This window comes from Lytechinus variegatus, chromosome 8 (assembly GCF_018143015.1).
Source record: "Lytechinus variegatus isolate NC3 chromosome 8, Lvar_3.0, whole genome shotgun sequence".
In the NCBI taxonomy this organism is placed as follows: domain Eukaryota; kingdom Metazoa; phylum Echinodermata; class Echinoidea; order Temnopleuroida; family Toxopneustidae; genus Lytechinus; species Lytechinus variegatus.
Window position 1 is genome coordinate 19,234,050 of NC_054747.1, and position 108,362 is coordinate 19,342,411.

Below are 108,362 nucleotides of genomic sequence, written 5' to 3' on the forward strand. Positions count from 1 at the left end.
CTATGAACCCCTATATAGTCCAACCGGGTAATATAGGAGCGTCTAGAGCACCTATATTTGTGCAATATAAATACCCTATATTATTATTATTGTTGTTAATATCAATTTGATATCGGAATAAGGATTGAGCTTTGTTCAGAATGATGAATTACGTAGGTAGACTCTATCAAGTTTGTTCCATTAGAGCCGCAATATATAGCCTACCAATAATGACACAAATCCACGACGATCTAGTTTCTACAATACCTCCCCCTGCAGCCCACGGGCATATTCCCCGAAAAAATAGGCTTAGAATAGGCCTAAAATTAAAAAGGTGGAAAATTTGCTTTACTTGCATAAACATCTATCTGGTGTTAGACCAAAACAAAACTAGTGTGGACATAATATCTCCCAACAATTTTACAGATATGTTCTGTAAAAACTCCTCTATACACGATTACCCAACCAGACAACGTAACTGTTATCACCTTCCCCCTACCCGTACTATATTAGCGAAAAACTCTTTTATCTTTTTTGGACCTGTGTACTGGAATTCACTGCCCAACGACTTTAAAGAATCTACAAACCTTAATATTTTCAAACGCAAACTTAAAAAGATGCTCATTTGTCAATACTCCACACCAACAAGTCAAGCTAACACATAACCTAAAACTACATAATAACTTAACCTTTAAAATTTGTCAAACATTACTTATAAAAACAACACTACAACACATAGGCGGCGGAAGCGGGGGGGACGGGGGGGACGTGTCCCCCCCTAAATTTTAGGTGGGGGGGACGGTCCCCCCCTAAATTTTTGTTTGATAACCTTTTTTTTTTTTTTTTGCTTGTCAAATTTTTTTCCTGCGTCCCCCCCTAAATTCACGTGTACCACCCTGAAACGTGTGTTGTCCCCCCCTAAAATTTAGGTTGATGACCTTTTTTTTTTTTTTTTTTGCTTGTCAATCTTTTTTTTTTTTTGCTTGTCAATCTTTTTTTACATGTGTCCATCCAAAATTTCAGGTGGACACCCCCTAATTTTTTTGGCTTCCGCCGCCAATGCTACAACATGATACAATACATTACGACCTGTGCACCTGCCATGTTTCCTCTTTTCATTTGCACTTTTTATTTGCACCTCCCTTATCTCCCTCTTTCTTTCCTTTGCCACTTTACCCTCCCTATTATAATTTTGTAAGTCCTTTTTTGTGTGTTACCACTGTAATTATTATTATTTGATCTACTTTCTCTTATTTTTTGTCGCTTATTCGTTTTATTTTGACATTTTGTGGATAACTTGTTTTAAGTTTGTCTTCTGCGTCCGTCTCGATTTTTGTATATAGTTGTATATATAGTTTGTTTATAATTAGCATTGAAACTAAGTTTAGGGGCTTGCCTTCTTTACAAGCTTTTGCTTTTCTTGGCAAGTCCCTCCGTTCATTTCTTGTTTCTTTTCATTGATAAAATTACTGCAACAAATTGTAGTTTTGTTTAATTTATATTCAACATTTGTTACGAAATGTCATTGATTTGTCTGTAATATCTATTATATTGAATATGTATTGTTACTTTGATTGTATTTTGAAAAAAAAAATTGTTGAACGGAAATAAATCTAAATCTAAAATTTAATATTCCGGGTCGGAATCTATATGTCCACACCAGAGAAGTGTTAAACAACACCAGTTTTGTTTGGTCTAACACCAGATAGATGTTTATGGGGCTATTGTTAAATCAACACCGGAGTTTTTGCAGTGTACTTTTAAAAAAGGAATATGATATGTATCTCCAGAATTCGAGCGCGAAGCGCCAGTAGATTATGTTATAGTTTAGAACTAGCTCCGGGAGGTTGAACATGTATTATCATGAAGAAGATGGTGTATTTATAAATGAAACATGGGAGTCCAATTTTTGTTTTAATTTTAATATTTCGATCTGAAAATGTAACATTTTCCGGTCCCCTTCATCATTCTCTCTCTCCAGTTTCTCCCTTTCCACATCTTCGTTCTCCCTTCTTTTCTTTCTTCTCTCATTTTCCCTTCCCTTTTTCGCCTATATCCTCTGTCCTTTCTTGTCCCCCCCCCTCCGTCCCTTCCCCCTCGATTCCCATTTTTGGGGTCTTAATTCCTTTCTTTTCTTTCATTTCTCCAGCTCCCTTACCGTTCCCCCGCTCTCCATTTTCTTTCCCTCTTCCTTTCCCTTTTAATAAATATTGACCCCGCGATTGACATTATTGACCAGTCTTTCGTAATCACCTTTTATTTTCATTTGTATGTATAAGGAACTATATGGGGGAAAAACATGCGTTATAATTACACCGGGCATGGGGCAGACTGCCCCCCCCCTGACAAGTCACAACTGATCCAGGGGACGTGCTCCCCTCTTTTGACAGTTTGAGAAGCCAAATTAATAATGTAAAAATGCAATGAAAACAGACGTGTACCCCTTCTTTTGAACCTTGTCAATCTTTTTGCATGGTAAGAAATCCTTTAGTTAGTCGAAGACCTTTTTCTTTGGCTTGCCATTTTTTTTGCAGACGAAACATCCTCTACAAAATTGCCCCCCTTTTGGAAAATCCTAGGTACGCCAGTGACACCGGGGAAAAACTGTGTCACCCCTGAACCAATTTTGCGTTTCCCCGACGGATCGATGCTCTTATCATTTAATACATCTTGTTAATATTTCATTTTGCAATTGTTGAAAAGCATCAGTATTAATTTCCAGTATCTTTCAAGTTTGATGTATAATTTGTATAATTATACGATATAAATTTATTGTATAATTTGTAATCATGTTTCAAATAATTTGTACAACTTTTTTATGGAATGTGAATGCAACCACGTAGCCAGGATTTCCATTTTGGAGGGGGCAGTAAATGGGCGAAGCGTGCCATGCAACCATGCAAGTAACACTTACAGAGCGCCCGAAGTGCGCTCCCTAGGCCAGGGGTGGGGGCAGGGAAGCGAAGCACGCGAAGCTGTAGGTGTTTCATAAATCAAAATAAAAAGGAACCGTCTCTCTTGTCTCTAGTACCTATATCAGCTCCAATTCAGTTGACCATATTGTCATTTTGAACCTTGTTTTCAAAAGTGATTGTGAACGAACGCACAATGGAGGAACTTAAAATGGTTAAAACCCCGCGCGAAGCGCGGAAGCTAAAGTGTTTTTTTCAATTTTTTTTCCTATGAAAAGGGTCCCGAGGAAAGGGGATTCTCAAAGATATATTGAATAATTCCTTGGAAAGATAAGATTTGATTATACAAGCAATTTAGTGACAGTGCAGAACTCCGAACACAGAGGAGAAGAAGTGTATATGCCGAGAGGAAGATATTCCTCCCCGCGCAGAGCAATCAAGCTCTAAAATTTCAAATGGCGGACGTTTCATCAAATGCAGATATCTCTAATATTGGCTCTAAATTAATTGATTTTCTAAGATTATTGAACTTGAAAATGTAAATAGGGCACAAGCATGCTCTTGATCTTTATTTCCAAGCCCCATTCTCCCTTTTCTTTTTTTTCAGAAGTGTGTGAACATAGACAAAATTATAACTCGGGGATCTTTCCTTGTTCTTTTCGATATCTTTGCTTGTTAGAAAATGATACTTGACAGCCGTTGAAAGTGGTGTTGATTTAGACTGACATTAGTGTTTGATGATAATTGTTCCTCTTTCATGTCCTTTTTGCAAATCCCGGAAGCGGGATCCGCCCCTGCTTGGCCACGAACAGGGAGTTTTTGAGCAACATCATCATCATCGACAACAACAAAAACAGCAACAGCAACAGCAACAACAACAGCAACAACAACAGCAACAACAACAGCAACAACAACAGCAACAACAACAACAACAACAAAAGTCAGTCAAAAAATTGTGAATCAGAAGCTGCAGTTTCGTCCTGGACTCTAGACATAGTAATAAATAATAATAATTTTGTACACCGCAAATTCACATATTTGGTTTGGTTTTGGTAAAATATATAAATATAAACAAAATATACGTTGCCAGATGAAATCATTATAACAGATAATAACATAAATAATGAGTATAATACACTGTAGAAGATGAAATGCTAATTTAGCACTTACAGCTGGTGCTTGTATAGTGACTGGACTAGGAGTGCTGATTTTCTAGTTTAAATTTGAACTAGAAAATCAGCACTCGGAGTGAAGTCACTTTACAAGCACCAGCTGTAAGTGCGAAATTAGCACTTCTTCTTTACCGTGTACAATGTATAAAACTTAGACATATCGTATGGATGACTTGATCGTTTCAGATGGTCTATTAATATAGCCTCTCTGTTATTCCCCGAGGTTCCCAGGAAATGATTTAATTTAAATTAACATTACAATTTCTATGACAACTTCAAATTAATAGGCCTATAAAGAGATATTAAAGTTAAGGTGCATGAACTTCAAGTGCAATTGTCTCTAAAAGGAAATATGAAGTATGAAAAACATAGAAACAATGATACTTTGCACTTTAAAAAAAACAATAGATGCGAGCGCGAAGCGCGAGCTAAAATTTTGATATTTCGATCTGAAAAAGAGACAGTGTAATGGACGTGTTTAAAAAAGAACAATATTATACCCATCAAACGAGTATTGCAAATCGAAGCGGGAGTTCCTTTGATTAGAACTGAAAAAGGGACATTCTATTCACCTATTTAATCATGAAAAGTCTGGGGTTTTGTTACAGAAATGATGCGAGCGCGATATTCCAATCTGGAAAGCGGGCAATTTGCACGATTTTGAATAAAGAAGTTGTGTAGATGTATGTCACTTGCTGATTTCTGTGTAACATTACCATCTTATTTTATTTTTGCACATGCGGGGGAGGGCAAAAGGATATGTTTGCCCCCCAATATTTTTATCGACGCCACTGCATACAAGCCTTCGGCGCCGCTCAAATATTAGGGGGGGGGGCACATGTCACCTTTCAAAGTCACAAGTCAAATATCATGACTTTGATTCCATTTTATTGGAACTAATTCATTCTCATCATGAAAAATAGTCAGAAGGCTTGTAAAAGGTACTTTCTAAAAGACGATACAACTTTTTGGCTGAATTTCAGTTGAACAATCACACGTCCAAATTTGCTATAATTGGATTTTTACACATTTCTATCGATTAAATGATCGAATATGATCACAGTTATTTAGGGGAAGGGTATCTTCAACAATATAATCGTTTCACGGCTCAATGAACGTTTATTGAAAACAAAAAAAATACGATTTTCAAATATCATAGGCAATTATTGTTTAATTTTGGTAACTGAAAATGATCTTTTCTCAACTTTTTCGTTATGTTCATGACCAATTAGCATGCTTCAATGATTCAAAGGGGTTTAATTAAACATTTACGCTTGAAAGAATATGTGGAATGTGATAAGCTCTTTTTTACGTTATTGGAAAATATGCAATTTGTAACTATGGATATCTGTCACAAACCTCCTTGCATACTTAATTTGATTTTTATGAAAATCCCAATCTTTAATGCATCAGTGAGCACACAATATTCGAAAATTATGCAAATGAGAAGAAAGTTTAAGGCCTATATAGGCTGTGTTGAATTGCTATTTTGGTGTACGCGTCTTTTGGATAGTGTTACTCTGAAGCCACGTGCGAAGTTTCATGAAATAACTGTTCGCAGAAGTGACAGAAGCCGTCCATGAAACAAACCCTCATTTCATAATTGTTAACATTTTGACTTCCTCTCTGATAGGCTTGTGTATATTATGGGTGCATTTGTTTAAGAATAAGTAACCCTTTATTAATTTCAAGGCTGTCTTTAGCAATGTCATTTGGCTGTAATGTTTATCAACCTATATGGGCAGAATTCTAAGCAAAAATGAAATCGATATGTTTATCATGGATGAGTGAGCACGCATCAAACTTGGGAAATTGGTATTTTCAATGTCACAGACTCATTTTGAAGGGTAATAAAATGAATATTGAGGGCAAATTCGGTTTCAAATGTTTTTTTATCATCCATCATTTCTATCAATTTTCATGGTTGAGCGAGCACATTCGAAAACTTAGGAATGAATACTCTTTATACAACATAAATGTATTCTTTCGTAACAATTTCTCATGATCAGTTTCAATTATAGACAAATCAGTGGTGGATCCAGAATTTTAAAATGGGGGAGGGGCCTATAATCGGGGGAGCCACCAACATTTTCAAATTTCAACATAATCTAACAAGTTGTAGAAGATACTACCATAAACCCCTTTGATGATACGTAACAATACAGGGGCCGCGGAGCGGTTTTCCAAGGGGGGGGGGGGGGCTGAGCCAAAAGTGGGAGGGTGGGGGCTGAGGCATGCAAAAAATCACAATCGTATGGTCAATTTTACATTTTTGTACATGCTTTTAGGAAAAAATGTGGGGGCTGAACCCCCGCTTCTGCGGCCCCTGAAATACAATGTGCTCACTCAACCATGAACATACGATATCAAAATTGTGTGTGGAGTGGCTAAATGGTGGATAGGAAAACAGCATAACACCATAAAATTCACCTAAAAACAACTTTTGTCTAACTTTGTATTTGCACAATCTGAAACACGACTCTTGTGACTTTCAAAAATGGTCATTTTAATTTAATCTTTAATCACTCATGTGTGACTCAACCGATCAATCTCATTTTCGCCCAGGAGTTGCTTAATGAATGTTGAAAACCACCTACGAAATATCATATCTCAGTGTAATTCCGTTCAAAAGTTACAGTAATTTGATTTAGGGAGGACTTACTTTTTTGTTTGGTATATTTTTGTGTCATTGTCAAATCCCCCTCTATTTGGCAAAACGCTTGATCCGCTATTCCTTGTGGACTGAAAACCCCCATCGTTGCATTGAAACAGCAAGTTTGCATTGCTAATCTTGATTTGCGTGGAGAACAACTTGTGTTGGTCAGTTTCAATCAGGGTCTGTTTCCTGCAGACTACACCGCACAGTCTGATGTCTCGTGACTATCTGGGGGATTCCCCAAAATACAGTTTCTGTCTATATCTGTATATATGACTCTTTATGTGTCCTACTGGTAGGCAATTTTTCATTGTGCTGAAGTACTACGCAATATTGGAAAGAACACCTTTTTTCGGTGAAGATCTAGAGCAATTAAAATAAGCCAGTCACCTGAAAGTACAACACATCATATTTTGCGAGTACATGTAGGTAAGTTGCCAACGATACCAATAGTGAACATTTACAAGATCAAAGGTCGCGGAGAAATGGCGGGAGTCGGGAGATGTGTAATCGAGCTGTGTTTTGTATAACAGTAGTATAGCCATGATCGAAGCACACCTTTATCAATCAAGGTAAAGAGCGCGCATGCTCGTTTGGTAATTATGGTGTAATCGGCTTATTGGCTATTGCATTATGTTGACGTTTGTGACCGATATTCTACGTTACCATTCAAAAAATGCTAAACGTACACCCAGGATTTTCCAAAAGAGTCTTCACTATCAAAGGGGGAGGGGGACACACTTGTGTTTTAATGCCATTTTCACATTACATTTTTTTAATTTGCTTCTCAAGGGGGGGGGGGGCACTGACCAGCTGTGCCCCCCCTGGATCCGCCAGTGCGTACATCCTCCGAAGCAAATTCGTTTTTGCCCCTATGTGTCACTGTACAATTTTTTTTATCCGAAAAGAGCTTCCTCATTCACTTCCAGACTTTGTGCCTTGATTGCTCTGTAATTGGTACATCGATCGTTTGTGTTAATCACACACACTTTCTTTCAATTTAGTGTATTCAACGTTTGACACTAAGAACTGGCAATGCCAAATTTCATACAGAAAAAGAAAAAAACAATCCCGCCTTGATCTGAAGGATATGAAGTTCAAAAGGAAATATTTTACAACTTTATGAATATCCCCGCATGCGGTCATATAAAAAATTAGTAGAGGAGGAATATGATCGAACCCCCAATATTCCAAAGCCTGAGCATGATCACATGAATTGTGTTTCATTGTGTTGGTATGTTCATGAAATATTTCTGTAAATAAAATGTAAAAGTTGGGGCTAATTAAAATAGTCAACCCATGTCCAACTGCCGTGGCTATAATAATGTTCATCACACATTTTGTAAAAAAAATGGTGTGGCCAATGTGTGCTATTTCTGTTTCTGTTTATGGTAACTACTCTGCTTGACAGATGTTTTTTTCTGTCTAATGTTTCAAGTGGCAGATAATTGACATTTGACATCGATGTGGAAGGAAATAGCAAATCACATTACAAGGATACAAACTTTGACGTGCAGTTATTACGTGTGCAATTATACATGTATATAGCTATGTAACGAGAATAAAGAAACAAAGTTGTGTGAAATGAAGGCAAACTTACCCGTAGGTATATATTCTTTCATTATATAACATGGTGATTATATGTATAATAAATTACAGTGGTGACGTTGATGACGACGATGATAATGCTAATATCAATGATGATGTTGACAACGATGATATTAATCTTGATCTTATTCCTGAGTTTGTTCCGTAATATTTGTATACCTTTTCAAGCTTACAATCTAGAAGCTTTGCTTTCGCATGGGATCCTCCATTTTCGCAAATTATAAATCATATAATCCTTTGTCTATTTCAAGTTGATTTAATGTTCTTAGTATATTTTGTGACATTGTCTTGTCCTGATTGTATCTACCTAGTTTATATTTTGTTGGAAATGAAGTAAAATGACAAAATTGAATAAAATAATGTAACAATCATAATGATAATAATAATGATTAAAGTAATAATATGAATAATTAAGGATGATTGTATAGAAATATCAGCAATAATAAACATGCCATATGGAAAAGTATAAGGAAAATTTAAACAGAAAAGTTTGACAGCACTGACATATTTCTAATTGTACGTAATACTTTATGCGAAAAAAAATCGTTTTGCTAAAGGGGGGGGGGGCACTAAAGATCTTCTACTTTGCATGTGAACATTGATAAATTACTATAAATCATTTTTGAAGAGATGACATGTTGATATTAAATTATTCCTCGTGTGGAAAGACTTACTACACATGAATTGTTATGTTGATATTTCAATAAGGAACCATGTGGAAGATAGGGTGCTAGAAAAAAATTATAATTATTTTATTTCTGATGATAATCTTAGGTAAAAAATGCCCCCCCAACAAAAGAGCCTGATGATTCTCCTGCAATAAGAAAGTCTTTAAAACGTAACTATCTCACATGACACAATCCTTTCACTTTCAGTTTTCTACGGCAGAGCATATCTGCCATGCATTAATGAAATAATATGATTGTAGTTGATGAATAGAACAATCAAATTGCTCATTTCTGGAAACTTTCTACTTCGCTGTTTATCATGGTTATTGTGCAGTTTTGAACTGTAACACTGTAAAAACATATTGGGTACAATTTTAACCAGCCCGAGGGTAATTATGTGTCCGACCAGTTTGGGGCAGCGGTATTTTTTAACCAATGCGGGAATTATATTATCCAGTAAGGTAAAAAAAAATAAGCAGCATTTACTTTAGAAATGGGCAAAATTTTCATCACACTGGATAAATAAAAAATGCTTAAAAGAAATGCCCAATGTTGGTTGGACACATAAATACCATCATGGAACATTTTTACCCAATATATTAAGAGTGTACACTGTAAAAAATATTTGGTAAAATTTGTACCATTACGAGGGTAATTATGTGTCCAATCAATTTGGGGCAGTATTTTACCCAATGCCAGAATGCGGGAAGCATATTGTCCAGTAAGGTTATAAAATAAGCAGCAATTACTTTAGAATGGGCAAAATTTTCATCACACTGGATAAATAAGAATGCTTAAAAGAAATGAACAATGCTGGTTGGTTATAAGGTTACCCTCATGGAGCACTTTTACCCAAAATTTTCAGAGTGTAAGTGGAAAAGTATTAATGGTCTTTTTGTAATTGCTCACTCTTTAACTCTCAAGATACCGTTACACTCTTGAAAATGTTGGGCAACATACTGTTCCCACAACATTTTGTTGAAAATTTATTCAATTCTGGGTAGTTTTTAATCAATATTGTGTGCTTTGGTGAAAACTACACAGTATTGGTTGAAAACTACCCAGAGTTTGATTATTTTTTTTAAACCAACTGTTGTGTAGACAGTATGTTGCCATACATTTCAAGAGTGTATGATGACAGGGTAAGGGTCGCAAAAAATCGTGTCCAATTTATGTTTTGTGACGAATAAAGGCGAAATAAAAAAGATGTCGGGTTCCTTTGGCCACAGTTTAAAGCATCCTCTTGTGTTGATGGCGCAACCACTGATAATAACAGCAGTCCAAAAAAAAGTCGCGCCCACAACCTTTCATTTCATCAAATCTTAATAAAAAACCCATCTTTTCCAGTATATGTATATATACATATACATATATATATATATATACATATATATATATATATATATATACATGTATATATATATATATATATGTATATATATATATATGTATATGTATATGTATATATATATATATATATATATATACACACACACTCACACACATATATATATATATATATATATATATTTATACACATATATTTCTTATTCTGCTATTTGTTTTATTAATTTAGAAAAAATAAGAAATTTATCAGGTATAAATATATTTCACGTAGATTGTTAGAATGTATGTATGTATGCATATGCTGAGAAAAATGATTACACTTGGATATACACTTTTGTTATTGGAATGTGGAAATAAATCAATCGAATCACTCACCCACTCAACCATCATCGTCGTCATCATCATCATCATCATCATCATCATCGTCAGCATCGTCATCATCACCATCCTTTCGAGGCCTTTATCAATTTCAAGCTCTAAGCTTAAGATGGAAGTATCCCACATTCCAAAATGTATTATGTTGGTATATGTATATAGATTTTTTTTTCTGCTAGTGTTTTAATAATTTAGAAAAAAAGAAACTTATCAGGTATAATTACATTTCAAGTAGATTGTTAGGATGTATGTATGCATATGCTGAGAAAAATTATTACACTTGTATCAATCAATCGATCAATCGTCATCATCGTTGTCGTCATCATCACCATCATCATCATCATCATCATAATCGTTATAACAATAATACAAGTCTGAATAATTTCACACTTTCTTTATTCCCGCAGATATCAAGAAAATGGCTATAAGGGCCATTGCGAGATTAGAGCTCTATGCTTTCTTCATCATCATCACTTTGGCGACAGCATTCTTGCTGGTTACTGCAGACGATGGTAATTAAGTTTCTTTCTTGGGGGGGGGGGGGGGGGGTGGAAGAATAGTCCCTGTAGGCTAGACCCCACAAAAATGCCATTGATCGTATATTGACAGCAGGTTAAACCAATCAAAACAGATTTGTGCTATTTAAACGCATGACAAATAAGAAATGAGGAAATCTACATTGTATGTAGAAGACAAAGCTTGATTTCGAATTATGAAATTCTACTTCTCTGTTCACTTTGTGTTACATTGTGTTACAAAATATGTTTGGCGCAATTGTCCAAAAATATATACGATAATGACAGAATTTTGACCTATTGAAAAGGACTTAGGTAGAGTGAAAACATACAAGCAACATTCAAAACAAATGAAAGCATGTATAGGCTATTATGCAAATGGTGGTATTCTGTCATAGTTGAAGGTTATATCCACCAGGATCTGAGATAGTTCGTAAGCAAAGTTGGGAATTAAACGTGAATATGAATTATGGGTCATATATTTGTTTTACCACAACTTTACTAATATTAGACCCAATTCTACAACCTAATCAGTATATTTAAAGAGGAACTATTTGAATAAAACAAATATTGCGATACCTAGCGTAAAATCATGATAATAGCAAAGCCATTGACTTCATCCCGTTCATCGTCAGATCAGTAGATGAGGTGTCTGAACTTCCGGTAAATTTAAAAATCCTTTCTTTTATCATTACGTGTCTTTCAAAATCATACAGATTTTAGAGCGGTGATCTGATCAGGCATTTTTTTTGGTGGGTGGGAGAGTTGCACAACATGATTCAGAGTTGCAAGAGTGAAACATAAGAATATAACTATTTTGGGAGGTTTGCTAAAAATGAACGACTGCATGTTCTTTCAGTATCAAGTTAAAACATGATAAGGAAATGTTCAGTCAAAGAAATAAACTTAATTAATGATGTAGGCTTATGTATAATTATGTTTTGGTTTCTTTGCATTTCACCTATTCAACAGGCCTATAAGAGGAGTTCACATTAAGAAATGGAATTACATATCACAATTGTGTAGGCTAATCATGTATAGGCCTTTGTAAGCTTTTTAGACTGACTTTGAGGCATATTTTTTAGTGATACATGCTCAGATCAGTTAAATCCTAACATGACAAATGTAGCCGCTAAGGATCACATATGACACATAATGTCACTCAAACCCTTTAATGACATCGAGCGTTAAAGGTCAAGTCCACCTCAGAAAATGTTGATTTGAATCAATAAAGAAAATTTAGACAAGCACAATGTTGAAAATTTCAATAAAATCGGATGTAAAATAAAAACGTTATTTCAAAGTTTCGCTAATTTTTAACAAAATAGTTATATGAACGAGCCAGTTACATCCAAATGAGAGAGTTGATGATGTCACTCACTCACTATTTCTTTTGTTTTGTATTGTTTGAATTATACAATATTTCAATTTTTACGAATTTGACGATTAGGACCTCCTTGCCTGAAGCACAAAATGTTAAAATAATGGAATTCCACGTGTCCAGGGAGGAATGAAACTTCATTTCACATGACAATGACGAGAAAATAAAAATATTTCATATAATAAAATACAAAAGAAATAGTGAGTGATGTCATCGGTTTCTCATTTGCATACCGACCAAGATTTGCATATAACTGTTTTGTGAAATGAAGCGAAACTTTAAAATGCCATAACTTTCTTATTTTACATCTGATTTTGATGAAATTTTCAGTGTTATGCTTGTTGAATTTTTCTCTTTTTATTCAAATCAAGTTTTTGTTGGGGTGGACTTGTCCTTTAATAAAAGCAGAAAAATTATGTCTGGATGTCACACTGCAGGGGCGGATCCAGCCTTCGCCAATAGGGGGGGGGGGGCGGAATTTTTTTAGCCATATTTTCCCCGATCGGCCACTCGAATATGATATTTGCCGGGATTTTTTGTTACTTTAAAGGGGTAGTCCTATTAGTCACTTCTTAGCTTTATTTTTATGAATAAACATAAATATATAATACCATAATCATTATTTATATAATGCGAGCGCGAAGCGCGAGCTGGTTTTTTTTTGGGAATCTTATGTACTTTTTTCTAACAGTTTTGAACATTCTGGGCAATCCTGAAAAGAGATGTGTATGCAAGTGAATAATTATTACGAACGTGAAGCGCGAGCAGAAATGAACTGATGGAAAAAGTACTATTAACTCTTTGCCCGCCACGCACACTATCCCCCCTGCGCCACATTAATTTTGGGGTGCCTTATGCATTGTGTGCGATCTGTGACTTAAGTCGTCGTTGGCAGTCCGCTGTATGTGCCGCGAGTCGTCCGTGGCGGGCAAAGAGTTAAGGACTTGCTAGCAGTTAGCCATGAAGACGTTACATATTAAAAAAAATCAAATAATGCGAGCGCGAGCTGAAATTTTTTGACATTTTTACCTAAGGAATGGAAATTCTAAGCACTTTTTGTAACTTAACAGAATAGGTATATAACTGAACGATTGGTGCGAGCGCGAAGCGTGAGCAAAAAATTTCGTGATTTAGACCTACTGAACGAGACACTCTATTCAAGTTTTGTAAATCATGAAAAGGATGAGGAAGTGGAGATCTTCCTTACATTAATAATGCGAGTGCAGAGCGCTAGCAGAAATTTTCTTATACGTTTTGAGCTGATCGAAAACGTATTTGTTATGGACTGCTTGAACTTAGCCATGAAGACGTTACATATTTCAACATTCAAATATTGCGAGTGCGAAGCGCGAGCTGAAAATTTTTGACATTTCTACCTGAATAATGGAAATTTTAAGCACTTTTTGTAATCGTGGAAAGGATAAGACAAAAACTGAACATTATTGATGCGAGCGCGAAGCGCGAGCGGAAAAATTATGGACACTCTATTCATGTTTTGTAAATCATGAAAAGGTTAAGCTATTGGAAATTTTCATACATTAATAATGCGAGCACAAAGCGCGAGCAGACAATTTTTTTATATTGTTATCTGAAACTGGATAATTATTTAAATGGAGAACAAGCTGCGTATCTGAATAAACGTGTGTTTGAGATATCGACCTAGAATTTGGGTATTCTAAATACCTTTTTTTACCATGAAAATCAATAAAGTGAGCGCAAAGCGCGAGCTAAAAATATATGATATTCAGATCTGAAAAGGGGTCACTTTAAGCTCTGTATTGCAATCATTTTGTGGAAAAATTGTGAGGTGAAGAAGGATCACAGTTAAAACAGAGCTGATATTTTCAATTATTGTTATTTTGAGTTTTGACCTAGGACCGGGATATTCTATAAGGACATTATGTCATCATAAGAAAATGATGACTATCTTCCTATTTCTCTTCCTAAGCATGAGAGCGCAAAATCTATTAATATCATGGCCTGAAAATTGGACATTTAAAGCACTTTTGTAATTATGCATAAGATGCATGAGTTTAAAATCTATCAATGCGAGCGCAAATCGCGAGCAGAAATTTATGATTGATTGTCATCAAATGGTGATTTTAAGTAGTTTGTTTTAGAATTAATATTGAGATATACATAACTCATTAATCAAAATGCAAGCGTGCAGCGCTAGCTGATACGTTTTGACAATCTGACCTAAATAGGGATATTTTGAGAACTTCATGGAATACAGGAAAATAATAGGTACCTGACAAATCAAATTTTGCGAGCGCGCAGCGCAAGCAGAAATTGTTAATATTCAGACCATAAAACAGAAATATTTACACTATTAAAAAATCAATTTGTAAATAAAACATAATAATGAAAGTTCAATTTCCCAGCTGAAATATGTTTTGCATATTGACTTCAGAATTTGAAATTTTAAGGTCCATATTGAGCAACATATCACCTAAAAGGCAATGCGAACGCAAAGCGCGAGCGAAAATTTTATATCCCGACATGAAAGATTAAAAAAAATAGTAATTTCCAAGTCTTCCCCTTATCTTATTTTATTCACTCATCTTCCCATCTTATGCTTACCTTCCTTCTTTTCTCCTCTCTTTTCCCTTTTTCTTTTTTCCTTCCTTTTCCCCTTTTTTTCTTTTATTTGCTCCGCCAATAGGGGGGGGGGCGGGCCACTCGGGCCCCCCCCCCTGGATACGCCTATGCACTGCAATGTAAGCCCAGACTACATACCGAATATTCAATGCTATATAATTATGGCTTGCACATTTTGCCTGATATCTAAGGTCGGGTGAGCTGCATTATTCACAGTGTGGGTCTATTGTTCACATATCTGGCATGAACTTGACATGCATATTTATATGCATCTGTTCCTACTTGGCGCAATGCCAACCGGGAGAAAAAAAATTAAGAGCGGGGTGAGGGAGCAACATGGGAATGGCGTGAGTTAGGCCTGTGTGTCGAGGCCATGAAGCTGCACTGCATAATACGAGCATATAGCTCTCTGTAAGAGCGTGCATCTTTGCGGGAGTGCGTGTGTGGGTGTGTGCGTGCGTGCGTGTGCGGGGTAGGGAGAGCGACATATCAATCTGAACATTCATAAGCTAGGGCAAATTACTGCTTAGATGTATATGATTATGATTTATGACCTTGTATATTCTCATGTTCGTGTTTAAGTTAGGGTTTTGATTTTCAACGACACAGACAAGACACTACCCGGCATTATCGTTTAATTAGTCAGCTGAGGTGTACCATCACTTTTGATAACAATGCAAATTACGGAAAGCTGTTTATACTTTTCAGGATCAAGCTGAATATTAACCATAGCACCCAGACAATTTTGACACATAACTTCCATGGACACCCAATGGAATTTCCACGGGAAATTTCCTCCTGCATGAAGGCATATATGAATTTAGACAAGCTCTAAAATGTCACCACTTCCCACTTTCTATTTTGTTGAAATCATTTCGAGATCCTTGTTGGGAGTTGAAAGTAGCGGTGACACGACATTTGCTCCTGCGACCATTGCTCCGGTCTTAAAGGACAAGTCCACCCCAACAAAAACTTGATTTGAATAAAAAGAGAAAAAATCAACAAGCATAACACTGAAAATTTCATCAAACTAGATGTAAAATAAGAAAGTTATGACATTTCAAAATTTCGCTTCATTTCACAAACACGGTTATATGAACGAGCCAGCTACATCCAAATGAGACATGTGAGAGAGTCGATGATGTCATTCACTCACTATTTCTTTTGTTTTTATTGTTTTAAATATGAAATATTTTGATTTTCTCGTCATTGTCATGTGAAATGAAGTTTCATTCCTCCCTGAACACGTGGAATTCCATTATTTTAACATTTTGTGCTTCAGGCAAGGAGGTCCTAATCGTCAAATTCATAAAAATTGAAATATTGTATAATTCAAACAATAAGAAACAAAAGAGATAGTGAGTGACATCATCGACTCTCTCATTTGAATGTAACTGGCTCGTTCATATAACTAATTTGTTAAAAATAAGCGAAACTTTGAAATGTCATAACTTTCTTATTTTACATCCGATATTGATGAAACCTGCAGCATTGTGCTTGTCTGATTTTTCTCTATTGATTCAAATCAACATTTTTCTGAGGTGGACTTGACCTTTAATATCTCAGAAGGCATAGGATATTAGAGCTAGGATTGTAATGGTTGGTTCATGTAAAGATTATCTAGTTTTGGAGATAAGATTTTATGTTTCGCTTAATGTGCAGATTTTACATCGGAGCAATTGTCGCCGGAGCAAATGTCATGGAACCAAAGTAGCACGTGGCCCTGGACTTAGATTACATTGGGCCACTACAAAGGGGCCTATAGTCTCGATCGCCTGAACCTGTAGGCGCACATGCATATGTTTTAATACTATCACGACTATATAGACCCAGTCGTTGAGGCAAATGTATTCTTGTGACTAAATAATGTAGACTTTGCCCTGTCAATTTATTTCTTTTCATCGGAAGTCATACTTGGGTGCATACTGTGGTATTTATTGTACTATATATCATACACGAAATGATAGCACTAGCGTTACTCATAATGCTGTAATACAACGGATACATGACAAAGACTGTCATTTATATTCCTGTTGTAGTACCCGATAAGAAAACATTCTATTTCAGGAGATTCTTTATGGAACGGACCTAAATTTGATAGCGTTCATAGGTAGACTCCTCTCATCTGCTTATGCAAATACATAACATCCCCCTTTTAAATATACTTTTTGGCTAAGTACTTAAATTCTGTTTTAACTAATTAAATTTCTTCCTACATTCCAGAAAACATATTTATACAGCCTCCGCAATTAATGGATTGCTGGTTAATGGATTGCTGGTGAGCCGTGATGACATGACTTGCGTCTGAGAAGTGAACTGTAGTTATTTTGAACTGAAATGAAAGGACTTTGAACGTAAAAAAAGAGAACATTAAAATTAATTTTAGTGATGCTAATTTCGTTATCTAAGTTTTACGTAAAATTTAAACGATACATTAAGGTAAAACTTATCACAGAAACTCACACTACCACCATCCACCCCACACACACCCCACCCATGCACCCACGCGCACGCCCGCGCAAAACAACACCCGCATATACGTCACACACTGACCAATGCACACACACGGCGTCCGCCAGACCCTCGCACATACGCACATCTCTATCCAGTCTGGCAATCTGTTTTGAAGAATGGAATTATCTTTCTATGTTTAGTTTTATATCATTGTGGAATGGTTGAAATATAAATATTAAAAAAAGTAAAAAAGGTACTCCGGTCACGAAACCCCCCATCATTTGTCAGTAAGATTTTCGAAGATTTAGGATATTTTTAGGTCTTTTTAAAAATAAATTAGAATTTTTAAAAATATATTTGATAAATTTTTTTATTCTTAGACATTCCTGTGGATGTGGTAGTGGTGGATGTAAGGCCTGTTTTTCTTCGAGGACATGATGGGGTGCTGCAATGTCGGTTTAGAGGTGAACCATTAGCTGTCTTCTGGCTGAAGGGTAAGAACAATAATGCTTTATTTGTATTGTCTATGAACTATGAGCAAAATTCATTACTGATAACATTTTGCATTGTGGCCTTCTGTCATGACACTGTCATCTTTTACGGTACAATTGAGGAGCCAGTTGCTCTCTTCCTATTCCCCTAAACTGTTATGGGGCCCGTTGCAGAAAGAGTTGCAATCAATCGCAACTCTAAAAATCATGCGCAACTTGATTTTCAACCAATCAACAGCGCGCATTAGGGAGTTGCGATTGATTTTTGACTTGCGTTTAAACGCAACCCTTTCTGCAGCGGATCCCTGATCACTCATTTAACATCTATCTTTCTATATATCATGCATCATTTACTGCATGCGTGTGTGGGGATGTGCGTGATTGGGGTGTGTATGTGCAAGATTTGATGACTAACACCCTATCCTTTATTATTGTCTGGGTGTATGTGCGGGTATGTGAGTGTTTGGGTGTGTATGCGCATGAATGGATGACTAACCCTTAACGTAACCCGTTATTTTGTAAAATCGAGTGTGCATATAAGCATGTCTGCAACATTGGAACATTTGCATTACCACGTAATTGTTATTTTCTACCAATGTCCAGGGACTATTAAAGGGGAATGAAACCTTTGGAACAAGTAGGCTTATGTAGAAACATAAAAATCAAAGAATAAGAATAAAGAAAGTTTGAGAAAAATCGGAACAATAATGAGAAAGTTATGAGCATTTGAATATTTCAATCACTAATGCCACGGAGATCCTCCTATTGGCAATGTGACAAGGATGAATGATGTCACTGATGAACAACTTTCCCTTTGGTGGACTATAATGCCCTCAAAATGCCTCTATTTGCTTTTTCTTATGATGATACAAACTCTTTATCCATGATGTATTCTTAAAAAGTATGTATTACATGCCCTCATGTAGAAAGAGCACATGATCTATGGATAGATGTGATAAAAGAGGCAATTCAAGTGAAATATATACTAAAGTAATGGGGAGAGTTGTTCATCAGTGACATCACACATCTTTGTCGCATTGCCAATTTGCTATCTCCATAGCATTAGTGATCGCAATATTCAAATGCTCATAACTTTCTCATTATTTGTCCGATTTTTCTCAAACTTTCGTTGATCTGTTTCTTTGATTTTTCTGTTTTCACACAAGCTATCTTGTTCCAATGGTTTCATTCTCCTTTAAGTTTCGCTACCTTTCATTCTAGTTACCTATGCCATCCATTTCCTAAGTTGAGAGACTTAGATTATTATGATTGTATCATGTTATTTTTATTGTACATGTATGATTGAAATGAAATTGACTGCAAATTTAACTAGAACTTGAACTTTCACGAATACGATATAAATCGGTGACTCAATGGCTCGATGACGTGCAATTATTTATTTTATTTCTCACTTTCACGAGTCCCGAATCCTAAATGGACACAATGGGCGACCGTGTGCTGAACTAACAAAATACACTACCCATGCCTCAAACTCAAGAAGTGTCGCCGCCCAATCATTTAACTCTCCAAGAAAGCTACATTGTTATGACCCGCGACTAAAGAACAGTTTAACAGATCTTTCATCTTTCGTTAGATGCTTTCAAACCCCCTCTTTAAAGTATTTAATATTCTTTCCAAAGCTAAACTTCGATAATATCTTTCCAAACAATTGTCTCCATGCGGCACCATTCATTTATTTTTTATCTGTTGCACCACGCCAAGACATATTTTCTTTATTGATATCGCTATAGATGGTATAAATCCCTGCTAGATTATCATGGTTAATTGACGGTAAATTAGTATAGTTGGCCTTCTCATCCATCTCGTTGACGGACCTCAATTTTGGTTAAATGACATTTGCTCCTTTGACAGATGGTCCAATGGAAAATCTGCAGGTTAACCAAACATAAAATATAACCCTCAAAACTAAATAAACGCCAATCCTACAATCATTTACATTATTCTGAACCAAAAACTCTATTACAATCCTAACTCTAATTCTATGTCATGTGAGATATTAAGGCAGCAGGAAATGTCACATGAGCAAATGTCGTGTCACCCTCCATTATACCTTCATTTTTACTTGTACCACCTTGAATCCCAGGACCCGATCTGGCGTCAGGAACAAATCTAGTCACCTGGTATCCACCACCACGAGGAGTCACCGTCCCAGCGTATGCGACTGGAAGGTATAACCTTACAGGAGACTTTTCCTTGGTGGTCCATGACGTCGATGATGATGACGCTGGACGGTACATATGCAGACTCTCCGACTTCAGGGGTTATATTCTCAGGAACTACACGCAGGCAACGGTTAAAGGTAGGACCTATTCCTTGACCATGTTGACATGCCGACGTCGTGGTTAATTCGTATCTCGTGATATCATAGACCAACCTCTCAATCTGCCTTCCCACCTGAAAAGGTTCACAATAAGTTTTCAATAAACACAGTGGCCAAATGTAAATAAAGAAGTGCATGTGTACTGTCTGTGTGTGTTTTTACATTGTTCCGTTTCATCCTATCGCCTTTCACCATTTGTATTGCATTTATTCCATTTGATTTAAGAGCAGAATGTTCTGGCTTTAAAAAGACATTGTAGTAATTATTTTCAAGTTATTATTCCATCCAGGGTGACCAGACGTCCCGTATTTCCCGGGATTGTCCCGTATTTTGCTCCTTTGTCCCGGCGTCCCGACAAACCCTTCCCGGGACGCCTTTTTGTCCCGTATTTAAGAATATTGAACATTTTAATGCATTTAAAAGGGATGAATTTTCATCAAATAACCTACAGATGACGAAGCAGAGATAACAATGAAACTAATTTGGAGATGTAATCGGTGGAACAAATTATTGAGTTTTCATAACTAGATCTTGTTGTTTCAGCTTTCGTTTTGAGTCGTCTTGTGTATGATGCCGCTATGTTTCATCTAATTTTTAAGTTTGACAATGTTTCACTTTAAAATTTTACTCATTTCTAAATAATTTTAGTTTTTCAAAATTCTGAAAATATATTAAAAAACACCAAACTTCATTATGATTTTTGTTAGATGACTTGATTTTTTTTGTTTGCTTGAAGTTTGAGCTTTTTTCCTCTTTCTTTCTTTTGTATCATTCTTTGTTCATCCTTATATCCTTCCTGCTTGCCCTTTTTTGTTCCATCTATCTTTATTTCCGATCTTTTTTTCCTGAACCTTTCTCTCTCTCTGTTCATTTGTCTTTCTTTCCTTCTTTCCGTTACTTTTCTTTATTAAATTTCCATTTTTTATTTCCTGAATTCATTCATTCTTTCCTTAAACTTTTCTTTGCTTCCTTCTCCCTTTTTTCGTTCTCTCCTTCCATTATTTTCTCTTTTTGTCATTCTCTCATCTCTTAATTCTTTCCTCCCTCTCTTTCCTCCTTTCTTTCATTCTTTGTTTTATTTTTCCTTCCAATTCTTTTCCTTTATCATTTCTTTCCCTTCCTTCCTCCCTTTCTATTTTCTTCTTTCTTTGTTTGTTTCTTTCTTCCAAAGTATGAAGGAAAATATTTCTTTCCTCCCCTTTTTTCTCACTTTCTTTTTTCCTTTCTTTCCTTTATTTTGTCTTTCACACATCTATTCATCTTCCCTTCCTTTCTTTTTTTGTCTTTCTATATTCATTTCAAAGTATGACGGAAACCTTTTTTTCTCTCTTTTATTCTTTCTTTCATCCTTCTTTTATTCTAATTTTCTTTAATGTTTTTCTCTTCGTTTTCCCATTCAGTTAATTTTTCCTTTCTATCTTCATCTCTTTTCTCTCCTTCATTCTTTCGTTTACCCTCCCTTTCAATTCTTTATATTTTTCACATGTCTAACATTGTGTATATATCTTTGTTGATCTTTTTTGTTGATTATCCCGTATTTCATTTTGTGAAATCTGGTCACCCTGATTCCATGATTCCCCATATTGAATCAAGATTTAGGCCTCCCTATCTCCAAAACCAATACACTATATAGATAACAATACCAGACACGCTAGGTAAGGACGTTGACTATGGCTATGTCAGACAGAGTAATATTTGAACCTAAATCTAAATGTTTCATTGTTCACAATCCTGTCCTGTTTATCAAAGTTCCACCCCAGGACCCCTTTCCAACTATTGCCCAGTGCTCACCAGAATCAACCGGAAGTGGAGGAAACCCTTGTACGCAGACAATCGAGACAGGTGATGCCACGACAGAACTAACATGTCGTGTACGGGGTGCGCCGAGAGGCGTCGTCTCGCTCTCCTGGACCCGCGGTGACAGAACTCTTTCCCAACAAGATCTGCAAAGGTCTCCCAACCCTGACGGCGAGACGGAAGATCTTACGCGTACAATTGACGCAACGCCAAGCGATGATCCTTACGTCTGTACTGCCATTCTGCCGGTGACTACCAGGGGAGATGCGACTATCAGCGTCATAGTGAATCCAGCACCAATCATAACAACCACCGAACTTGTAACTTTTAATGCAACAAATGTGGTTATCGACGATCCGGAAACAACATCTTCAGGAAAAGGTATGGTATGATAATGATGCTAAACAGGTGTTGCACATCGACTATCTATATCTTGAAACGGATTTTCCCTATGATGTGAGTTCTACAATTATTTCGTATTACATTCATTGATAGTTTAGACATTTGTATCGTGATTCCCTGGGGGGGGGGGGCTGACCTTGCAAAATATCACAATCCTATGGTCATTTTTACGTTTTTGTACACGGTTTTGGAAAAAAGTGTGTGTGTGTGTGTGTGGGGGGGGGGGGGGCTGAAGCCCCCAGCCCCCCGCTTCCGCGGCCCCTGTAACCTATATGTGACAATGTTGCAAAATAAATGGTAATTATTCTGAACCTCGATCCCGTATAGGCCCGCAAAATGCACCAGATGTCTCTTGAATGTTTTCTTTCTTGAAAGTTCTCTTTAACTTGTTGTCTTGGTAAGCTCTTCGCTAGAATTCTTTACAATAGACTGAATGATTACACAGAAGACAACAATATAATATGTAAAGAGCAGATAGGATTTAGAAAGGGGAACCGTACCACTGACCATATACTTACCCTCAAAACCATAATAAATCAGGCTTTCCAAAAAAAAATACGTATGTACATGCATGCTTCGTTGATTTTAAAAAAGCGTTCGACTCAATAACCAAGAAGGCTCTATTTCATAAATTAAAAAAATATGTCGCATGTGGTGATTATTTAAATATTTTACAAGATATGTATTGCAAAAGTTGAATTTTCTGTTAAATTACAACAAGCACGGACGCCTTATTTTAATACATCTGTGGGACTAAAACAAGGATGCATACTTAGCCCAATACTTTTTTCGCTCTACATCAATGACTTAGTCGGTATATTTGATGACGAGTGTAAGCCTGTGAGTTTGGATCAAAACAAAATATCTTGTTTGTTATATGCAGATGATCTTGTAATACTTTCCGAGACCGCACCTGGGCTCCAAACATGTTTAAATAAATCAAATGATTACTGTAGTAGATGGGATCTTAAGATTAACATGAAAAAAACACACAAAAAATGATATTTAATAAAGCCGGACGGGTAAGAATAAAAAAAATCTTTCCATATAGATACTGCCCCCGTCAAAATAACAGGTGAATACAAAATATTTAGGACTCATATTTAAACCGTCGGGTTCCTTCACGGCAGCTATCAAACAGTTAATAATCCAGTCAATCTAGCCAGAATAGGGGGGGGGGGGGGGTGACCAGCCACTAATTGCAACACTTGATTTTCCACTGCAGTGCTTTCCAGAAAGGTCCCCTTAACAACATACTAAAAGTCCCCAAAAATCCAAGCAGTGGAAATTCATGAAATTTGCATATTATGCAAATTAGCAATAAAAAGCTAGAAAAATAAGGAAAATCGTCCAAAGATTACAAATGAAGTGTCCAAAACAATTTAATTTGAGCGAAAAGTAATGATAAATAACTGTATTCCATGTTTATATCCAAAAGCGCCAAAAAATCTACCTAATTTGCATATTATGCAAATAAGCATCCTTATATGGAAAAAATGTCAAGATATTGTAATTGTTCTCATATAGACTGCTTGAAAACATTTCATTCATGTAGACATTTATATGCTACTATCACTAAGCATGAGAATTCATCACAATGCCTGAAAATTAATTTGCATATTATGCAAATTAGCCATTAAAAAGAAAATAAGGAAAATAATCCAAAGATTATAAATTAAATGTCAAAAAGCAAGAAATTTGAACCAAATTTTAATGATCAATAAATAAGTACAATGTTTTTATTTTAAAAAGCTAGCAAATCTGCCTCATTTGCATATTATGCAAATAAGTATCCATATATGGAAAATGTCAAGAAATTTTGATTTTCTCACATTGACTGTTGTTCAAATCATTATGCTGCTATCACTAAGCATGCATATTTATCCTAATATAATTTGTATTTAATAGAAAATACTGGAAATGTGCTCTTCACGTCCTAAAGCCATGTTGTTAGTCTAACATGTCTAACAAGATGATGTGATTGGCAAGAACAAAGCACAGTATTTGAAATTGTTGAGTAGTTTGTTAGAGCTGACATCCCTTTCTTATATGGATGGGAACGACGGAAGGGATGCAAAGAAAAGCAAATTCATGGCAGGTGAGATCTGATGAGAAGTCTCATTAAAGGGGAATCCAACCCAAATAAAACCTTGTTTTTATAAGAAAAAGAAAAATCAGACAAGTTGATAGGTGAAAGTTTGAACAACATTGGACAAATAACAAGAAAGTTATGAATTTTTTAAAGTTGTAAATATTGGTAATCACTATACCCATGGAGACTTCAAATTGGCCGCTTATGTGATGTCATAGTGATGTAAGGCAAGGACTACTCTTCCATGTACTCCAATACATATTATGGCTAAAATGTCATTTTTCCCAAAAGTTTTATTTCAAATTATATTTTTCTTTCATGAGGACATTAAACAATATACTACCTGGGTTATATTTAGATTACTGCCCCAGGGGAATGGGTACTTAGGAGAAAACCACAAATCCCTGATAATAAAGTACATGGCCTATGGGAAAGTTGTCCTTGCCCCTTGTCATAATTTACTTACCCAGTTGCCAATTTGAAATCTACATGATATTAGTGATCTCAATTTTAAAGCAGCTATATTTTTCTTATTGCTTGTCCGATTTCTTTCAAACTTTCACCATTCTGTTTAATTCATTTTTCTCCTTCCCAACACAACATTCTATGACCAAGGCTGGATTCCCCTTTAAGAAGTGTAACCGAGATTCCATCTGACCTCGTAGCTTCATGCAGATTGTTTTCTTTAACAATTTCTTGAGTAGTTTGGTTACACCCGCTTGACTAAAAAATATGTTTTCTGATCATGACTTGCATAGCAGCGTCATCATCATCATGATCAGTGGTAAATACTAAGACTAGAAAATCTGTTGTCTTCCAATGTAGTCATAGCGCATGATATTAAGGGCTTCCAACATGCTAGTTGTTACAGCCTGGATCATTGCCAATCCGGTCAACAAATTGTGTATTATAGGCTTGTCTACAAACCATTCTATGGTCCTCTTTAATGCATTGTAGCAATTCTGAGTTTCACCTTACTGATGCTTTAGGAGCTCAACATGCGCAAGCCTTCCTATAAAACTTTTCTTCCGACACAACTTATGTCCAGTGTCTTATTGAGGCAACTTGTGTCGGAAGAAGACAAGGGTAATGGTTTGGTTCTTGCCAAAGTCCTCTTGATTGACATTCAATCTCCTATGCTCCTATGCTCGACTTGTCGGATTTCAGTACAGAGAGTTGTATGATTGTCCAAAGTACATCTGCATGACACTATGAAAGTCAGCATTCCTCCAGACGAACATCCGTAGTCGTACCATAATTTCTGAAAGGTTTATTCCTCTGTATACCGTACCCTCACAGTATACCAATGAGTAACACAAAGTGGCAAACAAATCCTGGAATGGGTACACACTGTTTAATCAATGTTGGATGGTATTTGATGGTGATGTTAAAGGTGTTCCGTTATGTTGTGTCCTCTTGTTGGAAAGGCAATAATCTGGCTTAGTCTTTCATCTGTTAACGTCTACTTGGTTGTTCATTGTCTCACTGAGGAATTTCCATTTGCCATGAATATCAGGAAATTGATACTATTTGCATACGATTTGCTTATATACTATAGCTACAATATTTGGAGATAGTTGCCATCCTTAGGAGATTCATCAAAGAGGAAAGAACAGAATATGGATGCTTCATCCTGAAGCAGCAACTGGATTCAGCAAGAACGTCTAATCATGATTCCCGTATCTGAAAAAGATGTCTATATACACTTTAAGCCTTTATCATGACTTTATGAAAGGCTTTCATGTCGCTCGTATGGGCAAATGCTCATTGGTACTCTTATAAACCATGCCCAGAGATCTCGTGATCCAAGGAAGTACTCATATTCACCACCAAGACAAGTAGTGTGCTACAAGGACTTTTATTTGTACTGGGAGTGACATCTTGTACTGATCACTTGACAATCAAGGAGCATGCTAGCGTGGACTATACTAGCAAGAAACGCAAAGACTCTACCAAGTCAAGGGGAGAGCAAGACTTGGATAGAAATATGAAGCATTCAAACAGTGGGACCCATGTAGAACTGACTCATCATTGTACACTATGAGTGGGGTATCTGCTTCGGTGGTAACTGCTCATGAAAAAAGGTCAATATCAACCAGGCAAGGTCATCAAGGTTACACATAATCTACGTGGAATTTTATAGGAAAATATCACAAGTTTTCTTGATTATTTATAACATGCCGGATGCTTATTTGCATAATATGTACATTCCACTTCAGATATTAAGCTGATAATTAATGTACTAGGCATTCTTAGTAATCATATATTGATCTATGTAGATTCACAGAGGGGAGACCTTTGAAGGACCTTTCAAAGACTTGTCATCTCTGTGGAATGGCTCAGAAAGACCCCTCAAAGAACTCTGAAAGACACCTGTCCTATAGAGATCTTTCAATGGTCTTACAGGGATGTTTATGCATCAAGTGATCCTTCAGAATTCTTTCCATAGACTTTGCCTGGTCTTTCGATGATCTTTCAATGATCTCTCATGAGTCTTACAGTAATCTCTGAAAAAATCTCGAGAGACTGCCGAAAGATCATAGAAAGACTAATAAGAACTTTGAAGGTTCATTGAAAGACCACTGAAAGACCATCACAAAACAATTTTCCTGTTAGACCGCTGAAAGACTGCTTTGAACCTTTTCAAAAAGTTTTGGGACTCACGAGGACCACAAAGACCATTGAAAGATCTATCAGGAATCGTGAAAGATATCGGAGATCTTTAAAAGTTTGTTGAAAGACCCTTGAAAGATCAACCAAGTTTTATGGTGTTACAGCAGTCTTTCAGTCTTGCTCTCTGCGGAATGAGGGTTTAACTGTTTGTGTGAGAAAATAAAAATTTCTGGGTTGATTTTTTCATACAAGGATGCTCATAATTATATATGCAAATGATGTAGATTTATTTACATTTTTTTATTTGAAGAATTATCAAATTTGTGAGCTTCCGTTCAATTAATATTGTTTCCACACTTGATTTCCAAATTTTTGATTATTTTCCTCATTTGCAAATTTTTATGGATAATTTGCATTAAATGCAAATTTTGTGATTTTCCTATGCATGTCTATTTAATGACTTTTAATATGGTGTTAACTTCCTATAAGTCATTGCCATATTCAGATTTCGATAGATAATCTACGTGCATTTTTTGAGGAATGTATCCCCAGTATGTTTTCTTGAATATTTATTACATGTTAGATACTTATTTGCATAATATGCAAATGACACTACAGACACTAAGCTTAATATAAATGTATTCAACGTCCTTAGTGATAGCAGCATATTAATTTCAACATTATTGAAATTTTCAAGCAGTCAATGAGAGAAAAATCACAATATCTTGACAATTTTTCCATATAAGGATGCTTATTTGCATATTATGCAAATGAGGTAGAATTTTGCACTTTTGATTAAAAACATTGATTAAAGTTATTTATTATGAATTTTCGCTCAAATCAAATTGTTTTGGACACTTAATTTGTAATTTTTGGACTATTTTCCTTATTTTTCTAACTTTTTATGGCTAATTTGCATAATATGCAAATTTCATAAATTTCCACTGCTTGGATTTTTGGGGACTTTTAGTATGTTGTTCAGGGGACCTTCCTGGAAAGCATTGCAGTGGAATATCCAGTGTTGCAATTAGTGGTGGGTCAAACCATATATTGACTGGACTAACACTATTTTTGATCAAGGGAAACGACGGTGACATCTTTTCATGATATTGACATCAATCTGCAAAATGACGAACAACCCATTTCTTCAACTGGCCAACGAATTTCGAAACCAATTGTCAGTCTTATATATATATATATATATATATAAAAGAAATAAGGACAAGAGAGAATAACCCCCTTATATATATATATATATATATATATATATATATGGTGTTTCTCATTCCTGTATTTTATGAATGATATTTTTCTGACGTAAAGTAAAAATACCTGAACGAATTTTATGACCTTAGATGACTACCTTGTGTAACGTGAAGTAATCATTAAAATATTTTTTGTTTATTGCAGTTCAAATCACCATTATCATCACTTTCGCCGTCCTCGCAATTATCTTAAGTAAGTCAAAATAACTTCGACCCAAAAAGAATATTGTCAAAACGAGGCACTAAGTAATTTATTGAGCTTCCATTATCTAAGAAGTAAAACATCTTGATAAAGGCCGACAAGGCATTTTAACCTTTGATTACGAACTGTGTTGTTGCCAGATTTATGGGAAAACGGAAAGTTATCATTTTTAGATACATCATTCTTTGTTTTACTTTAAGTTGAACAGCAAAATGAATATGAAGAAAATGACTAAATTAAAGCGATATTGTTTCGTAAAAATGATGAAATTTTGCATTATAGCAGTTTCCAATCATATAAAAAATGAAATTAATATTTTTATGAACTTGTTTAGATCACAGGAAATACTGTCTTAAGTATTCAGGCATGTATTTTTTTCATCCTAAAGTAATCATCGCTATCTTCGTTTGGAGAAAAAGAAAGAGGATTTATCAAGCGTTGGAAGGAGATAAGAAATTAATTGAAGGTAATATAATCCATTCTGATATACAGAAGTCTTGTTTGTCTCTTCATGTAGATTTATTACGGTGGTCTATTTTCTCTTAGTGGGTAAATTCATTAACTTTATGGAATGGAAAATATTGAATGATACATCTTGTTGCCCAGTACCCATCATATGCCTTATTTTGATTTCTACAGCAAATAATCTGCTCTTGTTCTAGCAGACAACGCTTTACGTAATATATATATTTGATGAACATCTTATTCAGCATGCTTTTACATTATAAATTTAATATGAAAATAAGATGAAAATGATGGCAGCATTAATTCTTGTAAGTTGTAAGGGAGATTATTTTGTAATTTTTTTCGAAACAAAAAATGTTTTTTCTAAGAAAGGAATAAGATAAAATAACTTAACGATTTCTTTTCAGGCCCTGTTTCGTATTTGGAGCTTTGGGAGCTTGTCGAAAAATGTGAATTATTCGTCACGGAGGAGATTGTAAACAGGTTGGTGGTTAAACCTGACACAGACTCGGGATTCCATGTCGAACGTTCCAAAGCTGATTTATACTATGAACTCTGTAAATGGAAGGAGACAACAACAGGAGATCACAGTATTCTCTCCAGTGCCATAGAAGAAGTGGGACCGAAAGCCGACATAATTATGCAAGGTAGATATATTCATTATATTGTTGTAACCAATTTGATATATACACAACAAAAAAGTAAGTCCCCCCTAAACAAACATCAATAATTTCCGAACCAATGGGAGTTTTTGATATATTTTTACATGAGCGTGTAGGTAATTTTATAAGCTACCCTCTGAGTAAATGTTGTGGACGTATCTTACGTCATGCTTCAGTGAGCACCATCAGAAGGCAAAAATGTCACTTTTCAAAAGTCACAAGCAAAATATCATGACTTTGATTCCATTTTATTAGAACTAATTCCACATTCTCATCATGAAAAATAGTCAGAAGGCTTGTAAAAGGTACTTTCTAAAAGACAATACAACTTTTTAAACTAAATTTCACGGTTGAATAAACTCAAGTCCAAATTGGCTATAATTGGATTTTTACACATTTCTATCAATAAAAATGCTAGAATATGATGACAGTTATTTTGGGGAAGATTATCTTCAACAATATTCATCGTTTCACGGTTCAATGAACATTTATTGGAAACAAAAAATGCGATTTTAAAATATCGTAGGCAAGTATTGCTTTATTTTGGTAACTGAAAATGATCTTTTCTCAACTTTTTTGTTATGTTCATGACCAATTAACTTGCTTCAATGATTCAAAGGTGTCAAATTAAACATTTACGCTTGAATGAACATGTGGAATGTGATTAGCTCTTTTTTACGTTATTGGAAAAAATGCAGTTTGTAACTATGGATATCTGTCACAAAACTCCTTGTACAGTTCATTTGATTTGATTTTTATGAAAATCCCGATGCTTAATGCATCAGTGAGCACACAATATTCGAAAATTATGCAAATGAGAAGAAAGTTCAAGGCCTTGGCCCCACTCTGTACCGTATCAAATGGTTATTTTGGTGTGCGCACCTTTTGGATAGTGTTACTCAGAAGCCATGTGCGAAGTTTCATGAAATAACTGTTAGCAGAAGTAACAAAAACCGTCCATGAAACAAACCCTCATTTCATATTTGTTAGAATTTTGACTTCCTCTCTCATAGACTTGTGTACATTATGGGTGCGTATGTTTAAGCATATGTAACCCCTTATTCTTTATGTTGGAACTTTTTTTTAAGGCTGTCTTTAGCAATGTCGTTAGGCAGTAATGTTTATCAACCTATGGGCAGAATTCTGTGCAAAAATGAAATCGATTTGTTTAGTTATGGATGAGTGAGCACGCATCAAAGTGGGAAAATTGGTATTTTCAATGTCACAGACTCATTTTAAAGGGTAATAAAGTGAGTATTGGGGGCAAATTTGGTTTCAAATGTGTCTTTAATTGCTATTGTTTTTATCATCCATCATTTCTATCACCAAACACTTTCCGAACTTTAGCCATTTTCATGGTTGAGCGAGCACATTCGAAAACTTAGGAATGAATACACTATACTGCATAAATGTATTCTTTTCCTAACAATTTCTAAGGATCAGTTGAATGTATGGACAGATCAGTGGTGGATCCAGAATTTTAAATGGGGGAGGGGCCTATAATCGGGGGAGCCATCAACATTTTCAAATTTTAACATGATCTAACAAGTTGTAGAAGATACTACCACAACCCCCCCCATATGATACGTCACAACACAGGGGCCACAGAGCAGTTTTCAAAGTTGGGGGGGGGGGCTGACCATGCCAAAAATCATAATTGTATTACATTTTTTGCACTTGCTTTTGGAAAAAAGTGGGGGGCTGAAGCCCCACAGCCCCCCCGCGGCCCCTGCAATACATCGTGCTCACTCAACCATGAACATACAATATCAAAATTTGGTCTGAAGTGGTTAAATGATGGATAGTAAAACAGCATAACACCATAAAATTCACCTAAAAACAATTTTTGCCCAATATTTTTATTTGCACAATCTGAAAAACGACACTTGTGACTTTCAAAAATGGTCATTTTTAATTCAATCTTTACTCATGCATGACTCAACCGATCAATCTCATTTTTCCCCAGGAGTTGCATAATGAGTGTAAAAAACCACCCATGAAATATCATATCTCAAAATAATTTGGTTAAAAAGTTACAGCAATTTGATTTAGGGGGGACTTACTTTTTTTGTTGTGTATATATGAATGCGCTCTGCAGAATTTCATTTGTTTGTAAATATGTCAAGTGTTATTTTCCTAAGCTATAGGTCTGTTCTTTTTAATTGATTAAAGGGTTAAAAAAGTTTAAAAAATATTTGGCTATGGGGGAGGGGAGGTATTTAGGCACAACGGTTAAAGGTTTGGTTTATTTAACCCGCTTGGCGCTCACATTATAGATGACTATGGTGAGATGTGTATATCCCTACAAAATAGTCCTTAAAGGACCACCCCAACAAAAAGTTGATTTGAAAAAAGGAGAAAAATTCTATTATTCAAACAAAAACAGCGATAGAGAGTGAGAAAAACATCATCGTCTGCCTCATTTTCATGTCACTTAGTTGTGAATATCACTGTTTTGTGAAAAATAAGCGAAACTTCATCTTCTTATTTCATCAAATTTTGATGAAATCGTCAGCGTTATGCTAGTTCTATTTGTCTCCATTTATCTAAATCAACATATTTCTGGGTTGGCCTGTTTGGGGTCAATGTATACAATTATAGCTCGCGCTCGCATTGTTTAGTAAGACATCACGATTACAAAAGTATGCTTATAATATCCCTTTTAGGTCTGAATATCAAATATGTTCAGATCACGTCAATTGATCAGTGATATACATATCATATCAATGGCAGTCCTTAAAATGTCTCTAGTATTAGGTCAGTATACATGGCTATTGAGCGCGCTTCACGCGCCTAATAAGTGACTAAAATTTTTGGTGGTGCCCCCATGGTACGCCACTTATAGTGTATATATATATATATATAAAGCCAGCAGAAAGGTGACTTCTTTATAAAGTCGAAGACATGCACTGCTTTTTAAGATGGTGTTGTGGCGCCGGAACTTTCCGGTCAGATATATATAGCTAAGTAAGGCAGAACCATCGTACGTTAAGCAATGGCTCGGCCTCTCAAACTTCTTGATCATAATTTTCTGGTGCTACAAATGTTGCGCTTTCATTTCAGATGTCCTTGATCGTACGTCAAAGGAAATCTCTCTTGATGATCTCGAACACATTTGCTGGCACGTCCGCGGTTGCAGGGAGACAGTCAAGCCCATACTGCGAGCATTGTACCCTCGCCATGAAGGAGTCCCAAACTGCAAAGAGAATTCCTGCGATCCTGGTAAACCAAGAAACGCCGAAATCAAGAATGACCTGCAGTTAATGAAGGCATGGAAGGAACATTCTATGACAACGAAACCTGGATACCAGGAACCTAAGGAGGATCACAAAGAAGGGGAAAGAGTACAGATGAGGTAAGAACTATAATTGCATGGTTAAAGTTTGTACGTGTGTCATATATTATCTCTCCCACGATAGTGTTCAAAACAAAATTTCCACAAAAATATACACTTGTATACATATAAATTGCGAAATCATGCAGCCATTATGACTTTTGATTAGAGGTGTCTTTACTATTTATTTAATAATTGCGATTATACTTACCAGACAACCAACATCCAGATGGATTTGCTGCTGCCATAAACAACCTAAATATCGGCATGGTGATGACAAGAATGAGCAACAGCCAATGTTTTCTGCACAATCTGAGGAGGTAGAGCTGGGAGTAGAAAGATCGTCACCAAACCAAATGATTCAACTTTGCCTAGCGTTAGAAAGAGCAGGAAAGGGCGCACATGGACCTGATAAGGAAGTCTATATTCAACTGGCCAAAACTTTCTTTCAAAGTATGTTTAATTTTACACCAGCCGGTGTTGTAAGGGGGGGGGTGTTGTTAAATGGGTATCGGCATTGGCGCTTTAAAATGGATTCATTGCTGGATTCTTAAAAGAATTGCAAAACCAAAATTACATTGCCAGTGATTTTGGATGCATTTGCATTAATTGGAAACTATAATCTTCATACATTCAAGCATTTAGAAATCCCTTGAAGGGTAGTATTCAAATCTGTCTTTATCACCGAAGTGAAAAGATAGGAATGTATTGGGGCAAATAATCAAATTAATAATTATGTACTCTCATTTCATTTTCAGTTCTTCTAACGTCAAATTGTACGCGATTCATGTGTCACTTTTACATTCAATATGCAGTCAAAGATGAGTACAAGAGGGAATTGGACAATGAGGTCATCAAGGAGTTTGCTCTGAGTATCACCAAACAACACTACCAGAATCTTGCAAAAGCCACGAAAATTTCAGAGGACTCCATTGCCGAAAAGAATGCTGAAGACCTCAAAGCTGTGTACAAAACAGACGTTATGCTTCAGGAATGGGTACAGGAGCAAAAAGGAAGTAATTACGAAGTCAGGTGTAGACTGAGGCAAGCAGCAGAACAATGCAATCGTCAAGACATTGCAGGTACAGTTGACCCGCCACCTACAAACCAACAAATGGTAGTTTTCGCATTTTCTAAGGCATCGATTCCTTTGAAAATGCAATTAAAATCACAATAGAGAGCTGAGAGGCTTTCGTCAAAAGTTGGTGGACGGGACTGACGATATCCGAAGATGAGGTTGCCACGCATTCAAGCTTAGCTTATAGTGGCAACCCCTGCAACCTTCTAAAAATTCTATCAATAGAAAATGCAATGAAATCACAGTTGACGGATGTTCGATAGAAATTGAGCGTATGAAACACGTACAGTGTATGCAAAGTACACACAACAGATACATAACGTTTTCCAACGGATGGCAAGATTCTTTTCCGTTTTACATCCTCTCCGCACCCGTTAGTGCAGTGGGGCTAAGCCTTTATACTTTTATTAATACTTTTCCCCCTTGATTTGTGTGAAATTATTTCTTTTTGGAACTTTCCCTATAGCACATAACGACCTGGGTGAATAACACTAGATGAATTGTTATTTCTTTCTCAGGAACAATCACGACACACACACACACACACACACACCCTCACCCACATCCTCACACACACACCCAAAAGGATCATTAAGAAACGTTGAAATAAGTAATAGGTTCTTCGGGTTTGAAAGATGATAATAGTGCTTCCATCGAATTAGATAAAGTATTTGAATAAGTTTTTTATGTTTCCACAGATATTTTCATAACCAAAGAACAGAGTAAATTCATGGCACCTGTTACATCACAGCAAACCTCCGTGACAATTACAAATGAACAACGCCAGGGTGACAGTAAAACAAAACGTGGTAAGTAGGTTTTATTCCAATTCGTCTAATGCCAATTCATCCAATTGTCAAATCGTTTACTGTCATTTGGTATATCTCCAGTTTGTCTACTCACCGCATGGTCTGCTTTCATTTAGTCTAATGCCATTCCGTCTAATAACCAGTTGGTCCGATAGCCATTCAGTCCATATACCATTTGGTCTTATTCAACTTAATTGAGCAAAATGAATGAAAAAACCCCCCGGGTATTAGACGAACTGGATATTAGACGAAATTGTATTAGACATACTGGTGATTAGACGAAGTAATGATAGGACCAAATGGTTATTAGACCAAATGGTTATTGGACCAAATGGTTGTTTGACCAAATGGTTGATGGACGGAGTGGCACTAGACTAATGAAGGTAGACCATGTGATGAGTGTAAGAGTTGGCAGTGGACGAATTGGCAATTTACCGTTAGTAGTACATACACTTATTTTCAAATCCCCTTTGGGGAGCGAACTGACAGACACTTTGTTTGGTCTCTCGTTGACTGTGTGTTATACATAACTAGTCTTAAATATATACATTTTAAGATGAACATAAATAATACACAGAATGAAGTGGCATGATGATTTTATTTGTACTGAGATACCAAAATGTGTTTGGAAGAAAGCACTTGCTTTGATACTTGCTAACATAATTAGTGTGTTATGAATGACTTGAGTGGTGAAATAAGTACATTATCATTTAGGTAGGCCTGCATTAGAAGACTGCACAGCTCAGAATGCTGCATTATTGGTGGCCAGATGAGAGTAGTTGAGGCCTTGAGGTGGCGCTATAAGTTAAGGATGCCATTCGTTGCTGCTTTAAAATTTCGCACATCCCATCCCGCCCTCGATCTTTTGATTTGATTTGATTTTATTGTTTACTTCTGCAATTACATCATTCGTATAGAATACATTTTCCATAACATAACAAACATAGTATATTGATAATTTTTTGGCATGAATCATAACTAAATGTACTAAAATTATCATTACAAACAAAATTGATCTCATACCAAATTAGTTAACATTTACAATTTGCAGGAGAAGGATTGTCATCATAAGCAGATTGCTTGAAAAAATGACAACCCCAGGTTAAAACTCATTGATTAATATACTACATTAATACAGCAGAATCGATACACAGTACATTTTATGAAAAACAGCAGTAATCTAATTTGAGCATTGAAGATGGAGATGATAAGGATGAAGATGACGGTGAAATGGTGAAGATGAAGGTGATGGAGAGGATGATGATGGTGATGATGCTTTAATGACACAACGACACAGAAATTTTACTTCAAATATTCTGATATCAACATGGATTTAACGTTTGCTTTAAATGAGTAAAGGGACGTGGATCTTTTTATAGATTCTGGTAGAGAGTTCCACAAATCAGGACCATGGTGTCTTATGGATCTCTGCGCAATAAGCAATTTGGGGTTGATTAAATGGAAATTAGAAGAGTTCCGCGTAGGGTATGAATGGATAGATGTGTTCATAGTATAAAAATTGTGAAATGAAGGTGGGAGCATGTTATTTACGTATTTGAACATAAGCAGTAAGCTTTGAAATGAATTTATGTCAAAAATAGTTAGAGTCTTTAGTTTATGGAATAATGGATTTGTGTGTGATAAATATTGCGAATTAGTACAAATTCGAATTGCTTTTTTCTGTAATAAATATATTGTATTAATTTTAGTTTTTGCACACGTTGCCCAAACTATATTGTAGTACGATATATACGGCAATATCAATGAATTGTAGAGTAAAACGAGTGTAGTATGAGGAATTATGTTTTTTTTTAATTATATTTTTATTGGAAAATCATCGAGGATCACAATATATACAAACAATTTTTACATGATTAGAAAACAAAATCAAGGCAGAATAATAGCAAAATGGTGCATTGATCAAAAGCGAAGTTCCGAGACAGAAAAGGATGGCCAGTGTACAGACCTTAGTTTACAAACCTCCAGAAAGTTACTATTTCACTGACATCGAAGACCTACAAAAAACAGGTAAACAACGCGCAGCTATGGCTGGAATAAACAAAGTCGAACGGCAGGGCGATTCATGTAAAAATACAAATTGCCTTCCACCGCCAACACCCAGGCACCCCCCCAACTGTCTCTCTCTCTCTCTCTCTCTCTTTCGCACTTTCTCCTTTCAACCCCCCCCCCCGAGGCATTACAATTTTTCATCACTTCCAAGTACACCGCACCAACAACATACAGTAAACCAAAAAATCGCTCCACCACTCGACCCTGTTCAGTCCAGCCCATTCAATATGCGAACTCTACAAATACATGTGTACATTCTAAAAATTGTTCACCGACCGAAAACAATGGTGGGAATTGTAGGTCAGGAGGTCACGCGCATACGCTCGGAGTTCGCCCTTGAGGTAAACAAGAGTTTACATAATAGCAGTACATACAAGTATCACATTGTAAATGAACATATACATGCAGCACTATCAGTATCATGGGAATAGGCAAACATTAGATGTGGCATTTTATACAAAAACTGAAATAAAAAGACACTTTTAAGCAGAATACGTATTAATTTTAGGTTTACACAGGGGATTGCAAGGGAAAATTAAATCTCAAAGCGCCATTTCTTAAAGTGAGCAGTTAGTTTGTTTTTCTTCTTTGCCAAGTAAAATTCAACTTCTTTCTGTTTTTTAACAAGGGACCTGAAAGCTGATGAATTGGGAAGATGGTTCTTGAATTTGCAAATGAAAATGTGGTATTTCAATAACAAAAATAAATATGAAATGAATTTGTCATTACAGATTCCAAATAGTTTTTCAAAGTTGGTTACAATAATGACAGATTTGTTTTTCTGAGAAATTATAGCAAGAAGGTTCTGCCAAACTGGGGTAACCAATTCACATTCACAAAAAAGGTGGACCATTGTTTCCTCCTTTTTATTACATAGGGAGCAATTAGGTGAATCTTTTCGTTTAATCTTATAAAGAAAATCGTTTAATGCAATTGCTTTGTGGAAAATCTTGAAGTAAAATGACCTTAATTTGGTATCAATAGTGCACAAGAAATTAGTATTGTGGACCTTTCCCCAGTCAATACCAACTGGTACAGGTAAATTTTCATTCCAAAAAGCATATCTTTTGTTTGGAGTGTGAGAACCAAGCAATAATTTGTAAGTATTTCTGGGGACTTTTTTAGTGTTTACTAGCTTATGGACAATTGTTTCATGGACACCAACCATATCAGGATCAAAATTCTTCATCCACTCTTCTGGTATATTTTTAATTAAAAAATTAAATTTCCTCCTGTCTGTAGCAGGGATATCAAAATCTAATATAAGTTCTTCAAATAATTTATGGCCAGGTAGAGGTGGATCAAATAAATCAGATACTGTCAAAACGTTTTTACTATACCAACATGGATAGAATAAATGAGATTTAGATTTAGACCGAATTGATCTATTATACCACAGAATTTGACAAGCGCCTAATTCAGAAAACTTTTTGTCATAAAATTCAATAGTAGCTTCTTCTCTAAAAATGTACCAACTTCTTAAAGATTCAGCTAGTTGAATATTACCCAAGGAATTTAATACACTCTCAGGAGCATGAGTTTCCCACAGAAATTGAACATTTTGGTTAAACTTTTCCAAACACGACACTTCAATATGTTTCCATGGAGCATCAAAATCATCATCTAGTAATAATTTCACCCAAACAAGTTTTTGAGCAGTTGCAAAGGAAAGGGGGTCAACCATCTTGAGACCTCCTTGAATATAATCATTACCCATTATCTTTCTCTGTATTCTATCTTTACCTCCATTCCAAATAAACTTAAAAAACAATTTATTCAATGTTTTAAAAAAGGAACAGGGTAATTTAATAGAGAGAACCGAAAATAGATATATTAATTGTGGTAACACGAGGGTTTTGATAACACAAACTCTGCCAATTAATGAAAGGTTTCTCATTCTCCAGCAGTCTAAAGTTTGCTCCAATTTTTTCAATTTCTCCTTGTAGTTCAGATCATAAATTAAGGAAACATTCAGACAAAAAGTAATTCCAAGACACTTAAATTGAGAGTTCTTCCACGAAATACCACGATCTGCATAAGGGAAAACTTGATTTCCCTTTTTTGAACCTATCCAAACAGCTTCAGTTTTGCTAAAATTTATTTTACACCCTGAAAATTTACCAAATTTACGTAAGGTTTCAAAAAGTTGAGAAAACGAACTGTCTGTGCCATCCAAAAAACAAACAGAGTCATCAGCAAACAGGGAGATCTTGACTTCTTGATTTTTTACCAGGATACCCTTAATCAAATTATTTTGTCGAACGGAAAGGGACATGATCTCTATAACAAGTAAAAATAAATATGGAGAGATAGGACACCCCTGAAAAATTCCTCTTTCCATAGGGATGCGTTCTGTAAGGAAGCCATTATTCAAAACATATGACTGGCGACCTTGTTTTCAGAATACAGCGCGTCCCAAAAAAAATGTCCCTCTGATATGCGGCTAAATAACTTCCAAAAATAAAAATTATTCTCAATGAAATGTATAAATATAGGAAGCCCATCTCTTGTTCTAACTTCTATAAAAATTTCATTCGTCTCGCTTCAGTGGTTTTGAATACACAGCCTATTATGTAACAGTGGTGCTTTTCAGCCCATTCCAAGTTTGTATGCATGCAGCAATGCTCTGTGTTCTGCATTTTCTTGCATATCAACCCCCTTTGACCATTCTGACCAAGGAGATATTAACTCTATCTCCTTGTTCTGACCAAGGAATTCCCTGATCTGACCAGGGAAATCTCCATGATCTAACCAAGCTCGTCAAATCACAACCTGGAGCATGTTCAGAAGGGCGAAAACAGTATTTGACAGTACATTTCATGTTTGAAAAACGGGAGATGCACAATGATCGAGACAACAGGTCATGTCTGTTTCATGCATAATTCCAACAATACTGCATCTTTGTTTTAATTTATTTTTTTTGTTAATAAGCTACTGAGGTCAAGTTTAATAATTCAATGTAACTTTTTAAAAGAAAAAGTCAAAATTTTCTATGGTAAAAATCCTTTACGCAAAGGGTGATTAACTTGTGGATTCCCCCTTTTTTCAGCTTATTTTACCCATCCATCATTCACTTTTCTTTAAAATTGGTGCACTGATTCCCCTTATCAATCATCAAACAAACTTAATTTTTATGTTTCTTGTCCTTCTGAACATGCTCAAGTTTATGATTTAATGAGCCTGGATATGATTAGGGAAATATCCCTGCTAAGATCCTGGATGTAAGAATGGGGGTTAACATGCCATAGACAAATGAAGAAATGCATCAATACTGCAAACTTGGAATGGGCTAAAATGCACCACTGTTACGTAACAGAGTGTGTATTCAAAACCGCTGAAGCGCGACCAATGAAATTTTCATAGAAGTTAGATCATGAAATGAGCTTTCTACTCATGAACATTTATTTGACAATCCTTCCACATTTTAGAATTAATCCAGTCCTATGACAGAGGGACATTTTTTTTGGGACGCGCTGTATAATGTCTTTATTGAGTCTATAAAATCTTTGCTAAAATTGAACTTTTCTAGGGTTAGAAATAGAAAATTGTGGGAGACACTATCAAAAGCTTTCTCAATATCTAGTAACAGTATAGATCCAGGAATACTATTTGTTTCAGTGTACTCAATTATGTCTAAAATTAATCGAATGTTGTGACCAATATTCCTACCTTTCAGAAAACCTGACTGATCGATGTGGATAAGATCTTGTAAACAATGCTTAAGACGGTTTGCAAAGCATTTCGCCACAATTTTATAGTCAGTTGTCAATAGCGTAATAGGTCGATAATTATTTATGAGGAGAGGGTCCTTATCCTTTTTAGGGAGGAGAGTGATTATTCCATTCCTTTGTGAAGAGGACAAAATACCATTTTGTAAAGAGAAATTCAGAGATTTTAGAAGTAAATCGCTTATATCAGGCCAAAATACCATGTAAAACTCAACAGGTATACCATCAAAACCAGGGGTTTTATTCATACTCATGGACTTAATGACATTATACAGTTCTTGTATTGTAAGAGGGGTGTCTAAAAATGATTTCTGGTCTTCAGATAATTGTGGAATATTGATTTTATCAAAGAGAGAATCATTAATTTCCTTTTCATCAATTAATCCTCTAGCATCATCCTGAAAAGAGTATAGCTTACTATAAAAATTTTGGATTTCTCCTAAAATCCCAACTGGGTCAGTTACTAGGCTACCATTAGAGTCTTTAAGCCTAGAAATATTTTTCTTATGCCAGCCCCTGTTCTCTAGATTACAGAAATATTTAGTGCTTTTCTCTCCTTCCTCTACCCATCTAGCCCTGGAACGTGTAATTAACCCTTTTGTCTCAAAATCATAAATTTTATTCAATTTTTCTTCAAGTTCTTCTAACTTTGTCAAAAGAAAATCATCATTGGGAGATGGAACATTATTGGAAATTTGAAGTCTAATCTTATCAATGTCAAGCAGTAACTTATTTTTTTCATTATTTCTTTCTTTCTTCTTCCTAGATGAATATTCCATACTAACACCTGTAATAACACACTTCAGGGAGTCCCACAATATGTTTGGATTACAGTCAGAATTTTTATGATTTTCTTTGAAATCATTGATTGTATCCTTGATTAATTTAACAAAATCATCATCGTGATGAAGGTAGTGACAATTCATTTTCCAAAAACCTCTGCCCCTTTTGGGTTGATTGTCATTAAATAAAATTTGTACCATAGAATGATCAGATTGTATTCCAGGAATTATTTTAGAACTGACACAATTATCTATAAAGTTACTAGAAACTAAAATAAAATCAAGTCTGGATAAAGCCCTCGGGGATTTTTGGTGACGAGTATACTGTCGTAAGTTAGGATGAAAGTGTCTCCACACATCAATTAGTCCAATATCTTCCATTAAAATAGACAGCATTTCACTAGAATTTTTGTTTGAATGCTTTGGTCTTGTACCCTGGTAGTCAAGTGGACTAGTTACTAAGTTGAAGTCTCCACCTATGATTAGGAAGGGACTGCTTAATTTATCTATTTCAGCAAAAACTTTTAACAAGAAGTCTGGGTCATCCTTATTTGGTGCATATATGTTAACTAAAGTCAATTGTAATTCATTTAAACATGCCTTTAATACAATAAATCTCCCATCAGGGTCACTGAATACAGAATGAACCTGAACAGAGACAGTTTTTCTAATAAGAATTGCTACTCCCCTACTGGCAGAATTAAAACTTGAAAAAAAAGCCAGTTCGCCCCACTGAGTTTTCCATAACATATCATCTTTTTTATCTGAATGTGTTTCTTGTAGGAAGATAATATCTGAACCCAAACTTTTCAAATAGTGGAAAATCTTCTTTCTTTTATGAAAATCTTGCAATCCACGACAATTAAAAGTATGCAACTTTAAAGCCATGGTGTAGGATCTGGATTAAACACAAATACTAAAAGCCAAGATATTTGAATACTACATGTACATGTATGTTGAACTCCACTGTGAAAACAAATTGACAAGAAAACTGCATTGAGCACACTACTCCTAATGAAAAAAACATTCTGCCACAACATAAAATAAATTGGAAAAATTAACATGAATAAAGATAATTACAGTACCAAAAAACAAAAAAAAATGGGTTGCACTAAATCGAAGGAGATGGCCTCAAATCACATCACAGCCAAAACCAAAAATGCAAACAACAGGGGATATAGCAATCCCAAACAGGAAATAGATTTTCTTTTAAAAAATACCTGACTTACCAACTGTATTCTGTAACATTTGAACAGCAATGCATACTGTGACATTCGAACCGCAATAGTATATACATATGCAAGCATAAAAAATACCTCTGAAGCTTTCGAATCAATACTGTATAACAGATGACCATCTGATAAAATCTAAATCATTTCAAACATTCACTTCACAAAAGGAAGAAACATTTCTAGACCAATCCGAACAGATAAACCTAACCAAAAGATTTACTGTAAAAATGACCAACAAACAAAAATATTTTTAAGCGAAATAGTATTAGGCCTACAGTACCAAAAAATTGTAAGGCCAAAACTGCCCACAATACATGTTTACATGTAAATAATTCATATCAGCGTTGAAGTTCTTCATAACAAATGTGACAAAAACTGGATAATACAACTGGAATCTTATAGTGTGTGTAGTGTTTAATGTTCAGTTATACGTTGATCAGCTTCCCGTCCGCATCCCTGTAGCAGAGTTTATCAGGAAAAACAAAGAATGGCTTTTTGCCTTCGTCTTTCAGCCGCTTGAATGAGACTGCCTTATTCTTCCTCAGCTGGAGCACACGGTGTGACAGGTCCTCTGCGACGAAAACCTTCTGCTCGTTGTAGACTGACTTGGTCATCTTTAACTTGTCGATGCAAGCTTTCCGTGCATTCTCTTTAAGCATGTAAGAAGCAAAACCTAGGTGGATCCTCCTAGGATGTCTTGATGAATTGACATTTCCCTGGGGCTGTGGGAGGTAAGTAGGCGTACGATGACATCTCTGGATGTCTTGGATGACTCCTTCCGGCACATTTGCGAACCTCAGGAAATCTGCTACCTTCTGTTTGCAGTTCTCCTTGTTGGATTCCTGAATACCAAAAATCACCAGATTGTTTCTACGGGAGCGGTTCTCCAGATCGTCAATCTTCTGCTCCAGTTTCCCATTCTCTTCTTTCAATGAATTGAGAGACGCTTTCAGATTGTCAACCTCAAAACCCAGACCTTCGATCTTCTCCTCGTGTTCGGTGACCTTTGAGGTAAGATCTCCTAACTTTCTATCGAGAATAGACTCTATGCGTGCATCCTGTCTATCCTCAAAGTCTGAGAAAAACTTAATAAACCACTGTGGTGCCTGCTCACTCGTTGATAACTCACCGGGCGGTGCGGGCGTTGGTGAGCTGCATGGCAGAATGCCCCTCTTGGCTGAGGAGATGTTGACTGCAGTGTCCCCGGCAATCCCGGGGGAGTCACGAAGAGGTTTCGCTACGTCCACATGCTCGTCGTTTAACTTAAACTTCTTCGAAAGAGGTGAAGCAGATTCCATGATTGTACGTAAAAATAGCTCCAGTAAATAAATAGATGTATAGCAGAGTGTCACAGAAGAAAAAGATCGCTAAAAATCAACAATTTTAATGTCACTTTGATTCGTCACCCGGTTATAATTCCTGTCTGAAATTGCTCGCTACGGAAATCACATCCGCACGAAACGCGCCGCCATTTTCCTTCCTAGTATGAGGAATTATGTTTTTCATTTTGTAAAGTACACCTACGTTTCTGGAGATGTTAGTAGTTATACAACGTATATGTTCATTCCAATTTAAATTTTCATCTATTGTGACACCTAAAAACTTTGTTTCTTTTTTCCTTTTGAGTGGAATATTATCTATGCTTATGTCGTATGGAAACTCAGTAATATGTGAACTTGTATGCTTAAAATACATAAAGTTTGTTTTGTCTATATTAAGTGATAGCCTATTACATTTAAACCATAAAGATAGTTTAGGTAATTCACGATTAAATGTATCTACTAAAGTTTCTAAGCTAGTGTGTGAACAAAAAATGTTTGTGTCATCGGCAAATAATACAAATGATAATAAAGGCGTTACAGTAGTCAAATCATTAATATATATAAGGAAAAGTAGGGGGCCAAGGATCGATCCTTGTGGAACTCCGCATTTTATTGTCTGAAAATTAGAAGAAATATTATTGTGAGTGACATATTGTTTTCTATCAGTCAAATAACTCTCAAACCATGATAGTGTGATTCCCCGAATTCCATAATTTTCAAGTTTTTTAAGTAAAATCTGGTGGTCAAGAGTGTCGAATGCTTTGCTTAGGTCCATGAATACTCCTATTATGTGTTCTTTATTTGTCATTGCATTTGTAATTTTATCGTATATTTGTATTAAAGCCTGATCAGTTGAATGCCCTTTCCTGAATCCATATTGGTTTGAATTTAGAAACTGAAAAGTATCTAGGAACTTATAAAGTCTTTTGTAAATAATCTTCTCTAATATTTTGGATATGCTGGGGAGAATAGAAATAGGCCTATACTTTGTTATTTCATGTGGATTGTCTTTTTTTAAAACAGGATTTACCTTTGCAATTTTAAGGGGATCTGGACATTTACCGGTGCTGATCGACAGATTAAAAATATGACACAATGGAGTGACAATATAATGTATGATCTGCTTAAGGAGGAAAGTACTAATTCTATCATATCCCTTTGATTTGCTGGATTTGAGATTTTTTGTTATTTCAATTATTTCCTGAACATTTGTGGGGTTAAAGAATAGGGAAGAATTGATGGGTGTGGGAAGAAATTTTGCAAAACTTTGGTTTGGTCTGGCAAGGTTGTTTGCCAAAGAGGGTCCTATGTTAACGAAAAAGGAATTAAAGGTATCAGCTACATCATCTGAATTTATTGCAGCAGCATGAACTGTGAAATTGTCTTTAGGTAATACTTTGGGTTTCTTGCCAATCAAATCATTGATGATCTCCCATGTGGCTTTCATGTTTGATTTAACTTTGTTAAGTTTCTCGGAATAAAACAATTTGCGAGAAGCCCGAATTATATTGGTTAGTCTATTTCTATAAGTTTTATATTTATTTTTGTTTTGAATAGAAGGGTTCTTTAAAAATGTCTTGTATAGTTTATTTCTGGTATGTATGGATCGTAGAATAGCTTTAGTAATCCATGGCATTTTTGCTTTTCTTTTTTTGATAGGTGATAGAGGAAAATTTTTATCGTAATATTTCTGCAATTTTTGGTTAAAATTTGTGTAAGCAATATCTGAATTTGACTCATTAAATACATCTAACCATTCCTCAATCGCAAGATCACTTTTAAACGATTCAATATTTATTGGGGATTCTTTACTATACATTGTAGATTTAGGTGAATTTTCTTTTGAAATATCATTATCACATAATAAGAAAACCGGTAAATGATCAGCTATATCAGATATTATTAGTCCGCTGGAAGTATCTCTGTTTAGTATGTTTGAAAATATGTTGTCGATAAGTGTTGATGAATGGCTATCAATTCTGGTCGGTTGATCTATGTGGGGATAATAACCAAATGAATGCATAGTATGTAGGAATAAATCGTTGTCATTATTTTGGGATAACAGGTCAATGTTAAAATCACCCATTAGATATATTTGTTTATCTTCTTTTGTTATGGTATGAAGGCATATTTCAAGCTCTTCGCAAAATAAATTTGCATTGCCATGAGGGGGTCTGTAAACTAATCCAATAATTATATTTTTGCCTTTCGGCTTCATGATTTCTAAGAATAGAGTTTCACTTTGTTTTGATGATATTTCTTTTCTTATTTTAAACTGCAAATGTTCATTGATGTAAAATGCTACACCACCTCCTCTTTGATCTTCACGATCTCGCCTTATAAGATTATAGTTTTGCAAGTTGAATATGTTAGGTGAATTATTATGAAGCCATGTTTCCGTGACACCGATAATGGAGAATTTGAAATTATTTAGAGTAAAGAGTAATGATTCCAATGATTCAAAGTTTTTGTTCAAACTTCTGGCATTAACGTGAAGCAAACTGAATTTGTGTTCTGTGTCTCTAAATTTAGAAGTAAAATCTTCAGTTGAGTAATATTTATTACATGATGCATTGTTTGTATTGAAAATAGAAAAAATGTCTATGTCATTACTCGTGAAGAAAAAACGATATTACCAAGATTTTAAGATCGAAGATATGATAACTGATTTGTATGTAAATTTTCTGTGCCGGAACAGTATGATGATGATGATGATGGTGGTGGTGATGATGATGATGATGATGATGATGATGGTGGTGGTGGTGATGATGATGATGATGATGATGGTGGTGGTGGTAATGATGATGATGACAATGATAGCAAATCATACGGGAGGTCAATGAAGTCCTAACCTGCGAGCATCTGGCCACCTTAACGTTAACAGAAAGTAGAACCAGAATTGTTGTAATCACAAAAGTGAATAAAGAAATGAAACCTGTCTAAATAATTCTATAGAAATCTATCGATAAACCTTAGTCAAAGAACCAAACATAAATTAAAAAGAATAGTAAAAATCGGAATACATGCAGTGTAAAATTGCGGGTAACAGATCGATTAAATTCAGTACAGGTATTAAAGAGTATTTCTTGTTGGATTACAATTAACGAAATTAAGCAAACATGTGGTGCGAGGCAAGGCTAGTACAATGCCTTTGAGAAAAATGGATACAGAGACAGTTATATACTAAAGTGATTTAAAATAAATACCACTGAGCATGTACATGCAAGAATATTGACAGCAAAAAGTATTTAAAGGTTCTTTCGTATATTGAAAATAAATTAGACAAATTGTTTTTTTCCTACAACATTACAATAATTAGCTATATACAGTACCTAACAAGTATAGCTACATAGATCATTCAACGATTACGTACACAAAAATATCATAATGAGTAAGGTCACTGACACTTTAACATTGATTTTTTTTTTTTTTTTTAAATTTAGTATCCATTATTATAAACAAAGCAAAGTACATGTAACTACCTGTAATCGGTTGCACAAGTTCGACTGACTTTACCTGTGTTGTAATGTTAAATTTTGTTATGTATTAATTTAAAAGATTGCAATATCACAAAAGGCAAAAAATAAATCAGGCATAAAGCCGTCCAGAATGCAAAGAGTGTACATAATGGTGAACTTGGCAGCAATCGATTGCTGGAAATCAAATAGTAAGCCATTAATCATGAAAGTTATTTTCTCAAGAGTGAATTCCAGCAATCGATTGTAAGTATTTCTTCAGCCATTACATATTTTGAATCATTATGTACTTTAATGAATGAAAAAATTGTCCATTCAATACAAAATGGTTGAGAAATTCACCATAAGTCGAAACCCATACATGGCAACATTACAAAAATAACTTGGTACTTTTTTATCACTATATTGATGTAAATTTCGTTGGTAAATTTATAAGTGCTAGTAATCGATTGGAAGTATTAAACTTACTTCGGCAAACAGGCTAAAACCAAAACAATCCAAAACATGTACAGGCACACATCCTGGATATTTTTTTTTCTTTTGGTGTATGAAAACATATAGACCATTTCGTAAAAAAGATTGAGAAATTCACCATCATACGAAAAGCACACATGGCAACATCACAACAGGTAAGTTGATACTTTTCACTTTACACATATTCTATATTGATATAAATTTAGAATAGAATTGATTGAAAATAAGTCGAATCGCCTACATGGTAAGACCAATTTCCTTTACAGATATAAATTTATTGAGGTATGTTTTCAACGGAAATGATGAGCAATATAATCAATACACTAAATGCTGAAATTTTGGTCAGTCTCGATTAAACTTGTCTGATGGTGCTTCATGATGGTAGCTTGGTAAGATATATATTTTTAGAACAATCCATTCTGCATTAACATGATTATATAATAAAGCGGATTGATTAATATAACACAACTCATTAGAAAATGTCGTCACTTATATTTAGTATCCATTATTAGAGGCAAAATAATGAAACGACCTATAATCGATTGTACAAGTTCAACCGAGTCTACCTGCATTGTAATGTTAGATTTTACTACGCATTGACGTCTAAGATTGCAAGATCGCGAAAGGCGAAAATAAAGAAGGCATCAAGCCATCTAGAATGCAAAAATTGTATGGAATGGTGAACTTGGCAGCAATCGATTGCCGGTAATCAAATAGCAAGTCATTAATCTTGAAGGTTATTTTTCAAGTGGAAGTTTCAGCAATCGATTGTAAGTAATCGATTTGTTTAGCCTTTACATATCTTGACAAAACAAAGTAACTACCTGTAATCGATTGTACAAGTTCAATTGACTTTACCTGCATTGTTATACTAAATTTTGCTACGCATTGACTTCGAAGATTGCAATATCACCAAAGGCGAAAATAAAGCAGGCATCAAGCCATCTAGAATGCAATAAGTGTATGAAATGGTGAACTTGGCAGCAATCGATTGCCGGTAATCGAATAGCAAGCCATTAATCTTGAAAGTTACTTTCTCAAGTAGGAGTTCCAACAATCGATTGTAAATATTTGATTTGTTTAGCCTTTGCTGTTTTGAATCATTAAGTAGTTTAATAAATGAAAAAAAAAAGTGTTGTCCATTCAATACAAAAGGGTTGAGAAATTCACCATAAGTCGAAACTCACACATGGCAACATTACAAAAAGTAAGTTGGTACTTTTTTATCACTATATTGATGTAAATTTACAGGTGCTAGTAATCGATTGGAAGTATTCGACTTACTTCGGCAAACAGGCTAAAACAAAAACAATCCAAAACATGTACAGGCACACATTCTGGATCATTTCTTTTTCTTTTGGTGTATGAAAACATATAGACCATTTCGTAAAAAAGATTGAGAAATTCACCATCATTCGAAAGGCACACATGGCAACATCACAACAGGTAAGTTGGTACTTTTACCTCAACACATATTCTATGTTGATATAAATTTATGATAGATTTGATTCACAATAAGTCAAATCGCATACAGAAAATGATCAATTTTCCTTTACATATATAAATCCATTGAGGTAAGTTTTTAACGGAATTGATGAGCATTGTAACCAATACACTAATTGCTGAAATTTTAGTCAGTCTTGATTATACTTGTCTGATGGTGCTTCATGAGTGTAGCTTGGTAAGATACATAACAAAATAAAGGACCTGTAATCGATTGTACAAGTTCAATTGACTTTAGCAATCGACTGCTGGTATTCGAATAGCAAGCCATTAATCATGAAAGTTACATTCTCAGGGGGAGTTCCAGCAATCGATTGTAAGTATTCAATTTGTTTAGCCTTTACATATTTTGAATTACTTTGTAGTTTAATAAATGAAACATGTTGTCCTTTCAATACAGAAGGGTTGAGAAATTCACCATGTGGCATCATTACAAAAAAGTAAGTTTGTACTTTTTTATATATCACTATTTTGATGGAAATTGGGAGTAATCGATTGGAAGTATTCAACTTACTTTAGCCTATAGGTCAAAACCAAATATCCACATTATGTACAGGTACACATTTGGATTTTTCCTGTTATTTATTTTTTGGTGTATGAAAATACATAGACTATTCCGTAAAAAAGAATAAGAACTTCACCATCAATCGAAAAGCACACATGGCAATATCACAACAGGTAGGATGGTACTTTTCCCTTAACACATATTTTATATCGATATAAATTTATAATAGCATTGGTGAGCGATTAAAAACAATATAATGGAGCTGGTGCAAGAAGCCAAGGAAGGCAAAATAGTGATGAGTCAATACGTCGAGATGGTTAGTTAATGATGACTTTAAACTCACCAAGTTATTCTTTGTAGGCCTTCCATTCAGCTGTGGAGTTCTTTTCTTTCGTGAGGAGTGCGACTTTGGTGCCAGTAACCACTATCTTAGTAGATAAGTTGTTCTCTTTCCGCAGGTTGTATGCTTTGGTCGCTAGGATGCTTCGTTGTGCTTTGAGTGCCGGTGGTAGGTCTGTGCGTACGGTGATCCGTGGATTAGGCCTGGCGATTTCCTGATCATTTCCTCGGCGGTTGACGGTTCTTCCCTCGAAAGCAGACAACAATCGATTTCTCTGAGCCATGTAGATGAATTTAGCAATTATTGGCTGGGGAGCATTATTTGTTACAAGTTGTGCTCGTTCCTGTTGGGTAGACGATGAGCATTGTTGAGAGCAATTGATTCAGCTTCTTCTCCACTCAAGCCAATGGCTTTAAAAGCTTCACGTAGAGCCCTTTCTACATTTTCATTAGGCCTTTTTTCTATGCCATAAAAAAGAAGGTTTGCCTTCCTGTGGTAGATTTCCGAAAGCAATAACTTCTCGTTCAGTAGATCGATCTCTTTCTGCAGCTTTGATCCCATTTCAGGAAGCTTACCCTTTTCGATGTCTAAGACTCGAGCCGCGTTGTCAGCCACTGCTGCCTCCAAATCTGCCATTTTCTTTTTCATGCACGTAATATCTGTGTGAATCTCATCCAATTTGGTGCAAACCTTGCCAGAAAACTCACTCAGTGATTTTTGGAGGTCTGCAAGTGTAGGTTGAATCGATGGCGAGTCTTCAGACTGCATACGTGGCACTGTAACACTCGTATTAGTAACTGGCGATTTAGGGCGTTGGCTTTGTGTAGCGTTCGCATTACGTTGAGCTGGTCCCGGCATTTTGCTTCTCAAATCATAGGTTTTCTTCATGAGGTAGAAAATGTTTTCTAAGGTCAATGATTCCCAAGCACAGTCAGTTTCAAGTAGAATAAGTTCACTCACCGCATTTAGTGGTTCCAAATAGAAAATAATGGTGAAACATAACAAGGTGGCGAGAGCTCAAAAATGGCGCGTTCACTCCATTCCGCTGCGCATGCGTAATAATCTTGTTTGTCTCTCAGTCTTTTTGAACTACAGATAATAAATCAAAGACTTGGCACCAGGCTACAAGCTTAGACTGTTTATTTTGTGAAGATTCTACATCTGTTACCCCTCAAAAGAGACATAATTTTCAAATTATGTTTTTGTCTATACTGAGGGTGGGGGGGGGGGGAGGAGGGTCATGCTCCTTAGTCTTCATCTGTATGTCAGTGGGTACAAGATGTAATATTCCGTTTGAGATGTTTTGAAGTGCTTGCTGGAAAAAAAAAACTCCAAAGTTTGTGGTAGTGTTTGCACAGACATGTGGAACCAATTTTAGAACACAGTGAAATATTGAAAATGCCTGTCAAACGACAATGAACAGCTTGGAGGTCTTTGTCAAAAATTGCGGGAACCGGAACAGTAGTTGTCATAAGTTTCGGAGCTGACGAAAAATGGCAAAATTATGTCCTTTGATTCACAAATTTTCACCTCCAAACGGACCATTTGGTTGCTCATTTAAAAAAAGGACATTTCATAATACATTTCCTATGTTCTTAAAAGCGTTCTGCGTATTCTTGTGAAAACTTGCTTTTGACATTCTTAGAACCACTTTATTTAATCTATGTGTGTGATTTACTCTTCTAATAAACTTTAACCATATCAAAGAGAAATCTGGGAATGACACTCCTCTGGCTCAGCAATCTGCAAACTACGAAAACCTAGCAAGAGGGACAAAGGGAATGCAATCCGATATTCCACGAAAAGAAACAAGTATGCCTGAAACAAAACCAGCGGAGAAATATGGTAAGTGAAAAAAAGGAAAAATAAACATTTACAACCAAATTCAATCGCGTAACTGCGGATGCAGATATAACTGTCAAATGTGATGAAAAAAGGGGGAAGGGGGGGGGGGTGAAAGTGATGTAGGATCGAGAAATCCCGTCCGACAGCCATTGACAAGAAACAGTTGAGAGCGATATTTCAATAGCACTGAGAAAACAATGAGCAATAAAATTTTTTTTTGTCTATTATGCTTTTTTGTACAGTTACAGGAATATCTAGAGAGGAACTATGTCGCATCATTCGTTATGGGGGACGAGCAGCTCTTGAGACATATTGGCGTGAGAGATTCGGAAATGATAAACATAAGAATCTGTGTGCGACACTTTCCGACCACGAACTCATCTGTATGCTGAAACCATTCACTGACAGTCAACATTACGATATCGTTAGACAACAAAGTGATAGTAATCCTATAACGTTTATGAAACACCTTCGACAGGATGAACAAATCCCAAGAAATATTCTAAGACAGCATCTGCAAAATGGAGCACCGCAATATGGTAAGGGGGAAATTTCTTATTTTGGACAGACAAACTGACTTATACGTGTTATAGACCCATACGGAAACACCACAAGACATCGACCCACCTGACTTTGTATCAGTATGATAATGCTTTGATTTGACTTAACAAATTTGCAGATATACTTTACCGGTACCATTTTAGAGTAATGCTAAATTTATTACGTGGTTTTCATGCGGTCCGACACAGTTTACATTTTTTGACTGAATGACTTTTTCCCCCATAATCCATTAAACGTAAACAGCCAATGATAGTGCCCAAAGGACAGTATGACGTATAAGTCATATGTCACACTGTCCTTTGGGCACTATAATTGGCTGGTTGTAACATTTCCCGAGAGCCTTTTTATGACCTGTGACTGTAAGGGATAGAAAGTATTGTTATGTTACAGTCCATTTTCCATTTCATTAAGAAGAAAGTATTGTGCTAAAGAAAGTCAATATAGAGCAGCGTTTTTATTGACATAGGCCTTATGGTGCCCCTTTGAGGTCTGATATTTATGAACCACGCATGAAATGAAATTGCTTTTTTCAACGACCTAAATTCCTAAATTTGACAAGTACAATGTTCCCATTTCCATTGACTTGCCACTGTGTGAAAATTAGAATGGTTCGTCAATTCATGTATCAATAAGCACATTTTGATATATTATTTTAGGTTAAAAAAGATCTTTTGTCTTACTACTCCACAATACAATCAACTTCAAAGAAAAAAACCCGAATTAATAATATCTCAATTTTGCTCTTATCAAGTTGCCTATTTAATTGCTGAAGCTCACTCTCCTATAAAGGCGTTTGAAGCATTATCAATCCAATTGGGTACCCTTGCAGCTCACTTTGATTAAAAAACAGCACAATGTGGATCTATTTCTTGTTTATCTCTATATTTCGGGGTTGCATCAGTTTATCGGTTAAATAAAGAGTATAGTTCATGTATCACTTTTATTTATTGCATAATTGAAAATCGTTTTGAGACACCCGGGGGCAAAGTTATTTTCCCACCGCATTGTGGAAGCCGATATGAATATTCATGACTTGCGTCTTCGGAATAAGAGTACGCATACGCGTGTACAAAATTGATTGAATCAGCACCCTCATAGGCGGATCCAGCTTTTGGCGAAGGGGGGGGGGGAACGCACTGCCGCCATAAAAGAAAATTTTGAAAAACGGGTAAAGTCTGACCCTGTCAAATAATCTTTTCAAAATATAGGATAATATTTGCGGGGGGGGGGGCAAGACTCGAACATATTTTTGAACAAAAAACGGTAGAGTAAACGGACCGAGCTGTAAAAGTATTTGGTGCACATCATGTTTGGTGCACATCAGTTTTCTTGAAATGTCAAGGAAAAAATGTGTTTTCACAACAGCTGATCAGGAATTTGCCCACACCCTTTCCCCTTGCTGTGTACGACCATTCCCTGAAGTCCACTTAAACATTTATCATTATAACAAAAAATATACATCAATTTAAACATATAATCTGTCTAAAACATATATAGAGAGAGAGATTGAAAAACTTATTACAGAAAGAAACAAGCAAAAAGTAACACAAATTATGCATGTTATGTGCGATTTCAAAATCTCGTGTACTAACCCTTTTATTGCGATGAGGCCATTATTTTTTCTGCAAAAGCGGACAATTTGAGCACGATTTTAAATAAAGAACGAGTTGTGTAGCACAATCTCGCTTGCTGATTTCTGTGTAACATTACCATCTTATTGTATTTTTTGACAAAAATATCGAATCATCTTCATTAAACGCTATAGCTGTCTCACACTAAAGGCCAAAGAGGTGGCACAATGTGGAATGTGTAAAGAAGAAAGGTGACTGACCTTTTCTTACTAAGCATTGGAAAATAAGATTAAGATTAAAGGATTTGCCCTACACTTTTGTATGATTCAGGGGCCGATTGCACGAAAGGGTCTTTGCAAGGACCGTCTATCGTGTCGCCCATCTTTTATGATGCGCCATGTGAAGCGCATTTTAAATAAATCTTCTGCAAACATATTTCATTCGTCCGTTAAATTAAACAACATATTTGTTTATAAAATTATGTGATATATCATGATATTGTATAAAATTTGATTTAAAAGCAAACTAACGAATCTTATTCTTTATCATAAATTTCAGAAACAACCCGCCTATAGCGTATCATAAAAGATGGGCGACACAAAAGACGGTCCTTGGAAAGACCCTTTCGTGCGATCGGCCCCTGGGTTTTTTTTGTCTCACCTGCGTAGCAGAGTGAGACTATAGGCGCCGCTTTTCCGACGGCGACGGCGTCAACATCAAATCTTAACCTGAGGTTAAGTTTTTGAAATGACATCATAACTTAGAAAGTATATGGACCTAGTTCATGAAACTTGGCCATAAGGTTAATCAAGTATTACTAAACATCTTATTAGAGTTTCATGTCACATGACCAAGGTCAAAGGTCATTTAGGGTCAATGAACTTAGACCATGTTGGGGGAATCAACATCAAAATCTTAACCTGAGGTTAAGTTTTTGAAATGTCATCATAACTTAGAAAATATATGGACCTAGGTCATTAAACTTGGACATAAGGTTAATCAAGTATCACCAAACATCCTGCATGAGTTTCACGTCACATGACCAAGGTCAAAGGTCATTTGGGTCAATGAACTTTGGCCGATTTGGGGTATCTATTGAATTACAATCATAACTTTAAAAGTATGTTGGTCTAGTTCATAAAACTTGGACATAAGAGTAATCAAGTATCACTGAACATCCTGTGCGCATTTTAGGTCACATGACCAAGGTCAAAGGTCAATGAACTTTGGCCATAATGGGGGTATCTGTTGAATTACCATCATTACTTTGCAAGTTTATTGATCTGACTTTTGAAACTTGGACATAAGAGTAATCAAGTATCACTGAATATCCTGTGCAAGTTTCAGGTCACATGATCAAGGTCAAAGGTCATGTGAGGTCAATGAATTTGGCCACGTTGGGGGTATTTGTTGAATTACCATCCTATCTCTGTAAGTGTATTGGTCTAGTTCATAAAACGTGAAAATAAGAGTAACCAAGTATCACTGAACATCTTGTTAGATTTATAGTAATTTTCAAAGTCAGCAATGCTGCTATGTGGAATCGTGTGATGCAGGTGAGACGGCCAGAGGCCTTCCACTTGTTTAAATAACAAATTAAACGTTCATGACATCTGTGGGCAACTGTCTTGTCCCAGTCCAAGGACATGCGAAAAGCTTTGTTAATCGTTATGACCATTCATCAATAAAATGTATAACCAGGTGCCGCTGATCATTCTTGACTGGCGCCGATTTAGATTTGGTCAGCAATAGGCCCTTCTTCATTATTCTACCGGCGCCTATTTATTGGGATCAGGGGACGCTGATCATTCTTGACCAGCGCCGATTTAAATTTGGGTGGCACCGGTTAAGACAAAGGCAGTGCCGATTTGTCTTGACCGGCGCCGATTTAAACAAGTAGTGCTGATTATTTTTACCGACGTGAAGTAAGATTCAGGCAGTGGCAATTAATTAATAATCGACTGGCACCGATTATTCTTGACCAGCCCCGATTTAGATATAGGTGGCTCTCATTAGGCCTATCCATGGTCGGCGCCGGTTAAGAACTCAGGCAGCGCCGATTTTTCTTTACCTGCGCCGATTATTCTTGTCCGGCGCTGATTTAGATTTAGGTGGCGCTAATTATCCTTGATCGGCGGCGGTTAAGATTCTGGTAGTGCCTATTTTTCTTGACTGGCGCCGATTTATAACCAAATAGCGCTGATTATTCTTGTCCGGCGCCGATTTAGATTAAGGTGGCGCTGATTATTCTTGATTGTCGCCAGTGAGATGCAGGCAGCGCACTGCCACCGGCGACATTGTTGGGAAGAACGTAGGTAATAGATAAGGAAGATGATATGATTGTGCTTTGCTGGGGGATAGTTTTTCCTTTACTGTTGCTAATTTTTTATCAGTGAATAATTCTTTTCTTTTCTTTCCTTTATTTTTTTTTTCAAGCGGCGCCTTTTCTTTTTTTTCATTTTGAGCAGCGCCGAAGGCGCCGCTCAAATATAAGGGGGGGGGGACACACACCCTTCGCAGTCCCCCTGGATCCGTCGATGGTTCCGGTGCACTTACATTAGTTACATATGCCTTATAGGCTTAGATCTATGTCTAGATCCAATTCTTAAACAAAAATCTCCAATCTGGACCTGTCTAATGCCGACTCATGCCATTGTTAACTTCAAACTCGTTAATTCCAAACTTAACGTTTATTATGTTGGACCACCTAGTCCGTATACATAACTAGTCCTAGATCTAAATAAATTTATCTTATATCTAGTCTAGTCTAGCTCTAGAACTTGATAGACTCTGATCAGCATGGAACGTATTTTAACGTCAGGCACAGTAAGCAGAACTGTTACACACGTAGACGGCCTAGATCTATGTTCAACGCACATCTCTGCATTTTATTGCAATCGCAGAGTAAACTCGATCCCCGTCTTGATAAAAAAAATACAATAGATCAATCTGCATTTTCTTTACCATTAATTTTTTTATATCCCGTGCTCCAAATCGGCAATTGTGTTACTAGAATCTATATCTAGAAATACATACGGAATATAGACCTATTAAAGCAAGGCGACCGAGCTCAATGGTCTAACGTTTACAAGTAAATGTAAAGTTCGGAATTAACCAATTCTAAGTTAACCATGCCATTGGTCAGCCGCATGCATATGTAGACAGGTCAAGATTAAGATATAGTTTATGCGCTAACCTCAAGGGCTAGCCTAGGCTAGGGTAGCCATAGCGTAGCCTAGCAGTTTTTCCTGTCATTTACGGCAAGTTAATAACTGCTTAAGAATTGGATCTACCTATAGATCTAGATCTAAGCCTAAGGCCAATATAAGGGTATCGGCAAGATGAAGGTGCTGATTCATTCATGGCAACCCGAACGACCATAATTTTGAAAACCATGTCCACGCGCATGCGTACTCTTATTCCGAAGATGCAAGTCATGAATATTCATATTGGCTTCCACAACTGCGGTGGGAAAAACAATTTCGCCCACCGGGAGGGGAGGGCACTTCCACTGACGAGTGGATAACAGGCGCGACCCTGGGGATTCAAAATCACCCTAAACAACAAGTATTTTCCATATTAGACCGGTCAATATACGACCAAAAACATCCTTACCCGGAACAAATTGCAACAAATGATTCTTCGACGTTTTTTTTTTACTATCTGACCTCAGGAATAACATATTAAAAATCTACCAAAATCCGCATCCGGGAATATTGTTATTTTCAAGATGGCGTCCAAGATGGCCGCCATTCATTGAAAATTGATACAGCTAACTCATTATCCACCCTAGAATCCTTTTTCGGTTGATATCCCATGGTCTAGGGGGTAAAAAATTGTTGATACAGGCTAGAATGAATTATAATCCCTCCAGTGTATCTATTTTGTATCTATACCGTAGTTTAATGGGTCAAATAATACATTGGGCCAAGTTACAAGGAAAGCCAGTGGTATGTGCAAAAATCCGGGATGGATTAAACAAAAAATGATTCTGAAATGGCTATTAATAATTGAAGGAGAATGAAACCTTTGGAACAAGATAGCTTGTGTGAAAACAGAAAAATCAAATAAACAGACCAACGAAAGTTTGAGAATAATCAGAAAAATAATGAAAAGGTTATGAGCGTTTGAATATTGTGATCACTAATTCTATGGAGATCCTCATGTTAGCAATGCGATAATTACTTTCGTATATATTTCACTTAAATTGCCTCTTTTATCACATCTATCAGTAGATCATGTGTTCTTTCTATAGAAGGGCAGGTAATACAGATTTTTAAAGAATATATCATGGATAAAGAGTTTGTATCACCAGGAGAAAAGGCAAAAAACAGACATTTTGAGGGTACTTTATAGTCCATCAAAGGGAAAGTTGTTTACATGTGACATCACACATCCTTATCGCATTGCCAATGGGAGGATCTCCATAGCATTAGTAATTGCAATATTCAAATGCTCATAACTTTCTCATTATTTGTCCGATTTTCTCAAACTTTCTTTGTTCTTATTCTTTGATTCTGTTTCGTCACAAGCCTTATTGTTCCAAACGTTTCATTCCACTTTAAAGCGGACAAAGCTTATTTCATTTTGGCCTGTGAGATGTGAGTTTGATTTCTAAACTACTGGTTTCAAGGGTCAACCAATACATTATGGCAAGATACAAGGCAGTCAGTGGCCTGGTTTGTCAAAATATCTGAGTTGGCTTCCGAAAATTGATTCTAAATTGATTGCTATTACTTAAAGCGGACATAGCTTATTTCATGTCGGCGTGGGAGATGCGATTTTTGTGTCGAAACCACTGATTTCAAGGGTCAAAATAATACATAAGGTCTAGTTTTAAGAACAGTTAGTGGGCTGGTGTGACCAAACATCCAATATGGCTTCCAAAAATCGATTCTAAAATGGCTGCTGATACTTAAAAGTGGCATAGCTTATTTTTTATCCGCCTGTGACATATGATTTCGGTTTCTAAACTATGGTTTCAAGGGTCAAATTATATATAAGGACAAGTTGCAATGACAGTCAGTGGTCTAATGTCTAAAATATGTCTAAAATTCCAAGATGGCTTCCAAAATGGAGTAAAAAATGTCTGATGTTACTCATAAAAGGTCATAACTTTTTCTATATCTGTGTTGGGAATATGGTTTGGTGTCAAATATGGTTTATAGGGTCAAGTAATACACTAGGGTAAGTAACAAGACTAGGCAGTTGTCTGTATGTAAAAATCCAAGATGACTTCAAAACATGGGGTGTAAAATTACTGTTGTTACTTGAAAGTATACATAGTTTATTAGTAATACACCTTGGAAGTATGATTTAGCTGTCTACACTAGAGTTGAAAGGGTCAATTAATACATTGGGTTAAGTTGAAAGGTCATTCAGTTCGGTATGTCAAAAAATCGAAGATGGCTTTAAAAATGGGGGTCTTAAATGATTTTAAGACCCCCTTAAAATGGATTTTATATGAACTATGTCCATTTTTAAAGTAGCAGCAGTCATTTTTTACTCCGATTTTTGGAAGCCATCTTGGATTGTCGACATACTGTACCACTGACTGTCCTTGTAACTATTTTTACTTTTAAAACCATGGTATAGACATCAAAATTATATGCCCCTGACGGATATTGCATGAACTATGTCCATTTCTAAATACCAGCAGCTAATTTATACTACATGTATTTTTTTTAAAGCAACCGTGGATTTTAGGACATACTTGACCACCAATCGTCCTTGTAGCTTATCCCAATGTATTGTTTGACACATTTTACTATGATATAGGCCCCCCAAAAAAAATCATATTCCCTGATATGGAACAAACTATCAATTTAAAGTAGCAACAACATTTTACTCAATTTTTGGAAGCCATCTTTTTTTTTAACATACCGGACCAATGACTGTCGCCCAAATGTATTATTTGACCATTGAAACCATGATCTAGACACCAAAATAATATCTCCCAGGTGGATATGGTATGAGCTATGTCAATTTGAATTATTAAGAGCCATTTTAAACTCAATTTTTGGAAGCCATCTTGGATTTTTGGACACACCAGACCACTGACTGTCCTTGAAACCCGTCCCGCTGTACTACAGTGCCGATCGCAGGAAACGTCACGCCCGAGCACGCAAACACCCTAGGGGGCGTTCGCGTCTAACCGAGGGTATTCAAGGGGAGCAGACTAGGGCGTTTAGACGGGCCCGCGGTTTCCTGCGTGCTATGTAAAATTGGCTGTGCCCGCACTTACCCTAGGAAATCCTAGGGTACGTACATTGCATTATGTTTACATGTGCATGTACTTCGATTATCTTGTGATAGACCATTATGTTTTTAAACTAGCGTGATCGGGATCTATTGTAGGTTGAATTTTTGATTTAAGATGTTATTTGTTTTCTTTTCTTTCATCCTTTCTTTCATTCTTTAATTTCTGTTTTCCCTTTTAGTGTAGTGTTATCTTGTCCCTTTCTTTATTTTCCAATTTAGAGTTTGGCTCATTCCTTTCTACCTTCATTTTCTTTGCCTTTAATCATCTTAATTCATTTCTCTAATCATGCTAATGCATTTGTATATCGGGGAAAATTGTTCTTTCTCACATCATAAAAAGTAGACGCGCAAAAAGCGAACACTAGCAAAACAGGTTGTGCTCATCGATTTTTTTTATTTGGTTCTTTTGTTATTGTCAATAGTCTGTGAGAGTCTTGCTCCCCGTCCACATCGACCCCTCTCCTTTGATCACATCCGCTTACCAATTTATGACAGGATGTTCTTAGAAAGGGGGGGGGGGTATTAATTATCTGATGCGTCAACAACAATGAATAAGGATATTCTTTTCAATTCGGTTCAAATCGGGTCTCTAAAATCCCCACCCTGTAAAAAGTATAAATTTACCCAAATGTTGCAGATTTAACAAGTTTGTCTTTTTGCTAAAACATCTGATTACATTATCTGCTCTCGATTGCGGTGTTAGTTACATCGGTAGATATTCGGATTGGGAAGATAATAATAATTAACATAATCAAAGTAAAGATTACTTGTCCAACGCATTTATTACATGCAATTTTATACAAAATTATAGATGGGTTTAAAACGAATATTAATATCCTTGATACACTTATATGATGATCGTCGAAGTAAAGATTAACCTATCATTTTTACGAACTGCGGTTTTATATTGATAGATTAGTTGGATATCATTGAGGGTCTAGACATTTTTTCAATTATTTCATTTCAGTAAAACAAGATTTTCCTTCGAATATATTTTGTTATATGAATTGGAAATGATAAAACCAAATCACAAAACCAAACCACAGCTTGGTACAATACATAATTCAGTATTATATGGAAGATAAAAATAATACATGAGATTTGTAAAGCGCACTTTCCATCTTGATTAGATGCTCAATGCGCTTCAGAGCAGAACAACAAAAACTATTAGCATATATGTAACTATTAAAAACTTTCCTAACGCATTTAGCTTAAATGCTTAAACCCCTTTCCTTCTCGTCTTCAATCCATCCCTTCCTTTTCGCCTTTTTCTTTCATTTTTGCTTTCTCCTTCTCCCTTTTATCTGCATCTCGTAGATCCGCGCCTGAAAGGCATATCAGGGTATATAAAAAAGGATGGCCATGCAGGGAAAGAATAGAGTAAATAGTTCTAGGACGACCTCCGGAATGTAGATTCAACATCGACAAATACCGGCTCCTTTGTCAGAAACTCATTATATCAGTGAATGAAATAACGGACACCACGGGGAGAATATTCATAGGAAATGACCATTTATGCTGGTGCCAGTGTGTAATCCAACACAATAAGTCATTCGGTGAAAAGCCTAAAATCCCAGTTATCAGCCCAAAACTTTGTAATGTAATTTTCATAACAGATTTTATCCACGATAAATGATCGAAAACTTATGCTTGGTATGAGAAAAAGATCACATGCAGTCAAATGTGTCAAATCAGACTTCTTCTTTCGACCAAGAATGCACTGCCGAACATCCTAGAGAAAACACCCTAGGATAGACGCGGGCGCTAACTGCGGGCACTCATGTCCTAGGGGAGCGGACGCGGGCGTCTTCCCGCGTCCGCTCCCCTCAAATGCCCGCTACGGGCTACCGCGTTTGCCCTAGGGGGCATTGTGACGTTTCCCGCGACCGGCACTGTACTTCACCATTAAAACCATTGAATAGAAACCAAATTAAAGCCACTGAAGTAAGCAATAGATGAATTTTTGATTTTTTAGCCTACGGCAGTCATTTTGGGCGCCATCTTGGATCTTTCTGGTACTCTTGAATGCTGATATTCACTCTAACTTGTATCAATAAATTCGTTTACCCACTGTATCATGGAATATGAACCAAAATAAGGATTCTAGGGGGGTAGTGAGTGGGTTATATCCATTTTCAGTGAATGGCGGCCATTTTGGACGCCATCTTGAGAAATAACTACTTTCCCATATGCGGATTTTGTTATTCCTGAGGTCAAATACTGCCAGAAACAGTTGACAAATCATTTGTTGCTATTTGTTCCGGGTCAAACCATATATTGACACGTCTATATCTGAAAATGCCTTCCTTTACAAATATTGGCGTGTGAAACCTTAACAAGTATTGAAAACAAAACGGTACACTTCACAATTTTTTTTCCTGAATTGCCCCCTAAAAAAGTACAGTGATATTTTATTGTTATCCACGGACGTCGGCTTTACCTTACTTTCATTGGATTTAGTACTGCCCCACTTGCAACACCTCACTCAAAGAGGACCTAAACAGGTAGTACTGCAGCAAAAAGTATATCCTTTATAAAGTATTTTAGTCCTTTTATTCCCGCAAATTTTGCCGTAAACACGTAGCTTTTTTAGGAAAATGTATACCCTTTTCAGTATTTTAGCGTTTTTGACACCCTTACTACCAATCAAAACGAAACACGTAAAAAAGACAATCCTTTTTACGTGTTTCGCGCCTGGTATCCACTCGTCAATGGAAGCCCCCCCCCCCCCAGTTGGAGACTTCTGATTGTACTTTTACTATCACTATTTACTTTTCTAGCGTGTCTTCTTCCAAAAGGGAAAGAATACAAAATATACGATGTAGAACTCGTTGAATTAGCTTATCGCCTCGTCCTATCAGACGTTTATCCATTTGCCAAAGCACTCGACATCGGTGACGAAGTGCTAACTCGCTACAAACATAAACTTGGACCTAAAATAATACAACATGGTACAAGGACATTGCTATTCGAGGTGAAATCTAGTACAGACAAAGGCTATGATGAGAGACTGGAGATTGCAAGTGCTTTGAAGGTAGCTGGATATCTGGAAGAGGCAAAGTCGATAGTGTTTGGTGAGTTAAGAATTTCTATTAAAGATAAAACAAAGTAGTTGCAGCAAACAATTATTTCATGAGAAATTCTTTAAAATCAATGTTAAATCCCACCATATTATCATAGATCTACATGTAGTTCTGGTGCGCTGAAATAAACTTATTCTTTCTAAAATCATGAACTGTTAGCAAAAATCGGATAATTCTGATGATACCTAACACAAAAAGGGATATGTGGACAGTGTTTTCATATTTTTTTTGAGAAAAATGCAAAATTTATGGAATTCCTTGCTTATTTTGGTCATTTTGTCAGCAATTACAATTTTTTGCAGAGTCTTTTGACACTTATTTTCCTCCCGCCTTGATTTTTGTAATGCCCTTTTGTTTAATTTACCGCAGGCTCAGTTACATAAGCTTTAGATGCTTCAGAATGCAGCTGCTCGCATTGTCACTTTGTCAAGTAAACGCTCACATATCACCCCCATCTTTTATTCGCTTCACTGGCTCCCTATAAAAAACGGATTTTGTTACTTGCCTTTCATAGTATTCGTGGATCAGCACCACAATACAGTCATTCAATTTACTTCAATAACTCCATACATCTACTTGATTTGCTAGTTCAGCCTTCTGGACTGCCATACCCGAATAGAACTCCCAAGGATTTAAAAAGCGCGCGCGCGCCCTCTCCCGTTCAGGCTTACTACCCATGAACACCGCGCAATTAGCGTCCATCTTCCTCTTTTGCTTTCGGCAAGCCTACGGATCAGACGTGCTCAGATAAGTCTCCCAAATTTCAAATCTTTTTTGATCTTTGGTATACTCTTTTTGCTTATCTTTTGTGCATTCTCCCTTTTAATTTCAATCTCCCCATTTGTGTGTTAGATTGTGTTCAGGATTTACACCCGGCGCGACTTTTTAGCGTGTTTTTTTGTGACACTTATTTTGTTTTCCTAACGTTTGGGTTCTTCACGCTGAAACACGTTCCTCGGCGGTGGGTCCTTCGTACCCCCCCCCCTCGTCGCGCCGCTTCGCTAGCGCGTTCGCGAGGCACCGGGTTTAATCTGCCTACGTGGCAGCAAACCTTCTCCTGCCACGGTCATTGTTCTTCATGTTCAAAGTGTGGTAGTTTTTAGTGCCGTTCTCTTGAATTATTTTCTAGACAACCTCTACACTTGTTGCAGTGGGTGTTCTTGTTATTCCCTTTACAGGTTGGGATCTACTACTCTGCTTTTTTTTCCTTTTCTTCCGGAATTGATTATTAAGATTTTCAATTGATTATTGATTGATTAATTCTTCAATTCCCTTTTCCTTCTGTTCTGAATAAATTTCTTGATTGATATTTTATTCACAGGTGGATCTTAACTCAATTCCTTTTTCCTTTCTGTTTGGAATAAATTTCTTGTTTGATAATTTATTCACAGACGGATCTTAAAACTCAATTCTTTCCTTCCTGTTCTGAATAAATTTCTTGATTGATTTTTTATTCACAGCCGGATCCTCAAGTTCATTTCTTGTTCCTTTCTTCTCTGAATAATTTCTCTTGATTAAGATTTTATTCACAGACGGAACTTAAAACCCCCTCTTTTTCACTACAGGGAGTTTTTAATTAGACTCCGGAGATTGGGCTTATCCAGGCGCCCTCCCTCACATCAATGTGTTGGAAATGCAAGCGGTGTCCAACGCTCTTCGCCACTTTCAGCACAAGCTAATCGGGCGGACAGTGCTGGTCCGCACGGACAACAGGTCTGTGGCAGCCTACATAAACAGACAAGGGGGCACACGGTCGAATTCTCTCGACGCGTTGGCTGCGGGTCTCTGGAAGTGGTGTCGTGCAACGGAGATTGTCCCGATCGCCTCGTACATACCGGGCAGGGACAATCTCATAGCCGACTTCCTCTCTCGGGGGCGGTGCCTCCCCTCCGAGTGGGCACTAAACCCAGAGATCTTCAGGTCGATTCTCCACCGCTGGGGACCGCTGGACATCGACCTGTTCGCAACAGCGCTGAATCGGAAGCTCCCAGTCTTCTGCTCTCGAGTAAACGAGATGGAAGCGTCACATCTCGATGCTTTCTCAATGAACTGGGGACGTCAGAGGTGCTATGCCTTCCCGCCTTTCTCCCTGATCCCGCAGGTCCTCCGGAAGGTGAAGGCGGACAGGGCGTGGGTACTTCTCATAGCACCCAACTGGCCGGGAAGGGCGTGGTTCCCCCAACTACTGGAATTATTAGTGGGGGATCCTCTCACTCTACCTCCGACAAGTCAGCTAGTTTCCCAGCCCCTCTCGGGAATCAGGCATCCGCGGCCGGAGTCACTACACTTGACTGCGTGGCCGCTCTCGGGGAGGATGCCCGGGCCCTAGGTCTGTCGGATCGGGCAGCCAAGTTTGTCTCGGAAAGCAGGCGTGCTTCCACGTTGGGCTTATACAACTCCAGACTTGGCATCTTTTCAGAGTGGTGCAATCAACGCTCACTCGATCCTCGCTCTGCTTCGATTGCGTCGATCGCAGATTTTCTGGTTGACCTTTTTGATAAAGGCAAAGCGATCGCAACTATCAGGGGCTATCGGTCCGCGATTGCAGCGACGCACCGCGGTTTCGCGGATGGTTCTTCTGTATCTAACTCGTCAGTCATTACGGATTTATTAAAATCCTTTTTTGTGAAGCGGCCACCAGTCAAATCTTTAGCCCCGTCGTGGAGTTTGCCTGCAGTTCTTAAGGCCCTTGCAAAACCGCCCTTTGAGCCCCTAGCGGAGGCTTCTCTCCATAACTTAGCCATCAAAACAGCGTTTTTAATGGCTATCGCTTCGGGCCAAAGGCGAAGTTCTCTCCATGCCCTGTGTGTTTCCCCGGGACACATTCGCTGGGAGAGACGGGGTGTTAGGTTAATTCCGACCCCCTCGTTCATCGCAAAGAATCAAACTATGTCGTCTGGTTCAGTTGAAATCTTCCTGGCCCCTCTGTCTAGTTTTTCATCTATTTCAGAGGATAGATTGTGGTGTCCCGTGAGGGCGTTGAAGTGGTACTTGGATCGCACCAAATCGTCTAGGAGTTCAGATCAATTATTTGTAATTTCACGTGAACCCTTCTCAGCAGCATCCCGCGACACCATCTCTAGATGGATTGTTGAGGCCATCAACTCAGCGGGCGCGGGTGCTTTGTTATCGGATACAACCAGGCCTAAGGCCCATGACACTAGGGGCATTAGTTCGTCATGGGCCCTTTTCCAGGGCATTCCCCTCGAGGACATCTTGAGAGCCGCCTTTTGGCGCTCATCTAACTCCTTCACTTCGTTCTACTTGAAGGACATTCCGTCCAGTGAGGCGAGATTTGCTGCTTCGGCGCTTAAAGCAGCTGCGGCTTTTTCCCCCTCTCCCTAATTTTCGTGTTTCCTTTGGTGTTTAAATTTTCGGGCTTACATTTGAAAACATGCCTCCCTACGGGTTGAGTCCGTGCTGGTCTAGCAAATCAAGTAGATGTATGGAGTTATTGAAGTAAATTATGAAAATACTTACCTGATTTTCTTATTTACGAGATAACTCATACATCTACTTGATACCCTCCCACCGACCCTCCGCCTTGCGTAGCAACATGTTTCAACGTATGGGCTTGCAAAAGTTGAGGAAGATGGACGCTAATTGCGCGGTGTTCATGGGTAGTAAGCCTGAACGGGAGAGGGCGCGCGCGCGCTTTTTAAATCCTTGGGAGTTCTATTCGGGTATGGCAGTCCAGAAGGCTGAACTAGCAAATCAAGTAGATGTATGAGTTATCTCGTAAATAAGAAAATCAGGTAAGTATTTTCATATTTACCTATCACTACAGACCAGGCAGATCTTTGCGCTCATCCACCTCTGGCTTGTCATTCCGAAAGTTAAAAAAAGGGGGAAAGAACATTTCCTTTTGCATGCCCCACTTTGTGGAATAGCCTTCCTGAAGACATAAAAAATATACCTCTGTCGAAACTTTCAAAAATCTGCTAAAAACTTTGCTATTTAACTCTTAGCTCTTCATGCGCCTTGAGCACTCTACAGAGTGGATTTGGCGCTTTACAAGTCTCATTATTATTATTATTATACGTACAAACAGTTGGGTGGTCATTTTATTGGATTCTGTTCGAACTCATTTTGAGATCGTTGCCACAACTGCCACAACAGGGTACAGCCCCTGGTTCCTACCATTTTTTTCAATAATTTTTATCTTACACTTTCTCCTATTTGTGTGATCGACGAAATTTTCAGTATTACCATCGTTCGATTTCGAAGCTTATCGGTAGGTTGGATTTAGCTAATCATTTATTATTTACCCTCCCCATCGCATGAAGAATTGAAAAAACAATTGAATTGTCGCTTTTCTTGATAGATCGCAAAAAGCCTTTTTTTTAATCTACACCTTTAATGATTTTCCCCAATAAAGTAATCTGCAATTTCTGCAGCTGACATTGAATATGGTGTTTGCATCTAACAGGATTTGAAATCGGCCTGGCGGATGAAGCAGAAATAGAAGAGAAGCGAGTTGATCCAGCGAAATTAGCAAAGGAACTCGGTGTTTCTGATGATTCCAAGCCAGTTGGTCCAGATGACAGAGAAGAGAGCTGTCAATCTGTACTTCAAAGATGGAGAAACATTGTCCGTCCTTCATCATTCAATCATCGCATGGTTTTGGCTGATGCTCTGCACAATCTGGGCGAGAAGGAGCTTGCACTCGGTATTATCTCAGGTAACGAAGAGAATCTAAATCACGATTATGAGTTTTTTACCCAAAGTGATTATTTGCTTTATTTTCAGTTAAGATGTTCACCGTTTAATTTCCTGCTGTGTACAGCCAAAATAGTTCCCTTTAAAAAAGAACTTAGTTAAATACATTGATAGAAAAATGTGTCTATTATTATTATTGCTATGATTGAGTATGATATGTTCAATAATTAGGTTAAAGGCAACGATTTCAAGGTGAGTTCGTACAATTCAATCAAGTGACCCCCAGAATGTAAAAATAAAATAATATGTTCCAAATGATTCTGCTAGAAATTACGTGATGAGAATTCAGGAAATTGGGCATATTTGACTCAAGCAATTTCGGTTCCTTTCCAAGCAATATCATAATTATTTACTGTCCGACATGTACTTATATATCCTTTTTTCAGCTTTGCTTTCATGATTTCACATAGTTCAGTATATGATACTATACTGGTGTGTTGGCTCAGTTGGTAGAGCGTCCGTCTCACAACCGAGAGGTCGGGGGTTCGAACCCCGGCCGCGTCAGACCAAAAGAGGTTAAAAGATGGGAGTTGCTGTTACCCTGTTTGGCGTTCAACGAGTAAAGGGATAGAGCCTCGTCGATCTGGCGCTGCATCACAGCGGCTGCCGGGCCCCAGATCAATTGGGCAAAGTAATATTTCGGAGTATTTCATTTCATGTCTATTTCGAACAGTGAATATGGAAATATGGATACCGGATCTAGATCTTGGATGATATTGGGAAAATTAATCTTGTTTCTATAGATTCTTGTTCATTGGAACTACTTTCATTCAGCTTTGATCTTTTGACTAAATTCATGAAATTGACGAAACATTCTGTTTTATTGTAAAAATATCTCTCACTATTTATTTGTTTCAGTCTTTTATTATTTTGTTATTTCAAATGTATTTTTTCTTTATTTCAAAGGCATTTTAAGTGGATTTATATATCCGATTTTTCCGTTTTTGATACTCGTATAATACCTGATTTCACAGATCCCTTGTTATTTGTTATATATAGGGAACCCTATACAAGCTCTTGTTTTTTCACTCCCTAACCATTTCCGTTTTTTGTATTATATTCTGTTGTATTTTAACATTGAATATCATTAATTTTGTCTTTCTTTAAAACGGTTGAAACAACAATTGAAATGAAAAAAAAAGAAATATAGGACTTGCTTTGGACATGTTTACATTAGCCAGTTATTCCATTGTCTAGGTTAATGGCATCAATGTATTTGTCAGTTATGATTTAAACGGTTCTTCAATGCATTAATTGGTGAAATAGACGATGAACATGATGAATGAATGAATCAATCGATAACTCACTCAACCAACAACACATTTATGAAATCACAATTCTCATTTTTTCCTTTGTCAGGAAAGTTTCGGAACAACGTCATAAACAGTAGAGTATCAAAAATGCTAGCAAAAACCATTTTACCGGAAGAAGTGGATAAACTGAATAGAGTTCTTGGCAAGGAGTTGAAGAAAGATCTAAACCCTTATGATATTATAACCGCCTGGGTGACTGAAAAGAAGTTTTGGGGTTTTTTTGAAAAAAGTCCAATATTATTGAGCAACGAACTTCTCAAAGCAGGATTCTATCCATTTGCTCAAGAGATAATGGCAGGTAAGTTGAAAATCATATTATGGAATCCTAAAGGTCAAGTCCACCCCAGAAAATGTTGATTTGAATCAATAGAGAAAAATCAGACTAGCACAACGCTGAAAATTTCATCGAAATCGGATGTAAAATAAGAAAGTTATGGCATTTTAAAGTTTTTGCTTATTTTTCACCAAACAGTGACATGCAAATGAGTCAGTCGATGATGTCCATCACTCACTATTTCTTTTGTTTTTTATTGTTTGAATTACACAATATTTCATTTCTTACAAATTCGAAAATACGAACCAACTTGACTGAACCATATAATAGTAAATGCTTATTCCACGTGTTCAGGGAGGAAGTGATCGTTGTTTCACAGGGCAAGGAGGAGAAAATTAAATATGTCATATTTCACATAATAAAATGCAAAAGATATAGTGAGTGGATGGCATCAGTCTCTTCATTTTCATACCAACCAGGATGTGCATATAACTGTTTTGTGAAACTAAGCGAAACTTTAAAATGTCATAACTTTCTGATTTTTTACAACCGATTTTGATGAGATTTTGAGTGTTATGCTTGTTGGATATTCTCTTGTTATTCAATTAAGTTTTTGGTTGGGGTGGACCCGCCGTCAAATTGAATGTCAGGGACCATGGAATGGTTTTAAAAGATATAAGGGGGTGCGAGATGAACATTCATAAATCACTACTTGGTGATAATTTCTTACGTTTTTTTAATGTTTACTAATTACGTGGAAGGTTAGGGGGCTGAAGCGCTCTGCAGCCCAACCCCCGTTTCTTTTGTCCATGAACGTTACCCCATTGCATTTGAAAGGGGTACTCCATGCTAGAAATAATTGTTTCGATAAATAGAGTAAAATTCACTGAGCAAAATACCCCAAAATGGTACCACAATCTGATGTCACCCCACGAAATTCTTGAAATTTGTATAAAAAAAAACAGTCATATGCAGGTCATCATGATTATTCGTAGATGGGCAGATAGTGTCAAGTAGCTACTTTATCTTTTATGGTATTACATGATATTTTCATACATGTTAGAATGAAATGTCTCCCTTCTAATAAAGTAAGTTGAAGCAATAAATAATTTAATATCTAAAGCATTAAATGCCTATCCAATCTTTTTAATTCTCGGAGGATGAAAATTGAATAAATACAATTTCACAGAATAAAATAGAAAATAACAAATTGGGATATTACATCACCAAATTGCTCATTGAATATTCATTATTTCACTGAAAAGATTGCAAAGCTTTAAAACGTCACAACTTCGATATTCCTAGTCCGATTTACGTTGTTTGAATATCCGTTATGAAATCAAATTATTTTTGTCACCATTGAGTAACTCTTTAGACATAAATCATCTTGATTCCAGTAGACGTTAAATCCTAATTATACTAGCTGTACCGAAGTATGTACAGTGCATAAAATGTGCCATTGGATGGTAATGTTTTATTTACATTTTTTTTTTTTGGAAAATACTTTAGTAACAGATAGAAAAAAAAACAAAACAAAACATGGAAAAATAAAGTTTAAAATCAAAATCAAAACGGTCATTTCCTAATGACACGACGACAATTATTTTGAGTCTTTAGCAATATTTTTTTTTGGTTGAAATCTAATATTCTTATCTTTGTAGGTGGATGGAAAGGAAAGGAGGCGATCAAACAAACTCCAGGAGACGAGGCTGGAGATAAGAAGAATGAAGATAGCATGAGTCGTGATGTTACACAGGCAGATCCAGGTATACATGAGTGACTTTATTGAAATTTTCTCTTTATATTATTCAGGGATAATTTATTGATTCCTCTGCTGGCCTACGTTAACGGAAAATGATGTAAATCTCACTTAGCATATAAACTAACTCTCTATATTCGTAATCAGACCTGAATTGAGATTACAGAATGTGTACAAATGCAATATTTCTAGCTGACTCCTTTGCTGGCCCCTTCTTACAAAAAATTGTGATTGATTCGACCAATCATTCCACCTATGGCAAGCCAGTAACGCCCTAAATTACATTGCAGATATATCTGTCTGAAATTTTTAAATTCAGTTCAACTTATTTATTTTTGATAATCATTAAAATATCTTATCAAGTTATACATTTATAATAAAGTATCGTTACAAGAAAAGGAGGAAAACAAAAAGTTAACGCTTGAAAATAACCCTCTAAAATATATACAATAATTAATTCATGTACATATCACATGAAAAAAAATATACACACCCTCACACACACAAACACCCGAACATCCATCGTCTCGTGTACAGTGATTAGTATTTTCTAACTAGGATTTATAATCGTATATGCACCATTCTCTTGACAAATCTATGTGCTCTTGTGTTTTCAAACAGACAATTTCAAATTTCAGTTTATGTATGAAGAAGTATGATATTGTTTGCTTTCCATCGCTATCATTGAGTGGATCAATCACAACTCTTTGTCAGACTGGGCCCAGATATTTAACTCTATCTTTGCCAGTATAAAAGAAATCCATAGTTCAATAATACATACAGCATTTGTTATGCGCCATCTATCTAGTAAATATATTTCTAGTTTCTTAACATACAAAAATGTAATTGGAAATTCTGTAATAATTTACAGCATGAAACCAAGGAAATGAATTTAAAAAAAGTAATACCTTAAGATCGGAATCAGGAAGCCAATTTGAATCCAACATAATTTCATGCCAAATAGTTCTGTATAGATTCCACAATTGTATAACTACAGAAGAACAATGAGGCTGGATTTGATTATTTTTTTGTATGCCTATTGGCAGCATTTTATATTTTTTTCTCATTCAGTTTTGTCAATATCTTTTTGCGCCATGGCTCATAAATTTCTTTTTCTTCTGTTAAGGCCCACATCTATCCTACACAATTTTGAATATTTTGTGTGACTTTGTAAATGTACATCGACATTACGGTTGAATGAAATGAAATTGAATTGAATATTTTTTTACAGATGAATTGAAAGAAAAAAAGGAGACTGCCAAAGCAGGAATTCAAGGAGAGGATGTAGTAAGCAAGAAGAATGATGATAACATGACTCATAATCTTAAATCTATGAAGGAAGGCCCAGGTACAGATGAATGAATTGATATTTTTTTTTCTTTATATTCACGTATGATAAATTGATTCATGAAAATAATACTTTACCTGTGTAAATTTAAACTTCAGATATACTGAGTCTCAAGTCTCAACAGGGCAGGGGCGGATCCAGGATTTTCCAAAGGGGGGAGGGGGGGGGGGCAAATTTTTCGGAGGAAAATTTTGACAAGCCCAAAAAAGGGTTTCAACCACAATTTAAGAATATTTCATACCCGAAAAAATTTGACAAGCAAAAAAAAAAAAAATGGTTTTCAACCACAAATTAAGGGTATTTCGTACCCGGAAACAAATTGACAAGCAAAAAAAAAGAAAAGGTTTTCAACCACAAATTAAGGGTATTTCGTACTCGAAAAAAAAATGACAAGCCCAAAAAAAGAAAAGGTTTTCAACCAAAAATTAAGGGTATTTCGTACTTGAAAAAAAATTGACAAGCAAAAAAAAGTCTTAACCTCTGCTTTAATGGCATTTTTACATTACAAATTTTTAATTTTTCTTCTCAAGGGGGGGGGGGGAGGGGGCACGTGCCCCTGTGCTCCCTCCCCCCTGAATCCGCGCCTTAGTCTCAATAATCGTACGGAAAAGTGATACTATTCGAGATAGAGCATGTCGAAGTGCAGTACATCGGTTAAAGGTTACAGTCACATCTATTATGTTAATATAGATAAAAATAATAAAACGCGTTCCAATTGAATAATTTTAAAACAAGTTCATTATCTTATGAACAGGAGGAAATAAGACGACCGAGGGTGCGAATAATTCACAACCGGTAGGGATCATACCAACAAGCGAGAAGGGTGAAAACAGCGCAAAAGTGACTGGTGAAAAAGGTAAACATTTTTTATATAAGATAAAGATATGGTTTTCAATACAGTTCCCTGTATCAACAACGACTGATTTAGTGCGCTAAGTGTATTCATTCAAAAATATAGTCATATAAATCATATGCTGAATAGAATTAACACATTAGCGCGTGAACCCTCAAAGGCCCCATAGACTAAGTAGTTGTGCAAAGGCATTTTCTATAGGGAAGGGTACATGTGCACGTTGTATAATCACAACAAAATTACCTGAACATCCAACGAACGAGAGGATCCTCCATCTTATAATAAGATAATGTAGATAATTTGAATAAAAGAAGAGACTTTTCTTTATATATGAGAATAAAATGAATAAATTCTCAATAATAATCTCAACCAACATGTATCATTACTATCTATATAAAAATACCAACTATCAAATTTTGTATCCATATTTAAAGATACAAACAGCAGGAAAGAAGATGTAAGTTCTTCAGATCAGGAAACAAGCTCCAAAGATGATAAACCAAACGGACAGGATGACGGAAGCATTGGCGACGGTAAGGCTAAGATAATATTATCTTCTTTGTAAATAATCTGCACTATATTCATTGCAAGAGACGATAGCGACATTTTAAAATGAACTTTTTAAATCCATTAGTGATGTTATTAAAATATAACATTGCATAGCAATCCAAAAGGCCGAATTGTGCCTGTTTTACAGTTTTACACTGCCATTAATTGCATTACATTGTACCTAAAAATATATACCCAATTTTCTGATAATGAAAAATACAAAACCATTATGCTTGTAATATACAGTACGCAAGGATAAAAGGGTTACGGTTCAGCTCAATAATGGTGTTATCGAAAAAAAATAACTGTGTGTATTTTATAAATCAAGTGACCAGGGCTTCTTCTTGGTCAAATGTGATTTTTTCTCGATTGCATTGACCTCAGCATGGTCAGCGTATGCAAAAATAACCATAATGCTAGTTTCATGGAAATGTCATTTTGAGGATTGTGATAATTTGCCCCTTCCTGTAGCGTAACGCAGAATCATGTACTCTCATTTCTACAATATGTGAATTCTATGCTTTGATAAAAATGAAGGAAATAACTGAGCAGTCTGTGCGCGTACTTTCTGCCTGTGAACCAAAATACGGGTGGAAATAATATTAGTCCAGGGCCTCGTCTTTTAAAGAGTTACTTTTTTGTAAAACCTTTTTTTTAACAAGTGCACACCTAGTACCAATAATGCATATATCATTTCCATTTATTTGATAGCAGGATAAAAGAGCATTGTAGATTAAATGCCTTAAATACGGGCATAGGTGCCGCGGCCGAGGATCGAACCCCGGACTTTCCATGTATAGCCAGGCGCTTTAGAGCACTCGGCCACGGCAGCCCCACTACGATTGATCCGATCGACCACAACTATGGCAAGCCAGCAACATCAACATTTATAATGCACGTTTGTTCAAAAGATTTCTAGATATGTATTCATGCATTCACGGTTTTCTGGACATTTCAGTATGCTTGTTTTTGTTTTCAAAGGACAATGTACAAATTTACTGAAGAAAAATGATTACTTTCAAGGATTTCCATACACCTGAGGTTGATTGGATCAATCTTAACTCTTTGTAAGAAGGGGTCCTGGTTCCCGTTTTACAAAGAGTTACGATTGATTCAATCAATCACAACTCTATGGAAATCTATCATTGTCATATTTTGTTTTCTCCAATAATTTTCAAAATGTCTTTGGTGAACAAAGGCGAACACATAAAATTATAAAGAAGACGATGATTTTGTGTAATATACATCATATCCAGGAAATATTTTGAAGAAACATGCATTTTAGATGTGGGTGTTGCTGGCTTTCCATAGTTGAGGTTAATCAGATCAATTGCAACTCCTTTTAGACATATTCCTATTGCCTCGGGGGGGGGGCGCTATGAGATCATGACGTCACATGAATGAGGTCCATATACATCCGAGCATGTTGGCTCGGTGGGAGAGCCGCCATCCCCAGTTCCATCTCATGCGACCGATTTCATAAAACCTGTTGTAACATTGTATAGTAACAAATTTTCCAAAAAGAGTTGAACGCTTCTGGAATCCTCTAATCTGATTGGTTGATATTAGTTTGGAAGAGAAGATTGTGCATTTGTTATGACAACAAATCTTTACGAAACGGTATTCTGGATCGGAGGTACGGGTAGGTTGACATCCCAGCTTGATCATAACAAATATTTATTTTACAAATTATGATCTCCTGCTTTTAGGCACGACGTCTAGCATAATTTGCAGAAAAGTATGATGAAATTAGTTCTTGCTTTTGTTTAAGAGTTTTGTAATGAAGAGCAGATTATATGTGCTAATGTTTGACATTTGAAATATTCAACCATTTGACGAAAACAAACATATAATAGCTTATATATTGTTTGCATTATCCTTTCCATCTTGAACAAAAATGAAAACAGATTGGTCTCTCGTTTCCATTGAAGGTAATACAGCTCATATTTGAATAAAATATTTTACGTTTGCTAACAATATAATCTATCACCATCATTTATTCAAAAGTTGCAGCAGTACTTCATCCTAAATGCATGGCTAAATTCTTCATATGTGATTAACCTTAATAATATTATTTTCTGCATTGATTATGCATTACATTTATGAATTTGTTAATGGAAAATTTGAGAGGGATTTTTCTTCGGAGAGTTAAAATTGTTTTTCTTGCAGAGGAAGCAAATGAAGAATTGCTCCATCAAACTGCAATGCAAAAAGCGGTTCCAGCGTGTCCGCGCGAAATGCAAAAACCCGGAAAGAAAAAAAAATGAAACAAGTCTAACGCTGAAAAGTTCATCAAAATCGGATGTAAAATAAAAAATTAATTCAAAACATTAACATTTTAAAATTTCGCTTGTTTTTCACGAAAGAGTTAATGCACAAATCAGTCATATGCAAATGAGATTCACGATTTCTTTCACTTTTTATTATTTGAATAATACAATGTTTTAATTTTTACAGATGTGATAATAATTACCAACTTGACTGAACCATAAACCAATAGTAATTCCTAATGTTCAGGGAGGAATAACTTTTCTTTCACCCTAATATTGCAACTAACATTACATATTACAAGTTCAGGACAGGTTGACTGTCCATCTTCAGGACAGTCAACCTGTCCTGAACTTGTACTATGTCTCTCTACTACTCATCATCCCTACTCGCCGACTCAAGCCAGCATCTCCTCATCAGCTCTACTACTCAAGCTGTTCTCACTCAACATTCCTTCTGGTTTACAGTCCTTTTCATGACTATTTTCAAGAAAGAATACTCTTCTCTCAAATCTCCACTTTCTCGCCTATCCACTTCTTCTCTTCTATCCACTATTTCTATACCACTCCACATGGTGTACCATAAACCACATCAGCAATTGTACATGCCACCATGCAAACCTTCAAACAACATCCAAATCTATCTTGTAATTATTTCCAGACATTTATGCATTATTTGAAATTTCTCACCACCTCATAAATCAAACATGTAAAGTTAGGGATTTGTATCACAATTAGCTGTCCATAGTTCAACCATATATTGGGATCAGAGCTTGGGTGAAACCAGAGCTCAGAATACGGGTAAACGGCAAAGGGTCTGTATTATGAAGTTTGATTTAAAACCTGGGGCGTTTCACAAAGAGTTAAGTACCACTTAAGGCCACCGCACACCTTACGACTGGTCCACGATCAAATTTTAGAACAAATCACACTTTGCTGTTTTTCTGAAAATGTGAATGAAAAAGCTTATCTTTATCTGAGGTTCAAATTAGCTGTAAGAATACTAATATAGCAATTTTTGATGATTGCAAGCATTTAGTTCGGAGTAAAGGCCAAATTGGTTCCATATCGTAGTCAATAGTACGATTGCTATGACGTCATTAAGACTTGAAATTCAATTCGCTTTTCTTCTGATAAGGTTAGTCACAGATTTGAACAAAAGTATTTGTACGATAATCAGAACTTTACACAGTAATATGTTCCATGTTTCAAGATAAGATCAAACCTTTTTACCTATAGTATTCTAAAATCGGGTCGCAGAGCAATCGAATGGTATGCGGTGGCCTTTAGAGTCGCACTTAAATGCCTAGTTGCGCGCGGTATAAAAGACATGTCCACATTGGTCAGATCATGCCAAAAAGGACGCGCACTCCTGCGTATTGACCAATAAGATTGCGCGTTGCATTTCATAGCAAACACGTTTATAGAAAAATAATTGTCGTACAGATGGGGATGGCGCTTCTTTGCCCCCCCTCCCATTTTTTTTCACAACCAAGAAAAAAGAAAGAAGGAAAGAGAGAGAGGTGTCAGATATGATATTATTTACGAAATATCATATCAAAATCTATCATAAAATTTAACATGATAAATTTTGCTTGCTCGCAATTTTTTTTTAAATTCTACCCGATATGCCATATCTGGCCCCTCACAATTTGTTTACTATGATTTCAACTGGATTTAGGATGTTTGTATATTATGTGATTAGTTGCCAAATGTGATAATAATGACAATAATATGTCCAGACTCGCATCAAAATATATTGCCCCTATTTAAACTTTATGGTTTTTATTGAACAGGTGACGCACAAAATGAAACAAAGGATAATGGGATAAAGGAGAATTCGCAACCATCTCTCTCGTATTCGGAAACGCTAGACCCATTCGGAAACCCTGATTATGTGTTGATTGCCTCTCAGGCCAGATCTATGGTTCACTTCTAATTATTAAAGTTGATAGAAGATGCTGGACATGTTGGATGACCAGGTAGATGTTCGAAACTGGAATGGTATTGCCCTTTTAGCACTGCGACCACGTGGTGTGGCCCCTAATCGGCCACTAGACAGTTTTCAACGGATTCAAGAACACGATAAATGTATTGCAAACGCCCGTCAAATGATAATGACCAACTGGGAAGTCTTCGTCGAAAATTGGGCAACCGGAACAGCAGTTCTGCCCTAAGTTTCGAATCTGACGAGAAATCGCAAATCTGTCGCTTGACATGTCCAGAGTCCAGGACGAAACGGCTGTTTGGATTCACCCAAAAAACAACTTCATTGTTTCTCTTTGTTATGAAAGGCATTTGACGAAACATTTTTTTGTCTCGCCTGCGTGGCGCAGCGAGACATAGGTATCACTATTTCCGGCGTCGGCGCCGTCGTCAACAATTGTGTTGTACACCTAATAACTTTCTATATCTTCGAGGTGCGATCACCAAATTCATACCAGAGGTCCATCTCTTGAAGGCACAGGTCAAGTTCGAATATGAGTCGAATTTGTATAAGGTCAATGAACTTTCCTTGACTTTCACTGTGCTGTGTTGTACACAATAATAACTTTCTGTATCTTCGAGGTGGGATCACCAAATTCATACCAGAGGTCCATCTCCTAAAGGCACAGGTCAAGTTCGAATATGCGTCGAATTTGAATAAGGTCAAAGGTCAATGAACTTTCCTTGACTTTCACTGTGCTGTGTTGTACACAATAATAACTTTCTATATCTTCGAGGTGGGATCACCAAATTCATACCAGAGGTCCATCTCCTAAAGGCACAGGTCAAGTTCGAATATGCGTCGAATTTGAATAAGGTCAAAGGTCAATGAACTTTCCTTGACTTTCACTGTGCTGTGTTGTACACAATAATAACTTTCTATATCTTCGAGGTGGGATCACCAAATTCATACCAGAGGTCCATCTCCTAAAGGCACAGGTCAAGTTCGAATATGCGTGGAAAAGGTCAAAGGTCAATGAACTTTCCTTGACTTTCACTGTGCTGTGTTGTACACAATAATAACTTTCTATATCTTCGAGGTGGGATCACCAAATTCATACCAGAGGTCCATCTCCTAAAGGCACAGGTCAAGTTCGAATATGCGTCGAATTTGAATAAGGTCAAAGGTCAATGAACTTTCCTTGACTTTCACTGTGCTGTGTTGTACACAATAATACATTTCTATATCTTCGAGGTGGGATCACCAAATTCATACCAGAGGTCCATCTCCTAAAGGCACAGGTCAAGTTCGAATATGAGTCGAATTTGAATAAATTCAAAGGTCAATGAACTTTCCATGACTGGCACTGTGCTGTGTTATACACACAATGACTTTCTATAGCTTCGAGGTGAGATCGCCAAATTCATAACAGAGGTCCATCTCTTGAAGGTGCAGGTCAGGTTCGAATGTGAGATGAATTTGATTAAGGTCAAAGGTCAATTAACCTTCACACTACTTTGTTCCTGTAATGACATGAACTTAATAATTTTATACTTTTTAACACTAACATTTTACTTCAGAACTCAGTGCTCTCTATACCTGAACCAGATTTTGTATTTTACTTGTTTATTCTTTAAAAACTGTTGTTATTTATTTAATGAGCTATAGTTCTTGGCACTATTTATAATATTCACACAAATTTGCCAATGGTACAATAGAAAAGCTGTCAAAGTTTCTTAAATGTTACCCTTCAGATTTGCTGTATGTGCATGTTCTGGTAATACTGTAGACTGTACAAAACAAATTGAGAAAAGTTATGCCCTACCATCATCCAACATAATGCTAAAGATTGGCATTTCCTTACACCTTTATAATTAAATTAATTTTACTCACATTACTATCAATTACATTCCTTTTCACTAACATTTCCTTACTTGCATGGAAATAATTATAGCTTCATAGTATTAACATCATTCTTAGTGTTATCTGATTTTCTAGGGATAAAGTAGGTCTAGACCATTAATGCATAGATAAACTGTCAGAACCCCAATTCACCCCCTAAACTGTTGACAGCCTCAGAATTCATATAGTATAGTTTTGACATGCAGTCTCTTCATGACTGCATAATATGCAGGCGAGACAACGCTTGGCGTTTATTATTTCTTTGTTATATTTGGCGGCATGTCGAGAAAGTGAGGTCTATGACATTCTCCTCCCGAATTACTGACAAATTCATCCTGGCAAGCCAGGGGAGCCAGTGCATGAACAATTGTGACCCCTGCATTCTGCTTAGCTGTTCTGCTGCAGAATGCCCTGATGTTGTATTTGATGGATTCCAGGGGAAACCAGCATAGCAGTGTCAGTCAAGCTGAATGTGGGCAATCTACCGTATTTTATCGACTACAGGCCTTCCTATATACGGAATAAATGCGACGTGACCCTGCCTGGCAGAGATCGCAACTTGAAAAAGAGAAAGGTTGGCTGAGGTCAATGGATATGGATAATCTGTCCCCGGGGGGGGGGGGGCACTTCCATTCACGAGTGGATACCATGCGCGACCATGGGGTCTCGAAAAGCACCCTAAACACGTAATTTCCATATTCTGAAAATGCACCCCTTAACAAGTATTGGCGTGTGAAACCCTACCCTTAACAAGTATTGGAAACAAAACGATACTCATGGCAATTATTCCCTGAAATGAACCCCTAAACAAGTACAGGAATGTTTTATTGTACGGGTCCTTCGGTCATGTCGGTCGTCGGCTTTACCGTATTTGGTTTAGTACGACCCCACCTTCTACACCTCGCGCAAATAGGACTCTAAACACGTAGTGTTGGGGCAAAAAGGACATCCTTTATAAAACATTTTAATTTTGTTTTATCATCCCCGCAAATTCGACCCTAAACACGTAATTTTTCCTAGCGAAATAGATACCTTTTTTTCATTATTTTTGTGTTTTTGACACCCTTATCACGTTACGTACGTAACGTGCCCTATCGTGAAAAGGACATCCTTTTACGTGTTTTTTTGGTCGCGCATGGTATCCACTCGTCAATGTAAGTGGCCCCCCGGGAATCTGTGCTATATCAGACATTTCAGACTTTGTGCATGTACTACGGAGACGCTATCTAAAACACACCAATTCATTTGAAAATACAAGTCAAATCACAATGGAGAGCTGAGAGCTTTTGTCGAAAGTTGATGGACCGGGACAGCGTTGGAATCTCTTTTGGTATTGGTATTGTTATTTATTTTCCATATAACAATGTTAAAAAACAATACAATGTAAATGTATGTACATAATAAAAAAATCAAAAGTGAGATGGCTGGATATACCCACTCAGCTTTGTTAATGTAACAAAACTGTTCTTCCCTGGGGTCCAGAAAATATGTAACAACAATTACTGTACATAACATATAATAGAATTAAACATAAGAAATAATTGGGCTAAACAATAATGAAAAACAACAAAAAGAATACAAGAGAATACATCTATACCTAAACGCGACCCCCCCCCCCCATCCCCAACCACCCACTTGTCGCTACTATTTCTTTTAAAGGTCAGGGCGAGACTGAATTAACTGATTTAAATTTTTATAAAAAGTAAATAGGCTATTTGACAATTTTTATTGTAGATGGTAGGTTATTATATTCTTGTGATCCTCCATATGAAAACGTTCTTCGACAGCATTCACTCTTGGGTTTGGGAATTTTAATTTACTCTTGACTCTGGACAACGACACACTTGCAATTGTTCGTCCTGTGCAAATCTTCGGATGTTCTGCTGCCCCAGTCCACCAACTTTCGACAAAAGCCTCTTAGCTCTCCACAGTGATTCTAATTCCATTTTCAAAGCAATTGATGCGTTGTAGAGAGTGTCTCTGTCGTAAATGCGAAAAGTTCCTTTGGCCTTCCTTACATGTATATACGCAGATCGGTAGCAGCCTGTTGCGATGTGCAACCCAGTGAAAAATATAAATCTGTTTTTTTTTTTACTTATGTCCAAACCCTTGACAGAACTACCTTATGTAACTATGGTTACTATGTGTAAGTTTAGCACGGTGTAATGTCAACCTTATCTAATGATGTCTGATTTGTTTTTGTATGTGTCTGATCTTCTTGAATGCTAATTTTATTATCCTTTTTAAGGAGCCTTCAGAATTTACAAGTTCTGCTTTTTTGCAGGTTTCTTCATTTTTCACTTTTATTTATGAGCCATTGGCATAATCTTGTATATTCTATATAATAATCAAATATATTTATTATGTTGATATTTTGTTATATATTTGGCGAAGTGCAGTCAGAGAATGATTTGAAATCGAAATCAAGTCGAAAACTTCGTCATGATATGCTGCCTAAATAACAGCTGCAGAACATACATGACATAGGAAACATGTACTTAGGAAACATGGAACTCTCTCAACCAGTTTCGCACAGGAAGGGAATATACAAATTCCCAATGAAAAGAATGATGACCTAACCTCAATGAGCATTAATATTGTAGTACCCGATTGGGGGAAACAGAAGGTTGTGCAATCTGTGACGTTCTGGACAAATGTAATATATCCATGGCGAAGAAGAAGCAAAGTAGTGGTTTCACGTTACTCTCTGACTTTGTCTTTGGCATGATTAAGTCCTGAAAAGGATAAACTCGACGTTTCGACAAGCGTGTGGGGGAAGACTCCTGAAGCCCGTCCTGAAGACAACAAGAATACACTTGTCGAAACGTCAAGTTTTTCCTTGTACCGTGGGACCACTACGCTCTTTTTCGCCGTAAAAACCTTTAGGAGTTGTACATGGCATTCATCTGTACTAGATTGTAGATAAGAGACACGGTGATGGAAGTAATGAATCCCTCGTGTGTAATATATACGTGGATAAAGACATATTTTGCCATGTCATATCTAACTCTCCGTCGATGTTCTTTTATGTTGTTGTCATATTTACTGGCATGTTTGTATTTCAGTGATGGTTTACTCTTTCAATCTCTTCTAATCGTCGCCCCATGTCATTCCTTCCGTCTTTCAATTATATATGTCCTTCCTCATTCATATTCCATTTCATTTACTCATCTATCTGTGAATATGTTGACATATTTTATAATAATATATATATAATGATAATAATAGGCATTTTAAATCTTTTCCGAGGCGCATTGGTATATTCTTTATTACCTCGGCTTTAGCTCAAGCGGCCTTCCAGCTCTCAGTGCATGTCAAGGAAATAATCCTGCTGGGTAACAATTCACTTCACTTGGGTTGAGTGCTGCACATTGTGGGTAAATTCCTTGCCAATGAAAAACACGACATGGCTGGGATTCGAACCCATCGTACCCACGTCTCTGTTATTGTGAAACGAGAGTTTCTCAAAAAGAGACCACGAAACCCCACATACCGTAATTCTAACCATATTTTGTATTTGTAAAATTTCTTGATATCAATATTTATAAATATAATATGTTATTCATGTACATTTTTATATCATTATTGTAAGAACCTGCACATTGACAGAGAAAGGAGAATCACCTCATTACTGGCAATGGACCTGGGTAAATTCTTCTTATGAAATAAAGAATACTTGTATCTATCTATCTTTCTTAAATTTAGAATATTTTTTTTTTTTTTTGGGGGGGAACTCATATTGGTTTCAGCACGCTGATCTTCTTGAAGTCAACCAAATAATGAAACAACATGTATTGTACCACATGCATGAACTACACTACGCTAGCGGTTGCATATCTATATTCGACCATACCTTAATCTTGTTATGATCACAATACAATAATCATTAATATAAAAATGGGTAATTCGTGTCATTACATTACCATAAAGCGCTATACACGCTCTTTAAGAGCTGACTTAGCACTTCATTTTTTAGAGTTGTATTTGACTTCCAGCAAATCTTAAAGGTGATATTTATACCTGTAATGTTAAGTTTACTTGTGAATACCTTATGATTCCTTTTTTTCTGTAATTGTATGTGACTTTTATGCATGTTGATGTCATCACTAAAAGGCCTTCTGAGGCCGGCCGTCGGTTTTGACGGGTGTGATTTTTTTATTAACGAATTAACTAAACTAAACTATTAAATGAATGATTATTTATCACTTGAATGCAAGACGACAGAAGAGATTTATGCATAGAAATAGCCGTGATTACTGACCACCTTCATGTCTCTGCCAATTTGCTATGTTGTATGTATGATACTGTTTAGTACATTGAAATAATTTTTTTATAGTTGCCGTTTTTGTATTGTTCCTTCTTATCCTCTGCCTTATCCCATCTCATCCCCACTCTCTCGTTTTCCAGTTCGTTTTTATGTTAATTAGAATTGTTTACTATGTTCTGTAGTAAAACTGTTTTTATTTGTTTACTAAAATTGTACATAGAATACAATGCTTTGTATGCGTAAATGTATACATTTTTATTTAACTCCTCACTGGAAATAACTTTCTCGAGCATCAATTTTGTAAGTTATCCTGTCAAAGTTGTACTAATTTTTAGTTCGATGTTCAATGCTTTGGAAGTCAAACATGTACTATGTAGAATGAAGGAATCCATCGAAGTGTCGAGACCCAACAAAGAAAAGACTTGATATAAAATCTACATGAAATGTACGGGCCTGTACTTCTGATCTGGATAATTTGCCACCGGGAAGTACTCAAGTGCGCAAAAAAGTAGCGCGCTTTTCTTTATTTTGCGTATGCGTGAGCGTGTTGTTCTTACAGCCATGGAGTGCTTTTGCTGTGGCTGTAAGGTTACGTGTGCGGCAGCGTATATACAACGAATTCTATCCATTCTTTTTGCTTCGATGATAATTTGCTCACTAAAAGAGCTAATCTCATCCTTAGTCACAATCATTCTCAGAGTGATACTAGGGACCAATCCCTTCGGAGTGAACTAAACAGCTTTATATAGTAAATTAAAGCTCCTTGCGGAATGGATTGTGTGGATTTTCACAAAAATTGGTAAAATCTAACTGTCAAAAGGTTAGGTTCCCTGCATTTAAAGTTATTTCACGTTACCGTTTGAATTGGATAATATTTCCGACACTATAAGCATGAGAAGTTAATATCATAAGAAGAGGATTGTTTTGATTTTTTTCTATGTGATTTGCCTATGATTTAACCAGATTGGTATCATGCAGTTTAATGGCAGCTTGCAGTGGATACACTGCAAAAACTCTGGTGTTGATTTAACACCAGCCCGTAATCTATATGTCCACACCAGAAGAGTGTTAAACAGCACCAGTTTCGTTTTGGTCTAACACCAGATAGGTGTTTATACAACACCAATTGATATCAAAACAGCATCGGTTCGATTCCAAACTGGTGTTGTTTCAATACTTCTGTGATGTGGACATATATAGATTCCGGGTTCGTGTTAAATCAACACCAGAGTTTTTGCAGAGTATGTGCGCAAGGAACACACGTCTAGTTGTATTTGTATGCCCATAATTGGTTATACGCGGGGAACTCAATGGTAACATGGCTCAACAAGCAATCACAATTAAGGTTCTCATGGTGATCATAATCATGATAGAGCGTCTTAGCATTTTTTTTCACCATTATACTCTTAAAGTCCATGATGATTTCAAGTTAATTAATTATTATATTTAGTTTCAAATTCAGCGATTTTTGTTTATTACAAGAGTTGATGAAACATACTGTGACTATATTTCGATGATATTAGGGGATTCTATTTTGTGACATTGATGGAAGACAATGTGTGCTTCGGTAATCCAGTGTCATTTAAGTCCTTATTGTGAATTTATTGAAAAAGTACACAGCTTTGTATGTTTTCCTTTTTTGAAGTAAGTTGTTGTAATCTACTAACTTTTAGCTTGAAGTTTTAATTCAAAATTTCACAGATATCGTGCTTATGTTTCAATGAATGTGCCAATATTACTATGTAAACTACTGCAAAATTAGATGGTGGGTTGTTTCTATATACTGCGCTTTGAATGGACACACTTTGAACGTGGGTCGATAATAAAGAAAGCTTGTGGAAAACGCTGTGGAATTGTAAATTGTTCAGTGTCATGTTGAAAACAGAAAATTATATCATGCATTTTTTTAATGATAAAAAATGCAGATATATTTCCCGACCTTTTTAGTTCATTGACATACTTCTTATTGTGCCGAATGGCCCGTATTCTGAACACATGTGTCATTCAAATTCTGGATCCCGTTAACACAAAGCTTAGCATTGATCATAGTACAAATTTTCTCGATTAATTGCATTGACTACAATGTACAATCAATCGAAAAAATCAAAAGTACGATCAATCATTATGCTTTGTGTTACCGAGCCCTGGTGTGAGGTTGCGCTTTAATTATGGAGAGCCACTTGTGTCACAAATCTCTACCACGTCAGGTTCAATTTACCAGACCATGTCTCACTCGAATAATTAATTCCTTAGAATGATAACTGAATTAGTTTCATTTTATTATTAAATCATTCGAAGGAAGCACAGTTAACACAATGAAACATGCGATATGCAAACAAAGATCAGGTGTTTTTGGGCTTCCCATAGTTCTGGCACAAAGACAGCTAGCACGTGACATATAACATGTATAAGTTGAACTGGGCTTCAGAAAACGGGTCAATGTGTTCAGAATGCAAGTGAGTTGCATGCTTTCAGAGCTATTATTTTGTATTGTGATGCATGATCCAAGGTGTTTTTTGATGAATTGGATTTCAAATGACAATTGTTATCTGATCGTAATTGAAACTCTTTTTTACGGGACTTGTTATGGTATCACGCTCGGTGTCCGTCCGTTAACTTTTCCTTGTAAACGCGATAACTTCAGTTTAAATTAATCTAGGCTCATATAATTTGATATGTATAATACTAGCATAAATCTTAGGAAGCCTATTGAGTTTGAGGTCAAAAGGTCAAAGGTCAAGGTCACAGTGACCTATTTTCATTGTACCCTTCTGCAGTCCTTGTAAACGTGATAAATTCGGTTGATCTTTACCAAGGCTCATGTAGTTTGGTGTGAATGATATTAGCATAGATCCTAGCAATTCTATTGATTTTGAGGTCAGAAGGTCAAAGGTGAAATCTTCCACTTTTCTTGCATGACCAATAGTTCCATTTTCCGCGTTACAGACGGGTATATTATGTGCTCGCCTTAGCGACACTCTTGTTTAGAATTAGTTGGAACCATGAAAGCACCAGTTATATTTGTCCTTATTGAACACCTCTACATGGACATGACGATAACGTTTGTTTAATCGTCTATGTATGATGTTGTGAACTAGTATACATGGTGTGTATACGAGGGTGTGTTTGTATGTCTAGGCCCGATGGTTGAGGGCGCCAGAAGTAAGCCTGAAGGTATGTGTATCGATCACGGAGGGGCGGGGGTGGTGGGTGGAGAATGTGTCCTCCAGCATTTCAGGTAGGAAGGGAAGGCCTGTACTATCATCTCCCGATAATTTATGGTTGAAACAATAATTTTATGCGGAATCATATGTAAATTATAATGATGAGGAGGGAGTACATGATGTTTATGATCATGATGATAATATTGATTGTACGATGGTGACCATATTCCCACTGAAGTTTCTTATGTTCAAGTTTATTGAATGAAACCTTTTTTTTCAGAAATTGCTAGAAACAGAAGGGTAGAGAAAGAAAAAGTTCTGGGATGAAATAGCATAAATTGTTCATGTTTATGATTCTATACAAAACATATTTTTTAATACTAAATTTACCCCTCCCCGCAAACAGGCGCATGGGGGTGTACCTCGTTTATTGACCATCCCTTTTAATGTTATTTAAATTCTTATCAATATCCTTGATCCAGGTTATCCAGGTTAACGGTGTAGAATAAGTAGAAAACAAACGAACGAAACCGAAATCGAAATTCAAACGAGATTATAAAGGAAAATAACCATCAAAAAACGACGAGGTGTAGGCCAAATGACTCATTTTCAGGTCAATTTTTCATAAAATTCAGCTTGCGCTTCGCGCTTTCTTTATTGATCTAATTAGAACATGTACGAAGTGCCTAATTCTATTGTTGAAATTAAGTTAACATATGTGTACAGAGGTAAACTCTTTATTTGAAGGATTTGAAATAAATCCAGATCGGCTGTGAATAGTGACCAGCCGAATTTTGAATTCATTATTAATCCCAAGGATTAAGTTTTAAACCCCAAACTATTTAAATTCAAATCTTGTAGATTTATATTTCAATCAAGGTTTAAATCTGAATCTAGTATTCGGCTGGTCAATATTCCCAGCCGAAATGGACCCCAAATGTGTCACAACAAAGAAAAAAAGGAGAAATGAAAGTAAATGGAAAGACAAACGATGGTAGATGTTATACCTTTGAATATCATGACAAAATCTTATCACAAAATCACAATGAGTAAAGAGATCGAAAATTTTGCTCTCCCACATCTCTCACTCGTAGCTTGACAAAGAAAGATTTTTATATACAAACAAGTTAAAAGTTTGGCTCGCTCATTTCACTCCCTCACATGTTTGCATTAATTTTGCTGTTAACACCATATGTGGCATACTAAAAGCATGTACAGTCGTTAAGCCAATGACCCCTACCACATTAAACAGAAAAAAATCCTCACATAATGATATTTGTGTCAGTCACCCCTCAACTAAAAACACCCGAATTGATACCCATGCCTGTCTGAAGGCTGTGTGTTTGGATGCCGTTTTTACCTACTGCGCATGCGCATTTACCAAGTACCCTTCTGCCTCACCTCGGGTATCACAGGCCTATTTCATTCTCCATAGACTCGTGTGTTAAATTGGCTTTTTTAAAAATTCTTGAAAATTAAGGATGAAATTCGGGGGTCGAATGTTTACTACCAGTGGATAGGATAAATATCTGGCAATCCATATCTGACCAGAAAAGTGTCCCTCGACCGGCTCATTTTAAAAATAAATTGGCGTATTTGAAGACATCGTCGGGGGAGCAGATTCATCGCCTCAGTCAAACAGCAAACTAGCCCTAATCCTTCCGCCACTCAAAATGTAGTCCAGAATTGGTGATATTTCTTCCCAATTTGGAAAAGGAAGTTCAGTAATTACCAAAAATAGAATCAGTGTTAGATGTACAATCATATGCATACACTTTCTCAATCAGCCATATCAAAATAAAAAAAAATAGCAGTGGGTTGGCACATGAATATCCCTTGTTTCCCAATATTGATAGGCCCGTGCAGCCCTCGGAAGATTACCTAAAGAAAATCATACTTTGGCAGGGATCCAAAGACTTATCCACTGGGCTCCACGTTGATGCTTGTTAAACATTTTATTTTATATTTATTGGTACGAGGGAGATACTCGTCTGTAAGTTTATGTGTGTGGGAGTAGGTGAATTGAACTTATTGGAACATCATTGGCATCTGCCAATATTATTTTTTTATATAAAAAATACAAAGCAATACAAGATATACAAAAGATATAAAATTCAAAGAATATTTGAGGAAAAACAAAATAGCACAAGGTAATAGCAAGTATCATAGATACAATTAATTTGAATGGAGTGTAAGTGTAGTAAAAGAAAATTAATGTATAGTATAATAAGAGAGACAGAGAGATAAAAAAAACCCGATCCCAGTGAAGGTTTAGACCAGTTGGAATCAGCACACCGATGAGGATCAAAGATTTGACATTTACTTGTCTGACGCCTAATGGAACGTTGAAAATCTTATGGAAATGCCCAGTAAATCACAATGGACAGACAAGAGGCCTTTGTCGAAAGTTATTGGACCAGAACAGCACGTCGTATTAAGATTCTGACCGGATGAAAAATTGCAAATAATGTCGTTTGTCCAAAGTCCAGCAGGACGACACTACTGTTTTCATCAACCGGTTTTCGACAAAGACTTGTTTGTTAAGAAAGGGACTTCTATAAAAGATTATCAGCGTAATAGTAAGTGTCTGCGAAGCGATTGTTAAGTAACCCTAAAATTTGGCTATTGATTATCATTTTTCGATCGAACTTTTTAGCATGCTCCTGAGCACCTGTAAAAGAATCTGAAACAAACTATTCTCGACCCATTTTCCAAAGCTACATGATTATGCAGGGGCAGGGGTCGTTGCCACGTGGATTATTATTTAACGATACCAATTTCATAGCCTACTTTAAAAATATATATCTAATTTCTGGTATAATTTATCTTTTCTTAAACAAACACTTGACCTGTATTATCATGCGAATGGACAGATGTCATGGCATAACGGGTCATCGTTTATTCTACGGCAAATTTAGTTCAAAAGACGTGACAATTAGATATTTCTGCGCTTGAGATGAATTATAATTAAAAAAATAAAGGCTACGCACAGATATATAGTATGTATATTACAATCAATAAAAATAATGAATAAGTAATTGGAATAAATGAGGAGTTCTGAAATCAATTTTACTTTTTAACCACCCTAAATGCCTGTCCAATAGTTCTTGGCCGACTTTAAATCATTTAACTTCAAGTTGAAGCCAGATGACTTATTCTCCAACGAAAGTGGGGGAAGGTAATTACAATTCAAAACATATGTGCGTAGTGAAAAAAATTAAAATATATACTCCTATTATAATTTTGGTTGAAACTTTATCTAACTCTGGGTAGTTTTCAACCAATATTGTGTAGTTTTAACCCAAAGTACACATTATTGGTTTAAAACTACCCAGAATTGGATAAAGTTTTAGCCAATAGTGTGGACAGTACGTTGCCCAACATTTTAAGAGTGTATAATAAAAATAAATAGCCCTGTTTTCCAATCTTTCAACTCTAGATTTTTTTTCCATATCTATATGACTTTTGTACAAGAAACTTCAGTTTAGTAATATCGGTAGTATACATATTTTCATCGAAAAGATGCATCAAGGTTTTAACTAAATGTAAAAGGTTTTAGTTAAATGTAAAATTTGAAGAATCATCTGCTCTTAGGAAAATTTATAATTTCTCTGAAATTCGAACAATTTTTTTAAGACCTAGGGAGTCCACGTTAAACGGTATGTTGAGGGAATTTCAACTCAAAATGTTGTGAGAGCTTATATACACTAGAAAATATTTGTTTGTATTTAAATTTACTACTAGCAATGCTTGTGCCTTGTGATAGAAATGAAGGAGCTTATGAACATTTATTTTTTAAGTGCGAAAAATAAGTGATCTATGGAAAAAAGTGGTGTTATTTTTAACTTAATTGATATTGAAAATATATGTAGATTGGGGGAAGTTCACATTGGTATAAAGATACCTAATGAAGGGAAGGAACAGTTGGTTAATCTTATAATACTGTTATCAAATACAGTCACGATCTTTGTTTATAACAGGAATAAAAATAAACCCCCTCACCTCAAGAAATAGAAAATGAACATGAGGAGAGCAGTAGAAAGAGGTACATTAGTGCACCATCTCAGAAAAAATGTGAAATTTTCACCAATAGAGGTGACGAGGCAGGCACGGATTTCATGGATTGATGATAGTACAGGGGGCTGTGTACTTCTAAGGGTGTGCGGGTGTTGCGGTGTGTGTGTGTGTGTGTGAGGTGTGTATATGTGTGTCCGATTGTGTTTTGCTTGTACTGGTGCCTAAGATGACCGGGGGGGGGGGGGGGCGGTGTTTTGAAGACAGATTAGAATTTTGTCAGATCTTCAGTTAAATTATGTTGTACATGTTCATTATGTTTCAACAATTATTAATGATGTATTTCTTTTTATATGAAAAATGAAAATGTTTTTGTACTATACTATACGTTTTGGATTTTAGAGAGAAATAAAACATTACTTTAAAAGGTTTTGATTCTAGGAGTGTAAGAAATGAAGAAATTTTTAGAATTCAATGCTTTTCTTGATTTATCGGCTAGATCCGTTGTTTCTAAGAAAACGAAACAACAACAAACAAACAAACGATACCAATGAATTTTAAGACTAGGTGGATTCAGAACACTGGTAAGAAGCAAAGATTTACTCCTACCCAAATAATAGCAAATTTTAGCATTTACTAATATGTCTCTGACGCGTCTTGGAACGTTGAGAATCTACTGAAAATCAATTATGCCCCCTCATCACAACAGCAAATATATTTTTAACGATGTCAATATCATAACCTACCTTTCAAATATATTTTTCACTTGTGGTATGATTTATCTTTTTTAAACAAACACTTGACCAAAATTATCATGAGAATCGACAGATGTCACGGAATAGAGGGTCATCGTGTTACGGCAAATTTAGTCCAAAAGACGTAATAATTCGATGCTTCCTCGCTGGGGATGAATTATAATTTTGAAAACAAAGGCTGCATACAGATATACAGTATGTATACATATTACAAATGAATTAAAGCAAGAAATCATTGCTGATGTGGTTTACGGTACACCATGTGGAGTGTTATAGAAGCAGTGGATAGAAGAGAAGAGAGTGGATAGGCGAGAAAGTGGAGATTTGAGAATAGAGTATTCTTTCTTGAGAATAGTCCTGAAAAGGACTGTAAACCAGAAGGAATGTTGAGTGAGAACAGCTTGAGTAGTAGAGCTGATGAGGAGATGTTGGCTTGCGTCGGTGAGTAGAGATGATGAGTAGTAGAGAGACTCGACGTTTCGGACAGGTTGACTGTCCGTCTTCAGGAGTGAGTGTTCGCTCGGCGTGCGGCGGTACTTATGGCGTGCGTGCGGACGTGGGGGAAAGCTCTAGGCCGGCGGTCACGGCGGGCTGACGTCGTAGGTGGCGCTCTGTGTGTGGGTCGGCGGTTTTGGCGGGAAACGAGTGGGCGTCGTATGCGGACGTGGTGAGTAGACGGCGGCGTGTGTGTGTGTCGGCGGTGTGTACATCAATGGTGGCGTTCTGTGCGTGTTGGTCGGCGGACTCGTCGGGTGAGCTTCGGCGGGAGTGAGTGGGTGGCCTGGTGTACAGATGAGGTGTTGGGTCGTCGGCGGAGGTTGTAGCGTGGTGTCGGTGGCGGTGGTGTGTGTGTCGGCGGAGTCCCTGGTTGAGTTGGTGATGCAATCAGACTGCTGTGTTGGGTGGGAGGGCTCGGTGGAGTGACGGTGGACGGCTGGTTGTTTGTGGATTGGTTAGAAGTTTGATGGTGACGTAGGATTGGGTGCCAGATGCTGTTGATGTGGCGGCCAGGGTCTTGAGGCACAGTGTTGTGTTGATGTATCTCAATGGCTTCCCTGACCCTTCTGGTATTCCAGTGCCGGATATTGGTGATTAGGTGGCTCCTTTCCCATTCTATGCGGTGATTCTCTTGTTGTGCGTGCTTGACGATGGCGGATCGGTCCCAGTCATTACGACTAGATATTAAATTCGCTTATATTCTAAAAATGATGATTTGAACATAGGTATTCGTACGATGATTTAGAACATTACACAGTAAGATATTCCATGTCTCAATATTAGCATCAAATTCTACTACATTTTATCCGGAAATCCGGTCGCAGACCAGTCGTAAAGTGTGAGGTGGCCATCGTGAGCGGTTAAGCTTGTCGCATCCGATGTCACCTTGCGAATCATAGTTCATAGTTCCAATCACCCCCTCTGGCGGCCCTACACGTTTTTTCACCATTCCTTTCAGATCCATGGGGACTATTCATGCAAAGGATACTAAAAAGAAATTAATTTTCTAGGCAAAGGCCTTCTTTATCTGGCTACTTTCGGGCTCATAGCGCCTGGAAGGATAGTCGCAAAAATACTGTCAAGGGCGGGAGTGGGAATTTCTTTGCTGAAATTGGTTAACTGCAATGGTTTTCACATTAAAATTGGTTAGGCCTTCCCATTTTAAAACGGGGGGGGGGGGGTCAAAAAGATTTTAAGTATTACTTAAGTCACACTTAAACGCCGACGCGTACATGATATGCAACGCGCAATCTCATTGATAAATACGCAGTAGTGCACGGCCTCACGACAGGGTCTGACCCACTAATACCGTGTTTACACAGGGACACGGCTCGGGGGTTCGACACGCGAGCCGTGGCGAACATGGCAATTTTATGCTGTGTAAACGCGATCACTGTTATCCGCGAGCCGTGTCGAACACGGCTTTTTTGATCCGCCAAAATCGTAGGTTTCAACCCGCGAGCCGAGTCAGACTCGGCAATTTTTTCGTGTGTAAACAGAAAGCCGTGTCGAATCCTCTTGACCTAGGTCACTGCGCGCGCTTTCACTTTTGGCATTGTTGTTGTTCGCACGGACAAGATTCGATTCCGGCGGTGAATTTCCCGCCTTTAATTTGCGACGTCATAATTCTTCTTCCGTTCGAGATCCGCGAGCCGTGTTGAACTCGCCATTTTATATGTACGTATAAACGTGATCACAGCATGCCCTCTTCGCAGCGTTCGACCCTGCTTGAGGATTCAACACTCGAGCCGAGTCATGTGTAAACACGGTATGATGCGGTGAAGCATTTCATACCGTGCGCAGCTCGGTATTTAAGTGCTACTGTAGTCATACTTAAATCTTTATGAAACACCCCTGGGTGGAAAGTTGCCAATTAGAGATTGATTTCATGAATAATGTTATTTTCCCTTGTGAAATTCGAACCCGGGATAATCTTATTATTCTTATTTTGATTCACGTTCTAGCCTACACGTACATGTAGGCCTATGAAAAAGTGCTTGTCTTACTACAGTTCTCACTTAGGAGATTTAAGCCATTTTTGTAAGCAATCTCCTTTTTAAAGAGTTATTAACTATATGTTATCTTTTTTTTTATTTTCAGAGTACGGCCGGTTCCAAGCGGAATGAAGAAGATTTGTGGAACATGAAATTAAAAAAATAGTTTGATTTGTTTTAAAAATAAACATCTGAATGTTTGATTATTTCAGAAGTTAATCAATTACACGACACATATAACATAAAATGACTTCACAAAATTCTCTTTCCCGCAAGAGGTAAAACTGTATCTATATATCAAATGTAAACGTGGGGGAAACTGGCGTGTGTTGTTGAACATGTTTTAAGATTTTTTTTTCTGTCTTGACGTGCAACATGTCCTAGTCAGTCATTGTTTTCTTTTTAAAAGATATCCTAACACTGCACCAAAAATATCAGATTGGCCATGATGAAAATATTAAAATTATGCCATCTCGAAAATCCGAATTTCCATATTGCCTGTTTGCATCAATACAACAAGAATAGTCAAAATATTTTCTCCGTGATATAGTAATAGCACCAACGTTATTTGACAGTCAATTAGTTGGCATTCATTCATCATCAACAGCATATATGGTCTCCTCTGAGAAGAGACATTCAGGGAACTAACTGACTTTTTGGAGAATATTCACGACTCATTACGCCTTTCACATGTTCTCCTCATCAACAACACCAAGTTAGCCCCCAATAATTGCCGAGCATTAGATTGTCGATACTATCACCTGAAAATTGTTATTAAATTATTAACAAATAAAACATAAATCGTTCTGCATTATTTCTTGTAGCGTCTGTTTTTTTTTTAGAGAGAGAGAGTAGCAAGCGTTATTATGTCATGGATTTATGGGTATGGGTGACACACCGCATTAATGTCCAGAGTAGAAGTATGCACATATCGCAACGTCAAGATTATTCTTATTATCACAAAATATCCGTTTAATTCAGTTATGATCCGTATGATATTCTGAACGTACATTATTGTTTAACTTGCTAAGCCCCGCCGGGTAGAGCTCGGATCTCATTTCTCATGTGACAGTATCTGTCACCAAAGTCTACGCCAAATGACCCACAATTGCACCTCCCACAACCATCGCAACTCAACATGTACTTACGATCAATTCCATTCTTTCATGCAATACCTCTTCAAAGCCTTTCTTTCACTGGCGATGCTAATTAAAGCATTGCTGATATTGCATTTGTTAAATGTTAAGACAGCTGATAGGCGGTCAGCTCTGACAAAGCTATATCCCCTCATTGATATCATATCATAAAAACCTGGATAGAGCTCGTTGCGTACTGCCGCACACGAGACCTTGAACATACAGGAAAGGTACTCCATGACACAATTAACAGTATATGGGACCGTACCAACATGCAAGAAGCATCACGCACACACACAAGAGAAGTGAGGAGGTTGTACGGGCCTAATCACAAATGGCAGGCAAAAGATATTCATTCGAGCCAACCCATTATTCAATTTTTAAATTTGATATTGCTGATTGACAAAAATGAATGAATATGACTGACAATCTAACGCTGATTCTAGGGAGAGTACCAACTAAACTTTTTCCAAATTGGAAGATATTTCTCCACTATGGAACTATATTTTTACTGGCGGAAGAATTAAGGTCATTTCACTCTCTCAAGTGATGAATTTGGTCCCGTCAGGTGTAGTCTTCATAACTGCTGATTTATTTTTAAAATGGGCCGGTCGAGGTACCTTTTTTGGTCAGATATGGAATTTCAGGCATTTATCCTATCCACTGGTAGTAAACATTCAACCCTCGAATTTCCTCATTTTTTTATGAATTCTTTTTGAGTGCCACTTTAAAACACCGTACATATGAGTCTATGTGAAATGAATTAGACCTGTGAGCCCAGGAACTTCGTGCGCGCTTGACCCTTGGGAGTACACTCTTAAGTATTTCTGGTGGACCCAGTCGGACCGCAGGTCTCTATGCTAATGAGCAAAATGGCCATATTCATCCAAATCATCTCGTGGCTGAATCCACCCCCTTGCAAAATCTCGTGATTTATGAGATTTTCTTTCTCTCAGAATTTACCTGTTTAACCTCAAGTTAAATGAAATATAATTGCACCATCAAATAGAGTAAAAGTTACTCTTTCATATTGGTCATTTATTCTGTATACAATATTTTGTTAAATAAGTAAATTTCTGGCCTGAAAATGTGCCTCAAAACTAAATTTTCTTCCTCTGTTTTCTTTTGCAAATTGTGCAGAACTTTTTATTTTGAGCCTCAATGATATCTATATCACCATAAAGCTGAACCTCTGTACTTTCTTACAATGCCACTCTTGATATGTGGCACCTTTTAATCGGGTCAAGATCACACTTTTCCCACCAAGGTACAAGACGAGATTTCTGAAGTTCTGTACCTGCATGAAATCCAGAGTCCTGATTGGCTGGATAAGGTTCACAGAACAACAGGCGCGGGGTATTTGAGGAGATTACCACATTGGAAGTGTGACCTTCCCACGAACTCAGGCACTGGAACCGTTGGAATTTGCCACTGGGTGGTCTCTTTGACCAATCAGAGAGCAGTATTCTTGTTTTCAAACTGCTTGATGTACTTGGCAAAATGAAAAGTGTGATCTTGACCCGATTAAACCAATTCTTATTTTGAAACCTTTATCATTTCAAAGCATACATATTCAGCTTTATCATGATATAAAAATCATTTAGGCTCAAACATAAATAAAGTGTGAAAATAGCAGCTTTTGTCAGGTGAAAATATTTATTTTGTAGCATATTTTAGATCAAAATTTTAACCTATATCACAAAATCTTTGAATAAATCCAAACACATGACCTGAAAGAATGGTAGATAGATAAATGGTTTTATTAAAAAAAAAACAATTCATGGTAGCCTAAAGGCTAAATTTACATTGTTTTACATTGTAAAGATCTTGTTACATGTAAGATTAGATACATACAAAAACCATTTTGAACAACATGTAAATTTAAAAGTAAACTATCAATGTACAAAAATCATAAAAATGCAAACATAAGCCTCCAAACCAAACCAAACTCATAAATATATAATGCAAATTAAATTAAAATTATAATTGAGGACAGGTCTGGAAATTGGTAACACCAGAGCAACGGACGCGACTACGAGACATACCCGTACACCTCCGAAGCGCTACAGCCCAGAAATGCTCGGTCCCAAACAGCCACCTTCGAGCTGGAAAGGCGCAGAAAAACCACCAGTCGCACACACGACGAGAAAGGCGCCGAGAAAATGTATCCCCCGGGAGCAATGGGCATGGCACAAGCCTGCCACACCCATCACTCCCAGGGAAACACATTCCTCCCAGCCACCCAACCCGATCGGATATGCGACCAATAGTCTAATGCGCCCGTCCAACCAAGAAACAGCCGTCCGGAACCACACACCGCAACCTGCAGCACTCCGAAACCATAGGGGCCAGTCCCAATGTCGCGTCCGCTGCTCCGGTACCGCCCACACGACACCTATCCCTGCAAAGTCATGGCATAATGTCTATTGACATACATGTATGAATGAGATGTGAACTATACATACACACTGGTATTCCCTGACAGTGTAAGCTGCTATTGCACAATATAAATGAAACTGCTGCCCTAAAGAATTTGCATGGGCAGTGTACATTTCACACTCCATTCCAACGTGAAGGAATTCTTGGTCATATCAACAAAGGAATCACTTAAAATTGGACAGGTTAAGAGTTTTTGGAATGATATTCATTCAGGATATTAATAAAATATGGAATTGTGCTCTTCTGAAACCTATCAGTTTTACAATGTAATTGTGAGTATTTTTTTACATGTCTTAGGTTAAAATCAATATTCCTGGCAACAGGTAACCAAGATGAGTACCTAGGATGTTTCTCTAAATTCAAAGCGAAGTCTAAACATAACTTAACCCTCCATTGTTCCAAAGTTGATAAATTGCACATTTCTAGTGATTCCTCATAAGCAATGTACCTGGAACCAAGTATGATTTTGATTGCACGTTTTTGTGTTTTTTCTATGTTATCAGTTTGACTTTTAGTAAGATTGGAGTGGAACAGAGGAGCACAATATTCCACAATGGGTCTAATGTATCCAGTATACACAGTAATAAGATCATACACGGGTAAATTGAACCGTTTAAGTTTACGCAACATGAACAGTCGTTTATTGCATTTTTTTAATCATTTCATTAATTTGAGAATCCCATTTCAGGTTTTGTTGAAATAAAACACCCAAAATGTTAACAATACTGGTCTCATTCATTGGTATTTGGTTGATATTGAAATTTTGGTGAATCGGTTGTTTCATGAATGAAATAGTCATAAAAACACATTTACTAGGATTAAGTTTCATGTTATTAGCCAAAGACCAAGCAAACAAAGAGTCAATCTCTCTTTGCATCTGAGGTTTGTTTTGATTTCTAGCTTCTACAATTGTTAAATCATCCACATACTTATAGAAAGGTAGGGGACAATTGTTACAAGCATCATCTACCATAATCAAGAACAACACAGGGCCGAGCTTTGTCCCTTGTGGAACGCCCGCATTACAGTCCTTGACATCAGAAATGTGACCATTATATTTTACAGACAGTTGTCTGCAGTACAAGAAATCAATGACTAATGAGATTACACATGGTCGTACCTTCAAGCATATTAATTTGTGAATAAGAATATTATGATCAATTCGATCAAAAGCCTTAGAAAAATCTGTCAACACCATAGTTGAGATGTTTTTTGTTTGTCAGCATTCGTATAGAGATTATGAAGCATTGAAATAAGATGACAAGATGATAATGATTCTTCTTCTTTACGATGGTACCAAATTCATGAAATTCGATGCACAATTAGAGCAGCAATGACCGAATGAAAAGAGGTGTTTTAGTTCGCATCAAGCTCATTAAATATGCAAAACATCTCAAGTCATGAATATCACCTGGATGAAAGAAGCCACTTTCTTGGGACCTGCATTCTGACTGGACCCAATGTAGCCTGTTGTTGCTGTATCCTTTTTTTAAAGATAAATACATCCATGCATCCCACTGTCATCGATGATCGTCGATGAGAAAGGGAAGGAATGATATTTGAGATCTCCCTTTATTCCGGGGGGAAGCTTACCAGGCTGAAAAAAAAATGTTTCTAACATCTATGAAACATATTTGGTTATTTAAAGGGGAAGTGTGTTAGAAAAAAAATAACCCCCCAAAATTTGTTAAGCTTTGAGGAAAAATAATGATAATAATGTTTGAAATTCCTTTAGCGCATAATAGTAAAAACACCGTCAATGCGCTTTTAAAATTCATCAAAAATAATTACCATGATGCGTTCATATACGAGCAAGTATCCCGTATAGTATGTAACATAAATGCATATATTTCATTATTTTGATGGTTCATGATGACCCCCCCCAAAAAAAAACACACACATATATATATATTTCTTTCAGGGGCGGGTGTATTTCATTTTCAAAGTCGATTCACAAGATGTCATACAGAAGATAGTCTTGGATATACATGTAGGTCAGCATTCTGAACTCTGTGGTTTAACTAAGGATTGACCATAACTGTGTTAAAAATCTCAAACATGAAATATTCCTATTTATAGCACATTTTGGTGTCACTTCATCATAAAATGATAAAGTAGCAGTTTTATTCACCCTTAAACCTCTGAAAAAGGACAAGAACACAAAATAGCTGAAGTTTGAAATTTATCAAAGTTTTGTTCATTTTCGGCTCCCATAACTTTAGTACAGAATAGACCACAGTCTTAGGAAAATCGGACTCCTGAATACGCTAGACCTCTACTATATGTAATACCTCCAACCAACCAACCAACCAACCAACCAACCAACGCAGAAAACATCAACTATATTAGCAAACGCCCGCTCCGTTGGATGTCCCTGACTTTTTAAAAAGAGAGAAAGAGAGTGAGAGAGCGAAAAAGAAGAACTAGATTTTAATTCGTCATGAGGACGAATTCGGTGGTCTGTCATGAAATTTCATTAAGTGTCGGCTAATGTATGAAATGAATCATGAGACAATCTTGATCATAGACACCATGGGAGTAAATTTTGACCATTGCTAAATACTCACTCTTTAATGTGGTGATCAAAAACGTGATGGTTATGAATATGTTGGTGATAATGCAATACGGTAAATACGAGATGAAGTTTGGAGCACGTAAAATGCCTTAAAAACAACTCAGAAATTGGCTTTCCAAAATTGCGCTATGAAAGGAGCGTTCATTTTCAGAGCAGCTAATTCTTAATCGACAATTTTATGTTTTTTATGCAAAATCTTTTTAAAAATTCTTTACTCAGTAAGCAACTTTTCTTTTAAGATTACAAGCAAGAATTTTCACAATGTCAGTGGGTATCAATTTCACAGAATGCTCGAAAATTCATGATAATTTTTAAAAACTAAATTATCTTAAATATATTTATTCAAAACTTCTGCTAAATTTGAATTATTTTTAATAAGAAATTTCACAGTGCTACAATTTCACAACATTCACTTCAAAACTCATCAGTGATGTATTAGATGAAAGAATTAATTTTTTTTTTTGGGGGGGGAATGTTTGCAAATTTCTGAACATTTCACATTATATTTTCCGTCAAGAATTTTCAATATCCATTTATTAATTGTGTATGACTTTAACTTTTACTTGAAAATTCTTTCTTGATGATTTTACTAAAAAAGTCAGGTGAAAGATTCAAATACAGGCAATTTTTTCCGCAAAATTTCAGGAAAATATGTATTCAAGTAAATTGCATAATTTTTCATTTCGCAGAAGGTATCTGAAAATTTTGATATGTGTTATATTTAGTGAAAATAACAAATGAAAAAAAAAATCCGGAAATTTCCACAAAATGTCCGAAATGAATTTTTTTCAACAAAATAGCGTTTCAATATTGTAGCGTTTACTAAGAAAATACTTAAATGATGTTTTACAATGCTAAAATTACCTCTTAAAAAGTTCCGGAAAAACTACGAAAAATGTCATACTTGAAAAACCGCAAAACCAGTGGGCTTCAAATTTACAGGAAGACTGTAAAATTGATTAATAAAACATTTTCTTTAAAAAATTCTCAAAAATTAGGCCCAGAAAAAAATTGCAAAAACTTAAACAGGTCACTACACATTGATGCTGCGGTTTAAAGTGAAAATTATTCACACGTTATTTGTAGAGATTTTTTTTGGACTACATCATATCAAAATTTGAGAGAAAACTGACCACTAAAAACAAAGATACGGTCAAATATGCATAAATACGTTGACGTACCTTGCGAAAATGTGTAATTTTTATTTCTAACGTAATTCTGTGGTATTTACGCAATCTCCGGATGAGATATTGACTATATCCAAGAGTGACGAAAAATTGGGGGTCAATGGACTCCCTGAAGAGCTACAGTGAATTTTTTAAAGGCATATTTTTGCCCACTCATGACTTATTTTGCGAGTTTGCACTGGCGTGTAATGCAAATTTGAATAGACGCGCATTCCCTCATTATTGGTCGTCAGAGGCTGAATGAGGATGAGAGTGGGAAAAGAGTTGCTCTTTCAAGTGTAAAGGACCTCGGAAAACTTGATCAATTGAAAGAATGAGACAACAATCTCAATCAAATTCACTTAACTGTACTGGTCTGCTTGAGCACACAGGCGTTCCTGTTTACCATTTGCTTTTAAATTGCACTATTAAATGTACGATTTGTTTTTAATAAGGTTATTTACTAGTACCTGGTTATTATTCTATTGTATATTTGTATAAAATTACATTCATAACTTACGCGTAATACTTTTCACTTGTTTTGAAATGTGTCAATTTACATTTTATTGTTATTGTTGCTGTTGCTATTTTGCACATATTCGTTTTGCTATATATTTGATTATTAAAATGTTAAATGTATATAAATTGCTTAGAGTGGTGGAAGTAAAATATGAACCTAATTTCAACATAAGTTTTAATGATTAAATACCCATGTTCAATTTGTAATAAATCTGTAAAAATAAATCAAAAGGCTTTGTTATGCACTGTATGTTCACAGTGGGTGCATATAGTTTGTGGCGGGGTCTCAAGAGAGACCTATGATTCAGACGAACTGTTTGAAAATTGGCAGTGCCCGAAATGCATTCTGCAAAGTGTATTACCTTTTTGGAATGATCCTGATGTATCTACTGAAGTCATGTATAACTGTAATAATATTTCTGTCGACGCAAATGATGATATGTCAACCGAAACTAATGATTTTGCTCTAAAAGGTATTAAAGGTATTAAATTAGCTCATCTCAATGTCAGAAGCATTGTTAATAAAGTTGCTGATTTACAATGTTTGCTGAATAATAACCCTTATGATCTACTAGGAGTGTCAGAAACATGGTTAACAAAAGAACATTCTGATAGCTTGATTTTTGTTAAAGGTTATAAGTTTGAGAGGAGGGATAGATGTACTCATGGAGGTGGAGTGGGATGTTTTATATCAGAAAATTTATCATATATAAGAAGATTGGATCTTGAATCTGTTGCCTTAGAAATAATTTGGTTGGAGTTGCAACGTAGAAATAGTAGCTCATTATTTATTGGTATATTGTATAGAAAACCCGATAATCATTTAGATTTTTTTGACAGTCTTGAAAGTAATCTCGAGAAATTGTATACAGTTACAAACAATGTCATCCTTCTTGGTGATTTTAATTGTAATATGCAAACCGTGAATAATCTTTCTAGAAAAGTTTCCAGTCTCCTTACTACAATGCAAATGACACAGGTTATATCTGAACCCACTAGAATTTCACCACATAGCCAGTCAGTAATCGATTTGGTATGTATTTCTGATTCACTTGTTGACAATATTATTAAATCAGGAGTGCAGTCAGCTGGACTTAGTGATCACTCTGTGATTTTTACTGCAATTAAAGGGAAACATCAACCCCTTTCTCCCAAAATAACTAAATGTCGTTCTTTCAAGTACTTTGACAGTGAGAAATTTAAAGATGATGTAAGGAAAGTTGATTGGCATGAGTTTTATTCCTGTGGGACTGATGTTGAAAAATTGTGGCACTCCTTTAAAAACGCACTCCTAGACATTTGTGACTGGCATGCCCCCGTGATATCAGTGCGGCAAAAACAAAGAGGGGTACCTTGGATAAATGATGATTACTTGGTGTTAGCACGCGAAAGGGATTATTATCGAAAGCAATTTAGAAAAACAAGATTAATTCATTGGTGGAATAAATTTCAGTCTTCCCGTAACAGAGCTAATAACTTGATTAAAAATTTGAAAAAGAAGTATTATCAGGACAAATTTAAGGACTGCGGAAATGACATAAAAAAGAACTGGAACATTTTATCGAAGCTTCTACCTAAGAAACATAAAACCACGAGTCATGATGTTAAGTTAACAATTGATGATGGTCAAATACCTAACAATGAAATAGCTCACGTTCTAAACAAAGCCTTTAATGAAGTCGGCTCAAGGTTGCAAGCCCCTTCGAATAATTTCTCGAAAGATTTATTAAACAATTTACAAACTCTTTTTATTCCAGATTGTGAATTTAAATTTTGTGCAATCAAAAAGGAGTATGTTTTGAAAGAGCTATTACATATTGATTGTTCGAAAGCGGTCGGAGTAGATGGTATTTACCCTAAGTTTCTTAAGCTGGCAGCAGAGAGTATAGCTGGACCTTTAACCCATTTATTTAATGCAACTTTGCAAACTAGTGTTATTCCAGAAGATTTTAAGACAGCAAGAATTACTCCTGTACATAAGGGAGGATCTTTTGATATTGACAATTATAGACCAATATCTGTGCTTCCAGTCCTGTCCAAAATACTAGAGAGAGCAGTACATGATCAATTGTATAAGTACTTAAATGTAAATGATCTACTTGCAAATTGTCAGTCTGGCTTCAGACCGTCTTATTCCACTGCCACTTGTCTAACTGAGATTACAGACTTTTTGTATGATAAAATGGACCGAAAACATGTTACTGGTGGTATTTTCTTGGACCTACGCAAAGCTTTTGATGTTATTCCTCACAATTTTATACTTGCAAAACTTAAGTATTATGGTATTACTGGCAATGAATACAATTGGATGGAATCGTATTTAACAGACAGAAGGCAATTTGTAATGATTAACAATTGTCGCAGTGAATTTTTAAAGATAAAATCAGGTGTTCCACAAGGATCTATATTGGGTCCATTGATATTTTGTATTTTTATTAATGACATGTGTAATTTGAAATTGCATGTACATTCTAAAATGTCTCTTTATGCTGATGATACCGCCATTTTTAATCACGGTGAATCAATTAAGGAGGTACAAAAGTATTTGCAAGATGATTTTGATTCAATATGTAAATGGTTAGACTTAAATAATATGCATTTACACCCGCAAAAAACTAAAGCCATGGTATTTGGTCAAAAGAAAAAGTTGAGGGGTGCTCATTTGCCAGTGAAATTCAGGAACATACAATTAGAAAATGTAAAAAAGATTAAATACTTAGGTGTCATGCTCGATCCGGGCTTGACTTGGTGTGAACATATTACTAATATCGTTTGTAAAATATCTCGAGCAATAGGTTGTATAAGGCGGATTAAGCATTTACTGTCCTTTGATATCATGAAGAAGCTGTACTTTTCTATGATTTTACCTTACATTGATTACTGTAGTACATCTTGGGGAAGCAGTGCAAAAATACATTTAGATAAGATACAAAAACTTCAAAATAAATATGCCAGGATGCTTTTGAAAAAAGATTATAATACATCACAAATATCTCTGTTGCAGTCACTGAAGTGGCAATCAGTAGATCAGCGTATAAAATATCAGTATTGTGTTTTTGTATATAAAATAATGAACAATTTAGTTCCAAATTATTTAAAACCTTTAGTATGTAAACGGCCCGTGAAATACAGGACACGGTTTTCTTTGCGATGCCCCCTTCAGCTTCCCAAAGCTAGAACTGAATATAAAAGAAAATCTTTCGCATATTTCGGACCCAAATTATTTAATGCACTTCCTTCAAATTTACAAGCCTGTACGTGTACCTCCTTGTTAGTTTTTAAAAAATTATGCAAAGCCTTTCATACGAATTGATGAAGAGCGAAATAATATTCCATTGATTTACAATGCTATGTACTTGTATGTTTAGATTGTCACTTCCCACTCTAAATTTTTTGATGTTAATTGTTTCTGATGTTAAATAGTTTGTATTTTGTATTTTTGACGTTGAATGTTTTTTGATGATATATTTTATATTTATCTTGACATGTATTTTAAACTGCAGGGCGCCTTTGTAAAGCAGTTTTAAGAACTGAACAGGCCTACCCTGCAGTATAAAATAAATAAAACAAAATAAATAAATAAATAAATATAAATAAATAGGTATGAAATTAATTAGAAGATAATGGACAATGGACAGACACAAAATAAATAACGACTCGAAGAGGCATACCGATGGTAGGAGCAAGAACGCGCGCATATGTGCGCGCGCAAATGTTTGAAATGCTTAAAATGACCTGAAACGTACCCCAAAATTTGTATAGGCCATTTGGAAGATTTTTAACTTTGACGCGCGCGTCATGACCTTTTCATGACCTTTGATGACATTGACAGTTGACCCTTGACCTGAATTTAATGTGATGTATATATTGTCAATTTTTGATAATTGATAATGAAGATATGACCAAATTAAGAATTTTACAAAATGGCGCGTAGATGACGTCATCATGACCATATGACCTTGAAACGATTCGTATCCCGTCTCTATGATAGACTCTATATATGACGAACAAATTAGCAAAATTGATTCGGCCAATTCTGAGAAAAGTTGGCGAAATAGGTGCGAAAAATAAATAATAAAGAAAATTCTGACGAAATTAAGAGGTGATCTGTCATAGACAGACCACCTAAATATTATTAAAAAAGTGTGTTTATTATTAGAGGTTGTCTATATAGGGGTCAAAAAGGGTGGTGTTTCGGTTTTCTTAGGGCTCCTGTTCATTATATGAGGTGTCCTTTCCTAAGCATTTTATGCACCCACAAATTTGAACTGATTTTAATGAATGAGGTTGTACGATGCTTTGGGGAATGTCCTGGCCCTGCTTCATTTGGGCTGTTACTAGGGTTACTTTAGGCAAGCGGAAACATCTCTATTTTATAACCTACCCCTTTATTATATTGTCAAATAATTTATTCTTAAGTTATACCCATTGTAAATATGTTACTTACTATGTAAAGGGGCCCCGTTAAGCTGTGCTTCACTGGGGTCCCAAACCTATCATTTTTGAGTTCTATGATGTTGTATTCTGTACTATTGTTTGCGTTTGATATGGTTTGAAATAAATACTATACTATACTAGATCTATACTGTTATGGAGGAAGAACAATGAGAAACAAGATGGCAGCGTAAACATCAAGCAAGTCTACCCGTCTTTTCATATTTTTCACGTTTAAAAATGTAATCGTTAGCGTAGAAATGTCGGAAATGAAGTACTAGGTAGGCTTATGCCTAACCCAGGGAGCTCCCAACCGCACAGCGGGCGGGAGCCCAGGGGCTTACCGTGTATTTGACCATACTCACGGGACTAGCGTGATTTATGGTCTAAATATTTCTCCAACTGATTTGTGAAAAGAGAAATTATGCACTTACCGTGATTGTATGGATGAAGGTCTAAAGATTGGCAGTTTTCCTGACATCTGGGACCAGACTGGAACTTTAAAAAAACCCTATAGT

At 36.4% G+C, this 108,362-nt stretch overlaps 1 protein-coding gene and 1 long non-coding RNA gene across 3 annotated transcripts; both read left to right on the forward strand.

Annotated features, from left to right (window-relative positions):
• The first annotated feature begins 9,805 nt into the window (after window positions 1-9,805).
• LOC121419539 lies at window positions 9,806-73,399 on the forward strand. Its single transcript, XM_041613994.1, has 16 exons — window positions 9,806-9,863; window positions 11,125-11,229; window positions 18,049-18,162; window positions 20,264-20,479; window positions 22,250-22,678; window positions 33,062-33,353; window positions 33,547-33,785; window positions 34,148-34,414; window positions 35,109-35,219; window positions 52,359-52,496; window positions 52,739-53,035; window positions 63,670-63,963; window positions 68,402-68,653; window positions 70,051-70,302; window positions 71,940-72,044; window positions 73,269-73,399. Exons 1-16 carry the CDS (start codon window positions 9,806-9,808, stop codon window positions 73,397-73,399), a joined length of 3,300 nt encoding a protein of 1,099 aa, XP_041469928.1.
• A 748-nt stretch (window positions 73,400-74,147) lies between these two features.
• On the forward strand, window positions 74,148-79,088 carry LOC121420830. 2 transcript variants are annotated; one of them, XR_005970846.1, is made up of 3 exons: window positions 74,148-74,241; window positions 74,673-74,771; window positions 78,851-79,088. It is a non-coding gene; the product is annotated as an uncharacterized LOC121420830 (long non-coding RNA). The 2 variants fall into 2 exon arrangements; XR_005970845.1 differs by lacking the exon at window positions 78,851-79,088 and adding an exon at window positions 76,695-77,026.
• Window positions 79,089-108,362: the final 29,274 nt, after the last annotated feature.

What these genes read in the sequence shown, in the direction of transcription:
- LOC121419539 (XM_041613994.1), top strand. Translation starts at nt 9,806, where the DNA reads ATGCTGGTTGGTTATAAGGTTACCCTCATGGAGCACTTTTACCCAAAA. An exon ending in AGCTGTCTTCTGGCTGAAGG is followed by an intron (nt 18,163 to 20,263) that starts GTAAGAACAATA and finishes CTTGAATCCCAG; the next exon opens with GACCCGATCTGGCGTCAGGA. An exon ending in GGGGAAAGAGTACAGATGAG is followed by an intron (nt 33,354 to 33,546) that starts GTAAGAACTATA and finishes TATACTTACCAG; the next exon opens with ACAACCAACATCCAGATGGA.